The 144,179-nt window shown below is 40.1% G+C and overlaps 2 protein-coding genes and 1 pseudogene across 4 annotated transcripts; 1 reads left to right on the forward strand and 2 right to left on the reverse strand.

Moving 5' to 3' along the window:
* The first annotated feature begins 23,233 nt into the window (after positions 1 to 23,233).
* METAP1 (methionyl aminopeptidase 1) lies at positions 23,234 to 94,737 on the forward strand. 3 transcript variants are annotated; one of them, XM_003257513.4, is made up of 13 exons: positions 50,632 to 50,847; positions 51,313 to 54,724; positions 56,714 to 56,765; positions 59,314 to 59,491; positions 62,035 to 62,147; positions 63,206 to 63,266; positions 67,184 to 67,275; positions 68,877 to 68,960; positions 71,112 to 71,250; positions 73,050 to 73,181; positions 77,458 to 77,601; positions 89,702 to 89,767; positions 93,082 to 94,737. In XM_003257513.4, the coding sequence occupies exons 4-13, from the start codon at positions 59,476 to 59,478 to the stop codon at positions 93,243 to 93,245; spliced, it is 1,011 nt and encodes a 336-aa protein (XP_003257561.1). In that variant the 5' UTR covers positions 50,632 to 50,847; positions 51,313 to 54,724; positions 56,714 to 56,765; positions 59,314 to 59,475; the 3' UTR covers positions 93,246 to 94,737. The 3 variants fall into 3 exon arrangements, with proteins under 3 accessions (XP_030675021.1, XP_003257560.1, XP_003257561.1); XM_030819161.1 differs by lacking the exons at positions 50,632 to 50,847; positions 51,313 to 54,724; positions 59,314 to 59,491 and adding an exon at positions 23,234 to 23,496 and having other exon boundaries at positions 71,169 to 71,250; XM_003257512.4 differs by lacking the exons at positions 50,632 to 50,847; positions 51,313 to 54,724; positions 59,314 to 59,491 and adding an exon at positions 23,235 to 23,496.
* Positions 50,173 to 50,993, reverse strand: LOC115836717 (annotated as a pseudogene).
* An 8,731-nt stretch (positions 94,738 to 103,468) lies between the features above and the next one.
* Positions 103,469 to 120,278, reverse strand: ADH5 (alcohol dehydrogenase 5 (class III), chi polypeptide). The gene is made up of 9 exons (XM_003257514.4): positions 120,185 to 120,278; positions 116,605 to 116,706; positions 113,487 to 113,628; positions 112,877 to 112,964; positions 108,930 to 109,149; positions 108,527 to 108,787; positions 107,141 to 107,276; positions 104,782 to 104,920; positions 103,469 to 104,652 (listed from the first exon to the last, which is right to left on the reverse strand). The coding sequence occupies exons 1-9, from the start codon at positions 120,194 to 120,196 to the stop codon at positions 104,628 to 104,630; spliced, it is 1,125 nt and encodes a 374-aa protein (XP_003257562.2). The 5' UTR covers positions 120,197 to 120,278; the 3' UTR covers positions 103,469 to 104,627.
* Positions 120,279 to 144,179: the final 23,901 nt, after the last annotated feature.

Consider the following 144,179-nt stretch of genomic DNA (forward strand, 5'->3'; position numbering starts at 1 on the left):
GTTTCCTGAGTACCTGGAATTACATGTGCATGTTCCACTGTGCCTGGCTCTGGCTGTGTTTATTTTTAGAAAATTTTTTAATTCTTGCCTTTTCAGTTAACAATATATAATAGCATTTCTCTATGAATGCTAATACATACCTTTACAAAGAAATTTAGAGTATAGTACAGTTTTCCATTACATGCAGTTTCCATAATTTATTTATTTAGTCTCAGATCTTTTTAGGTTGACCTAAGTTTTCACTTTCATAAAGCATGCTATGATATCTTTATGTGTGGAAAGTGCTCTTAATTTTGAATTTTAGATTTTATATTTAGGCTTTTTTCTCAGAAAGGAAATAAAATTTAAAGACTCATTCAAAAAATGTATCATCATCAGAAATCTATGACAACGCTTTGCTTCATGGCAGTCGTGCCAGCATTGAATAGCATCATGTATGTGTATGTATATATGACTTCCTATTAAACATGGTAGAATGACCATACACATTTATTTTCTCCTCTACTCAAAATTTTATTAAAGAGGCAGCAAAAGAGTAAAATATATGTACAGACCCATAAGATCAAAGAAAATGAGAGTGAAAACAGCAGATTTGGAGCACAGAAAGCTGTGACTTCAGGAGCTGACTAGGAGAATAAAATGAAAATACATAAACTCTTCTGAGTTTCCTAGCCTCAAACACAGACAGTCAGATGTATGCGTTTTTGGCATGAAATAGGAGAGTTTCTTTTTCTTTTTTGAATTACAAGATTAGGAGAAAGGACAATCAAATAACAATATTCTGGGCTCCCAGTACAATTTCCAGCTTGTTGTCCAAAATATTCAAACAAAAACTAAGAGAAAACGAAGGATAGAAATAGAAAACAACTTAGAAACCATATGGAACATGAAGAAGTAAAAGAATATATGTGTAATTGAAATTTATTTTTAAAATTTCAGCATAAATTGATAATTGTATATATTTGTGGGGTACAAAATGATGTTATGATTTATGAATATGATGTGGAAAAATTACATCAAGTTAATTAATGTATTTATCACTTCAAAAACTTACTATTTTTTGTCGTGAGAACATTTGAAATTTGCTCTCGGCAATGTTGAAATGTACAATACACTGTTACCAACTATGCTCACCACCCTGCGTGATAGATTTTGTTGAAAACCACCTTATTCCTCTTGTCTAACTGAGATTTGTAGCCCTTTGACCATCATCTACCCATGTCCCCCACCCTCCAGCCTCTCACTGCCATTCTACTCTCTACTTCTATGAATTTGATTGTTTTAGATTTCACATCTAAGTGAGAACATACAGTATTTGTGTTTCTGTGCCAGACTTACTTCACTTAGCGTAATGCTCTCTAATTCCATCTAAGTTGTTGAAAATAACTGAAAGCTGAATGGTATTCCACTGTGTGTATGCGCCACATTTTCTTTATTCATTCATTTGTTGGTGGACGCTTAGGTTGATTCCATAATATTCCTGCTGTGAATAACACTGCAATGGCCATGGGAGTACAGATATTTCTTTGACACATTGATTTCAAAATTTTTGAGTAAACACTCAGAAGTAGGTATACTGGATCATATGGAATTCTATTTTTAATTTTTGAGAAACCTCTATACAGTTTTCCATAATGGCTGCATTAATTTACACTCCCAACAACAGTTGTACAGGGTTGCCTTTTTTCCACATCCTTGCCAACATTTATCTTTTGTCTTTTTGAGAATAGCCATTCTGACCGATGTGAGGTGATTTGTAGTTTTAATGTGCATTTCTCTAATGATTAGTGAAGTAGAACATTTTTTCACATATCTACTGGCCATTTGTATATCTTCTTTTTTTGAGAAATATGTATTCAAGGTCCTTGTCCCCACCAACTTTTTTTTGAGACAGGATATTGCTTCTAGGCTGGAGTGCAGTGGCACCATCATAGTTCACTGTAGCATCGATCTCCTGGATTGAAGCAATTCTCCCTCATCCTCCAGAGTAGCTAGGACTACAGATATGAACCACTGTGCCTGACCTTTTTGGATTTTTTTTTTTCTTTGAGACGGAGTCTCACTCTGTTGCCCAGGCTGGAGTGCAGCGGTGAGATCTAGGCTCACTGCAAGTTCCACCTCCTGGGTTCATGCCATTCTCCTGCCTCAGCCTCCCGAGTAGCTGGGACTACAGGTGCCCGCCACCACGCCTGGCTAATTTTTTGTATTTTTAGTAGAGACAGGGTTTCACCATGTTAGCCAGGATGGTCTCGATCTCCTGACCTCGTGATCCACCCGCCTTGGCCTCCCAAAGTGCTGGGATTACAGGTGTGAGCCACCGCGCCTGGCCCTTTTTGTCTATTTTTAAATTGAAATTTTTTTGTTTTCTTGCTATTGAGTGGTTTGAGTTCCTTATATATTTTGAATATTAACTCCTTTAGGATGTAGGGCTTTGGCTTACAAATGTTTTCTCCCATAACAGGTTGAGTCTTCACACTGTTAACTGTTTCTTTTGCTGTGCAGAAGCTTTTTAGTTTGATGAAATCACATTTGTCTACTTTTGTTTTTGCTTCATGTGCTTTGGGGACCAAGTCAAAAAAAAAAAATCATGGCCAGAAAAATGTTATACAATTTCTTTTCTATGTTTTCTTTTAGTAGTTTTACAGTTTCTGGCCTTTAACCCATTTGGGTTGATTTTGTATAGAGTGTGAGATAAGCGTCCATTTTCATTCTTCTGCATGCCGATATCCAGTTTTCTCAGCACAATTTCTTGAAGAGACTATCCTTTTCCCATTGTGCATTTTTGGCAGTTTTGTTGAAAATCAATTGACTGTACACGTATGAGTTCATTTCTGGGATCTCTGTTCTGGTCCATTGATGAATGTATCTATTCTTTTTTATTCCCAGTACTGTAGTGTTTGGGTTACAATTGCTATATAGTATATTTTGAAGTCAGATTATTGTGGTGCCTCCAGCTTTGTTGTTTTTACTCATCATTGTTTTGGCTATTTTTTTTAATGGTTTCATATGAATTTTAGGATTATATTTTCTAAAATGACATTGGAATTTTGATAAAGATTGCATTAAATCTGTAGATTGATTTGAGTAATATAGACATTTTAACAATATTAATTCTTCTAATCCATGAACATAAGGTATTTTTCTATTTGTTTGTGCCTTCTTAAATTTCTTTCCTCAACTTTTTTTTTTCGTGAAAATCAAACTTGTGCACCCAAAGACATTATCTTGTGCATTATCTTGTGCACCCAAAGACATTATCAAGAAAGTAAAAGGCAACTCACAGTATGGGAGAAAATATTTACAAATCATATAGCTGATAAGGGATTAATATCCAGAAAATACAGTAAATTCCTAAAACTCAACAGTAACAACAACAACAACAACAAAAACAACATGTTTAATACCATTTAACTATTTAAAAATGGTTGAAGTAGTGAATTTTATAATTTTACCATGATAAAAAAATTGGAAAAAAATTTATAGGCTATCCAAGGTTTCAACTACATTCTCAACACTTATACCACTGTATCCACTGATTCCCTTTCCCAGCCCAAGCGTGTGTTTAAAAAAAAAAAAAAAAAAAAACCAGGATGAAAACACAAAAGAATACTGCAACTTCGTAAATGAGTTAACATATTTAAAGTCTCTCATACATAGTAAGCGTTCATAAAATGTTAGTTATTATTCTATAGATGCTAATTTTTTAGGAACAGGTAGAGGCATTTTTTTCAAATTATTTTATTTATTTAATTTATTTTTTTGAGATGGAGTCTCGCTTTGTCACCCAGGCTGGAGTGCAGTGATGTCATCCTGGCTCACTACAACCTCCGCCTCCTGGGTTCATGCAATTCTTCTGCCTCAGCCTCCCAAGTAGCTGGGATTACAGGCGTGAGCCATCACGCTCTGCTAATTGTTGTATTTTTAGTAGAGACAGGGTTTTGCCATGTTGCCCAGGCAGGTCTCTAACTCCTGACCTCAAGTCATCCACCCTCCTTGGCCTCCCCAAGTGCTGAGATTACAGGTGTCAGCCACAGCGCCCGGCCATTTTTTCAAATTTAAAAATAGGCTGCAATCTCATTATAGAAAAGTATATTATAATTCAAGAGAAAATATAACAAATAGGATGGAGCAATCCTTTATTTTTTACACACTTTGACAAAAAGGTTTTCAGTAAACAATGTTTCCTGTGGAGAACAGAGAACATGAAAATCAGCCTCCAGCCATCAGCAGCTGCTCTGCTCAGGGCCTAGGATCCCCTTGCCGAACAGGTGAGGTGGAGAGGTATATTACCCTTCCTTTACTAGCTTGTTCTGCTGCTTCTGGACGGTACTCACACGTCTGATTGTTTCCTGCCAAAACAAACACTATGAAATCATCGAATTTTATCTTGCACTCTTTCTCTGCCCGGATACTATGTATTCCTTATGCACTTTCTTTCCATTCTTTTTCAAACCCATGGCATTGAGCAGGAATCTTGTAGGGCTGTTCAGCACTTTGGATTGTCATCCATCAATCTGTGTTAAGGCCAGATCTTTTTTGCACATCCAAGAAAGGCATGGGCTGGGCGTGGTGGCTCATACCTGTAATCGCAGCACTTTGGGAGGTGGAGGAAGGAGGATCACTTGAGTCCAGGAGTTCAAGAACAGCCTGGGCAACATAGTGAGTCCTCGTCTCTATGAAAAATAAACAAAATTGGCCAGGTGTGGTGACATGCACCTGCCGTCCCAGATACTTGGGAGGCTGAGGTGGGAGGATGGCTTGAGCCCAGGAAATTGAGGCTGCAGTAAACTAAGATTGTAGCACTGCACTCCAGCCTGGGTGATAGGATGAGACCCTGTTGGAAGAGGAGGAGGAGAAGGAGACAGTTTGTGGAATTTAGAGGAATTTATTTTTATTTATTTATATTATTATTATTTTTTGAGACAGAGTCTCACTCCGTCACCCAGGCTGGAGTGCAATGGCATGATCTCGGCTCACTGCAACCTCCACCTCCCGGGTTCAAGCAATTCTCCTGCCTCAATCTCCCAAGTAGCTAGGATTACGGGCAACTGCAACCATGCCCAGCTACTTTTTTTTGTATTTTTAGTAGAGGCGGGGTTTCGCCATGTTTGCCAGGCTAGTCTCAAACTCCTGATCTCAGGTAATCCACCCACTTTGGCCTCCCAAACTACTGGGATTACAGGCGTGAGCCACCATGCCTGGCCAGGAAGTTATTTTTAATATGTGTTGTAATGACAGTTATTGGCTAAGAATTTTCAAAATCTGGCAAGAGACATTCATCCAAAGCATTCATAAGCTCTAGACTCCAAGCAGGATAAATACAAAGAAAATCAGATCTATGTACAAATATAGCAAAACTACTGAAAGCCAAAAACAAAGAGAGAAATCTTAAAATCATTTGGAAGGAAAAAAATTACTTTTGAATAAGCAATAAGACTAACATCCAGCTTTTAAACAAAAGTATGAAAAAAAAGACAGAAAGAGTATGAAAACCAGGAGACGCTGGAATAATAACGTTAAAGTCCTTTTCAGGAGCACTTCCAGGAGTCAGCCTTTATATCTTTATTTTTCTTTTCACTTTGCTTCAAAGTTATTTTTAAAATCATGAAACCACAGGACACAGAGCAAAGTAAATTTTTAAAATTGAAATGTAATTAATCTACCATAAAATACAGCATTTTGCAGTGTACAATTCAATGACTTTGAGCATATTTACAAAGCTGTGTAACTATCATCACTGTCTAACTCTAGAACATTTTTATCAGCCAAAAAGAAACCCTCAATCACTCCCCATTTTCTCCTCCCCTCAATCCCTAGAAATCACTGATTTACTTTCTATGGATTTGCCTATTCTGGATATTTCATAGAAATGGAATCATAAACTATGTGGTTTTTTTATGTTTGGCTTCTTTCACTTATTATAATGTTTTTCAGATTTATCCGAGTTATAGCATGTATTCATTTCTTTATATGGCTGAATGATATAAATTATAGGGATATAGCACTTTTTAAAAAAAATGTGCACTCTTGGGTGGGAGGAGGGTGAGGATTGAAAAACTACTTATCAGGTAGTATGCTGATTACCTGGGTGACAAAATTAACTCTACAGCAAACCCCCATGACACACAATTTACCCATGTAACAAACCTGCACGTGTACCCCCTGAAAGTTGGAAAGGCAAATAAAATAAAAAGTTTTTCATCTCTGGGAAAAAGCAAAGTCCATTAATCAGTGGATGGATATTGGTTTGTGTCTTAGTCTTTTTAGGCTGCTATAACAAAAGACTTTAAACTAGGTAATTTATAAACAACAGAATTTTACTGCTCACAGTTCTGGAATTGAGAAAGCCCAAGATCAAGGTGCCAACAGATTCACTGTCTGGTGAGGGCCTGCTAGTCATTGATGGTGCTTTCTATGTATCCTCACGTAGTGGAAGGGGTAAACAAGCTCCTTTGGGTCTCATTTTTTTTTTTTTTTTGAGACAGAGTCTCACTCTGTGAGATCTTGGCTCATTGCAACCTCCGCCTCTTGGTTCAAGCGGTTTTCCTGCCTCAGCCTCCCAAGAAACTGGGATTACAGGTGTGCACCACCACATCTGGCTAATTTTTGTATCTTTAGTAGAAACAGGGTTTCACCATGTTGGCCAGGCTGGTCTCAAGCTCTTTGGGCCTCTTTCATTAGAGTACTAATCCCTTTTATGTGGGTGAAGCCCTCATGACCTAATCACCTCCCAAAGGCACCACTGCTTAATACCATCACATTAGGGATTAAGTTTTAACAGATGAATTTTGTGGAGACACAAACATTTAGACCATAGCAGATTATTTTCATGTTCTGAAAAATAAATGTATGAGTTTATTTCTGAACTCTCAATTATATCCCACTGATTTACGTCTATTTATAAGCCTGTATGTTCTTCTTCTTGATAGTAGTTATCTACTCCTGATATTTATTTGATTATTGTCTGAACCTTCAAAAACATAAATTTTACGTTGCCTACTGCTTACTGATGTATCTTGAGAACCTAGAACTGTGCTTGGAATGTTGTAGGTGCTCACTAAATACATGATAAAGTTGAATTTTGGACATACTCTTCCATTTTTAATAATTTTTAAATAGAATTTTAGAAAATTCCAATTTTATTTATTTTAGTTATTCTTTGGCTAATCTTATTATCTTTAATTTTTTACTTTTGCTCTTTAATTCATCAATTAAGATTTTTTCCAAATTGTTAACTAATTTTCCTAAAATTATTTAATCATTCTTCCCTTTTACATGAATTTGTAGTATTTTCATTAGACGTCATATATCAAGAAATTATCGTATATAGGAGAGGATAGGGAGAAACTAACTGCAAAGCAGATGAATTAGAACTTGAACTCTGGCCAAGCATGGTGGCTCACACCTGTAATCTCAGCACTTTGGGAGACTGAGACGAGAAGATAGCTTGAGCCCAGGAGTTTGAGATCAGCTTGGGCAACAAAGCAGGATCTCCTCTCTACCAAAAAAAAAAAAAAAAAAAGGAGAGAGAGAAGAACTTGAACTCAGATATTCTTATTTTTCCCACTCTAGACTGTTTTTTTCCCTTTTCTAGACTGTTTTGTCCCTTGGGACTATATTATTATTATGGTAGCATCTCTATATGGTAGAATTAGGCTTTTCATTTAATTTATGTCTCTTCCATAATTTTGTGGCTATCCTTGCCTTATTCAAAAAATTATTTACATTATTTCAATACAATTAACAAAATAATATCTCTCACTGGTTTTGTAGTTGTAACTAACCTACATATTAACTTGGGACAAACCAACAATTTTTTTTATTTTTTTATTTTTATTTATTTATTTATTTTTTTGAGACGGAGTCTCGCTCTTTCACCCACGCTGGAGTGCAGTGGCGCGATCTCGGCTCACTGCAGGCTCTGCCCCCCGGGGTTCACGCCATTCTCCTGCCTCAGTCTCCCGCGTAGCTGGGACTACAGGCGCCTGCCACCTCGCCCGGCTAATTTTTTGTATTTTTAGTAGAGACGGGGTTTCACCGTGTTAGCCAGGATGGTCTCGATCTCCTGACCTCGTGATCCACCCACCTCGGCCTCCCAAAGTGCTGGGATTACAGGCGTGAGCCACCGCGCCCGGCCGACAATTGTTTTTCTTTTCTTTCTTTTTTTTTTTTTTGAGACAGAGTCTCGCTCTGTCACCCAGGCTGGAGTGCAGTGGTATGAGCTCGGCTCACGGCAACCTCCGCCTCCTGGGTTCAAGTGATTCTCCTGCCTCAGCCTCCAGAGTGGCTGGGACTATAGGCCCATGCCACAACACCTGGCCAATTTTTGTATTTTTGGTAGAGATGGAGTTTCACCTTGTTGGCCAGGTTGGTCTCAAACTCCTGACCTCAGGTGATCCACCTGGCTCAGCCTCCCAAAGTGCTGGGATTACAGGCGTTAACCACTATGCCCAGCCTCAAACCGACATTTTTTGAAAAATTTGTCTTCCTGTATATAAATATGTGTCCTTCCATTTATTTAAGCCTCTCAACAAAGTTTTCTAAATGTTTTCATCTTGATATTAACCCATTTCTCGACAAGCTACTCGTTGGTATTTTAAAAATTGCTATTATAAAAGACATATTGGCCGGGTGTGGTGGCTCACATTTGTAATCCTAGTACTTTGGGAAGCTGAGTAGGGTGAATTGTTTGATCCCGGGAGTCCAAGACCAGCCTGGGCAACATGATGAAACCCCCGTCTCTACAAAAAATACAAAAAATTAGCCGGGTGTGAGGATGTGTGGCTGTAGTCCCAGCTACTTGAGAGGCTTAGGTGGGAGGATCACCTGAGCCTGGGGATGTCGAGGCCTCAGTGAGCCATGATTGCGCTACTGTGCTCCAGCCTGGGCACAACAGAGTGAGACTCCATCTCAAAAGAAAAAAGAAAAGAAAAGAAAAGAAATATTCTTTGTTATTTTTCTTAGTTTGTTATATCTACTAGATGTTCTTTACAAAGTGAGAAAATCATCCTCTTAAGAGCACTAATAAGGCAGGGGGTGGTGGCTCACACCTGTCTGACTTCAAGAGTTCGAGACAACCCTGAGCAACATGGTGAAATCTCGTCTCCATTAAAATACAAAAAAATTAGCTGGGGTGGTGGGTGCTCCTGTCCAGCTATGCAGGACAGGAGGCTGAGTCATAAGAATTGCCAGAAACCAGGAGGCAGAGGTTGCAGTGAGCTGAGATCATGCCATTGCACTCCAGCCTGGGCAACAGAGAAAGACTCTGTCTCCAAAAAAAAAAAAAAAGCACTAACAGATGTTTATCAGCTAATATTTATTGAAAATCCATTTTTGATATGGTTTTAAATGAAAATTTCATATTTTAAATATTTTAAGAATCGTGTATTTATGTGTAAGACAGGTATGGAAGTTTCTTTTCCCCGATGATGATTCCACATACACATTGGTAATTTAAGACTAATAGAAATTTTGTTATTCACATAATTTAATCAAAACAACTACTAAAATGCATTTAGTTCTTTATAATTTAATAAGAACAAGATGTCTTTGTTCAGAATGATAAACAGCCTGTCATAATCTGTTTTTTAAAGAAAATTTAAAAAGCATATTCTGGAAAGGCACTCTATGGCAATACAGTAAAGGAAATACTGACTTTTAGAGAATCTGCAGCAAAACATGCTAATTCTATTGCAATTCCTTGGTAAGAACCATTATTGGAGATGCAATTTACCGTATCTACTGTCCAATGACCCCAGGGATATTGAGTATAGGCACACAGAGATATGTTTTATGTAGCTCACAGCTGAAATGTGCATTTGTGCAACCCTGTTCTTCTGTTATTTTGTTACTCTGTACACAGACATCCAAAAATGAATGTATAAGTATATAACATTTGTTTGCTAATTGTAAAAACTATTTTTTAGTAGAATTAAAATATGCATGTGCTAAAATTAAAGCATTTCAATCAAGGTCAAGCTATCTCCTCAGAACAGGTCAGACAATTTTCACAACATCTGTGGGTCAGGCACTGGCTCTGCCCATTATTAAAAAAATAGTTTATTGTACTATACATTAGAAAAATGCATTGTTAGCATACATAAAGGATTATTTTATAAATATCTTGCATTGGATAGGCAACATTTCTTGAAACAATCTGAAACTTACAGAAAAGTTGTAAATATAGTACAAAAATTACTTTTTCTTAAGCCGTTTGAGAGTAAATTGCCAGCCGGATGCCCCATCAGTTCCTCATACTTCAGAGTATATTTTCTACAACTGGGACATTCTCCTACATAGCTAAACACTGCTAAAAAAATCAGGAAAAACACTACTAAAAAAAATCAATTACCATTGGTACATTACTACCATCTAATCCTCAGACCTCATTCAAGTTTCACTAAATGTTGGAATAATGTCCTTTAGAGCAAAACAATTGATTTCAGAACCGTGTCTTAATTTTAATTGTCACGTCTCATTAGTGTCCTTCAGCCCTGTCTTAGTTCAGACGGAATGGCTTAAACAATCAACATTTATTTCTCACAATTCTGGAGGCTGAGAAATGCAAAATCAAGGCAACTGCAGATCTGATGTCTGATGAGGACATCCTTCCTGGTTTACTGGCTGCTTTCTTGCTGTATCTTCATATGGGGTGGCGGAGGGAGAGAGACAGAGAGAGGAAGCAAGCCTTCCTGTCTCTTTTTTATGAAGGCACGAATCTCATTCATTCAGGAGTTCACCTTCATGACTTAATTACCTCCCAAAGGTCTCACCTCCTAATAGCATCTCATTGGGAGTTAGAATTTCCACATATGAATTTGGGGAGGGGGACACAAAACATTCAGTCCATAACAAATCCAAAAACATTTCCTTAATCTTTCCATTATTTTCATGACCTTAACTCTTTTGAAAATTATAAGGCATGTTTGTATAATGTTCCTCAATTTGAGTTTGCCTGATGTTTCCTCATAATTAGATTCAGGTTATGCATTTTTGGGAGGGTCATCACAGAAGTCATGCTACATTCATTTTATTGCAGCCTGTCATGTGGAGAGCACAATTTCAATTTGTCCCATTGCTGATATTGTTTACTTTGATTACTTGATTAAGGTGGTGTCTGCCTGGCTTATCAACTCAAATTACTTTTCCCCTTATAATTAATAAGCATTTTGTGGGGAAGTACTTTGGGATTATGTAAATATTCTGTTTCTCATTAAACCATCAGTTTATTCATTTATCATTTTATATCAGTATGATTCATCATTTACTATTAGTATGAAATCACAGCCTGTTTCAACAGGCCGTAATCTATTGCTATCATTATTTATTTTGGAGCTAATATGCTCTGTGATTTTGACTGTGGGAACTTCATCAAGCATACTTTTCTGGTTCTTTTGTATACTTGTTTGTTTTACATGTCCCCACAATTCTTTGATTATCAGGGAAATTCACCCCCCATATTTCACGTAGGTTCTTTTCTATTTTCCCTAAGTGTCAGCCAGTCTGAGAATAAAGGGACAGAGTACAAAAGAGAGAAATTTTAAAGCTGGGTGTCTGGGCGAAACATCACATGTTGGCAGGTTCCGTGATGCCCCTCAAGCCGCAAAACCAGCAAGTTTTTATTAGTGATTTTCAAAAGGGGAGGGAGTGTACAAATAGGGTGTGGGTCACAGAGATCACATGCTTCACAAAGTAATATAATATCACAAGGCAAATGGAGGCAGGGCGAGATCACAGGACCACAGGACCGGGGCAAAATTAAAATTGCTAATGACGTTTCGGGCACACATTGTCATTGATAACATCTTATCTGGAGACAGGGTTTGAGAGCAGACAACCAGTCTGACCAAAATTTATTAGGCGGGAATTTCCTTGTCCTAATAAGCCTGGGAGCGCTACAACAGACTGGGGCTTATTTCATCCCCCATTAGTCTTCCCTTTCTTTTCTCTCTCTCTTTTTTCTTTTTTTTTTGAGACTGGGTCTCACTTTGTTACTTAGGCTGGAGTGCAGTGGCGTGATCTTGGCTCACTGCAACCTACACCTCCCAGGCTCAAGCAATCCTCCCGCTCCAGCCTCCAAAGTAGCTGGGACCAATTCACCTACCTTGGCCTCACAAAATGCTGGGATTACAGGTGTGAGCCACCATGCCTGGTCTATGGTCTGTCCTTTCTAAGTGATGACCTCCTCATATGGCTTAGGCTCCGACACCCTATGCCTGCCCCTTTCCCAATGGACTCCTCCTCACCGCACTAGGGTTCTGACTCCCCATGCTGGTTGACCCCTGGAGGACACCCTCCTGACCCCACCAGGCACTGACTTTTCATCCTGAGCCTCCTCCTGTGTGGGCACCCTTTTCATCACACTTGGCAGATGACTCCCCTTGCCAGGCTGTCCCTCTGTGGTAATGCTCTTCTCACCATACCCAGGTTATAACATCTCAGCCTGGACCCTTACACTGCAGAGACATCCTCATCATTGTTCTGAGGCTCTGACATCCTATTCCAGGCCATCCCCTTCAGGGAGACATGCTCTTGATACTCAGTATTAGAGCCTGACCAAGATGAAAAGGGAATTCCCAAAGAGAGGCAGTCTAGGGTGGGAGTCGGAACCTGAGCAAGGTGAGGTGTGTGTCAGGCTCTGGCAGTCAGCCTCAGTGCTGAGCTGCTTCCTTGCATGGATCCCCTCCACATCTTGTGTAGTTTCTGACAGTCTATTCTGAGCTGCATGGATCCCACCCCTGTATGGACTCTTTCGTCTTGAGCTCTTGTACTCTCAGCCTCCCTTGGTGTTAAGGACTGCAACTATCTTGAAAAAAGAACTAAATGTGAGGGTTTGCTCTTTCAGATAGCAAAACTTATTACAAAGCTACAGTAAATAAGGCCGTATTGTATAGAGGCAAGGGATAGCCAAATAGAATAACATAGAATGCTAAGACATGACTCCGCTCACATATGGTTACTTAAGACAAAGATGGTCTGCAGAGCAGGGGGGAAAGGGTGGGCTTCAATAAATGAAGTTTTCCTGTCCTCTTTAAGGAATCATTGCCTTCCATAAGGTTGTAGGGATATTGTCCAGTGTTATCATCTGGAAGATATATTGTTTACTTTTCTTATTTGTGTCTCCAATTCCCCCAAAATCAAATTTTTAGGCAGCTATCTATACAAGACAAATAAAAGAAATTTGACCTTCTTATATGGTTGTTGGGTACCTACCGAGAAAGAGTGTTCTAAGAGGGGTTAAGGTTGAAGCTCCAGATCTCTGAAGGCCTGACTTCAGAAGTTTTAACATTCACTTGATCCAGGGCTGCCCACCTGTGAAGAAGATTGAGGTGGAATAAGAGCAAATCCTCAAGTGGGGCCATTTTTGCCTCAGAATGGGATAGAAAAAGTTAGTATCTTGGCCAACAGAAACATATTATGAACAATCCAAGTGAGATTTTGGAAGCAAAATTTCAAGAAAAAGAACTTTTGGCTCTGCCTCTTAAGGAAGGTAGATGCTGTCACAACATTATCACAGAATGGGTCTAGTCCGTGAGGCCCATACTAGAGAATGGGCCTAGTAATGGGGAAAGAGCAGCATTTGGTGACAAATTTCTCCCAATCTATCTCTGGGAAATGGAACTTTTTTTTTTTTTTTGAGCTGGGGGTCTCACTCTGTCAGCCAGGCTGGAGTGCAATGGCCTGATCATAGTTCACTGCAGCCTCAACCTCCAGGGTTCAAGTAATCCTCCTGATTCAGCCTCCCCTGTATCTGGGACTACAGGCATGTGCCACTATGCCTGGCTAATTTTTAAAATTATTTGTAAAAATGGGGGTCTCCCTATGTTGACTGGGCTGGTCTTGAACTCTTGGACTTAAGCCATTTTCCTGCCTTGGCCTCCCAAAGTGCTGGGATTACAGGGATGAGCCACCATGCCCAGCCGGAAATGGGACTTTTGGGAAACTACTATTCTCTCAGTGGGGCCTTAACAGCAAATAGTGAAAATGCTTTAGACATTTTAGCTGATGCAAATTCAACTTTAAGGCATTATTGAGAAGCTAAAAAACCAAACCAAAAGGAATATAGGCTACATTTAGATATGTATATTTTATTCATTTATTGAGGTATTTATTCTATAAATATTTATCAATTGTTGTAGCAAAGACTGGCTAGATGTTGATCAAACCAATTTTGTTTTATTCCTAAGGCCACAGCTGAACTACATTTTCTAGCAATCCTCAGAATAAGACGTGGTCATTGACTGAATTCTGGACAATGGAATGGAGTAGAGTGAAATACACCACTCCTAGGTTTGGCCTGTCAAATCTCATGCACAATTCTGTACATTCATGTGTCAGCCTCTCCTCGGGTGGGGACTCCAAGCACTTTGGAGTTGGTGGAGCCACAAGATGGATCTGAGATCTTTGCTAAGGTAGGGTTTCCCTGGCTGGCCTATAGCTGACTATGACATAAGAGAGAAATAAATTTTGATTTTCTTAAGCTCCCAAAAGTTTTGAGATTGTTTGTTACAGCCATTAGTCTTCCCTGATTAATACAAATGCAATGCCTGTTCTGTGCCAGCCTTATTCTGGGTACTAGGGATGCAACAGGAAACAAATAAGAGACATGATTCCTCCTCTCACAGGAGATACTTTATAAAAGGGGTGGCACACAATAAACAGTGACAACTTACATTTGCATGGTGCTTTACTGTTTACACAGTGCTTTCATGGGCACCAACTCATTTAATTTTTTTTTTTTTTTGAGATGGAGACTTGCTCTGTTGCCTAGGCTGGAGTGCAGTGGCGCAATCTTGGCTCACTGCAACCTCCGCCTCCCAGGTTCAAGCGATTCTCCTGCCTCAGCCTCCCGAGTAGCTGGGATTACAGGTACATGCCACCACACCTGGCTATTTTTTTTTTTTTATTTTCAGTAGAGACGGGGTTTCTCCATGTTGCTGAGGGTGGTCTCGAACTCTAGACCTCAGGTGATCCACCTGCCTTGGCCTCCCAAAGTGCTGGGATTACAGGCATGAGCCACCGTGCCTGGCCCGATTTTTATAACGATATTTTGCAGATAAGAAAACAAAAGCTCAAAGATTTTAAGTGTCTTGTATGAGACAAGGCATTAGGAACTAGACACATGAATCAGTTTTCTGGCTCCCAACCCATTATTCACAGTGATTCTCAAGTATGAGGAAATGATAGAGTGAGGAAAGTGCTAATCCTTGTCAGAAAATTCCATTATTCAATTTTATGTCTTAAAGTAATGTATTCTACAGAAGTGTAAGACTATTCATGGCAGCACTGATTATAAGGGCAAAATACGGAAAACAAAGATTTAAATATCCGTTGGCAAGAGAATGCACATATTGTGATATATTCAGGGAACAGAAAATTATATGGTAGGGAAAATAAAGAAATTAGGGATTCAAGTATCCCTAATTTCAAGGATGAATCTCACAATCATGATGAAGAATAGTGAAGGCAAGAATGAAGACTACAGAGTATAATGCCATTACAAAGGTTTAAGGTCTTCATGGGAATGATCAACACCAAATTTAGGATAGTGACTCTGCAGAAGAGAAGAAGGCGGATGCAATCAGAGAGTTACGCTGAGGAGATCAACTGTATTGGCCATATTTCATTTCTTAAGCTCGGTGGTGAATACAACATTATTCTGTATTATCTTCCTTTTGTCCGTCTGAATCTGTTTTCTACCTTCTCATTTCTGCCCTCTGTCCTGAGAGGCTGACTTGTGTGGTCTTCTGTAGGATCAATGGGCTCCTTGTCCCAGCTTTCAGAAGATTATAAGGTGGAAGAGAATGAAGTCTCAGCTTCCTGACTTTTTAGGATGACTTTGTGCTGGCCAGGTCTCTTAAGCAGAGGTCACATCTCCTGTTTGGAGGCCCTCTCTACCCAGCCCACTGTGAGTTTTGGTAATTGCCCAGTCCCCTTGTGCCTGCAGGGCCAGAAATGGAAATGTCCTATTGTTAACACTCAGTTACTACACCATTCCTTACAGTTTTCCGAAACCCTGCCACCCAAGCTGGAGTGCGGTGGCTGGATTGTAGCTCACTGCAGCCTTGAACTCCTGGGCTCAAGCAATCCCAGGGAGCTGAAGCTAAAGGCACATGCTACCACCTGTGGCTAATTTTTACTTTTTGCTTTTAATTTTTTTAATTTTAATTTTAATTTTTATTATTATTATTTTTAGATGGAGTCTCGCTCTGTTGCCCAGGCTGGAGTGCAATGGCGCGATCTCGGCTCACTGCAACCTCCGCCTCCAGGGTTCAAACGATTCTCCCACCTCAGCCTCCCCAGTATGCGGGATTACAGGCACCCACCATCATGCCTGGATAATTTTTGTATTTTTGTAGAGATGGGGTTTCACCATGTTGTCTGGGCTGGTCTCGAACATCCACCCACCTTGGCCTCCCAAAGTTCTGGGATTACAGGCGTGAGCCACTGCACCTGGCCTTTTATTTTTTAAAGAGATGAGGGTCTTGCTATATTGCCCAGACTGGTCTGGAACTCCTGGCCTCAAGCTATCTTCCTGCCTCAGCCTCCCAAAGTGCTGGGATTATAGGTAATTTGAAAAGAATGAAGAGTTTAATCGAGACTATAGCCATCCTGAATTAAGGACGAGAGGAGGGGGCAAAGAAAAAGAAGAGACTGTATTTGGACATGGTGGCTTACACCTGTAATCCCAACACTTTGGGAGGCTGAGATGGGAGGATGGCTTGAGGCCAGGAATTGGAGACCAGTCTGGGCAACATTTCGAGACCCGATCTCTATAAAAAATAAAAACAAGATAGTTGGGAGTGGTGGTAAGTACTTGTAGTGTGAGACACTCTTATTTGAGCCCAGAAGCTCAAGGTTACTGTGAGCCATGACTGAGCCACAACACTCCAGCCTAGGGGACAGAATGAGACCCTGACTCTAAAATAAATAAACAAAAATACCATTTTATTTATTTGGTATTACCCAGCTTGAGAGTGCCATCTGTTTTTTTGCTGGGTTGCTGAGTTCCAACTGATAGAATAGATATTCTTCCTCTTTTTCTCTCTCCAGACACATGAATCTTTTTTTTGCATATTTGACATAATGTGCTAACAAGTTGAGAAGAAAAAACTTTTATTTTTAATTTTTAATACAGGGACTTGTTCTGTCACCCAGGCTGCAGTGCAGTGGTGTGATCATAGCTCACCGCAACCTCAATCTCCCAGACTCAGGCGATCTTTCTGCCTCAGCCTCCTAAGTAGCTGGGATGACAGGTGTCCACTACGAGGTCCAGCTAATTTTTAAAATTTTACTTTTAGGCTGGGCACGGTGGCTCACGCCTGTAATCCCAGCACTTTGGGAGGCCAAGGTGGATCACCTGAGGTCAGGAGTTTGAGACCAGCCTGACCAGCATGGGGAAACCCCATCTCTACTAAAAATACAAAATTAGCAGGGCGTGGTGGCACATGCCTGTAATCCCAGCTACTCGGGAGGCTGAGGCAGAAGAATCGCTTGAACCCAGGAGGTGGAGGTTGCGGTGAGCCAAGATTGCGCCATTGCACTGCGGCCTGGGCAACAAGAGCGCAACTGTCCCAAAAAAAAAAATTTACTTTTAGCAGAGACGAGGTCTCGCTATGTTGCCCAGGCTGGTCCCAAATGCCTGAGCTCAAGTGGTCCTCCTGCCTTGGCCTCCCAAAGTGCTGAGATTGTAGGTGAGAGCCACCATGCCCAGCCAAACATTTATTGAGCACCTATTATATATCAAGCATTGTGCTAGGGTTAAGGTTTGGAGATAGGGAGAAAAATTAATTAAATCTGTTGTTACAAGAAGTCACAGTCTAGTAGGAGACACAGGTGAAAAATTAAAGGCAATGAAGTGTAGTGGCTAAAAACATGGGATTTGTAGTCTGGGAAACCTGAGCTCAATTCTAGGCTCTGTTACCTACTGGCTATGTGACCTTGGGCTACAGAAATAAAAATGGGATTACTACTGGTACCTTCCTTATACGGTAGTTGTGAGAATTAAAAGTAAAAGCACTAGTATCTATACTTTTACATCTCACTAGTTATGTGTTGTTTAACCATGGGGATATGCTCTGAGAAACGCATTGTTAGGTGATTTTGTGGTTGTGTGAATATCATAGAGTGTTCTTACACAAACCTAGGTGGTATAGCCTACTACACGCCTGGCTGTGTGGTGCACAGGCAGTCTACTGCTTTGAGGTTACAAACCTGTACAGCATGTTACTGCACTGAATACTGTAGGCAATTGTAACACAATAGTATGTGTGTATCTAAATGTATCTCAACATACAAAGTTCCAGTAAAAATATGGTATAATAATCTTATGAGACCACTGTTGTATATGTACCCTGTTATTGACCCAAGTGTTGGAATGTCATACACATGACTGTATATGTCTAGGATATATTAAGTCCTTAATAAATGTTACCTAAAATTATTGTCAATTGTAACAATAGCATTTTGTACTTGGTTTAGAGGTAGCACAGAGGAGGCACTGATGAAGTAGAGCTAAGGAGGTCAGCAGAAGTTTAATGGGTGAAGTGATGTCAGAGCTGGATCTTAAGGAAATGGTACTTTCACCAAGAGATCAAATGGGGAAAGGCAATCCAGACAGAGGAAACATGTATAAGAACATGGAAGAATGAAATAGCACTATGTGTTCAGGAAAACATGAGCATCTTGCTATTGAATGGTCAAGGCCTAGGCATGAAAAATAATGAGATGAGGCTGAGTTTAGTGGAGGTATACACAAAGAGCCTGGAGTGGACTTGATCCTGCAGTTGAGCATCTAGGAAGAATTTTTAATTCTAATTTTTAATTTTTTGCACCATTTACTTGCTTTCAAGAGGAAGAATTTCTAAAACTTTTATTTTAAAATAATTTCAAAGCTGTAGAAAAGTAGCAAATTGAAAAAATAAAAAACTCTGGTATACCCAGGTTCTCCAATTTTTAACGTTCTCTCACATTTGTCTTATCATTCATTTCTCTTTCTGACTTCCACTATGTGTAATTGTCAAAATCAGGGAATTCAAAAGGATACAATGCAACCTAATTCCTTTATAGCAAAAAGCTTTCTTTCTTTTGATCCAAAAATCCAACCCATGATCATGTGTTGCATTTAGCTGTCAGGTCTCTTCAGTCTTCTTGAATCTGGAAGTTTTTCAAATCTTTGTCTTTTGGGACATTGGCATTTTGAAGAGCATAGGTTAATTATATTGTAGAATGTCTTCAGCTTGCGTTTGTCTGATAGTTCCTCATGATTAGAGTCATTTATGCATTTTTTTCAGGAACACTACAAAAGATAATGCTGTATTCTCCTCAATGGTTCATACAGAGAAGTGTACAATGTCTATTTGTCACATTATTGGTGATTTTCACTTTGATCACAATAAAGAGAGTATCTCCTAGGTCTCTCCACTTTAAAGTTACTATTTTTCTTTTTTAAATGATAAATGTTTTGTAGGGAGTTACACTGAGATATGTAAATATATGGCAAGCTATATAAAGAACAAAAGACAGTGAAAACTCTTAACGCAGCAATTCCACTTTTAAGACTATATCTGAAGACCTCCTCGCCTCATGCCTGCATGCAGGCTGCATGCCTGCTCATCCCAGTACTTTGGGAGGCCAAGGTGGCAGGATGGCTTGAGATCAGGAGTTCGAGACCAGCCTGGGCTGGTGAGACCCTATCGCTATTAAAAAAAAAAAAAAGAATATATCCTAAGTAAACAAGGATGTATGTAAAGTTTTAGCTAAACGGATATTCACTGAAACCTTGTTTACAATAGATAACAATTTAAAATAACCTAAATGTCCGTTATTAGTGGATTTGGTTCAGTAAATTATCCATACAATAGAATATTATGCAGACGTTAAAATTATGTGGTAAAAGTATAGTTGATGACAATAAAGAATGTTGTGTGCAGTGGCTTGTGCCAGTAATCCCAGCACTTTGGGAGGTGGGGGTGACAGGATCACTTCGGCCCAGGAGTTCAAGACCAGCCTGGACAACATAGTGAGATCCCCGTCTCCATAAAAAAAGCTAAAAAATTAGCTGGGCAAGGCCTGTACCTGTAGTCCTAGCTACTCCAGAGGCTGAGGCAGGAACATCACTTGAACTCAGGATGCTGAGGCTGCAGTGAGCTGTTGTGTCCGGAATTGGTGGGTTCTTGGTCTCAATGACTTCAAGAATGAAGCCACGGACCCTCGCGGTGAGTGTTACAGTTCTTAAAGGCAGTGTGTCCGGAGTTTGTTCCTTCTGATGTTCAGATGTGTTCAGAGTTTCTTCCTTCTGGTGGGTTTGTGGTCTCGCTCGCTCAGGAGTGAAGCTGCAGGCCTTCGCGGTGACTGTTACAGCTCTTAAGGCGGCACGTCTGAAGTTGTTCGTTCCTCCCGGTGGGTTGGTGGTCTTGATGGTTTCAGGAACGAAGCTGCAGACCTTCATGGTGAGTCTTACATCTCATCAACGCAGTGTGGACCCAGAGTAAGCAGTACCAAGACTTATAGCGAACAGCGAAAGAACAAAGCTTCCACAGTGCAGAAGGGGACCCCAGCGAGTTGCCACTGCTGGCTGGGGCAGCCTGCTTTTATTCCCTTATGTGGTCCCACCAACATCCTGCTGATTGGTCCATTTTACAGAGAGCTGATTGGCCTGTTTTACAGAGAGCTGATTGGTCCGTTTTGACAGGGTGCTGATTGGTGCGTTTACAAACCTTGAGCTAGACACAAAAGTTCTCCAAGTTCCCACTAGATTAGCTAGACACAGAGCACTGATTGGTGCATTTACAAACCTTGAGCTAGACACAGGGTGCTGATTGGTGCATTTACAAACCTTGCGCTAGATACAGAGTGCCGATTGGTGTATTCACATTCCTTTAGCTAGACATAAAGATTCTCCAAGTCCCCACCAGACTAGCTAGATACAGAGTGCCAGTTGGTGCATCCACAAACCCTGAGCTAGAAACAAGGTACTGATTGGTGTGTTTACAAACCTTGAGCTAGATACGGAGTGCTGCTTGGTGTATTTACAATCCTTAGCTAGACATAAAGGTTCTCCAAGTCCCCACTAGACTCAGGAGCCCAGCTGGCTTCACTCAGTGGATCCTGTACTGGGGCGGCAGGTGGAGCTGCCTGCCAGTCCGGCGCCGTGATCCCGCACTCCTCAGCCCTTGGGTGGTCAATGGGACCGGGTGCCGTGGAGCAGGGGGTGGCGCTTGTGGGGAGGCTTGGGCCGTGTGGGCAGGAGCCCATGGTGGGGCCGGGAGAGGCTGAGGCATGGCGGGCTGCAGGTCTGGAGCCCTGCCCCGTGGGGAGGCAGCTAAGGCCCAGCGAGAAATCCAGTGCAGCACTGGTGGGCTGGCACTGCTTGGGGACCCGGCACACCTTCTGCTGCTGCTGGCCTAGATGCTAAGCCCCTCACTGCCCGAGGCCAGTGCAGCCGGCTGGCCGCTCCGAGTGCGGGGCCCACCAAGCCCACGACCACCCAGAACTCTAGCTGGCCCACAAGCGCCGCGCGCAGCCCCGGTTCCAGCCTGTGCCTCTCCCTCCACACCTCCCGCAAGCCGAGGGAGCCCAGAGAAGGGCTCCCACGGTGCAGCGGCGGGCTGAAGGGCTCCTCAAGTGCGGCCAGAATGGGCGCCAAGGCCGAGGAGGCACCGAGAGCGAGTGAGGGCTGCGAGGGCTGCCAGCACGCTGTCACCTCTCACTGTGAGCACCACTGCACTCCAGCCTGGTTGACAGAATGAGATGCTGTCTCAAAGAAAAACCAAACAACAAACAAAAAGTTGACATCATAGTGACTGAAGAAATCAGGTAAGTAAGTTACTTTACATGGTATGGTACAGCTTTTATTTAAAAAATATTTTATATATACATATATACATACTTATTGATTTTTTTCTTGTATACAAAAGTATATGTATGCATGTAAACATTTCTATTACTTGATTTTATTACATCATTTTTACTGCTTATATTGCAAAACTAAGTTCTTTTTTTTTGAGACGTGGTCTTGCTCTGTCGTCTGGGCTGGAGTGCAGTGGCAGGATCATAGCTCACCACATCCTTGACTTCTCAGGTTCAACGGATCCTCCCGGCTCAGCCTCCTCAGTAGCTGGGACTACAGGGGCCCACCACCATGCCCGGCTAATTTTTTAGTTTTTAGTTTTAGCTTTTGTAGAGACGGGGTTTTGCCATATTTGCACGCTGGTCTCAAACTCCTGGCCTCAAAGAATCCGCTGGCCTTGGTGCCCTGGATGCCCTGGCCTCTCAAAGTGCTGGACTGATTACAGGCGTCAGCCACCGCTCCTAGCTAAAACAAAGTTCTTAAAAATAAAAGTAATATGAGCTTTTCTGGTGTATTAAGTACGGAGAAGTTAAAAAAATACAATAACAAAGTTCACAGCCTTTTGTGATCAGTAAATGTTAGTTTTTCGCTCCTCCTTAGTGACAGAGAGGCACTCAAGCATGAGTTACAACACAGCCGACCTGGAATACAGCTGAAAAGATTGAAGCAACAGGTTCGCAGGGGAAGGCCTTTACAGCTTCTTTCGACTCTGACATTTCAGGATCAGCCACAATTCTCCCCTATTTACTGCTGAAGCAATCAACTGGGATTATACAAAAAAATTATTTGTATTGAATACCTGATAGTTGTGTTACTATTACTAGCACTATCGGTTTTGAAGGGGAGGTGGTGGTGTGTGGAAAAAAAAAGTCAGGTAGGAGGGAGGGCAGATGCTCACCGTCTCGTTGACAGCTCTATAGCTCTCCCTTCTGTGAATGAGCGGTGGTCCTTAGGCCTCAGTCCCGACAATGTCAGTGAGAAACAACTTAACCCAGGGGACTGTTATCCAAGGAGCGGCGGGGGGAACCAACGCAGAGGAGCGCAGCGCCCTCTCCAGCCGCCTGCGGGGTGTCGGGGATGATCAGGGCTCTTGGGTGTTCGTCACTGAGGACGACTGTCTTATCTGACTAGGCACAGAGAGTGCGCCGCGAGAGGGCGGCTCCTCACCGCCAGGCGCCAGCAGGTCGCGTTCTCTGCTGGCCGACGCCCGAAGGCGCCGAATGGGGGTACCCTGCCGAGCTCCCTTACAGCCCCAATCCGCGCGCCGCCGGGAGGTTTGGGCACGCAGGCACCGCCGGCGGGGGGCGGGGCGAAGGTGGCGGGGCGGGGCACCAGCTGCGCGCGCGCGGCGGGGGCGGGGCGCGCTGCGTGGTCCCGGCTGTCCCTGGGCTCCTCCCCCTCCCGCGCCCAGGCCCGCGGCTGGCCGAGCTCCTCCCCCGACTCGGTCTCTCTCCCCTCCCCTCCGCCCGGCCGTTCCTCCCTCCCGCCGCCGCCTCTTCCCCGGTGAGGCGTTCTTCCAGCGGGCAGGCAGCATGGCGGCGGTGGAGACGCGGGTGTGCGAGACAGACGGCTGCAGCAGTGAGGCCAAGCTCCAGTGTCCCACCTGCATCAAGCTGGGCATCCAGGGCTCGTACTTCTGCTCGCAGGTAGACGCCCGCTGCCCCGTGGATCTGCGGCTGCTGCGGGACCCCTCCGCGCCTCTCCCCTGCTGGCTCCTCCCGCCCTTGCGGCGAGTCGGGACGCGCTCCTCCTCTTCCCCTCGGCCGCGTTTCCTCCTCTCCCCACCCGCGTCGCCACCGCCCCCTCCTGCCTCCTGGGGTCCCCGGGTCCTCGGGAACCGCGCTGGGCTCGCGCTGGGCTCGCGCGGGGCTCACGCGGGGGCGGGGGCGCCGCCCGCCGCGGCCATGTGGGCTGGGGCGGAAGCGGGCTTGTGCGGGGTCGCGTCGCCGCGCTAGATCTCCGCGTCCTGGGTCCGGTTCCCCGCGCTGGGGCGGGGGCCGCCAGGTGTGCGGGCTGCTGGAGGCAGGTAGCGGCACCGGGAAGGAGGGCAGCCCGAGCGTCTCGAGCCTCCACAGCCGCAGCACCGGCGGGGCTCGGGTCTGGGCGCTGGAGGCTGCCGGGCCGTCCGTCGGGTCCCTGCGGGGTGGGGGGCGGAAGCGACCCGCCGGGCCCTGAGAGATGAGTGGCCCGAGGACGGTCGGAGTCGCAGAGAGGAGGAACGCTAGCTAGCTGCAGCCCTACTTCTTTGTGCTTTACTACCGTGCTTTGACACTTAAGCAACTTTGGGGGTGGGGAAGGGAGAGGTCTGTGTAATTCATTCTTTTCCTTCGGTATGTAAAATTATTAGTTTACAAAACTGTAAGCTAACGGGATGAGTCACCTGTGACTGAATTCCCCAGAGTGAAAAGGACAGTTCCATTGAGGGTTAGGCGTGAATGCTGTAGTGTATTTTAGTTAAGTTTTGTGCAGTAGAGCAAACCCAGCGTTGAATGGGGTCCTGACTGAAGCGTGTGCTCGTGTTTCTGTTTACTGAAGAGTACTAGTGTTGCTGCTGCATTTCGAGACCCAGGATGACGGCTGGGCAGCAATAGTATGGCTCTTAGTTACAGTCCAGGTTTACTGAAGAGAGGCACATGAATATTCAAATATTAAATTGGTAGTGTCCTGTGGGGAGGAGAGCAGGAATAAAGGGAAGGCCTGATTGGGGCCCTGCCCTTGCCAATTACTGTGCGATCTTGAATTAGTAGAGTTAATCTTTCTGAGTTCCAGTGTTACCCTGTACAGAGGGGATGATTATAGCTTTCTTTGTAAGTTTCACAAGCTTTTTCTGAGACCCAGATTATCCAAGGAACGTGAAATGCTGTTATAATGTAAGGCCCTTTATTTTTTAAAGGATTCTAGTACGATTTAACTCTGCCATTAATAAAAATATGAATAAGAATGAAGGCAGATATATGAACACAATACAAATAATAAAAGTATTTTCCAACATAAAACATATAAAAACGTAAAGATATAAATAAATAGAATCTTTATGTCACAATACTTGTAGATAAGCCATTGTAAAAGGTCTTAGCTGTGTTATATAGTCTGGTTTTTAGATAGGATATGATCCTTGACCTTTTTAGTATAATTTGGAAAAACTTGCACGTGGAGGAGTGTTGCTTGATCTAAAAATAGCATTACTGAACAATTTAAAGGACCTGTACTAGGTTTAACATGTTGAGCATTACTCATGTTAAACCTAGTACATGTCCTTTAGATTCTTTAAAATTTCCAAATTCTGCTCGTTGTGGCCTGTGTGGGACCTGAACTTAAGAAACAGTGTTTGCTTTTGACAGTTGTACCATCTGAGTAGAATAACTTTAAAAGTAGGTGGCATTTTGAATTAATATGTATGACATTCTTCTGTTAAGATTTAAAAAAGGTAGCGTGAAACCACATTTATGAAACAGGTAGAAGGAAGGTTGAATCATTGGGGTTTGTGGAAAAATGCTAGACACATTTGTGAAAACAAAACATCCAGGATTTATTCCGTGTGTTAGGATTGGAGGTATTTACATGTTGGATTCTGCAGGTATATTTCTGGTGTCACTGTTAGACATGCACTCAAATATTCCCAGAGTGGCTGTCCCAACTGTCTCTTTTTCTTTCTGTTACCACCTCCTGTGGTCAGCTTTTAAAATTTCCCACCAAATCAGTTGTCGTAGTCTCTTAATTTATTTGTCTACTGTAATTCCTCCCCTTGCAAACAAACGCCCACAAAAAATCCTATCAAACAAAATCTTTTGTACAGAAGTTATGTTTCCCGCAGTCTGATTATGCGTATCCCTCATTGCTTTCAGGATTCCAGCCCCACATTCAGGGCCCCTCTTCTGAGTCTCTTACTCTAGTCGAAGGCTGTGTTTGCATTCTTTCCTTTCCGAAGTGTCACCTGTCTTCTGAAATCACAGCTATTCCCCCAATCCCAGCTTGAGACCTTGATCAAGTCACTGTAACTTATCCTAAGCCACTTTATACATCTGTGATGAAATATGGGCTTGGCTGGGCACGGTGGCTCATGCCTGTAATCTCAGCACTTTGGGAGGCCTAGGCGGGCGGATCACCTGAGGTCAGGAGTTTGAGACCAGACTGGGCAACATGTCAAAACCCTGTCTCTACTAAAAATACAAAAATTAGCCGGGCATGGTGGCACATGCCTGTAGTCCGAGCTACGCAGGAGGCTGAGACACAAGAATCACTTGAACCTGGGTGGTGGAGGTTGCAGTGAGCTGAGATTGCACCACTGCACTCTATCCTGGGCAACAGAGCAAGACTCCGTCTGAAGAAAAAAACAAAAACAAAACAAAACAAAAAACCAAAAAGTAGAAATTAGGGATTTTCCTTAACACTTCTGTGATCACTAGGAGTGGTCTTTCTTTCTACTGCTCTGGTCCCTGGCCTGGCTGTCTGGCCAGCTTGTCTTTGGGAACAAACAGAACAAAACTGCAAGAGGCCTTTCTATCACAACATTAACAGAAGTAAGGCATTCCCAGTTACTCTGTCACACCACCTTGTTTATTCCTTTATGACCTTTTGTGCAATCTATGATTACCTCACCTGTTAGAAAAATGAGGATTTTTTTTTTTTTTGAGATGGAGTTTCACTTTTGTTGCCCAGGCTGGAGTGCAATGGCGCGATCTTGCCTCACCGCAACCTCCGCCTCCCAGGTTCAAGCAGTTCTCCTGCCTCAGCCTCGCGAGTAGATGGAATTACAGGCATGCACCACCATACTCAGCTAATTTTGTATTTTTAGTAGAGATGAGGGTTTCTCCATGTTGAGGCTGGTCTTGAACTCCTGCCCTCAGGTGATCCGCCCGCCTTGGCCTCCCAAAGTGCTGGGATTACAGGCGTGAGCCACCGTGACCGGCCGAGAATATCTGTTTTTTAGTCAGAAGGTGAACCTCATGAATGATCTTATGTTGTTCATTGCCCTGTTCTCATTTCCCAGTATGATGATCTGTATGCAGTAGGTGGCCATTAAATGTTTGAATTAATGGATAAATGCATCAAAATAGAGAGGTATACTGCTGTGTTTGAAGCACAGCTCCATCATTTACTAGTTATGTGACTTGGGCAAATAACCTCTCTTTTTCAGCTGTATCTTTTTAAAATGGGGCTATTAATAATACCTACCTCAGGGTTTTGATGAAGACTAAATCCAAAGTATGTAAAGCTCTTAGCATATTAGTAAACTTAATGAATGTTAGCTCTTTTTATTGTTATACGGTTTTATGTTTAGGAAAGTAGAAATATTTTATCTAGGATGCTTAATTTTTTTTTTTTTTTTTTTTTTTTTTTGAGACCGAGTCTCGCTCTGTCACCCAGGCTGGAGTGCAGTAGTGTGATCTCGGCTCACTGCAACCTCTGCCTCCCGGGTTCAAGCGATTCTGCTGCCTCAGCCTCCCGAGTAGCTGAAATTGCAGGTGCACACCACCACGCCTGGCTAATTTTTTTGTATTTTTAGCAGAGACGGGCTTTCACCTTGTTAGCTAGGATGGTCTCTAACTCCTGACCTTGTGATCCGCCTGCCTCAGCCTCCCAAAGTGCTGGGATTACAGGCATGAGCCACTGTGCCCAGCCTAGGATGTTTAATTTTAAGGAAAGCTTTTGTTCTTTAGAGGAGTACAACCAGTTTTACTTGAAAATTGAGTTTTCCAAGAGTTCTTGATGTTTGATTGTATTTATTAATAGAAGTGTTCCTTCCTATTTTAATAGTTTATGTATGTCTTTTTCATTTGTGTGTAAGAATTTTTTGAGGACAGAGGGTGTGTTTTACTCATTTTTGTATTTTCCGAAGTGCCTTGCCCACAGTAGGCCCTCATTTCCTTAAATGAAAGAAAGGAGATCAGTGGGCTTGCAATGGAAAACAAAGAAATTTTGTATTTACATTATCCTTTGTAAACACTGAATAGTATACTATATTGTTGATACACTGTCATTTATTTGCTTATGGTTGAATTTAGTTACTTTTCAGTTTTTTAGCTGATGTTTAACTTCGTGAATAGCATATAGCAGTTGCTGTCTCCTCTGGTTAGAGGATCAGCTGGGAGGGACCTGAGTGATCTATAACTATATTTATAAGGCATAAAAGGTAGTAAGCATAGTGTAAATGGAAGGAGACCTGGATTTTGCTCCCATGACCTTGGGTAAGTCCCCTCCTATGCCTAATGAAGCATCCTCTTCGATGGAGTTGAGTGGAAGGTGACTAAGAGAGCATCCAGAGTGCCTAGTAGAGCATATAGTAAATTTGGGCCTTATTGTGCATATAACCTCATATGTAATGTTATTAAAATCAGTACCAACGAAGGCTTAAAAATCTTTGAGGAGAAATGTTACTTGTTTATGAATATTTTTGACAAATCCAATAATAGGTTCTTTAAAAGAAGTGGCAGGTAACATGATTAACTGAATCCAGGAAGAAAGTCTTTTTTTTTTTTTTTAAATAACAAGACAGTTTTTCTTGTCTTTTTTTTTTTTTTTTTTTTTTTTTTGAGTTGGGGTCTTACTCTGTCAACCCAGGTTGAAGTGCAGTGACGTGATCTTGGTTCACTGCAACCTTCACCTCCCAGGCTCAAGTGATTCTCCTACCTCAGCCTCCCAGGTAGCTGGGAACACCAGTTTGAGCCACCACACCTGGCTAATTTTTTGTGTTTTTGGTAGAGACGGGGTTTCACCATGTTGCCCCGGCTGGTCTTGAATTTCTGAGTTCCACTTTGCCTCAGCCTCCCAAAGTGCTGTCTTTACAGGTGTGAGCCACTGCACCTGGCTGGAAGAAAGTCTTCTTGAGCATCTTGGTAGGTTGGAGTTAGAAGATAGGGAAGGAATTGCCCTTATAACATGCAGTATCTTTGAAATGCAGCCCTGCCCTCTGAAACTTTCTCTGTCAGTAACAACATTCCTGCCAGTGCAGGGTGTTTCTGGAATTCATCTTCATTAAAGGAGATATTATCATGTTCTGCGTTTTTATTTATAGGGATTTTCTTTAAATTCCTCATGTCACTTCAGACCACCCTTAAACACTGCTGTAAGTTAGCTGAGTTTAGGTACAAATGTCATAGCTTCTTAAAAGCAAAAAGATAGGATGAGGTAAAGAGAAATTATGAGTCTTTAAAACAAAACAAAAATAATTTCATGAATTATTTATTGTAGAAAAATAGAAGATATATGTGAAGATAATCAATTACCCAGAGACGATTTCTATGAAATTTTGGTGTGTATTCTTAAGAACATATTTGCATATTTATTCATGTGCACATAGTTGTATATGTTTTTACAAAAATGGCAACCATAATACATATAATCTTAGAGAATTTTCTCATCCTTATGTCTTAACCAGTGTTTTGGTAGTGTCATGTCATGGCTACATTTACATGATCCTTTATAAAGACTTATGGGTGTACTGTCATTTGTTTATTCACTTATAGTTGAATTTAATTTCTTTCCAATTTTTTAGCTGCTGTTTACTCTTCAATAAATGTTCCTCGAAAATTTAAATCATTTTGACTTAGGAACATATAATAATGGTACATGATTTGGTACATGAACCCAGAATTGAACTATCCTAAGCTAATTCTATATCCTTGTCCGGAACAGTGGTTCTCACAGTGTAGTTAGTGGATTATTGTTGGTTTGAGGGCCTTCTGGTCATCTATGAAGTTTTGGCATGAAATATACCTATATTACAGTAGAATTTGTAAAACAACAACAACAAAAAAACAAGCATCATTTGGTTGGTAGGTAATCAAAAGTTATACAAGTCTTTGAGTTACGTTTTTGGAAATTGAAGTGCTATAGGAAATGTGATCTTATACTGTTCACTTAGTTTGTGGATTGCAATCAACTTTTAGTCACAGTTTTTTAAGGTGAATCTTTTTCATGTTTAGCATATTGCAAAATTTTAGTTAAGTTTTAGTAAATTTCATAGGAGTGACAGACATAAGTGCATAGCTAAGCTCATTCCAGCTCTAGATACTCGGAAGAAAAGCAGTGGCACGGTAACTGCTTCTGTAATTGTCTTTGGTATTACTGCGATAGCAAACACTTTTAGATATTAAATAGGCAGAAATACTTTATAAAGCAACTGTTGAGCCTCATTCTGTATCAAATGTTTAATGTAATGGAATATAAATGTAATTACAACCATTTGTGCTTGATCCTGAACCTCGCCTGACCTCACAATTTTAACATGAAGCATTCTTTTATTCATGCTTGGGCAGGTAGTGCTCCCAGCTCAACAATTATAAGTCTTTTACTTTGATTTCCTTGATTGGTATCAGTGTTGTCTCTGGCTTTGAATAAAGAGCAATTCAAAACACTCTGTAAACGAGGCCTGCTTTTCTCATTGTGTGTGTGTGTGTGTGTGTGTGTGTGTGTGTGGCACCTCATGGATGAAACTAGGATAGGGACCCCGTGGAACTTCTCATGCTTTGTAAGTTGTAAATAAGTTCTCTCCTGTTTTTATCTCCCGTAACCTGACTTATTGCAAGGCTCAGTAAAGATTTCTTCCTGATATACCAGAGCTGTGCCATGTCTGTTGGAAAGCATTTCTAAAAACCCTGTTAAGGCCAGGCACGGCGGCTTATGCCTGTAATCTCAGCCCTTTGGGAGGCTGAGGCGGGCAGATCTCTTGCTATGAGATCAGCCTGGTCAATGTGGGGAAACCCCGTTTCTACTAAAAATACAAAAATTAGCTGAGTGGTGATGGTGCATGCCTGTAATCCCAGCTACTACTCAGGAGGCTGAGGCACAAGAATCTCTTGAACCTGAGAGGTGGAGTTGCAGTGAGCTGAGATTGCGCCACTGCACTCCAGCCTGGGCAACAGAGTAAGACTCTGTTTCAAAAACAAACAAACAAACAAAAAAACAAACCAAGAAAAGCCCCTGTTAGTTGGGGTCTGCTATCTGCTAATGTGGCATTTATCTGGGTCACAGGCTCAAGCCTTTAAAGAGTGGTTAGGATATAAATGATAAGTGAAATTGTAACTTTAGCAACTTCCCTTATCATTATAAAGTGGGAGGCAACAGAGACTTCTCTGTGTTTTGAATGTGTGTTTAATGCTTCTGCTGTGATTTAAGTGCAAAACGCAAACCAATCTTTGCATCACATTCTGAAGGTTAACCCTAAGCAAATTACAGGCTTAGTCATTCAAAAACTTACTAAGCAAGTTACAGGCTTAGTCATTCAGTAAAATAGGTAAATGTAAGTTCCGTTAGGTTTTAAAAATGTCATAACCTTTTTTTGTCTTCTGAGTGGGTATTTATGTTATTACTGATTATTTCACTAACTGGTAATAGGGATGGGATTGACTATTAGAATACTGTTAACTTCTCACTCCATTAAACAAATAATAGAGAAAAATGTGAATGTTGTTGCATGAATAATTTAATATTATTTTTGAATTAAAGTTTTAAGGACCATACAGTCAGGATCTATAGATGTATGTTTTCTAAATTGTTTTTGATATTGAGTAGAATAAAAATATTAGTAAATGTTTGGGAAAAAACTCAAACTTTTTTCCCTCTGTTCTCATACCACAACAGTCATCAACACAGATGATTTCTGTAACCAAACGTATGGGGGTTTCTCCCCACCACCAAGCCAGCAATCATTTCTGCAGTGGACACCAACTGGGTGTCCTTTAGTTCATTTCCTACACTGTTTGACTGGATATAGTGTCAGATCCCACAGATCGAGGGCTTAGTCCTGAAAACTGCCCCTTTCCCACCCCGTTCAGACACCAGTCACGAGTTTGGGCCTTCGGAACTTAAAACTTGACTGGCTTCAAGTTGGGGTTCCCATGGCCCGCCCTCTTTGGGTTTGGTTAATTTGCTAGAGCAGCTCACAGAACTCAAGAAAACACTTATTTTACTAGTTTATTATAAAGGATATTGCAGAGGATACAGATGAAGAGATGCATAGGGCAAGGTATGGGGGAAGGGATGCCGAGCTTCCATGAGTTCAGTGTTCAGCTAGCTGTTTGGAAACTCTCTGAACCCAATCCTCTTGGGTTTTTATGGAAGCTTCATTCCTTCAGGGTATATGGGGTGGGACCCTCTCTGGAATGAGAGTCTTATGACCCTCATCAGAAAGGTGGGGGGTGGGGGTTAGAGACCTGCCTTCAGGTAGGGTGAAAGGAAGAGAGCAGGAGAAGGTTGGAGAGAGTCTGTTTCCTGAGGCGTAAAGCACCCAACAATATAACGAGACTGCAACAAGGCTAGGGAAGTTATTAGCCAAGGAACGGTGGACAGATACACATATGCACACACACACACACACACACACCACACACACACACACAAAATAACACAGCAAATCATCCACGGGATCTAAAGAAGCATGATATAGTAAATGCCTATATACCTACCATCTAACTGATTAAAAAGAACATTACCAGGAAAACAAGTGAAAACAGAAGGCTCCTTTGTCTTTGTCCCTCATCCAAGAGGTATTCCATATCTTGAATTTTGTGTTTATCATTCATTTGCATTTCCATGTTTGATTTCTTAAAAAATGTATTTTTAATGTTTTTGAAATTTTACGAACAAAATGATTACATGTATTCTTCTACAACATGCCTTTTTTTGTTTGTCATTATGTTCCTGAGATTTATCCATGTTTCATTGTAGCTCTGGTTTGTTCATTTTCATTGTTTTCACTGCTATGTGATATTCCAATGAATTAATATATCGTAACTTTTTCATTCTTCTGTCAATAGAAATTTGGGTTGTTAAGGTTTTTCTATTATAAGTAGCGCTGCTCTAGACGTTCTTGTGCCTGCTTCTTGGTGCCTGTTTGCAAGAATTTCTCTTGGGTATACCCCTAAGGAGAAAATTTTTTGGGTCATAGGATATGTGTTTAGCTTTACTTTGATGATACCAGATTGTTTTTCAAAGTGGTTGTACTTCAAAATAAATAATTGGGACATAATTAAAGTAAAAAGCTTCTGCACAGCAAAAATAATAATAATACAGTAAACAGACAACCTGTAGGGAGAAAGTATTTGCAAACTATGCATCTGACAAAGGACTAATTAATACCCAGAATCTACAAGGAACTCAAACAAATCAGCAAGAAAAAAAAATCAAATAATCTCATCAAAAAGTGGGCAAATGACCTGAATAGAATTTTCTCAAAAGAAGATATGGCGAACAAACGTATGAAAAAATGCTCAATGTCACTAATCATCAGGGAAATGCAAATTAAAACCGCAATGAGATACCACCTTACTCCAGCCAGAATGGCCATTACTAAAAAGTCAAAGAACAATAGATGTTGGCATGGATGTGATGAAAAGGGAATACTTAAACACTGCTGGTGGGAATGTAAATTAGTACAACCACTGTAGAAACCACTGGGTATCTATGCAAAAGAAGAGAAGTCATTATATAAAAAGACACCTGTATATGTATGTTTATCGCAGCACATTTCACAATTGCAAAGATATGGAACCAACCTAAGTGTCAGCTGATGAGTGGATAAAGAAAATTTGATATATATACATCATGAAATACTCCCCAGCCATTAAAAGAAGAATGAAATAATATCTTTTGCAGCAACTTGGAAGGAACCAGAGGCCATTATTCTAAGTGAAGTAACTCCGGAATGGAAAACCAAGTACCATGTCGTCTCATTTACAAGTAGGAGCTAAGCTGTGGGTACTCAAAGACATTCAGAGTGGTATAATGGACTTTGGAGACTCAGAAGGGGGAGGGCGGGCTGGGGGCAAGGGATAAGAAACTACATATTTAGTACAATGTACATACTCGGATGACTGCACTAAAATCTCAGACTTTAGCATTAAACAAAAAACAAAAATGATTGTACTTATAGAGAGTTTATTTTGTTTCATGTGCTAGCTAGGACTTGTTGTTAACAGACTTTTTATATTTGCCAGTCCGGAGTTGTGTATTACTCATGAACAGCAGTGTTCAGTGGGCTATTTGCATCAGTACACTTGCAAAAATCAAGGGGCTTATGCTGTTCTTGTATAGACAAGAAGTACTGGAAAAAAGATAAATAACAGGGAAGTGCTAGTAAAAGTTATAGACAAGGAACTATGTTTTCCTTGAATTTTTTATAATTTTACTGAGTTTCTCTAGCTTTTTACTGTGAAAAATTTCAAACAAATAGAAAAGTTTAAAGAAGAATATAGTATAATTGCAGTATACTCATCACCTGTTAACATTTTCTGTATTTGTTTTATTTATGTGTGCTTGTATGTGTATTGGGTGTGTGTGTATATGTGTATTTGTTGAAATATTTTGGGACTAAGACACAGAAAACATGACACTGAATCTATTAAATATTCAGCAAGCATTTTCTAATGACAAGGGCATTCTTAACTATAACACTATTATTTCACCTAAGAAGATTAACAAGAATTCTCTGATTTCATCTAATAGGGCAATCTTACTTAAATTTCTCAATTATCTCCCAAATGTCATCCATAAAAGCTTTTTTGTTTGTTTTGCTTTTTGATTATAGAATCAGGAACCTATCAAAGCTCACATACAGCATTTGGCTGTCGTGTCTCTTAATTTAGAATAGTCCTCATCTTATTTTCATGATACTAACTTCTTGAAGAGGCTAGTCAATTGTCTTGTAGAATATTACACATTTTTGATTAACTGATTATTTCCTCAAAGTGTCTTTAAGTTGTTCTTTTGTCCCTTGTAGTTTCTGTAAGCCAGAAATCAAGCCCAACTGCTTTGTTAGATTTGGGAAACACTTTTTTTTTTTTTTTTTTTTTTTTTGTTTTTGAGACAGGGTCTCATTCTGTTGCCCAGGCTACAGTGCAGTGGTGCGATCATGGCTCACTACAGCCTCAACCTCCTGAGCTCAAGTGATGCTCCCGCCTTGGCCTCCTGAGTAGCTGGGACCACAGGCATGCCACCATGCCTGGCTAATTTTTGTACTTTTCGTAGAGATGGAGATCTCCCTATGTTGCCCGGGCTGCTGTCTAACTCCTGGGCTCAAGTAATCTGCCTGCCTCAGCCTCTCAAAGTACTGGGCTTACAGGTGTGAGCCACTGCGCCTGACCGTGAAACGCTGTTGACAAGACTCACAGGTGATGTTATCCACTTCACATTTCATCACATCAGGAGGCACAGAGTGGCTAGTGGTTCTGTTCCTAGCAGATCACCATTGATTGCACAGGTACTTTTTTTTAACCTCACAATTGGCATTTAATCTGTGGGATGATATTCTGGCACTTGGAGAGTGTGTATTTTCTCAACAATCTTTCTCTGAGTGGTTTTAGCATTGCGATGATCCTTACCTGATAATTATTTCAGTGGAGGTTGCAAATGGTGATTTTCTTCCTAAGTCTGTCATTCAATAGCTGATTTTTTTTTTTTTTTTCTGTAAAGAAGAGTTTTCCCTCATCAACTGGTGAATGAACTACGTTCCACCATTCCTACCAAGAAGATAGAAATGGTTGTGTACTGGGCACTAACCAGTAGTTGCAAATGTTTGTTGTTTTCAATTAGGAGCTTTGGCTTGTTTTCTTTTTCATGTTCAAATTGTCTCAAATTTTGATTAGTGTTACCATCTTTAAAGGGGCTTCTATATCCTTTTGAGTCTCCTCCATTACTCTCTGATTGCTTCCTAGCTCTCTGGCATATGATAAAACACATTGCCTAGTACTCTCCCAGCCCCAGATCTGCAGTCAGTCTTGTTTCTAAGCAGCCCTGGTTTCTGGCAGTAATGTTTTTAGAAATCTAGATCTGAGTGCTAGGTATGCTTCCTCCTGTAATGTCCTTGCCTTTAGAAGAAGGGGTAGTGACATCTTCAAGGAACATTGCTGATGTGGAGGACACAGATAAAACAGCTAAAGAACAGTTGTTAAAAGCAGCACACTAAGTAGCTGAACAATGGACTAGGTAAAGACAGGCTTTGAAAGGCCTCATGAAGGAGTTAAGAACTGAATTTTGATAAATAAAATAGGTGTGAAAATCAAATAGATGAGTAGGTAAATAAAACAGTATATATTAAGGTGAAGGAGAGGACATTCTCTGCAGGGAAAGGATGTGTTTATGGAAGTAGGAGCAAGCTGAGGCATGTAGGTAGTAGCAAGTAGATCAGCAGCTTTACTTTAAGGAAGAGTCCAAGTACAGAAATAAAAGGAAATGAAATGATTGTTAGTAGGGGTAGAGACCTTGCTGTTCAGTTGAATATTTTTTTCCAAAATGCAAATATTTCCTTTTAAATATATTATTATAAAAAGGAGTACATGATCTTTGCAGAAATTTAAAACAGAAGTGTGTTAGGTGAAAACTATCATAATTCTAGCATCCTAAAACCAAAGCATTGTTTGGTTTCTTATCTTTCCAGACTTTTACATATGTATTATATGCAGGTTAAGAACATGGATGCTGTCTTAAGAGGGCCTGCATTCAAAACCTGGACTTGTCATTAATTACCCCTGTGTTTTTTGGACATGTTAATCTGTGCCTCGGCTTTCTCATCTGTAAAATGAGATATCTGTGATAATAGTACCTATCTCTTGGTGGTGTTGTGAGGATTAATTCTCTGTCTAATCAGTGCTTGGTATGTAGTAAAATCTCAAATGTTATCTGCTGTTTTTTTTCTTTCAAAATAAAATAGAATTGTTGCTCTGCATTATATATACCTATACAGTTTTGTAATTTACCATTTTTTACATATCTTTTAAAAATTTGTTATAAAAAACACATTTAACTTTACTGTCTTAATTATTTTTATGTGTATAGTTCAGTAGTGTTAAGCATATTTATATTGTGAAACAGATCTCTAGAACATTTTCATTTTGCAGAACTGAACTCCATACCCCTGAAACAGCAACTCTCTGTCCTGTTTCCCAAACAGGTAACTACTATTCTACTTTCTGTATGAATTTGACTACTTTAGACACCTCATATAAGTCAAATTACACAATATTTGTTCTTTTGTGACTGGCTGATTTCACTTAATGCCCTCAAAGTTCCTTCATGTTGTACCTGTCACAGGATTTCCTTTGTAAGGCTGCATAGTATTTCATTTTATGTGTACCGCATATTGTGTTTATCCATTCTTCTCTTGATGGACGTTTGGGTTGTCTCTACCTCTTGGTTATTGTAAATAGTGCTTATGAACATGAGTGTGCAAATATCTCCTTGAGACCCTGCTTTCAGTTCTTTTGGATATATACCCAGAAGTGGGATTGCTGGATCACACGATTATTTGTTTTTAGTTTTTTGAGGAGCAATCATTCTGTTTTCTATAGTAGTTGGATTGTTTTACAATTCCAACACAATGTACAAGGGTTCTGATTTCTCCATATCCCCACCAACATTTGTTCTTTTCTGTTTTTTTTTTTCATAGTAGTCATCCTAATGGGTATGAGCTGATATTTCATAGAGGTTTTGATTTGCATTTTTCTGATGATTAGTGATGTTGAGCACGTTTCATATGCCTGTTGGCTAGTATATATCATCTTTGGAGAAATGTCTGTTTAAGTCTTTTGCCCATTTTAAAAATTGGGTTAATTCATTTTTTGATGTTATGTTGTAGGAGTTTTAAAATATAAACTAGATATCAACCCATTACCAGGTATGTTATTTGCAAATCTTTTCTCCTGTTCCATAGGTTGCCTTTTACTCTGTTGATTGTGTCCTTTGATGAACAAAAGTTTTTAAGTTTGAGTAGTCTCATCTGTCTGTTTTTGCTTTAATTGCCTGTGCTTTTGGTGTCATCTCCAAACAATCATTGCCTAGTCCATTGTCACAAAGTATTTCCCCATTTCCCTTATGTTTTCATCTAGGAGTTTTATAGTTTTGGGTCTCATGTTCAGGTCTTTAATCTATTTTGAATTAATTTTTATATATGGTTAAGATAAGGGTACAACTTTATTCTTTGGCATTTGGATCCAGTTTTCCCAACAGTGTTTATTGAAGAGACTATTCTTTGCCGGTTGGCACCCTTGTCGAAAACCATCTGAGGCCAGGTGTGGTGCCTCACACCTGTAATCCCTGCACTTTGGGAGGCTGAAGCTGGAGGATTGCTTGAGCCCAGGAATTTGAGACCGGTTTGGGCAAGATCGCGAAACCCTGTCTCTACAAAGAATACAAAAATTAGCCAGGCATGTTGGCATGCGCCTGTAGTGCTAACTACTTGGGAGGCTGAGGCAGGAGGACTCCTTGAGCCCTAAAGAGTTTGAGGTGGCAGTGAGCTATGATTGTGCCACTGCACTCCAGCTTAGGTGACAAGATGAGACCCCATCTTTAAAAAACAAAAAAAAAACCTCTCAAAAAACACATATGACCAGATACACAAGGATTTATTTCTGGATTCTTTTCCATTTGTCTGTGTATCTGTTTTTATGCCAGTATTACACCGTTTTCATTACTGTAGCTCTGTAGTATGTTTTGATATCAGGAAGTGTGAGTCTTCCAAATCTGCTGTTTTTCAGAGTTGTTTTGGCTATTTGGGTCCCTTGAGATTTCACGTGAATTTTAGAATTTTTTTCAATTTCTGCAAAATATGCCATTGGGATTTTGGTAAGGATTGCATTGAATTTGTAAACTGCTTTGGGTAATATTGACATCTTAACCATATCGTTTTCAGATCCATGAACATGGGATGTCTACACTATTTGTGTTGTCTTTACTTTCTTTTGGCAACATGTTGTAGTTTGCAGTATACAAGTCTTTTAACCTCCTTAGTTTAGGTTTATTTCTAGGTATTTTATTTTTAATGGAAATTTATTTTTAAATGGAATTGTTCCTTAATTTATCTTAAAATTATTCATTGTTAGTGTATAGAAATGCAACTGATTTTTGTGTGTTGATTATCCTGCAACTTTTAGTTTATTAGCTCTAACAGTTTTTTTTAATGAAATCTTTAAGATTTTCTACATGTATAAGATCATGTCGTCTGTGAACAGAGATAATTTTACTTCTTCCTTTTTAATTTGGATGCCTTTTATTTCTTTTTCTTGCCTAATTGCTCTGGCTAGGACTTCTAATACAATGTTGAATAGAAGTGATGAGAGCTGGCATCTTTATCTTGTTCCTGGACTTAGATGAAAAGCTTTCTGTCTTTCACCATTGAGTTTGATGTTAGTTATGGGCATCTTATATATGAGCTTTGTTATGTTGAGGTGGTTTTCATGTATTGCTAGTTTGTTGAGTGTCTTTATGTTGAAGGAGTATCAGATCTTGTCAGATGGTTTTTCTGAATCAATTGAGATGATTATGTGATTTTTATCCTTCATTCTGTTAATGTGATGTGTTAAATTGATTTTTGTTTTTGAATATTCTTGCATTCCCGGAATAAATTCCACTTGGTCATGGTGTATAGTCCTTTCAGTGTGCTGTTGAATTCATTTGTTAGTGGTTTGTTCAAGATTTTGCATCAGTATTTATAAGGGATACTGGTCTTTAGTCTTTATCTGGCTTTGGTATAAGGGTAATGCTGGTTTCAAAGTATGAGCTTGGGCCGGGCGTAGTGGCTGACGCCTGTAATCCCAGCACTTTGGGAGGCTGAGGCAGGTGGATCACCTGAGGTTGGGAGTTTGAGACCAGCCTGACCAACATGGAGAAACACCATCTCCACTAAAAATACAAAATTAGCCAGGCGTGGTGGCACATGCCTGTAATCCCAGCTACTCGAGAGGCTGAGGCAGGAGAATTGCTTGAACCCATGAGGCGGAGGTTGCGGTGAGCAGAGATCGCTCCATTGCACTCCAGCCTGGGCAATAAGAGTGAAACTCCATCTCAAAAACAAAACAAAAAAAAAATGAGCTGGGAAGTTTTCTCTTCTCCTTTTTAGTTATTGAGTCTTATCTCTTTTTTTCTTCAGTAGTCTAGCTAAGGGTTGGCCACTTTTTTTCTTTTCATTGTTTTTTTTTTTTTGGGTAAAGATGGGGTCTTGCTGTGTTATCCAGGCTGGTCTTGCATTCCTGGCCTCAGGCAGTCCTTCCACCTCAGTCTTCCTTATTGCCTATTAATTTCTAATATTTATTATTTCCTTCTGTTAGCCTTAGGTTTTATCTTTTTTTCTTTTTCTAGTTCTTGAGGTAAAAGTTGGGTTGTTAATGTGAGATTTGTTTTTTTAAGGCAGAGTCTCGCTCTGTCACCCAGGCTGGAGTGCAGTGGCACAATCTCAGCTTACTGCAACCTTTGCCTCCTGGATTCAAGCGATTCTCCTGCCTCAGCCTCTCGAGTAGCTGGACTTACAGGTGCCTGCCACCACGCCTGGCTAATTTTTGTATTTTTAGTAGAGACAAGGTTTCACCATGTTGGCCAGGCTAGTCTCGAACTGCTGACATCAGGTGATCTGCCCCGCTTGGCCTCCCAAAGTGCTGGGATTACAGGCATGAGCCACCATGCCCGGCCGAGGTGTTTCTTTTTTAGTGTATATGTTTACAGCTGTAGACTTTCCTTTTAAAACATCTTTGGCTGTATCCCATAAGTTTTTTTTTTTTTTTTTTTTTTTAAAGATTTAAAGAGGTTTATTCTGAGCCAAATAAGAGTGACCAAGGTCTGTGACACAGCCTCAGGAGTTCTTGAAAATGTGTAACCAAGGTGGTTGGGTTACAGCTTGATTTTATACATTTTAGGGGGACAGAAGTTACAGGCAGACATTAATCAGTACATGTAAGGTGTGCACTAGTTTGGTCCGCAAAGGTGGGACAACTTGAAGTGGGGGCTTCCAGGTCATAGGTGGGTTCAAAGATTTTCTGATTAGCAGTTGGTTGAAAGAGGCAAGTTATTATCTAGGGGACTGAAATTAATAGAAAGGAATGTCTGGATTAAAATAAGGGATTGTGAAGACCAAGGTTCTTATTATGCATCCCATAAGTTTTGCATACCAAATGTTTTTGTTTTTATTTGTGTTGAAGTTCCCCTGTGACTTTTTGTTTGACACATTGGATTGAGAGTATGTTTCATTTCCACATATTTGTGGATTTTTCACTTTTCTAACTTACCTGTTTTTTTAAAACCTAAGACATTGTAGACTTCTTTGCACATGTAAGATTAATTTCATTACTTCTTTCTTTTATAAAAATATTCTTATTTTCTATAAATACATTTGGAAGAAATTATTTCTTCCCAACCCAGTCCACCCCATTAACTGTCAATTTTTTCTACGTAAAAAAGATGCTAATACCACCCTCACCTGTGACTGCTAAACAGAAAAAGATTGCCTGGACTAGGCATTATTCCCCTAGTTGGAAATAAAGGCTGTTGGGCACAGGAGTTTGATCTTGTAAAGAAATCAACACCGAGACAAAGGATCTCTTAGCAAGGCTGGTTTACTTTCTGCTGAAAGGGTGCACTCACCAGCAGTCCAGCCACGAGAGCACACCAAACAAAGGAGATGGGGACATTTATAACCTTTACATCCTGATGCAATCCCCTATGGCTGTGTCCCATTCCCATTGGCTGGGGTGGGACCTCACAGTCTAAACTTAACTCGATTGGCTAATAATTTAAAACTTTCCTAAATAGGAAGAAGGGGAAAAGGACAAAGAAAAGAGGAAGTTAGTGATGAGAAGTCAGAGGGGTTCCCAAATAAGGAATGGCATGTATCCTGATCTGGGACTCATTTAACCTTATCTCAACCTACCAGAACAAGCTGGAGCAGCCTTGGAATACACACATACTAACATTTAACCGGGGAATGGTAAATCCTGTATGGATTTAAGAAACTTTGAAGAACTTCTCCATTCCTTTAAATTCCCTCCTCTTTTTGTTTTATAATTCTTCAAACTTGTCTAGCAAGTCTCTGCTTTGTTGTTTGGCTTGATCCCCTAATAAAAGCAACCTTTCCGAATAGGGTGGGGAGAGGCAGAGGATAGATTATTAAGGGTTGTACTGATGAGCCTTTGTACAAGCCATCGAATACAGGGTATGACACAGCATCCAGCAAGTAGAAGTATACCTAACATAGTTGTTGAGGAAGTGAGGATTGAAGTTAAGGTATCTTTCCAATTTCCAAACCAGTTTTCTAGCCAGCTAGAGATGGGTTATTTATGCCAGAGTTCTTAGCTAGCTCGTTTGATAAAGCAGTAAGTCCCTCTAGGGCTCTTGTTATACTTCTATCTGGGGCCATGTTATGCGGAATGAACGTGCAGCATTGGGTCTTAATCATTACACAAACACCTACTTTCTCAGCTAGCATCATATCAAGAGTGATTCTGTTCTCCTGTGTCATTTGGCTGGTAGCTCTTAATTGATCTGCAATTCCCCTGACCACTTTGGGTAGTTAACTAATCATTGTTGATTATAGTAAACATAGTTTATCCAGTCTACATTTTTGTGTATCGTGACCCACCAAAATAATGTTGACTCGAATCTAGCCGCTCTCTGATCTCTGGCCTTAAATTCATCAGGAACCCCCCTTGCAACACCTATCGCATCTAGGTGGATATGAGGATCAAAGGATCTGTAAGGAGCTCTTCTAGCATGTTGGTGGTGGGGTGTTTCCATTTTTTGTCGATGAAATGCCAGGGTAAAAGGGATAGCCAGTTGGACTAGAGTGCAAGTACCATTCCAGTTATACGGCGGAGTATCCAGTAAGTGCCCCCCCACATTACCACCATATGTCCCACTCGAGGATGGCTGATGGAGGCCTGATGGGTTAGCTCTTAGAAGTGCCTTACCCCCTGCATCCTGTGAAATTTCCAAGGAATATTGAGTTCTCCTGCCATGAGAGGCACGAGGCAAAACTCTACCCTGGAAGATGGAGGCTGAATGGCCCTCGGGGGCTGACCCTCAGGGTGTTGTACTTCAGGATATAGGAGAGAGAGAGCTTGGCAAGATTCATCATTCCAGGCTGTAGAATCTTGAAAGAGAGCTACCACACACTCCAAATCCATCGCATGTGAAGAACACTTAAGTGGAAATGGGACAATCTGGGCCTCTGGCTTACCATGTGCACAAGTGTAACAGTCGCTTTTGTTTAGAGTGTGGACAGAATATTTAATCCATTCTAACCAGGCATTTGCATCTTGATACCCTGTCTCAATAGCTAAAGTCTGCTTTAAGTCATTTACTTGTACTACTGATGCTTTTGTCTTATCATTTAGTAAGGGACTAATTGGGATAATAGAAGTTTGATTTAAAGCGGAGACTACTGGGGTTGGAGAAGGGAAAGGAGGAGGAGGGAGAAGGCGTATTTCAAACCTGCCTATAGGATCCTTCCCGTTGACATTTGCCCCAGTACCCTAGAGACGGCCGATAGCTGGCTGATTATCTATATTGGAAATAAGAATAGGGTTACACTGATAAAACTTGCAATCAGGGGAAATGCTTCCTTTGGTGAAATAAAGATTAGGCCTAAGCTCAGTACAAACCCCTCCTGTAGAGGTCCAGCCTCTGTATTGAGTGGTCCATAGAACATCATTCCAACTGCTGCAAGGCTGCCATTCGGTGGGAATGAAGAAGCGGCACCTTGGCTGTAATTGATTGCATCTATGGGAATGAGAGACTGTTAGATTAAATGGGGGACCAGGACATAGATATTTTTCTGAGGAGGCTAGTTGCCTTTGGTTGTGTAGGTCCCCGCATGGCATCACTAGACAAGCATCAAAGGATATCAGTTGAGGTGATTCCGATCTAGTTATGTTAATAATAAAATGAGAGATAGTGAGAGGAAAGAAAGAAAAATAGAAATAAAGGTATGTTAGGTTCTTCTTAATTTTAATTTGGTGGGACTTGGCCCGGGGACCACAACCCAGGATTCTGAGGGTGTCGACGCTTTCTTGACTCGAGTGTGATGGGTCCACCCCTTCTCGGCAGTGCGAGCTGCAGTTTCAGTGGTCAATAACACGAGGTAGGGTCCTTCCCAGGCTGGCTGGAGCCTTCCCTCCTTCCATCCCTTTATGAAGACGTGGTCTCCAGGCTGATGCGAGTGTACTGGGAATTCCAAGGGTGGTGCTTGTGCTAAAAGACCTTTGGTTTTAAGGGAAGAAAAAGTAGAGGAGAGTCCAAATACGTAATTTCTAAGGAACTGATCTTTGGTTTCAAAGGTAGGCACATCAGCTGAGGAGTGTAAGTAAGGCAATCCATATAACATTTCATAGGGGGATGGACCTATATCTCTTCAGGGAGTTGTCCTGATTCTAAATAAAGCAATAGGGAGGCATTTGGTCCATGGTAGGCGAGTCTCTAAAATTTAGTTAGATGACTTTTCTGATTCATTCTTTCTACTCTCCCGGAGGAGGAGGGGTGCCACCGAATGTGGTATTCCCATTCTGTGTCCAGCACCTGGGCCAGTTTTATAATAATGTGTGCCATAAAGTGGGTCCCATTATCTGAGTCAACATTTTCTATTAATCCAAACCTGGGTATAATATGTTCAATTAAGGCCGTCACTATATTACTGGCAGTGGCCTTTGAGAAAGGAGTGGCCTCTACCCAATGAGTGAGATGGTCTACTATCACTAATAGATATTTTAGCCTACTGGCAGCATTTCAGTATAATCAACTTGAACACTTTGGAATGGTCTTAGCCTAGGTAGTCTTCCTCCTAGAGGTAGTTTCTTTAGGGCCTGCTTATTAGTTTTCTTACAGATAATGCAGCTGTCAGTGACCTGTCTGGCCAGGGTATAGATCCCAGTACATCCATAGACTGAGGACAGCGTCACATAGGGCCTGAGGGCCCCAGTGCGCTCCTTGGTGTAAGTGGGACAGAACTTCCCTCATAAGGGGTTTGGAGAGCATCTCTCTCTGATCTGGGAGAATCCATCTCCTTTCTGTATTTTCTTTAGCCCCCATTTCGCTCAGTTTTTCCTTTTAGACAGAAGACAAAATAGGAGCTAATTTGGGGGAGAGGAGAAATATTTGTTTCACAGCCATTGCTGCTCTTTTGGCTACCTGATCTGCAAGATTATTACCTCGACTTTCAAATGAAAAGTCATGCTGGTGTCCAGGGACATGTACAATGCTATTTCTCCTGGTAGCTGGAGGTTATTTAAAACACAAGTCACTAATGACTCATGAGCAAGCTCTCGGCCTTGGCTGTTCATCAGGCCTCTTTCTTTTTCTTTTTTTTTTTTTGAGACAGAGTCTCACTCTTTCGCTCAGGCTGGAGTGCAGTGGCAGGATCTCGGCTCACTGCAAGCTCCGCCTCCCGGGTTCACGCCATTCTCCTGCCTCAGCCTCTCCGAGTAGCTGGGACTACAGGCGCCCGCCACCACGCCCGGCTAATTTTTTTGTATTTTTAGTAGAGACAGGGTTTCACCGTGGTCTCCATCTCCTGACCTCGTGATCCGCCCGCCTCGGCCTCCCAAAGTGCTGCATCAGGCTTCTTTCTGTCCCAATTTTTCCAAATGTATGCGCTACCCCCAAAGCGTACTTAGAGCCTGTATAAGTGGTTCCTATCTCATTTTCTAGATATTTAAGGGCCTGACTGAGAGCAAATAGTTCACAGCCTTCGGCGGAATAGCTATCAGGTAATTGCCCCGATTCAGTTTCCTCAAGAGTTTCTCCATCCACCACAGCTTATCCACTGTGCCTGTTTGCATTAAACATCCTAGAGGACCCATCTAGGAGCAAGTGTTGTCTTGTTTTATAAGGAGTTTCAGATAGGTCTGGTCGAACCTTGGTATCATAATTAATTAAATCTAGATACAAATGTTCTGTCTGCAGCAATGGATTCCCTGTTAAGAATCCGGCAGGGTCGAGTGAACTATCAGTGGTTATAGTTAGATCATCTCTTTCTAATAGGATAGCCTCATATTTTAAAATTCTAGAATCAGTCAGCCATCTTTCCGCTTTTTGATTTAGGATGACATTGACCTTATGGGGTGTACTTACTGTTAAGTATCCCCCAAAGGTAATCTTTCTGCTTTCTTCCACTAATATGGCATTGGCTGCCACAGACTGGATGCACTGGGGACACCCGCTGGTAAGTGGATCTAAGACTTTGGACAGAAAAGCAACTGGTTGCCAGTGGTCTCCATGTTCTTGAGTGAGTACTTCAAGGGCCACTCCATTGTCTATGCTAACGAAAAGATGAAAGAGTTTTTCTAAAGAAGGCAGGGCTAAGACAGGGGCAGATATTAATCACGCTTTTAATTCATTTATTCGGTCTACTTCATCAGAAGTCCTTATAAGCGGGTGTGGCCTATTTTTAGTTAATTTCTTATAAAGCAATTTACTTCTTAATGTATAAGAATCAATCCATAATCTACAGTATCCAGTCAATCCCAGAAATAAGTTCCTATTTTGTTTGAGGCAGGGACAAGGAGACATTTCCCTCAACCTGTTCAGGTCCTATTCTCATTTTGGCCGTGCTAATTAGATGACCTAAATGTCTAACTTCTGGTTCTACATATTGGAGCTCTTCTTTGGAGACCTGCAGTCCCTTAGAGTATAAATGATTCTGGAAGTACACAGAGTATTCACTTTTTCTGTATCTTCTCCAGATATAAGTATGTCATCCATATATAGGATTAATTGTAAATGTGGTGGAGCGTCTGTCTTTCTAATAATCCTATCTAGAGCATGAGTAAAAATATTCAGTGAATCTGCAAATCCTGGGGCAATACTATCCACCGGTACTGCTGCTTCTGTCCTGTATGGGGGTCCTCCCATTTGAATGTGAATAGATCTCGGCTGTCCTCAGCCAAAGGACATGCCCAAAAAGCATCCTTTAAGTCTATTACAGTAAACCATTGATGACTTTACGGAATTTTACTAAGGTTAATATATGGATTTGTCATAGTAGGGTGAGTGGTTTGAACTATTTCATTTATAGCTCTGAGATCTTTTACTAATCGGTAGGATCCAGCAGGCTTCCTGACAGGTAGGATAAGGGTATTATACGGAGACATGCAAGGCTCTAAAAGTCCATCTTTAATAAGGCCTTCGATCACAGGTTTTAGTCCTACCCGGCCTTCAAGGAGATCGGGTATTACTTTCTCCGGGCTACTCCCCCTTGGAACCTTTAAATGTATTTGTATCGGGGGAATCTGTAACTCCCTTGGTTTCCTTCTCTTGACCATAAGTCCGGATGAATTTTCCTCTCATCAACAGTAGTTAGCAGGTGGAGAGAGGGAAGGAACCCCTTTGGCCCTACTTGCAGTCCAAGACCTAACTTTAGCATTAAGTCTCTTCCTAACAAATTAGTGCCTGCTTCAGGAATTAATAGAAATTGAATATTAGCTGCCCGATTTTTGTCTCTGACTTCTTTATCTTCTAGGATTTTGGCCTTAAACCTCTCTCCTTTTACCCCAGATACTAGTAGCTCTTCTGGAGAACAGCTGAGGCCACTTGGAGAAAAGCATAAGGAAGAACAAGTAGCTCCAGTATCAGTGAGGAATGTTATTAGGTAATGGTTTGGTCCCACCTCCAGATTTATCAAGGGCTCTTGGTGGGACTCAAGGTGGAAAAGAAAGAGCCCCTGACTCCCGTATTCTTCCTCTCCGAAGGTTGGCACAAGAGGAGGAATTTCCTCCGTGGCCTTTAGGTCAGGGCATTCTCTCTTAAAATGGCCTGTTTTTCCACATTTATAATACCTATCTTGTCCCCCTTCTTGTTCTATTCTGGAGCTCCTTTGTTTTAGTTTCTCTTCATCTGCTCTACATCTCCACTCTTTATGACATATGCTGTGGTCTTCCCACGTTTCATTTCAACCTCGACACCTGCCTCTCTGTGAGATGGCACCCCTGGGCGCTGGTCAAAATCTCATCCCAGGTATATTTGGTCCTAGTGAAATCTGCCAAAAAATTTTTGCCTTTTGCTTTTGTCTGTCTTCATCCCTTCTCACGTATGCTTTCTCTGCTGCTTCTAAAAGTTCTTCAATTGACCGATTTTTCCACCTTTCTATCTTTTCTAGCTTCCTCGCGATATCTGGCCAACTATAGGTAACAAAATGTAATTTTAACATACCTTGTCCTAGTGGACTGTCAGGATCTAAATCAGCATACCTTCTCATCTGCTCCCTTAGTCTAAAAAGTGCATAGGTCCCTCATCTTTCTCTTGTTGTTCATCAAAGGCCTTAGTGAGGTTTTGGGGTCTGGGTGCAGGCTCCTTGATACCTTTTATAATTAATTCTTGTAGATCCCTCATGTTCTCCTGGTGAACAGCATTATTATTATTCCATTGTGGGTCCCGAGCAGGAAATGTAACATCTGCTGCCGGAATATTTTGACCGGCAGGGTAATCACGTTCCCAGGCCCCCATAGCAGCCCTGCGGATCATGTTCCGCTCTTCCTTTGAAGAGAGGATACCCAGGATTGACATTAATTCAGTCCAAGTATATAGTTTGGAACCTAAAAACTGGTCAATTTGCTTTGCCACTCTCTGGGTCATCTAGCAAAGGGTTAAGCTCTTTAGACTTCGGACTTAGAGGTGGTTAAAGGGGCGTTCACGAATCCAGTTGCACCCCTACCCTGTGGCACCTCCTTTAGAGGGAAGAGCTGAGAAGCCAGCTCTTCGGAAGTGCAGGGAAAGGCAAAATTTTGAATATCCCTTCTACATTGTTCTATCTCTCTCTGAAGCCCTCTTTTTAAGGAGATATCAGAGGCGTCTGCCTCCGGAGCCTGAGAAGGAGGAGGCGGGACTAGAAACGGAGGAAGATGGTTTAGGGGATCCCACTGGATATTCTCTTTTTACCCTCCTCCATCCCTTGTTTCAGATCCCTTAGGAGATAAAGAGAAACTGGCCCCAGCTGCCAGCACATGGCATAGTGTATCTCTTCTGAAGACATAGGACTTTTGCTATTAACATACAGTATTAAAAGCTGGCAGACCCAGTCTTCATTCGAGCCATATTTTGGCCAGAAAACAGCAGGTTTTAAAATTGGCTCTTGGGTCCACAGAAAGCAACAATGCTTGATCATTAGTTGCTTTTTCTTATGTTTAGTCCTTTCATTTTCTTTCCAGTGTGTAAGCAGAAGTCCTAAAGGACTATCAAGAGGGCTTCTGTCTTTCTTGCCTCCTTAATCTCTGGCCTTGTTTCCAGTTCCAGGCCTACTAGAAGTATTCCCCATGTTGGGTGAGACTCTTTCCCAGTAGACTTAATCCCCCAGATCCTCCAGCTCAGGGATCTCTTGTCTGCTCAAATGTATTTCCTCCTTTTCCCCGGGGATTAGCCTTCCCCTTTTTAGTCTTAGTTTCTTATTGCCTGTATTCTCAGTTCCCTGGAGATAACTTTCTCCCTCTGTTCCCTGTTCTGAAGATAATCCACATTCGTCTTACAGTCACTTTCTCTCAACCACAATCATTCACTCACATACATCACACATATTCCCTTCAAGGAAGGACCACCAAAGAAGTCCTTTGCCACCCTCTAGCAGTTTTTCCTACCTTGGCTCATGCACGAGGTCTCCTGGTCCCGCGGTTTTAAAAGTCTCCTTGTCCCCTATGTTGCTGAGAATCCAGATGTATTCCTCGCACCAGGTGAGCCCCGGCTATCTTCCTGGGGCTGCCGCAACAGGGTGGCTGGGCGCCTCCCCACAAGAGAGGGCCAAGGACTGGAGGGGAAACAGTGTCCCCATATGGGCCACGAAATTGATGGGCACGGGAGTTCGATGTCGTAAGTAAATCAACACCGAGACAAAGGATCTCTCAGGAAGGCTAGTTTACTTTCTGCATAAAGGGTACACTCACCAGCAGTCCAGCCACGAGAGCACACCAAAGGAGACGGGGACATTTATAACCTTTACATCCTGACACAATTCCCCTATGGCTGTGTCCCGTTCCCATTGGCTGGGATGGGACCTCACACTCTAAACTTAACTCGATTGGTTAATAATTTAAAACTTTCCTAAATAGGAAGAAAGGAAAGGGGACAAAGAAAAGAGGAAGTTAGTGATGAGAGGTCAGAGGGATTCCCAAATAAGGAATGGCATGTATCCTGATCTGGGACTCATTTAGCCTTATCTCAACCTACCGGAACAAGTTGGAGCAGCCTGGGAATATACACATACAAACATTTAACCTGGGAATGATAAATCCTTTATGGATTTAAGAAACTTTGTAGAAGAACTTCTTCATGCCTTACAAGGCCCTTCCTGGGGGCAGGAAGTGGGATTTTAAGAGGATCCTATAGCAGTAGGCAACCAAGAGTCAAAACAAGCATATGCAGTAGTCATAATCATGCTAGTATGACAGTACGAATTAGCCAGGCATGTATAGGAGTTCAGATAGGGGAACAGTGGAAGCCCACAAAACTTCCACGTTTGGGCCCTCATCAGAGACACTGGTCTGAGAAACACAATAAAATGTCTGCCTGGGTAGTCACGATCATTCTATTATGAGGTAGACGGGAAGCAGATCAGGGCCAGGAGATAGAAGGGGCCTCCCTTGCCCTCAGGAGTCCCTGACCAGGGAAGGTCCCTCTATGCTCTCTGAGGGTGGGGGGGCTCCAAAGATCCTGGCCAGGAGTGCTTTGTTGGAGTGGGCCTTGTCCTAGGCAGTTGCCAGGTGAGCCCATTCACGCCCCCCTGGCTGTGCTGCTTTCCGGGCCCTCAGTTCCTGCTCAGTAGGACATTGGGCAAATGTCCAGGAGCCATCTGGGTGAGCAAGATCTCCATCAGCAGCAAGAAAGCATTATCTCCGTTCCACACTTTGAAGATAGAAGATGGTCTCACACTTGGCCTGAGCGACCTCCACTCTCAGGCGCTGCGTGTGTGTGCACCTGGCGCTCAAAGGCAAGGTGCTCGCTGTGGTGGGACCAGGTGAAACGGTGCAAGTACTTGAGATTCCATAGGTCGTAATGGAAGGGGTTGCACCTGTGGGCACCCATGGGCGTGTTGTGTAGACTGGCCGCCACGCTCTTGGCTATGCACTTGTCATGGAACTCCACCCATCCCTCAGTGTAGTCCTTGCTGTGGGACTGCTTTCTTCCCTCCCATGGCTGCTGCTGCCTCCTTCTTGCGTCTCACAAACCAGTCCTCAGCCTGAAAGAACGCGTCTGACCTCACCATAGGCACTGAGAAGGTTGCGGACGTGTAGGGGCTGGAAGTGTGGTGGGATATGGCCCAGGTACACAATACCTGGCACTACCCGCTTCTTGCTGCCACAGGCTGCTGCTTTGGATTCCTCCTGCTCCTCCTCCGTATCTAGTGTCTGGTCTGTCCCTTCCAGCGCCTTTGCTCTGTTGCGGCCTTCTCCGATTCCTCTGCCTCCATGTTGACTGACACGAGCAGCACGACCTAATTTCATTACTTCTCATGACTGCATAGATTCATTTGCATGGTTAAATCACAATTTAACCTATTTTATATTGATGTATAGCTAAATTCTCTTTTTCACCATTATAAGTAATGCTATAGTGAGCATTAAGTTGCTTATGTTTTGCTCGTTTGTCAGATTATTTCCTTTGGTTAACTATTTGGAATTGAGCTACTGGGTCAAAGTATTTTTTTGTCTTTGTATATGTGTTTACATATTAAGTATTTGTAAGTATTTATATATGTGTTATATCTTGATACATACAAATCCTTTTAGTTACCAGGTGACTACTCAGCATTCTTGCTAACATTGTATGGTGTGCTTATTTGCTCACACTCATCAACATGAATTGATGTTAGATTTGAGATGGTGGAAAAGAGAGAGGTAATACAGGATTTTAAGGTAATAGGACACATTATGGGTGGTCATATTATGAAAACCATTTAATGCTAATTCTAGCCACTACTTTAGGATGGTTTGGAATAGGAAAGAATTTGAGAGAGGTTCAAGATGGGGAGATATATTGTGAAGCCATTGTAGTTTGGCAAGTCAGTGGGGCCTAAAATAAGGTGGGAGTTAGTTGCACCAGTTAATTTGATAGATACTAAAGTAGTGTAACCATACAATGGGTTCACCTTGCTCACTGCCTAGATAGAGCTGATTTATCAAGACAAGGGAATTGCAGTAGAGAAAGTTACTTACTCATGGCAGAGCCAGCTGTGTGGGAGATGGGAGTTTTATTACTCAAATCTGTCTCCCCGAGCATTTGAGTAAGGGAGGAGACTACCCCTCGTGTTATCTTATGCCCAATTTCTGCCTCCAAAGAAAGAAGTAAAAACTAAAAGGCAGAAATGAAATCCACAAGCCCACAGCCCAGTGCCGCGCCCTGGCCTGGTAGTTAAAGATCAGCCCCTGACCTAACTGGTTATGTTGTCTATAGATTCCAGACATTATATGGAAAAGTATTGTGAAAATCCCTGTCCTGTTCTGTTGCGTTCTGATTATGGGTACATGCAGCCCCCAGTCACATACCCACTGCTTGCTCAATTGATCATGACCCTCTTACACGGACCCCCTTGGAGTTGTGAGCCTTTAAAAGGGACAGGAATTGCTCACTTGGAGAGCTCGGCTCTTGAGACAGGAGTCATGCCGATGTTCCTGGCCAAATAAACCGCTTCCTTCTTTAACTTGGTGTCTGAGGGGTTTTGTCTGTGGCTCTTCCTGCTACATGGGGATCAGAGTTTTTACGGATAATTTGGTTGGGGGATGGGCAGTGAGTTGGGAGTACTGATTGGTTGGGACCAAGATGAAATCAGAGAGAGTCAAAGCTGTCCTCTTGTGCCGAGTCAGTTCCTGGGTAGGGGCCAGAAGACCACATGAGCCAGTTTACTGATCTGGGTGATGGCAGCTGATCCATCAAGTGCAGAGTCTGCAAAATATTTCAAGCACTGATTTTAGGTTTTACAACAGTGTTGTTATCCCCAGGGGCGATTTGGGGAGGGTCAGAATCTTGTAGCCTCCAGCCGCATGACTCCTGAAACATAATTTCTAATCTTTTGGCTAATTTGTTAGTCCTACAAAGGCAGTCTGGTCTCCAGGAAGAAGGGTTTGGTTTGGGAAAGAGCTGTTATTGTCTTTGTTTTAAGTGGTTCCTAACCTGTTTGGCACCAGGGAAAAGTTTTGTGGAAGACAATTTTTTCATGGACTTGGGGGTGGTGGGGATATGGTTTCAGGATGAAACTGTTCCACCTCAGATCTTCAAGAATTAGTTAGATTCTCATAAGGAGCGTGCAACCTGGCTCCTTGCATGTGCAGTTCACAATAGAGTTTGTGCGCTCCTGTAAGAATCTTAATGCCACTGCTGATCTGACATCTGACAGGAGGTGGAGCTCAGGCTCCACCCGGTAATGTGATAATGCCAGCCCATCTGCTGCTCACCTCCTGCTGTGCGGCCTGTTCCTAACAGGCCACTGACCAGTAGCAGTCCATGGCCTGGGGTTTGGGGACCCCTGTTTTAAACTATAAACTAAGTTTCTCCCAAAGTTAGTTTGGCCTGTGCCCAGGAATGAACAAGTTTGGCCTATGCCTAGGAATGAACAAGGACAGCTTGGAGGTTAGAAGCAAGACAGAGTTGGTTAGGTCAGATCTCTTTCACTGTTTGAGTTATAGTTTTGCAGTAGCAGTTTCAGTAGGAAATGACTTGTTCTAGAAGTGAAATGAGAGCACCTTCTCTTAACTCTGACTTTTTTCCTCTTCAGTGATTCACAGTACTGGAAATAAATAAGAATTACCTACATAGCAAATTCCCAGAGATTCTGATTGAATTTGAAGTGTGGAACAACATGGCTATTTATTTGTAAAGAAAAACATTTCATAGATTTTAATGAGGAACCAGAGCTGAACCACACTATCCCATTTTAGCTTGTAAACCAAAAAAATAAAATTTGAACTGCCCACCACCCTGGCCCCCAGCAACCATCTGAATGGACTCTCCCTCCTTGGCCAGGGCACTCTAACCTGAAAGACTGGTTCAGGTCATGACTGGAAGTGGGATTTGCACATGCCTCATTATACCGTTCCAGCATTAGCATCAACACAGACCTGGAGTCTGATAAGAAATATTTACAGTTTATTTTCTCTGAAGCCTGTTATGTTACCTGGAGGCTTCATCTGCATGGTAAAAACCTTGGTCTCCACAACCCCTTGTCTTAACCCAGACATTCCTTTCTACAGATAATAACACTTTCAACCCATTGCCAGTCAGAATATGTTTAAATCTACCTGTCACCTGGAAGGCTCCTTCCCCACTTGAAGCTGTCCTACCCTTCCAGATGGAACCAGTTAAGTCTTACATGTATTGATTGATATATTATGTCTCCCTAAAATGTATAAAAGCAAACTGTACCCTGACCACCTTGGGCACATGTCGTCAGTACCTCCTGAGGCTGTCACTGGTGCATCCTTAACTTTGGCAAAATAAACTTTCTAAAGTGACTGAGACCTGTCTCAGATATTTTGGGTTCATAAGCTCCTAAATTTAGTAAATTCCTGTTGGTGCTAAAGAAAAAGCATGTTGTCTTGGATTGAAAACTAAAGTTTTACCTACTCGTTATGATAATGCTTTGGTGGTGTTAAATAAGTGGAGAATAAAGTAGTAAAACAAAGTGCTCTTCAGTGAGTATTGAATAAGTACATGTGACATGTTAAGCTTGTGGGTGGAGTGAAGTGTGGACATTTTTTAGAGAAAGTAGCATTTGAAACAGACCTAATGGAATGGGTAAAGCTTCTGAGGACACAGTTATAACGGTGAGTGTTAGGATTAGGTAGGTCAGGTTATACAAAGGGAAGAGATTGGGAAGTGTGGTGTTTGCCTGGGGAACTCTAAATCTAGGTTAGTTAGGTCTTTGGTTCATTTGTTAGAGATGGGGAGGGAAAGATTGCCCAGTAAGGAGTCAGAAATTAACTCTTCAGAGAATGGATATTCTTTCAGGATTTTGAGTATTCCTCTTCTACTGGGGAATAAGAGGAAGAAAAAGTGAAGTTGTGGTTTAGAGAAGGAACATTATTCAGGCTTAGAGAGTTCTTAGGAGATGTGGGAATGTTCTGACACCATTAATGATGTTGAAGACCGTGACTTGGTTGCCTCATGGCCCCAGTAAGGAAGAGAAAGATGGGTGTCCTTACAGAGGTGAGATGTGTTTATTATGAATATTTTGGTTACTTTATGCTCATATATCTTGAAATACAAGCCCTTAGCTAATGAATCTGTTTTGTGAGGCAAGTCCTTAGTTTATTTAATGAGAATAATTCTATCAGCCCTCTTGTTAAAAAGCTAGAATTTGATGGATGTTTCATGAACCAAGTATAAAGCACTCTGAAATCCTCTGAGGAGAATACAAGGCTATTTGAGTAGCTGCTTTTCAATGAATATGCTGAATTTCAAACTCTTAGTTAATGATGGCTATGTAGACCCAAGGGAAAATTTCCCCTTTGCCCTCTGAAGGTTCACTGAAAAATAAACTTACAAAAACCAGATTAATAGGAGAAATGGTATACAAATTTATTAGTGTGCATGGGGGAGAATCACAGAATGATTGTCTAATAACCCACTGGGGTACAGATGCTTAAACCCTAGTTCTTAGGGGAAAAGGAGATGGGGAAATGTGGATATTTTTATGGGGACTGTAAATGATTTTTAGGGGAACTCAGTGGGCTTGAAGGACAAGTGGCCTGGGACCGTCTTTTAGGCCTGCAGAACAGACATGGTTTGTGAAAAGTCCTTCCAGGTGTGTTGACAGACTTTAGTCTTTCTTCCTGTGGTATGAGTTCAGTTAATGAAAACTCGGAAGGGACAAGAGGGCAACCCCCCCGCCTTTGTCATATAACCTAACATATTTACACATTCCTTGGGTTCTGAGGAATAGGACATGGACATCTTTGGAGTGCCATTATTCTGCTTACCAGACTAACCCAACCTCCCCAAAAGACTGAGCTCAGTTTTAGCTTCAAAACTGAAAAATCTCTAATGTTGTAGATACCTTTTTATACATTTGTAATCTGTTTAGGTTGTAGGTTGTAGAGATAGGGATGACCTGGATTTTCTTTGCTTAACTGTTGCAGGCTGTGGAGGCTACAGGAAGAATAAAGAGAAAGTAGTGAAGATTCTAGCTGAGGTTGGAGAAACTGATCTTTCAGAGTCCCTTGGGCAAACCTTTACAGAAAGCAGCTTTAGTGTAATATGATTTGGTTAACTACGTAGTCCTAGGGATTTTTTTTCCGGTGTTTTTTTTTCTTAGCTTTCTTCTTGTCCATGTCTTACTAGTTTTATGTCTACAAAGATAACACATTTGTAGGACTCTGTGAATTCTCTTAGCATTTTAAATAATTTATTTGAGTAATTTTGAACTCTTTGAAGGAGAGGCCATCAACCTCAAAACATAAATAAAGTCTATATCTGGTTGAATTATTCTTTTCCTTTGTTACTTGAGTTCTTTACTTGAATTCAATTAATTACTTGAATTCATTTTCCCAGTTTGTCACTTCTTACTAGTGTCTGAAATATGTTACATGAACAGTTTTTCCTAAATGAAAAGTCTTTCTAGTTACTCATTAATTCTGATCATTCAGTCAAGCATTTATTGAAACCCTAGCTCATGCCAGGCACTCTGCTTGGCTGTGGGCAATAGTGGTAAACTTTGATACCATCCCTTCCCTCACACAGCTTATGGCCTCAGGGCTGTGTCACATAGTAACTACTCTACTCACATGGGTGATTTTAGTGTGTGTATGACTGATTGGGAATCTAACTACTATAAATAAAAGAATCTGCAAAAATTTTCCTGCAATTTTTTCCAGTGTATGATTGGTTAATTGTCTAATGATTCTTTTGAAATACTTCATAATAGTTTGTTGACATAAAATTGAAATATAACTATGACTACTATATAACATTTAGCCTAATATTCCTTGCTTATTTGAAGTAAAGTTTAGGTTGCTTTTTGAAGTGAATATTGAACAGGTGTCATTTCTTAAGCTTTTCCCAAATATTTAATTTGCAAAGTTACAAGTCTTGGTTTTTGCAAATAGTTTACAATAACTCTTGCTTATATACAATATTCCTTAAAATGTTTCTCATTAAGGAAGGCCTGACACTAATTTTCCTTTTTTGTTCTTTTAGGAATGTTTTAAAGGAAGTTGGGCTACTCACAAGTTACTACATAAGAAAGCAAGTAAGTACAATCACAAATTTTTATGCCATTTGTCTTAGAAGTGGCATTTGTGCCAGAAAACAAGAATTCTTCTAGTTCTGAAAGTGTGTATTTGAATGTTCTGAAAGTATAATCCTGAATACTAGAATTATGACATATTTTAAATCTTTATGATATGTAAATAAAATGTCTGAATAATATCTTAATCTTGTATTACATATTTAACATGAAAACATGAGATAGTTGTGAGTATGGATGGATCTTGCTTGAGCCATACCTGATGATGCTGTAATCTTTTGACACCCTCTTATGTTGCTGGAAGTGTTTGCATATTGTAGTCAGGGGTTATGTGAGTGATTTGGCTTCATTTAACCAGATCCCTTTTGGTTTCTTTTAGTTTCAATTTGTATTGCTTTTTCTACTCAAAACTATAGTACTTTGTTTTTTGGTGTTTTAATGTTATTACCTGCAGTCTAATGTTTATTTTTCTTTTTTGAAGTTTTTTGTGTGACACTACAAAGTAAAGCTATTAGCTGCTCCTTAGCTATTACTGTCAGCCACACTGATGTAGCTGAGATTCACATAGCCTTTTTTGCTCCAGCTAATTTATCCTGTAACTTCATGTCATTAGTGTGGCTAGTCTAAGACAACCTGTCATAGTTGCCTGAAAGTTGACAAGGGCTTTCTGTTCTATATAGCATTGCCATCCTGATGGATCAAAGCTTGATTTAATTTGAAGTGGGAAATAACATGGCTATTTATTTACGTGGTTCTTGGTATAAGGGTTCTGTTTCTACATACCTAATCTTGGTGTCTTATATTCATCTAATTGTGTATTTTTTTTTTAGGAGTTAGCTGATTTAATGAAGTTTGAATGCAGTTTGTTTTTACCAAAACAAATCTAATTGAAGTCAGCCAAACCACCATTTGAAGGAATAGGGAAATACAAATTTTAAAAAGACACATTTTCTGTAGTTGTATAAAGTGACATCTACATTTAATGGACATGCTAGGCTGTTGTGGGAGAAATGTGGTTAGAGATGAGGAAAAATGATGACTCAGTGGAAGTTTATCAACGCATAAAAGACAGGACTTGTTGATTTGTTACCTCTGTCAAAGTTTAGAGATGGATTTAAATAATCTCACTTAACTTTATTCATTCATGCATTACATACATCCTGTATTTCTAATGTGTTGGGTATTTTGCAGAGCTCTTTGAGCCAGTTACTAGCATTTTATACCCAGGAAGTTAAAGCATTGGTAAGTAATAAAGGGTTGAGGTTAAACAGTATGTTAGTAAAAAAGCTTAAAATGGGCCTCTCCCTCAGATTTGCTAACTCATTGATGCGTGCCTATTTCTTCAATACTGGATATTTAGGGGCAGGGCTATTTCCTTTTGACTTGCACTACAAGGGAATAAACAGCAGGTGTTCCCTATGTAAAAAGAAGGTAATTATTACAACACTGGATTTAGGCTATTTGCATTTTACTTATACCTCTAGTGTTTAGTATGGTGCCATCTTGTAGCTGTTGCTCTGTTGGATCTTTTGGGATAACTTTTTTCAGTGGATGAGCCTGCTGTTCTTAATCCCTTTGGCTGTGGTGGATAGAGATCATCCTCAGGTAGCCAGCTCTGTATCTTTCATACCCTAATAAGTTGACTACAGTAAATTTTAAGTGACAGTCCTAGAGGGAGGGAATGGTGTGGGGAAGGATGATCTCCAGGGACAAGAAGAGTATTAGGAAAAGCATTGAGGGAACAGAATGTTGCACTAGGAAGGAACCAATGCATCTTTAAAGTTAGCATTTCAGTCCAAGAAGCGATAGTGAGATAACACACAGCAAGCATTTCTTGTCATGGAGATGATATAGTTAGGTTTTTTTTTTTTTTTAAGTATAGTGTCTACTGATCTCTGATTAATATTCATATGGGATATTGATCTATAATTTGCTTTTAATATATTTGACTGGTTTTGGTATTGGAGCAATTCTGGACTCTTAAAATAAAATGGGATATATTTCCCACTTCTATTTTCTGGAAGAGATTATGTAGAATTGATATTATTTCTTCTTTAAATGTTTGATAGAATTCACCACTGAAACATCTGGATCTGGAGTTTGCTTAATCATAGAAGCTTAATTTTTTTATGCAGGCCTTAGGAAATTTTCAAGCGAGTTAAATAAATGACTCAAAGGTAGATTTTTTTTTTTTACTTGTCATAGTAAAGAAGACCATTCAGATGGTAAAGTCCTTAATTAAAAGCACATAATGCTGATTCTTGGGTGCATGTTTTTTATACTGTATCTTCTGTCACAGTGTACCTTAAGCAGCATTTACTTTTAGTATGATCTGTAGAAGTTGTAGCATTTCACATCTCAAGACTGTATTATTGTACACTTTTTAATGTATCGCTGGCATGTTCAATGTGTTTGTTTCTCATTTTCCTGAAGTAAAGTGGAAGAATTTGACAAGTATCTTGAATAGCCAAAATTAAGGTATAAAAGCCACATTTAATAAAAGAACTCTAAGTAATACTTTTTCTTCCACTCCCCTACCCATTCACACTAGTGTGCCTGATTTTTGGATTACAGAGAGAAGGTGTTATGTAATGTCTTAAACTGGCTTCACCAAACTTTGTGACCATGGGTTACTCTAAGTCTCACCTCCAAGATGCTGGAATCATAGGTTTGTGTAAGGATTAAATAAAGAAATCCATGAGAAGTGCTTAGCATGTGTACCATGCCTAGTAAGTACTCAAAAACTAATAATCATCTCTGGAAGACTTGAGTCAGAATTTTGATCAGAAAATCCTGACCCATGCAAAGCTTAGACATGTGTAGTTATTTTGTGTCAGCTGACAAGAGGAAGCAGCCTACATACAACTTTTTAAAGAATAAAGCCTGACCGTGATGAATTTTGGGCCAGACCTTACATGTATCACGTACTTATGACACTACCTGCGTTTTACCTGGGGCTGTTGGAAGACAGCTTACAAATGTTTATTTATACTGCCCTGTTGTACAGTCTTTTAAAAAAGACTAGTTATTATGCAGTTGTGCTACCATCATCAGCTCAATTCAGATTTATTTATGGTCTGTTATGTGGTTAGCACCTAAGGCTCAAATCAAATTGATCCTAAAATGTAAACGAATTTTCTTTTCAAGTGTGAATTTTCCATTAAGGAAATTATACCTAGAGATGAGATAAGAACTTGCCATATTCAACTTTAGTTGTCTTGGTAGTTTTGGGTTATATTATTTGTTTGCTTTGCATTGTTTTTTTTTTTTTTTTTTTTTTTTTTTGAGGCAGGGTGTTCCTCTGTTGCCCAGGCTGGAGTGCAGTGGTGCAATCATGGCTCACTGCAGCCTTAACCTCCTGGGCTTGAGCAATCCTTCTATCTCACCTCAGCCTTCCGAGTAGTTGGGACTACAGGTGTGCGCCACCATGCCCAGCTAAGTTTCGTATTTTTTGTGGAGACGGGTTTTTCCATGTTGTCCAAGCTGGTCTTAAACTTCTGAGCTCAAGCAGTCCACCCGCCTTGGCCTCCCAAGTGCTGGTATTACAGGCATGAGCTGCTGTGCCTGTACCTAAATTCTCTTTTGAATATAGACTGTGGAAGAGCAAAATCCAGAGCAACAGGAAGCTTTAAAAGATTTTTACACCCTCGCCTTCTCCTGTTCCCCTCCCCAGGAGTATGCTAGTGCAAAATGCCTGCGTCTTGGTTGCTATTCTCTCCTAGGTTTTGGGAGAAAGTTATTGAGATTTGTGTTTCAGACAAAATCACTTGATGCACTTCATAGCTGAAGCAGGCTCAGCTGGCCCCCATTTTGAACTGTTTTCTGTCATTTTTGACCCAACTAGCAATGAATGAAGTTTGTTTTTGTCCTGTGATGAGAAAGTTTTCCTATTGATATTAACATTCACAGTGGCTTTCTCGAATTCCAGAGGGGAGAAAGATATTTTAAAATTCAATAGCATGGTATCTTTCTATTCTTTTATATGTAATAGTATAAGTATATTCTCTTCCAAAGTAATATGAATGGATTTTCTATATTTTTGCGTTCTTGTCAATTGTACCTTAAGGGCCTTTCCAGAGTTAGCCACATGCTTTTTAAGAGTACTGGACTGGGGCTGGCATTCTTGTGTCACAGCTTATGTGAACCACACAGTCTCTGTTTCCTCATATGTACAATAAAGAAACAACACTACGTTGTCTTTAAGATCCTCTCTAAGTTTAACATTTTATGATTCCATCTAGTTTCCTTCATTTTGTATTTTAAATAGCTTGTTTAAGAGGGGAGTTTTATTATTATTTTTTTTTTTTCAGACACTTCTAAAATCAGTTTGAAGTTTGACTTTTAAAACCTATGGTAGAATGACAATAATCAGGAAAAGGTCTGAGTGCACTGGGAGATGTTTAGGCCAATACTTGGTCTACGAGGGACTTGTATTCCTGCTATTTAAAGTCTTATTTTACTATGTGGTTAAGAGTTTTATTTTACTATGTGGATAAGAGGTGCAGCCAGTATGTTGCCATCACAGGCACCAAAGAGTATCTTCTGTGTGAGTAGAATTCTTGCGTATGTTTCAGTCAGCACACATAGATTAATAACTGACACGATTGTGTGTATGGATGTGATTCTTAATTTTTCTGCTGAACTTTAAACAGACCGTTCCCTCCTTTGTCTTTGCCATTTTTCCTGCCTCTTTCGTTTACCCCTTTCTGAAAAGAGGCAAATGATGATCATAAAGTTTTCAAAGCAATTTGAAATATTGACTTGAAAGCAATTGATCAGCTTTGTGAGAAATAATTATTTTTGATTTTAAATTTGCTTTGGGATTACTTAGGATCTGTTCCTTTAGTAAGAGCATAATTCATTTGTAACATCTGATCTCAGTTGGGTAGGTTTTACTAGGGCTTATGTTTCATATTTTAAAATGGGCTTTCTATAAATTGATGTGGCCAGAATACATTTAGAAAAGCTGTCTATGAGCTGTTCCTGTTCGATATTATGTAAAAACTTAGTATATGTTTACATGGAGTTTTTTTCTTCCAAGACCTTTAGATCTTTGAAAAGGAGTTATAAGGGTTTTGAATATAGCAGTAAAGTAGTTGCTTTGGTGATTTAGGGTGGGGTAAAAGTTTGGTGGATTTTTGTGCCTGGGCTTGTTGGCTTGGTTTTAAACAAGAGATATTCAAAGTATGCTGCTGCTCACTAGCTTGACCACTGAAACATTTCTTTCCCTCCTTCTCCTCCTTCCTCTCACATCTATTCCTCCGTCTCTCAGAAGATGAAAAGGCAAAGCGAGAAGTGTCTTCCTGGACTGTGGAAGGTGATATTAATACTGACCCATGGGCAGGTTATCGATATACTGGTAAACTCAGACCACATTATCCACTGGTGAGTAAATAAGGTAATAAAAACAACATTCCAATTTTGGATTTTCCAAAAATGATACTCGTAGTTTTCCAATAGTGAATCATATAATCAGGATTGTGTTTACAAAGGAACTTGCATTTTAGCTCTTGAGCTCTTATGGTGCATCATTTGGGAGCTGGTAGTTTGGCAATCATGAAAGAAGTGGGAAAAAGTTTAGATGAAAGAAGTAAAACTTTTAAAAAGAAGTGTAGGGTAAGGTAGAACAGATATTTTGTCTCTGGCATGATGGTAGTGTGTACAGTCGTCCCTTGATATCCATGGACGATTGGTTCGAGGACATCCTCACTCCCCATACAGTTACCAAAATCCACTGACGCTCAAGTCCCTTAAAGTCAACCTTCCGTATCACAGATTGTGCATCGACAGATGCGGAACCAGGAGATACGGAGGACTGACTGTATTACACTTTTCTAAAATTATTTTATCATGATATATTTCTCCCTTAATTTAGATATGGCTTTTCTGCCACTCTTTTCCCTCCCTCTATTCTTGGCAGATAGGACTTGGAGTTTTAATGTAAGAATTAATTCAAGTTGAAATCTATTTGTCACCCTTAAATATTTAAATTCTCTTTACTGATGATTTTCTTTGTATAAAAGGAATATATCTTTTAATCTTTAAAATTTGGAAAAATAGGAAAAACATAACAATCTCCTTAATTCTGCCTCCTAGAGATAATGACTAGGAACATGTTGGTGTATATTTACTTTGAGACATGATTTTATTGTTGTTAGCTTGCCAATTTGTTTGGAATAACATGGGTGTCTTGCTATTAGTCTCTGTCTAATCTTAAATCCTTAATGGCCTTGGCCACTTTACCCCTTTCTAAAATACCCTGCGAAAGGGGTGGCATTACCACTAGGAAAAGTAAAGCGTAATCTTAATGAAATATATATCTGTTATAATATTTAAGATGCCATTTAAAACTTCTAAAAATTTTTGAATGGATTTTTTCTCCCCCCGTTTTATTTATTTTTTGTTGGTAAATCAGTTTTAACTAAGTTCTTTGGTGTTTTTAGATGCCAACAAGGCCAGTGCCAAGTTATATTCAAAGACCAGATTATGCTGATCATCCCTTAGGTAAGCTCTGCTGTGTTGATTCTTCATTTTTCAATTTGTGGGCTTGACTACTGCAAAGGGAAGGAATGCTTTTCTTGTAGAAATTTTTCAGTGCTGGACTTCTAATAAATGTGTTTTCAAGCAGCATTAGAACATTGAAAAGAATTAAAGATTCTTGCTCCCCATTAGAAATCTACCTACCTCTGAAAACACTCTGTAGCTGTTAAAGACTATATTTAAAATAATACTGTATTTTATGTTGTTAGAACAACTTCTAGACTTACTAAAAAACAGTTTTAATTTTAATATTCCCTCCTATCTAAATGAAACAATATCTATTTAGGTAAAAGCAGATGGTAGAGGCCTGAGTGAATGCATAACTAAAGACTTTGGACTGTAACATTAACAGAAGTAGTAATGGTGGTGATAGTGATAGTAATGATGAGAATGATATGATGATGATGGTTCTCTAATAATAATTGGTATTTATTTTTGCTTAACTATGTGTCAGGCACTGTGCTAAATTCTTTGCACGTGTTACTCCATTTAACACTTTCAACACTGCTGAGGTAGGTTCTGTTGTCTTCTCCATTTTTATAGATAATGATACTGAGACACCCAGCGAAGATAGGTAATTTGCAACACAGGTCAGTGGAACGATCTCTGACCTTAGGGCCTGTACACATAATTAATTTAGACTTTGTGAAATTACTGATTTTGCATGTCAAAGAAGGTCGACTCAGCAATTTTGTGTGGTTTTATCTAGCAAGCTAAGCTATCCTTGCTTTGTTCTCTAAGAAGTGGGGAACTGTATTACATAACATTCTTAGGAATATCATTTTTAAATTTTAGTTAAACCCTACTATTTCAGAAAAATTTAAGAAAAAGATAGTCTAAATGATAGCATACTGTTGAGGATGTATAATTTCATTATTTTTCTATTTAATCTTAAATGTAGTATTAGCTTGTATTTTAGAAAAACAAGCATAGACAAGGTAAATTCTAACAAATGTTATGCAGTGAAAGTAAGTTCTAGTCCTTAGAGGTAACTGCTATTCCCCTTTATGTACAGAACTTTTCAGAACTATTATATAGATATAAACACATTAGGACCCCGTCTCTGCCATTGATACACAAATGGAAAAAACTATATATACCTTTTCACCTTGCTGTATTCGCTTAATATGTCTTACAAATGTGTCATATAAAGCCACCTCCTTTTTAGTGAATGAAGTATTCGGTTATGTGGATGTATCATACTGATTAAGCCAGGCTCTTACTACTGAGTGTTTAGATCATTTCGAGGTTTTTGCTTACGGCAATTTGACTGCAAATTTGTTACAATTTGACTGCAGTAACTACTCTTATATTTATATCTTTGTCCATGTGTCAAAGTATTTCTGTAGGCTGATAGTCTAAAATAGCTGGATCAAAGGATATATACATTTTTGATTTTGAGAGATACTACAGATTTCAGAGATTTTTCCAGTTGTTACTTTCCTTAAAAATACATGGATGTCTCTTTTCTGCTATATTTTTCGCAGCATAGTGTGTTACAAAGCTTTATGATCTTTGCTAATCTGAAAGACGAGAAATGTTATTTTGCTTTTATTTCAATCTGCATTTTAAAATTATGAGTAAGGTTGAGCATATATATTAAAGTCATTTATATTTTCTTCCCTTTTGAAATGTTTAGTCATATCCTTAGCCTTTTTTTCCCTGTTAGAGTACTAGTTTTTTCCATATTGATTTATAAATGTTCTTAGTATATTAACGAAAATAACCTTTTGATGTATGTTTTTAAAACTGTTTTTTACCAATTGACCGTTTATGTTTTGTCATTACATTTATTACAGACTTTGAGTATCCTAACATAGTAGAATTTATCAGTGTTTTATTTTACAGTGTGTATGGCTCTATGACCTAGAAAGACCTTTTTGGTGCAGAAGTTATAAAAAATATATTCCTATGTTTTCTTCCAGCATTTTTATGGTTTCAGTCTTTTTTATGTATGATAAAAATCATTTATATATCTGAAACTTACTTGGCATAAGGAGTTAAATAGGGATGCAACTTAATTTTTTTTCTCAGAAGAATACCTGGTTATTATATCACCAGTTATTTTAAAAAATCAGCCTTTCCTTATTGATTTGAAGTGCAACGTATATTGTTGTATTACGTTCTCACATGTCTTTGGGTCTATTTCTGGATTCTATTCTGTTTCATTAACCCATTTGTCTAATCACGTACCACTGCCAAACTTTTAATTATCATAGCTATATAATGTTTAATATTTGGTAGGCCTTGTTGCCCCTTTCCTCTTTTTCAGAATTTTCCTGGCCATTGCATGTTTGTTTTTCCATGTGAAATTTAGAATCAGCTTGTCTGGTTCTCAAAATTATCCTGTTGACATTTTTTTATTGGGATAGTATTAAATTTATAGATTAATTTTGGAAGAATTGACATCTTTACAATATTGAGTCTTTCTGTCCAGGAACAGGGTATGTTTTTAAAATTTTATTTGACTCCTTTTATGTTTTTCAGTGGTGCTTTCAGATTTTCTTCATGTAGGGATTTTATTGTTAAATTTATTCCTAGGTACTTTATCTTTTTAGTTGTTTTTGTACATAATAGCTTCTGTATTTTTTAGCTGATTATTTGTATGTGGGAAAGTTATTGATTTTGATACATTTATCTTCTAATATGCCAACTTGCTGAATTCTTATTTCTGGTCATTTACCAGGTGATTCTTCTGTTCTGGAGATATATAATCATATCTGAAATTGATAAGAATTTTGTCCTTTCCTTTCTAGTTTTATATGTCTTATTTCTTTCTCTTGTTTAATTGCATCTGCTAGTATTGCCAGGACAATGTTAAATAGTAATGCCGATAGTGGACATTCTGTGATGTTGATTCTCAGTTTGAGATTTATATTTATCATGTCAAGGTGGTAGCTGGCCATGTTCTCAGAATTAACTTTCCTTCTAGATGATTATTTACTTTTACTTTATTTATGAATGATGAATTGGATTAATAGATTTGTCAGTATTGAACTATCCTTGCCTTCTGGTATGACTCTCACTTGCATCCTGATGTATTATGTTTTTTTGGATTCTGTTTGTTAATATTTTTATTTGGAATTTTTCCATTAGTACTTGTAAATAAGATTAGTTGACATTATTTTTGTTAGATTTTGAGTTAATTGCTATCCTGGCTTTATTACTTTTCATGTATGTAAAACTTTAAGCTAACAAATTTTATTAGTGAAGATTTTTAGGGCAATACTTTTAAAACTTTTTTGACTATGACTCATAGTTAGAAATGGCTTTTATAACATGATCTTTGTATGTGTATATAAATAACAAAGATTTCATGGCAGCACTTATTCCTACTGCATATAATATGAGTATAATACTTTGTTATGCTGTTTTAATATTTTCTGTCCCATTTATTTACTTTTAAAAAATGTTAAGTGTAGCCCAATAAAAGGTCACAAACTGGAGTTAGAAAAACATTTAACTTTGGTTCTTGTTTCAGAAAATAGTGTAATTAATTCATCAGTTGGTGATGTATAGTTGCCTCATGAGATGATTATGAAAGTAATTTGTAAATTCTATGGTACTTTTCAAATGTGTATCATTTACTGAGTTTGATTATCACACTGCCTGGCATATAATAAGTACTCCATAAGTATTGGCTGATTTCTAATAGGTCTGAAAATTTATCCTTTAGAATTTTTTCTTCAATTGGTTTAGCAAGTTCCCCTTGATGTTGAAAATGTTTTTTTAAAAGATCTAACCTAGACCATCCCAAATTATGAATTACTGTTGTGTGAAACAGTGAGACTACTGTTTTTATGCCACAGTTATATAATTATGCAAATAAATACTATATCTTTGCATTCATTTTGGTTTTACTTACCGAATTTTCATTCCAGGAATGTCTGAATCTGAACAGGCTCTTAAAGGTACTTCTCAGATTAAATTACTCTCATCTGAAGATGTAGAAGGGATGCGACTTGTATGTAGGGTAAGAGTTATTTTTTCGCCATAGGGTAGGAAATGTTTAAGCAGTACTTAGACATGAAGTCAGTGGTTTGCTGATTTATAAAGATAGTAAATGTTATATGGTTAGACTGACTATCCATGCTTTTTTTTTTTTTTTTTTTTTTTAAACTTTTGTTTGAGACGGAGTTTCACTCTGTCACCCAGGCTGGAGTGCAGTGACGTGATCTCTGCTCACTGCAACCTCCACCTTCCGGTTTGAAGCAATTCTCCTGCCTCAGCCTCCCAAGTAGCTGGGATTACAGGTGCCTGCCACCACACCTGGCTAATTTTTGTATTTTTAGTAGAGACAGGGTTTCACCATGTTGCCCAGGCTGGTCTCAAACTCCTGACCTCGCGATCTGCCCACCTCGGCCTCCCAAAATGTTGGGATTACAGGCTTGAGCCACCACGCCTGGCCTTTTTTTGTATTTTTAGTAGATATGGGGTTTCACCATGTTGGCCAGGCTGGTCTCTAAGTCCTGACGTAAGGTCATCTGCCCACCTCGGCCTCCCACAGTGCTGGGATTACAGGCGTGATCCACTGTGCCTGGTTTAGCCACACTTTTCATTAAACTATTGTTAGTGTATAATTTTAGTCAACAGTTTTCTTCTTAAAAGCCTATTTGAGAATTAATCTGGTGGATAGTCTATATTTAGATGACAATCCTTTTATTTTCTGTATTCTTTTTGAAAATAAATTTTTAATGATATTTAAAAACATTTTGTCATTTTATTTTCACAAGTCATCATAACATAGGACAGAGTTTAAGGCTCAGAGGGTTATGTTGTAGGCCTTTTTGTGAAATACCTATGATGAGTGGCAGTAGTGGTTGGTACTTAGCAGGTGAAATCACATATTTATTCTGAAGAAAAATATAATACATTGATATTATTCATTTAGGTAAGATTCTTAAGGTTTCTATTCAGTGCTTTAAAAGTGATTTGATTCTAATTTTGTTTGATATCCTGGAGAACTTTCTATTCCTATGACTTGCTGTGATTCTTTGAGGAATTCATTCATCTTTTTTTTTTGGGGGGACAGGGTCTTGCTGTCACTCAGGCTAGATAGAATACAGTGGCACAATCATAGATCATATAGATCATAGCTCATAGCTTACTGTAACTCCAAACTCCTGGGCTCAAGCTATCCTTCCACCTCAGCCTCCTGAGTACGTGGGATCACAGGCGTGTGCCACTACACCTGACTACTTTTTTTTTAAGAGACAGGATCTCACTATGTTGCCCAGGTTCATCTGTTCTTTTTTCTTTTCCTCTACTTTTCCCCATTATAGAAATGAGAGAAGACTACCTCTATCAGTTGATGATAGTTTAGATTTCTTAGGATGTATATTTTCACATAGAAATCAGCCAAGCTTACTGCTGCTTGCTTGTTAGCCCAATTTTTATATAAAATTAATGTCTGTTTTTATGTATTTACATATTATATATTTATATATTTTCTGTAAAATTATAATATTCAAGGGGAGATTCATTTTTACCAATCTTCCACAGTCAAACAGTAGAAAGGGTATAGATTTCTATTTCTGTGTCTTTTTTAATGTATTGAGTGTTCCTTTTTTACAGCTTGCTAGAGAAGTTTTGGATATTGCTGCCAGCATGATTAAACCAGGTGTAACTACTGAAGAAATAGATCACGCTGTACACTTAGTAAGAACTTCACTTTTTTACTTTGAGAAATTTTGTTACATTACTAGATGCTTTGAACTTAAACATTAAGTAGACTTAAGTTCTGAGTGTCTAAGGTAACTTGGGTAAACTCATTTGAAAGCAAATTTTGCTTTGTTTCAAATATGGAAAACATTCAACAGTCATTATTCTCATCTTTAAGAATCTATAATATTAAGGTCTGAGGTAAGCTTGAAATACTTTGTTTCTGAAACAAGATATTCGTAATAAGCATTTCAGTTGAGCTTTTATAAAATGATTGATTTTATCTGCTTTAAATAAATCCTGCTACTACGGACATCAAATATTCTGAAATAAAAAAAAAGAATATGACTTCTGATGGTAGATTTAGTTAAATGTTTCCTCAAGGCAATGAACAGTCCAGATAAATATTTGTAGTAAGTATAGGGATTAAAAATAAATAAATAAAGATTGCCTGTCCATCAAAGAGAGACCTTAAGACTTTATTAGATGAGTGTACACATTATATGAATTAAAAAAAATGAGTGATAAGTAGTTGATATAACATATGGAAAGCAGATCACACGTATTCTAGTAAACAAATACAAATTATAAAGACCTAGTAAATTAGTATTTTAAAGATGTTTATATGCATTGCTTGTGTGGAAATGATGAAACTGGTCCTCTCTTCTGCTTGGTGATGGTATTGTAAATTGGAAGAACCCTTTTGGAAGGATTTGACAATCTATCTTGAACTATGAAAATGTTTATAAATTTTTTATTCAGAATCTTATTAATTCTCACTTTTGGGTATTGTTTCATATGTTAGTATAAGATGTATCATATACAATAATAGCATTTTGAGTATGCTCTGTGGGCCAGGTGCTCAAGTGCTTCTTTTACATTAACTCATTAATCTTACCAACAACCTCTTGAGGGTAGGTACTATTATAATCTCCATTTTATAGGTAAGGAAACTGAGGAAGAGAAAGGTTAATTAAATTGGCAAAAGTTACACAACTCGTAAGTGATGGAATTGGCATTTTCAATCTAGAAAGTCTAATTCTATATGCTCTAAACTGTTATTTGTGATGCTATGAGAAGTAGAGAAGTATATTCCTAAATGAGGGAAAAGCCACAAATGTAGTTATTGGTTGTAACATTTTTTTTTTTTTTGTAATTGAGGAAACTTCATATTAATTTAGATTTTCAGTAAGAATGGAATTGCTAGTAAAATCATGGTATATTCTACATATTCTGCAAATGATATATTGTGCAACCATTAAAAAATATTAGCCTGAAGACTAGAGCAGGTTGGAAACAGAAATTATGTATGCTGTGATTACCACTGTGTAAAAGCATCCAGTAAAGTAAGACTTGTTATGGAGAGCAGACCATGTTTTTCTGTAAGAGTTCTTTTGTTGTTCCACTGAATGTGGTTATTGAAATATCTGGAAGTACTTTACCATTTCTTAATTATACTAGTAGTAGTCATTTTTGGGGCATAGTGATATAGGCTTGTTTCAACATAAGAATTATAATTATATCAAAAATGCTTGTTAATATTTACTTCAAATATTTTATTTTTACTTTAACATTTTTCATAAGGACTAGTTAATTCTAAAGTAAAATCTTCATATGTGGTAATATTTATATATATATTTGTTATAGGGGTTGAGTATCCCTTATCTGAAATGCTTTGGACCAGAAGTGTTTTGGATTTTGAATTTTTTTGGATTTTGGAATATTTGTATTATACATAACTAGTTAAGCATCTGTAATTTCAAATTTGAAATTCTAAATGCTCCAGTGGGCATTTCTTTGAATGTCCTGTCAGTGTTCAAAAAGTTTCAGATTTTGGAGGATTTCAGATTTTTGGATTAGGAATACTTAACCTGTATGTCATTTTACTTTTCCTTTGTGCAGTTACCAGTAAACTGGTTTGTGTATGTGTACCTGACTGGCACAAACCCTGTTGTATATTGTTTAAGATAATATCCACTACTATTACTAAAATAAAATACTGAGTTCTTTATAGTGGCATATGTCACTATAAAATGTGAACTTTATAGTGGCATGTGTCACTAAAAAATGTGAACTTTTTTCACATTTTTCAAATTTCATACAGATTTTTTCTTCTGTATATTCCAAGTTATTTTTTCTGTATTATAGGCGTGTATTGCAAGAAATTGCTACCCTTCTCCCCTGAATTATTATAATTTCCCGAAGTCTTGTTGTACCTCAGTAAATGAAGTCATTTGCCATGGAATACCAGACAGACGGCCCTTGCAAGAAGGTGACATTGTTAATGGTAAGAAAAATATGTTACTTTCATCACCATGGGCAAAGAAACAACAAAGCTTGGGGAATCTGACAGTGACTTGTGTTTTCTTGACTTGCTTCCTGTACTTAAACTTTTTCCTTTTTAAAATTCAGTATCACTAACTCTTAAATCTACGGAAAGCTCTCTTATGGTTTTGTGCATGTTGCTTTTAAGATACTTCCAGTGTGATGTGTTTGGTGCAATGTGTATTTCTTTAATGCTTTTCTCATATGTGATTGGTAAATAGGTCAAAGATGTCAGTGAAATGTGGAGTCTAGTTTTTTTCCTCCAGAAGTTCACTAATGGTTTTGAAGAGACCAGGGCAGGCTTTGTTATAGATACAGGAAAACCCCTCATAATATATGAAGACCCAAAGGAAAGCTGAAAATCTTGCAGAAGCGCCTTACTTGAGTGGAAGTAGCTTTAAAGACCCCTATGTTAAGCTACCTTGGGAAGTTACAAGTATAGAGAGTAGAGGAAGTAGCTTAAAAGACATTAATGAAGGCTTTCCTAGATGGTATTTGTTTTTGTTTTGTGTATTATTTTATTTTTTGGAGACAGGGTCTCACTGTCACCCAGGCTTGGGTGCAGTGGCGCCGTCATGGCTTACTGCAGTCTTGACTTCCCTGGCTCAGGTGATCCTCCCACCTCAGAAGTAGATGAGAGTACAGGCTCGTTGCTACCATGCCCAGCTCATTTTTTGTATATTTTGTAGAGATGGGGTTTTGCCATGTTGCCCAGGCTGGTCTCAAACTCCTGGACTCAAGCATCTGCCCACCTTGGCCTCCCAAAGTCTTGGGATTACAGGCATGAGCCACTGTGCCTGGCCTAGATGGTATTTTAATATTGATGAAATTAGACTCTTTGTTAATAAGATATCTTAAAGGAACTACCTATCAAATGAGGAAGCATGAGCCCAAGTGTTAGAGGCTGCAGATAATTGACTGATTGTGATGCTAGCTGTGAATGATAGCCAAAATTTAACTGTGACACTATTTTTATTAGAATTGCTACTGCTTTAGTTAGGGTATCTGTTCATAAAGTTCCATAGGTTTTGAGGCCAACCCGGTTTTCAGATATAAACCCTGTTATTTTTATTATATGCAGAATGTGTGAGGTTTTTCAGGAATGTATGTGTTGTGCTAGAACCAAAATATCTATATTGTGATGTTACAGGTTGATTGAAATATGTGGTTTAAAAATACTCAGTGTACTCTCTAGATACATTATAATGGTATAATAGTATATAGTATATAGTATAATAGTATAATAGTAACCTGTATTCTTAAACATGGGGACAAAGAGAAGAATGAATATTCACAAATGAGAGAAAAGCAAATGAGTTTTAAAAAAACAGGTGTAGAGCAGTGTAAATTTTTCTGTTATTCCCTAGCAGGAGTAAGGAACTTGTAAAAGATAAGTGAAAATGGTATTTTGTAGCAATGTAGCAAAGTCTTCCATTTAATGTTACTAACTCTGGTAATTTATCTTGCATGATTGTGTCCCATATACATTTTTCTTTTGCCACAAGTGATACAATTACTATAAGAGTATAAAAATCCACTATCTGGCATATGTTACATGGCCATATTCCTGCTCTCCACAGTGAGTTCAGTTACATTACACTCAGGGAGCTTCTGTTGGGCAATAACTATCCATTGGTGTCTAATTTGAGAATGCAGAAGTTATCTTTTTCATTAAGTTGCTAGATATTGTCATGTTAGAAAAACACTTGAATTTTGAAATGAAAATAAGTATGGTCTTTATATTTGCACATTCTCTTGCAGTGGACATCACTCTTTATCGCAATGGTTATCATGGGGACCTGAATGAGACATTTTTTGTTGGAGAAGTGGATGATGGAGCACGAAAACTTGTTCAAACCACATATGAGTGCCTGATGCAAGCCATCGATGCAGGTCAGCCTCAGTGTTGAGCACCTATTGGCAGTCCTGTGCTTTGATGGGCCAGGAATGACTGGGCGCTGCAGTTCTCTGCATTCCTTGTACCTTCCAGGTTGCCCCTGTTCTACCTGAGTTGGCTTTGGTTGTTAGCAGTAATGGATAAAAGGATGATCTGGGAATCTCTTGGTGGTGATAGACCAGATGATTAGTTAGCATCCTTTGTTTCTTCTGTGATTTATCTTCCGTTTCTTTGCCTGATAAATGAAGAGGACTATGCAGATGGTTTTTTAGTGCAACTTTTATTCTATTTTTAAAATTCTTTCCACTACATAAATATTATGTCCTCCTTATAAAAAATTAAAACTGAAGATTATGAGTGAAAAACATGTGATCCTCCTTTACACTTGCCTCCCCCCTTATCTCTCTCTTCTCTCTAGAGATATCCCCTGTTACCATTTAGGTTTTTTCTCTCTCCTGTGCATTAGTGCACACCCATATTTGTATGTGTTAAATTAGGTTAAATGGAATCATAATATTTTTAATGTGTTACTGGGCTGTTTTTTCGACTATCATAGGGATCTTTTCAAGTTAGCATATGTACTTACAGACATAGATTTACCTCATTCTTTTAATGGCTATGTATTATATTCTATAGTATTACAATTTATGTAACTATTCTGTTGGATTTTGGTGATTTCCAGATTTCTTACTATTGTAGTAATGGGTAGGGGTGTATTTCTGGAGGATTTTTCTCAGGCTGTCTGTCTTTGTACATATGAACAACTTATGGAGGCTTTTTTGTTTAATCAGTATCTTATGGGGTAAGAGAAGGAAAAGGGCTGGGCATGGTGGCTCACTCCTGTAATCCCAGCACCTTGGGAGGCTGAGGTTGGCAGATCACGTGAGGTCAAGAGTTCAAGACCAGCCCGGCCAACATGGTGAAACCCTCTCTCTAATAAAAATACAAAAATTAGCCAGGTGTGGTGGCGGGTGCCTGTAATCCCAGCTGCTCGGGAGGCTGAGGCAGGAGAGTTGCTGGAACCTGGGAAGTGGATTGTGCCACTGCATTCCAGCTTGGGCGACAGAGCGAGACTCCATTTCAAAAAAAGAAGAAAAAAAAAAGGAAAGGAAAGCTGTTAACAGCATCTTGTTGGAGTTGTTAACAAACTGTTAATAAATGAGCAAACAGCCTTCTAGTTAAATCCTTACTGTATCAACTTTATTACTAGTGTACTACCTGCAACTCTCCCCAGTCTCTCCAAATCTTGATGTCATGGACAGAATAATGAACAGGACAGAGTTCTTAGACAAACATACAGTTATCTCTAATAACATTGATCCAGTATTTTTATTGTTTTTAGTGCATTCTTTAATGTGTATGGGAGATGAAATTTTTACTCAAGTTGGAGGAATGGAAATGAAGGAATATGATATTTTTGTGTATCAGGTGAAATTTTGAAAACTTATTACTCATTGTTGATTATTTTAAAACATTAATACAGGAGGTGGAATTGAAGAAATTTAATGTTTAGTTTGTCATTTGTGAAAGCTTAAGTTTGAAATAATTTTTAGAGTTTCTGCCAGATAATATAGTCAATGTTTCTGTTCTTTTTGTTTCTCTGTGAATCAACTGAAGAAACAAAACAAAACAAAACAAAAAAAAAAAAAAAAAGAGAAAACCAGATAGTTAGAATGCTGTTTAATATGATGTATGACTGGAACTTGCCAATAGTTTTCATAACAGTAGCCAGGAACGAACGAAAGTGGCTTGATCTTTTTTGGAAAGTGCTATGAATTCCTTTGTATATGTCATTTTTGCCCCTCATTTTGCACCCCCCTTACTCCCCCAGGTAGAGGGTTTGAAAAGCTGTTGAAATTAGGCTTCTTAAGTAGGGTTTCTTAGTCTATGTACTTAGTGGCTTTTGGGCCTGATAATTTTTTGTTGTAGAGGCCTGTTCTGTACATGTAAGATGCTCCACAAAGCATTCCTGGTCTCTACCCAGTAAATGCCAGTTATACCACCACCCTGTGTTTGACAACCAGAAATATGAATATCTCTAGATACTACCCATGGGGCCACAGCTGAAGCAGTTTGAAAATTAGGGAAGACTTCGTCTGTCACTCTTTCTATGCAACATGGATTATAATTTTGTTCCCCCTCCCACCCCAGGCTGATAGGAAGGCCTGGAAAGGAATGAAAGTCAAAAAATGGGCAAAGGACATGAACAGACACTTCTCAAAAGAAGACATTTATGCAGCCAAAAAACACATGAAGAAATGCTCATCATCACTGGCCATCAGAGAAATGCAAATCAAAACCACAGTGAGATACCATCTCACACCAGTTAGAATGGCCATCATTAAAAAATCAGGAAACAACAGGTGCTGGAGAGGATGTGGAGAAATAGGAACACTTTTACACTGTTGGTGGGACCGTAAACTAGTTCAACCATTGTGGAAGTCAGTGTGGCGATTCCTCAGGGATCTAGAACTAGAAATAACATTTGACCCAGCCATCCCATTACTGGGTATATACCCAAAGGACTATAAATCACACTGCTATAAAGACACATGCACATGTATGTTTATTGCGGCACTATTCACAATAGCAAAGAGTTGGAACCAACCCAAATGTCCAACAACGATAGACTGGATTAAGAAAATGTGGCACATATACACCATGGAATACTATGCAGCCATAAAAAATGATGAGTTCATGTCCTTTGTAGGGACATGGATGAAACTGGAAAACATCATTGTCAGTAAACTATCGCAAGGACAAAAAACCAAACACTGCATGTTCTCACTTATAGGTGGGAATTGAACAATGAGAACTCATGGACACAGGAAGGGGAACATCTCACTCCGGGGACTGTTGTGGGGTTGGGGGAGGGGGGAGGGACAGCATTAGGAGATATACCTAATGCTAAATGACGAGTTATTGGGTGCAGGAAATCAACATGGCACATGGATACATATGTAACAAACCTGCACATTGTGCACATGTACCCTAAAACCTAAAGTATAATAATAATAAAAAAAAAAAAAAAGGAAAATCATTATGAAAGTCAGCATGATTTTTCAAAACCAGAAACCTCCTTCCTTCTCCCCCCAAAATCAAGCTGGAAGATACAGTTAAGAGCAAGTAAAAATGTTAATTAAAGCGATTCCTTGAGTTATTTACCCTGAAATGGATGGGAAAGATACATTGTATCTGAACCTCAGTCTGGGAATCAGATAGGCTGAGTAGGAGAGTATAGAGAGTTAAGGATCCCCAGAGCCATCGTGAGGTTCTCTAGGAGTCTGACAGTGCCCATCTCCTGGATCTTAGTGTGAGGGAGAACCTTATAGTGATGAGAACCACTTTTTTTGTTTTGTGTTTTATTGAAACACCAGTAAAAGTCATAAAAACTAAACAGAGCAGAAAGTGTATATAGTGAGAAGTATCTTTCCTGTACTGTACCTCTAGAGGCTTGTCTGTAGAGGCAGTCATAGAAAGTTTGAGAACTGTTTTTATGGGGATAAAGAAGCCCAGGGGAAGTCAGTCTTTCAGAAGTTATCCAGGCTGAAACTCAGGACCAATTCATTACTTTTTGGATATTCTTTTACTCCTAGTGTACTTTCTTATCTCTTCTGCTCACATTAATAGAATGGAACACTTGGCCTTAGGGAAGGATGCGTAAAGAAGTGTATTTCCTCTCTATTGTTCTCTATTGTTAAAGAAAGCAAAAGGTACCTACTTCCAACCCTTTAGTGCTGCTATGAATCTAACGTTTTTGGCATGAAAGGAGAAACTACAGATGCCCTTGGTTTGAATTAGAACTTTACCAATTACTGGCTGTTTGGCCTCTCTGTGCCTCATCTGTAAGTTGAGGCATGGATGCATAAAAGTGTTTCAAAAGCTTCCTAGCACAAAGATAGTAATTACTTTTTTTTTTCTTTTTCTATTTTGAGACAAGGTCTGTCTCTTTTGCCCAGGCCAGAGTACAGTGGCAGGAACACTGCAGCCTTGACCTCCCGGGTTCTAGTGATCCTCCTAGCACAGCCTCCCAAATGTAGCTGGGACTATAGGCACGCACCACTATGCGGGACTAATTTTCGTATTTTTTGCAGAGACAGGGGTTTGCCATGTTGCCCAGGCTGGTCTTGAACTCCTGAGCTCAGGCGATCTTCCTGCCTTGACCTCTCAAAATGCTAGGATTACAGGCATGAGCCACTGCACCTGGTTGATAGTAATTACTTAGTACGTGTTAGTTATTAGTTTATCATGAATTTTCTTTTTTCCTTTCAGTGAAGCCTGGTGTTCGGTACAGAGAATTGGGAAACATTATCCAGAAGCATGCCCAAGCAAATGGATTTTCAGTTGTTCGAAGCTATTGTGGGCATGGAATCCACAAGCTTTTTCATACAGCTCCCAATGTACCCCACTATGCCAGTAAGTACTATCCAGAGACTTGGTATAAGCTCACCATTTATTCAACAAATACTTATTTATACATTTAACAGTACCTACTATTTTGTATTCACTAGAGTAATCTCTTAGCTATAATAGATAGATTCCCAAAATGTGTATTTGCTGAAACACAGTGCAGGTTCGTATCTTACTCACATGATAGTCCAAGGCAGGTGTGTTTGGTCACTGTGGGGGCAGGGCAGTTACTATGTGACACAGGCTGTGTCATCTTCGACCCATGGCTTTCAAAGTCACTTTGGGAGTTGCCCTCCTGGTCAGTAGATAGTGGAGATGTTGGGGGTTGAAGCTTGGAGGGGTATACTTGGGAGTTTTTAACAGTCAGCTGGAATTGGCATAAATCAAATTTATTTTCCATTGGCAGGAATTCAGTCACATGGCTGCATCTAAATGCAAGGGAGATGGGAAAACGTAATCTAATTGTGTGTTATGGAAGAAAAGTAATCTTATTTTGGCAAACAATCAACAGTCTGCCACAGGCCTAGCTATTACTGTTCTGATTCCTTAGGTGAAGTCAGTTCATCTTGCTTGGTTTGAGTGCTTAATGTGTGTCAGATCCTGTAATATTTATTCATATAAATAGGGGAATAAACAAAGTACCTTTCCTTAGGTTGAGTGCCGTATGAGACAATAACAAAGAAAGTGTAAGATAGATAATGTCTTACAGAAACATTTTCTGTAGAGAGAGAAGAACATATACAGGAATGAATCTGTTATTTAGTGTCAGAAATGAAAGCTATCCACAGTTGACCTAGGAAGGAACTTAGCACATATATATTGAGCCACTGCTAGATAAACACTTTCATCTCCTTGTGCTTAATTTTTTTCATCTGTACAATAGTAGGGAATGGTACTTACTGTAGAATTGTTATGAGGATTAAGTGAGATGATACATGGAAAGCACTTAGAACTCTGCATGAAAACAGTACACGAAAGCATTTAATGTTAATGTTTACAATGACAGTAATATGCATTATCTCATTTGATCATCGCAACTCTATGGATAACTTCTTAGCCCAATTTTTTTTTTTTTTTTTTTTTTTTAACGGATTGCTTTACCAGCTGATCAGTGCGATCACTCACTGCAGCTCCCCCCCCCCCCCCCCCCCCCCTACTCCCCCCCCCCCCCGCTAATTTTTTTTTTTAAACGTTCACCTTCTCGATCCCCCTGATCACCCCCTCGCCCCAGCTGGATCACACCCCCCCCTTAGCCCAATTTTTTTAAAGCAACTCTGTGCTTACAGAGGTAATTGGCTTGCTCAAGGTCACACAGACTAGTAATTAAATGCCAGACTAGCATTGATACCTGGGTTCTGTCTTGCTTTCTGGAGTCAGTCTTTTCTCCCATACTTCATGCTGACGAGTAAGGATTGAAGAAATTTGGTGCTGGGTGCGGTGGGTGGGAGAACTAAAGAGTGGTTGAGGTTTTGGTTGGGTGGAGAGGAGAAAAAGCTTTCCAGTTGGTGGGTGAACATGGGTGCTTCAAATAGAGATGAACAGAGAAAATAGAAGGTTGGCTGAGTTATATGTTAAGGACTAACAGCAGGCAGTCCAGGTGTGCCAAATGCCAGACTGAAGAAATTTGACTTGTATGTCGGCATCTTCAGAAATATTTTTGAGCAGAAGAATGGCATAATGAAGCTGATATTTTGAGAAGGCTAATTTGGCAGTGGTGACTAAGATGGATTGCAGGTGGGAGTTCTGAAGATAGTTGGCCTGATGGGCAGTTGTTGCTATAGTTCAGGTGTGAGGTGGTAAAATCCTGGACATGGATAGTTGTGAAGAGAAAGTGAAATGAGTGAGCAACCTTTCTAAAGGAGAAGCTGGAGCAGTCATTCAGAGCAGGGGTCCCCAACCCCTGGGCCGCAGACAGGTACCAATCCATGGCCTGTTAGGAGCTGGGCTGCACAGCATGAGGGGAGCGGCAAGCAAGCGAGCTTTACCACCTGAGCTCCGCCTCCTGTCAGATCAGCAGTGGCATTAGATTCTCATAGGAGTTTGAACCCTGTTGTGAACTGTGCATGTGAGGGATCTAGGTTGTGCACTCCGTATGAGAATCTAATGCCTGATGATCTGAGGTGGAACAGTTTCATCCTGAAACCATCCCCCCAAGGCTCGTACCCTCAAAATCCTCCTGGTCTGTGGAAAAAATCTATTCTACAAAATCGGTCCCTAGTGCAAAATAGGTTGGGGACTGCTGGTTTAGAGCACAGCATCTAATGTGTGTCAATAAATGGTTATTAGCAGACCACCTAATTCTTTTTATTTAAAATGTGAATCATGCTTGAAATAAAAGCTAGCAACAGAAAATAGGTAACTGACTTCATTCCTTCCTGTTATACCCTGTAATCATCTGAATATGCATTCCCTTTCACAGAATGGAAGTAGCTATTCTAGTTACAGTGGGGTGTGTGTATGTAAGAGTATGTGCAGGGGAGGGAATGAAAACCGTTCCCTTACTTGCAGAAGCAATAAAATTTGAGTTTAGATATGGATTTGAGTGAGAGGGAAAGAGAGAGACTGAAGACAATAATATTTATGGGAGAAGGGGATTTTGGTCAGTGGTTATAGTGTCAGCAAAATATGTTGCCACTGTTATACAGAAGATGTCATGTGAGTTTCCTATTAAAGCATTTGATTAGACATAAGAAACAATTATGAAAAGAGGAACAAGGACCCAGGTGTACTTTATTTTATATAGTTTTTTTGAGACAGGATCTCGCTGTGTCACCTAGGCTAAAGTGTAGTGGTGCAGTCACGGCTCACTGGAGCCTTGACCTCCGAGAGCTCAAGCAGTCCTCCTACCTCAGCCTCCTGAGTAGCTGTTACTTCAGGTGTGGGCCACCATCCCTGGCTAATTTTTATATTTTTGTAGAGACAGGGTTTCTCCATGTTGCCCAGGCTGATATCAAACTCCTGGGCTCAAGCAGTCTGCTCACCTCAGGCTCCCAAGGAGCTGGGGTTACAGGCGTGAGCTACCACACCCAGCCTTATATATTATGTTTATGAAGAGTCACATTTATATAAAACAAAATATGCTATGATCACTGCAGGGAAGTATTAAACTATTGAGGGATTTTTTTTTGTATAGCAGAGATATCTTTTGAAATGTAAATCTCTGCTTTAATTTGTAACTCTATATTCCTAGCCCATATGAGGGAAGAACCAGGAAACTGTTGTATAACATTCCTCCACTCCTTCTATGTAGGAGAAATCCTTGTTAGGTGAGAGTTTATTTGCTTCTATGTTTGAATCAATGGGTGGGAAGTAATGATGATAATACTCTACATTTAAACTGTACAGGCATACCTCAGAGATAACTGTTTGGTTCCAGACCCTTGCAATATAGTAAATGTCGCAATAAAGCAAGTCATACAGATTTTTTGGTTTCCCAGTGCAGTGCACAAAAAGTTATGTTTATACAGTAGTCTCCTGTGTGTGTAGTCTAACAATGCACAAACCTTTATTTAAAAATACTCTATTGCTAAAAAATGCTAACAGTCATCTGAGTCTTCAGTGAGTTGTAATCCTCTTGCTGGTGAAAGTTCTTCTCTTGATGTTGATGGCTACTGACTGATCAGGGTGGTGGTTGCTGAAGGCTGGGGTTTGTATTACATTCTCACATTGTTAGAAATTCCTGGTCGAATTCCTGTTAGAACCTGGGAAATTTATAAAGAAAAGAGGCTTAATTGGCTCACGGTTCTGTAGGCTATACAAGCATGGCAGCATCAGCTTCTGGAGAGGCCTCAGGGAACTTACAATCATGCGGAAGGCAAAGAGTGTCTCACATGGTGGGAGCAGGAGCAAGAGAGAGAGTGCATGGGAGGAGAAACAACCAGATCTCATGACAACTCATTCACTGTGCAGTACCAAGGGAGGTGGTGCTAAACCATTCATGAGAACTCTGCCCCCATGATCCAGTCACTTTCGACAAGGCCTCTCCTCCAACACTGGGAATTACATTTCAACATAAGATTTGGGTGGGAACACAGATCCAAACCATATCAGGGTTGTCGTGGCAACTTCTTGAAATAAGACAACAAAGTTTGTCACATTGACTGACTCTTCCTTTCACGAAGGATTTTTCTGTAGCTTGTGATGCTCTTTGATAGCATTTTATCCACAGAACTTCTTTCTTCTTCTTCTTTTTTTTTTTAATTATACTTTAGGTTTTAGGGTACATGTGCACAATGTGCAGGTTTGTTACATATGTATCCATGTGCCATGTTGATTTCCTGCACCCAATAACTCGTCATTTAGCATTAGGTATATCTCCTAATGCTGTCCCTCCCCCCTCCCCCAACCCCACAACAGTCCCCGGAGTGAGATGTTCCCCTTCCTGTGTCCATGAGTTCTCATTGTTCAATTCCCACCTATGAGTGAGAACATGCGGTGTTTGGTTTTTTTGTCCTTGCGATAGTTTACTGACAATGATGTTTTCCAGTTTCATCCATGTCCCTACAAAGGACATGAACTCATCATTTTTTAAGGCTGCATAGTATTCCATGGTGTATATGTGCCACATTTTCTTAATCCAGTCTATCGTTGTTGGACATTTGGGTTGGTTCCAACTCTTTGCTATTGTGAATAGTGCCGCAATAAACATACGTGTGCATGTGTCTTTATAGCAGCGTGATTTATAGTCCTTTGGGTATATACCCAGTAATGGGATGGCTGGGTCAAATGTTATTTCTAGTTCTAGATCCCTGAGGAATCGCCACACTGACTTCCACAATGGCTGAACTAGTTTACAGTCCCACCAACAGTGTAAAAGTGTTCCTATTTCTCCACATCCCCTCCAGCACCTGTTGTTTCCTGCTTTTTTAATGATGGCCATTCTAACTGGTGTGAGATGGTATCTCACTGTGGTTTTGATTTGCATTTCTCTGATGGCCAGTGATGATGAGCATTTCTTCATGTGTTTTTTGGCTGCATAAATGTCTTCTTTTGAGAAGTGTCTGTTCATGTCCTTTGCCCACTTTTTGATGGGGTTGTTTGTTTTTTTCTTGTAAATTTGTTTGAGTTCATTGTAGATTCTGGATATTAGCCCTTTGTCAGATGAGTAGGTTGCAAAAATTTTCTCCCATTCTGTAGGTTGCCTGTTCACTCTGATGGTAGTTTCTTTTGCTGTGCAGAAGCTCTTTAGTTTAATTAGATCCCATTTGTCAAATTTGGCTTTTGTTGCCATTGCTTTTGGTGTTTTAGACATGAAGTCATTGCCCACGCCTATGTCCTGAATGGTATTGCCTAGGTTTTCTTGTAGGATTTTAATGGTTTTAGGTCTAACATTGAAGTCTTTAATCCATCTTGAATTAATTTTTGTATAAGGTGTAAGGAAGGGATCCAGTTTCAGCTTTCTACATATGGCTAGCCAGTTTTCCCAGCACCATTTATTAAATAGGGAATCCTTTCCCCATTTCTTGTTTTTGTCAGGTTTGTCAAAGATCAGATAGTTGTAGATATGCGGCATCATTTCTGAGGGCTCTGTTCTGTTCCATTGATCTATGTCTCTGTTGTGGTACCAGTACCATGCTGTTTTGGTTACTGTAGCCTTGTAGTATAGTTTGAAGTCAGGTAGCGTGATGCCTCCAGCCTTGTTCCTTTGGCTTAGGATTGACTTGGTGATGCAGGCTCTTTTTTGGTTCCATATGAACTTTAAAGTAGTTTTTTCCAATTCTGTGAAGAAAGTCATTGGTAGCTTGATGGGGATTGCATTGAATCTATAAATTACCTTGGGCAGTATGGCCATTTTCACGATATTGATTCTTCCAACCCATGAGCATGGAATGTTCTTCCATTTGTTTGTATCCTCTTTTATTTCCTTGAGCGGTGGTTTGTAGTTCTCCTTGAAGAGGTCCTTCACATCCCTTGTAAGTTGGATTCCTAGGTATTTTATTCTCTTTGAAGCAATTGGGAATGGGAGTTCACTCATGATTTGGCTCTCTGTTTGTCTGTGATTGGTGTACAAGAATGCTTGTGATTTTTGTACATTGATTTTGTATCCTGAGACTTTGCTGAAGTTACTAATCAGCTTAAGGAGATTTTGGGCTGAGACAGTGGGGTTTTCTAGATATACAATCATGTCATCTGCAGACAGGGACAATTTGACTTCCTCTTTTCCTAATTGAATACCCTTTATTTCCTTCTCCTGCCTGATTGCTCTGGCCAGAACTTCCAGCACTATGTTGAATAGGAAATAGAGACACAAAAAACCCTTCAAAAAATTAATGAATCCAGGAGCTGGTTTTTTGAAAAGATCAACAAAATTGATAGACCGCTAGCAAGACTAATAAAGAAGAAAAGAGAGAAGAATCAAATAGATGCAATAAAAAATGAAAAAGGGGATATCACCACTGATCCCACAGAAATACAGTCTACCATCAGAGAATACTACAAACACCTCTATGCAAATAAACTAGAAAATCTAGAAGAAATGGATAAATTCCTCGACAAATACACCCTCCCAAGACTAAATCAGGAAGAAGTTGAATCTCTGAATAGACCAATAACAGGTTCTGAAATTATGGCAATAATCAATAGCTTACCAACCAAAAAGAGTCCAGGACCTGATGGATTCACAGCCGAATTCTACCAGAGGTACAAGGAGGAACTGGTACCATTCCTTCTGAAACTATTCCAATCGATAGAAAAAGAGGGAATCCTTCCTAACACATTTTATGAAGCCAGCATCGTCCTGATACCAAAGCCTGGCGGAGACATAACCAAAAAAGAGAATTTCAGACCAATATCCTTGATGAACACTGATGCAAAAATCCTCAATAAAATACTGGCAAACCGAATCCAGCAGCACATCAAAAAGCTTACACACCATGATCAAGTGGGCTTCATCCCTGGGATGCAAGGCTGGTTCAACATACCCAAATCAATAAATGTAATCCAGCATATAAACAGAACCAAAGACAAAAACCACATGATGATCTCAATAGATGCAGAAAAGGCCTTTGACAAAATTCAACAACCCTTCATGCTAAAAACTCTCAATAAATTAGGTATTGATGGGATGTATCTCAAAATAATAAGAGCTATCTACGACAAACCCACCGCCAATATCATACTGAATGGGCAAAAACTGGAAGCATTCCCTCTGAAAACTGGCACAAGACAGGGATGCCCTCTCTCACCGCTCCTATTCAACATAGAACTTCTTTCAAAATTGGAGTCAGTTCTCTCAAACCATGCTCCTGTTTTATCAACTAAGTTTATGTAATATTCCAAATCTTTTGTTGTCATCTCAGCATCTTCACTATGGATAGATTCCATCTCAAGAAACCACTTCCTTTGTTTATCCATAAGAAGCAGCTACTCAAGTGTTCAAGTTTCATCATGAGATTGCAGCAATCCACTCACATCCTCAGGCTCCATTACTAATTCTAGTTCTCTTGCTCTTTCCACCACATCTGCAGTTACTTGCTCCACTAAGTTTCAAACCCCTCATAGTCATCCAAAAGGGTTGAAATCACTTTCTGCCCAACTCATGTTAATACTGATATTTGACTTCCTGTCATGCATCACACAATTTCCTCCCATGAATCACAATTTTTTGGTTTTGTTTTTGCTTGTTTTGAGACAGGGTCTCACTCTGGTTGCCCAGGCTGGAGTGCAGTGGCACGATCTCAGCTCACTGCAGTCTCTACCTCCTGGGCTCAGGTGATTCCTCCACCTCAGCCTCCTGAGTAATTGGGATTACAGGCACGTACCACCATGCCCGGCTATTTTTTTTGTATTTTTAGTAGAAATGGGATTTTACTGTGTTGCCCAGGCTGGTCTTGAACTTCTGGAGTCATACATTCCACCTGCCTCGGCCTCCCAGAGTGCTGGGATTACAGGTGTGTGCCACCGCGCCCAGCCTACAAGTGTTTTTAATGACATCCAGAATGGTGAATCCTTTCAAGAAGATTTTTCAGTTTACTTTTGTCCAGATTCATCAGAGAAATCACTATCTGCGGCAGCCTTAGAAAATGTATTTCTTAAATAATAAGACTTGAAAGTCAAAATTCCTTTTTGATCCATGAGGTACAGAATAGATGCCATGTTAGCAGGCATGAAACCAACGTTCATCTCCTTGTACATCTCTTGTTAGAGCTCTTGGGCGACCAGGTGCATTGTCAGTGAGCAGTAATATTTTGAAAGGAATCTTTTTCTCTGAGCAGTAGGTTTCAGCATTAATATTAATTATATTAACTATATATTATATATTAATTATATATTAATATTATTAAAATATTCAGTAAACCATGCTATAAATTGAGGTGCTGTCATCCAGGCTTTGTTGTTCTGTTTCTAGAGCACAGGCAGAGTAGATTTCGCTTCATTCTTAAGGAATCTTAAGGAATGGTAGATGAGCATTGGCTTCAACTTAAAGTCACAAGCTGCTGGATCCCCTAACAAAGTCACCTGTTATTTGAAGCCAGTTATTGACTTCTCCTCTCTAGTTAGAAAGTCCTAGGTGGCATTTTCTTCCATTAAAAGGCTGTTTTGGTTGGCATTTTTGTTAGTATAGCCACCTTCATCAATTATCTTAGCTATATCGTCTGGCAACGTTGCTGCAGTTTCTACATCAGCACTTGCCGCTTCACCGTGCACTTTTATGTAATGGAGATGGATTCTTTAAACCTCATGAACCAACCTCTGCTAGCTTTCAACTTTTCTTCTGCAGCTTTGTCACCTCTCTCAGCCTTCATAGAATTGAAGAGAGTTAGTGCCTTGCTCTGGATTGGGCTTTGGCTTAAGGGAATGTTGTCGGTTGTGTGATCTTCTATCCAGACCATTCAAACGTCCTCCATAACAGCAGTAAGACTGTTTTACTTTCTTTGCATTTGTGGGTTCAGTGAAGTAGCACTTTCAGTTTCCTTCAAGGACTTTCCCTCTGCATTCACAACGTGGCTAACTCTTTGGCACAAGAGGCCTAGCTTTTGGCCTATCTAGGCTATTGACATGCCTTCTCATTAAGTTTAATCATTTCTAGCTTTTGATTCAAAGTGAGAGACATGTGACTCTTCCTTTCAGTTAAACACTTAGAGGCCATTGTAGGGCTATTAAGTGGCCTAATTTCAGTATTGTGTTTCAGGGAATAGGGAGGCCTGAGGAGGGGGAGAGAGAAGTGGGGCAGGCTGATGGAGCCTTCAGAACACACACAAACATTTGTTTGCTGTCTTTACATGGGCACAGTTTGTGGTGCTCCAAAACAATTAAAATTTTAACATCAAAGATCATTGATCACAGATCACTATAACTGATATAATAATAATGAACATGTTTGAAAGATTGTGAAAATTACCAAATTGTGACATAGAGACATGAAGTGAACATGTACTATTGGAAAAATGACATTGTTAGACTTGCTCAGTGCAGGGTTGCCACAAATCTTCAGTTTATTTAAAAAAAAAAAAAAAAAAAAAGCAGCACCTGGTCAGATGTGGTGGCTCATACGTGTAATTCCAGCACCTTGGGAGGCTGAAGCAGGCGGATCACTTGAGGTCAGGAGTTCTAGACCGGCCTGGCCAAAATGTTGAAACCACGCTTCTACTAAAAATACAAAAATTAGCCGGCCATGGTGCGTGCACCTGTAGTCCCTAGCTACTCAGGAGCCTGAGGTGGGAGGATCACTTGAACCTGGAAGGTGGAGGTTGCAGTGAGCCGAGATCGTGCCACTGCACTCCAGCCTGGACAACAGAGCAAGAGTCCATCTCAAAAAAAAAAAAAAAAAAAAAAAAAAGAGAGAGAAAGAAGGAAGGAAGCAGTATCTGTGAAGCATAATATAGTGAAGTGCAATAAAACAAGGTATGCCTGCATATTACAGTCATTCTGATCTATAGATCAGGTACAAATTTTTTAAAAAGTGCCTAACAGTGTCCATGATAGTATAGTCACTCAGATAATGTGTATTTGTTGAGTGAGATATGTTGGGAAACTGAAACTTTAATCAGTGTAAAAATTATTGAGAGATATGTTACGTGTTGTTTTAGTCTTTGAAATCCAAAGGGCTTTTGCACTGATAGCCTCAGTTCTGATTAGTCACTTTTCAAGTACTTTCTAGCTATGCGTGGCCAATGCTGCTGTATTGGACAGCAGAGTTCGAGATTCTTTCGTCCTTTTTACTTTCTGTGACACCACACTGACATTCTTGACGTTTTCTTTTTGGTTTCTCCAAGGAAATATAGACCAATTCTGTATATGTATTAAGCATGTCATTTTGAAAGTTTATGAATTTAGAAATTAAAAGTCAAATGTTTGTTTCTTTTCTTCCTTTTTTTTAATGACCTTAGGATTTTGTAACAGTTTAGAAGCTCCAGATTTGAAATCTGCAGTAAGTGTATTTTGGCAATACCTAAGATAGTGGAAAGCAGCACGATAGCTATTCATCAGGAAAGTTATGCAGGAATATAAACGTGTAGGGGAGATTAGACCATTCCTGGAAAGAGGAGAGTTTAGTTGAGTCAGCCTCAAAGGGCGGGCAAATTTGCCATTCATAACAAAGTTGCAGATCAGAACCACCTCACAGAGGAACCCTGAAAAGCTGATGTATTAGCCATCTGGTGGTCAGGTTGAGCATTGCAGTCATTCACTTAGCTGACACCCTTATTAGGTTTTGTTTAACTTGGAATTTAAATTAGTTCTCCATTTTTGTCTAAAAAAGCCTATTCCTAGTTTTAACATTTTTGGCATTTTTGAGGGGTATGGCAGGTCTGGTCACTGTAATTTATTGTTGTATTTCTCATGATGATCCCGAAAAAAACTTATATTAGTGAACTTGGACAAAGAAGCCAAAAAGTGTTTGGAGAGAGAAATGGAGTTTGCTTTTTTGCTTTCAATTAAAAAATAATAGTCTCCTTAGTTGTTTGTTTTTTATTTTTTTTATTTTTTTTTTTGTTTGTTTGTTTTTGAGACGGAGTCTTGCTCTGTCGCCCAGGCTGGAGTGCATGGCACGATCTCGGCTCACTGCAAGCTCCGCCTCCCGAGTTCACGCCATTCTCCTGCCTCAGCCTCCTGAGTAGCTGGGACTGCAGGCGCCTGTCACCACGCCCGGCTAATTTTTTGTATTTTTAGTAGAGACGGGGTTTCACCATGTTAGCCAGGATGGTCTTGATCTCCTGACCTCGCGATCCACCCACCTCTGCCTCCCAAAGTGCTGAGATTACAGGTGAGAGCCACTGCTCCTGGCCTTGTTTTTATTTTTGAGAGAGTCTCGCTCAATTGCCCAGGCTGGAGTGCAGTGGCGCAATTGACCTTGGCTCGCTTCACCCTCTCTCTTGGTTCCAGTGATTCCCTGCTTCAGCCTCTTGAGTAGCTGGGATTTCAGGTGCATGCCACCACACCTGGCTAATTTTTGTATTTTTAGTAGAGACAGGGTTTCGCCATGTTGGCCAGGCTGGTCTCAAACTCCTGACCTGCCTCAGGTGATCCACCTGCCTCGACTTCCCCAAAGTGCTGGGATTATAGGCATGAGCCACTGCGCCCGGCTTATTTTTTAAAAAGTAGGTTAATGGGCATAGACTTTGTTCTTTGAAGATGAGAAAAAGACAACAGCTAATGAAACGTTATGAAAATCATGTAGTTTCTATGGGCTGTGCCCCTGGGTACAAACACATACTTACCCCCAAAGCGGTGGGAAATTCCTGGCATAATCTGAAACATCTGTCATTCTCCTTTAAACTTCTCTACCCGGATAAGTAGTGGAACTCTTGGTTCTGTGATTGCAATTCTAATCATGAGGTAATAGAAATCAAGGCACTTTTCTTTTATTCTTTATTTGCCACTTTCCTTTTTATAGAAGTGATACTCATATTTGAAATACAGCCTACAAATACCTCTGTTTTCCTAGAGAACACATAAGCATAATGAAATGTGCCTAGGACAATACGTGTACCATATTAGATGGCTGCCAGTATAATACCTGTTTGTTGAACTTTAAGAAAGGGAATCAGGGTAATTAATTTAACAATCACTGTTGGGAATTTGAGTTGTGTACTCTTTCTAGTTAGCTGTTCAACAGTACACTGTTGGTTTTGCTACCTTTTGAGATTTTTTTTTTCTTTAATTTCAGAAAATAAAGCAGTTGGAGTGATGAAGTCGGGCCATGTATTTACAATTGAGCCAATGATTTGTGAAGGTGAGAAAAAAGGATGCCATGATATTTTTCAATTAAATTTATATGTATTTTAGGTTATTCATCATGTCAGTGGTCTTTTCTACCTGCTTGCTTTTTGCTTCCTACTCACTCCCGGTCCCATCTCAAACTTGATTCAGTATCGTGGAGAACTGAAAATTGTGAGGGTTGGCAAGAACGACATGGTTTCTGCGTGGTAGTCTCCTGTCAGGAGATGCTGAAATGCTTGAATTCTGGTCCCTTTTCATAAAGATCATGTCAGAGGGTGCATTGTAATAATGAGGTGCCCAGGTCAAGTCTGTGTGGACGTTCTTGCTTGATGTAGGAGAGGGAAGAGGAGGGAACAGAGCAGAGCATTTGACGAGCCACCCAGTTTGAGGCAGACATAATTATATGATTTAATTCTTCACAATGTATAAGGTAGGTGTTGTCCCCATTATAGAAATGAGGAAACTGGTCCTTGAAGAGGGTGAGTAGCTTGCCTGTAACTTAGCTTGTTACCTGGCAGAATTTGTCAGACTCAGCTCATGAGCTGTTCTGACCCTTCATGGTCTGCACTCATGTCATCACGTGGCATCATATAGCTATTGTGGGGAAAGCACACCAAAGACACACTTGGCTCTGGCAGCCTCCCCACTGTTGTCATCTCCTCCAGACAGGCTTGTAGCAGTAATAGGAGACTTGGAGTCACAATTAGGGCTCCTCACTGAGATTTTCAGAGTGATTCTGGTAATGGAGCTTTCTGGTTAGGGGATGCAAAGTGAGGCAGCAGTAAAGCTTGTGTGTCCTGAGCCCTGTTTTAAAGGATACTCCCTCTCTGGATCCTTCCAGTCTTTTTATAACCCAGTCTTGGGAGTGACTTCTATATTCTCTTTCTTAGAAGTGATTCACTGAATCCAGCCCGCACTCAAGGGGAGCAGGAGCGAGCACACAAGGGCGTGCATGCCAAGAGGCTGGGGATCACTGAAGTCACTTTAGAGGTTGCCTTCTAAAGCTGATTCCTTATTGCGTTTTCTGTAAAATGAAAATTAGAATCCCTATCTTGCCAACACACAGGGCTGCTAGACTGAGATGATTTATATTATGTTATATACTTAAAAGACTGCACAAATGTGCAGTAAAGTTTTTGTCATCCTCTTATAATAAGGATAAAGTTCTGATCACGTGCAACCAGTTGTAAAGATGGTAAGTATTTAGCAGTGAAAAGAAAGATAGTGGGAGGAAATTGTCATTTTGGCTACATATTTCCATTAACTAGCACCTGGTTGGTGAGCCACGATGTAGTATTTTCAGTAAGCAAATAACTTTCTATACAGCCAGCACAGGTAATTAATCATCAAATTATAGCAGGTATACTTTAGTGTAACTCAGCTAGGTTAAATCCCTGGACTAGAAAGTCTCAAATCTGCAGGAGAATTTCCTCAGAATAGCCAAATAAATTTGACTTGACATTACTAAAAATCCTGTTTTTTCAGATCACAATAAAATTATAGTAGTAATGTTTTAAATTTGTGTAAAGGCCATTTGTGTAAAGGCCATTACATTGAAAAACATCGATGTACTCATCTTTAGTTGCTTGATGAGGCATGAGTTCACTTTTTTAGGCTGCCTCATATTTTCTTTTTAGCCTGGGATTTAATATTGCAAAAGTAGTTTACTTCACTACAGAGTTTATGTTCTGGGATTTGTCTGTCTGAGGCAGTGAGTCCTAGAGGTAATATGTTTCACCTAAAGATTACTCAAAATGAAGAAAGTATTGATTTTTTTAACATCTAATTTTGAAAGGAGAAAGCTGGCAAATACATCTTTTACAGTAGTATCTAGAATTGCCTTTCTCATTCCACCTTTGCTTGACATTCTCTTGAGCCTTTGCTTTCTGCTTTCCCTCATTATGCCCCCTTCACCCCCTTTCCCTCCTTTCCCTGAGTTTTCTTTCATGGCCTCCCAGATTCACTGTCCCTTTGCTTCCCTTCTCTGGTTTCACCTCCTATCCAGACCATTCTGCTTCATATTTTTCTTATCCTCTCCCACCAGTCTTTCTTTTGCCCCTCTTTCTGGTTCCAGGGGTATAGTTCACAAAAATTTCACTGTATAATCTTTTCACACCATCTGTTTGTGTGCCTCCATTTTGAAATTATATCAGGAATTGAATGCTGTAATAAAACTGTAAACATTTACATAATTTCCTTCACAATATATGCTGAGTATAGTTTTGTCAGATGCCAAAGTTATGCTAGGAAAGCTAAATTCACTAATTCAAGTTTTTTTCTTTCTGATTTTTTAAAATACACATCTCATTTTTAAATGTACAGTTCAGTATTATTAAATACATCCATAACGTTGTGCACCCATCACCACCATCCGTCTCCAAAAGTCTTTTCATCCTGTAAAACTGAAACTCAACCCATTAAACATTCCCTTCCTATTCTGCACTACTCCCAGACCTTGGCATCCACTGTTCTGCTTTCTATCTCCATGATTTTGACTACTGTACTCTACCTCATAGAAGTGGAATCATTAAGCATATCCCTTTTTTTTTTTGAGACAGAGTCTTGCTCTGTCGCCCAGGCTGGAGTGCAGTGGCGCGATCTCGGCTCACTGCAAGCTCCGCTTCCCAGGTTCACGCCATACTCCTGCTTCAGCTTCCCGAGTAGCTGGGACCACAGGCGCCCAACACCATGCCCGGCTGATTTTTTGTATTTTTAGTAGAGACGGGGTTTCAGTCTGTTAGCTAGGATGGTCTCAATCTCCTGACCTCGTGATCTGCCCGCCTCGGCCTCCCAAGGTGCTGGGATTACAGGTGTGAGCCACCGCGCCTGGCCAAGCATATGCTTTTTTTGTGACTGGCTTATTTCACTTAGCATTGTGTCCTCAAGGTTCATCTGTGTTGTAGCATATTGCAGAATGTCCTTTTTAAAAAAATTTCCTATTTTAAAATTGACAATTATTGTATATATTCATAGGGTACATAGTGATGCTTTGATACATATAATGATACATATAATTAATTAAAGTTGTTACTCAAAGTCATGGTGATTGGTACCAATATGTTGTTAAAATGAAATCCAGCGCCTCTATTTTGGAAATTCCAGCTTGATTTGATATTTGGGATATATAAAAAATGTGGTTGTAGTACATCTGATGAAATTTAAACATCAAACATACTGAAGACCAAAATGAAGTTGGAAAGGCATTAGCTAAAACAATTGGCATGTAAATAAGGATCTTAGTAGTGAATTTTCTCCTTGGCTTTCTTCTTGATAGAGTTCATTTAGAAAACTGAGTGATCGAACTAAGAAATTTTTTGTTTGTTGAAGGCGGATGGCAGGATGAAACCTGGCCAGATGGTTGGACTGCGGTGACAAGAGACGGAAAGCGGTCTGCTCAGTTTGAGCACACCCTCCTGGTCACAGACACTGGCTGTGAAATCCTAACCCGGCGACTTGACAGTGCACGGCCTCACTTCATGTCTCAATTTTAATTTCTCCCAAGATGGCACATCTCAGTGATACCTTCTTACTGTACTATGCATTTTATTGAGAGTACAGAAAGGAAGAGGAACCTTTTTTAAATCAGTTGTTTTGTTTTGACTATAGATAAGAAAGGACTACAGCATTTGATGTGTGTCCTCAAGAACTTGTCTTGGGTCTGAAAAAACTGAGAAGAATAAAGGAAACATTGCTCAACTCTTCAGCCCCCTGCCCCTGCACACCTGTTTTCTCATTTGCCCTTTGAGCACTTTTACTTAAACTTGCTTCTAGTTGCTTTTATCACTGCCACAAAACAGCCATCAAGAGCCAGCTGCTTTCCAGGTGAACATTGGAAATGAGAATCTTTGAAACTTTAGCAATATATGTTGCACCAGATTTTTTAAATTATATATATGGAAATATATATGTATACATTTTAAATTCCGTATACATAATTACCAAACACTATGTGACCTGGGGTTTGTGTTGTTTCTGCTCTGACAGGTTTATATGCTCTTACAAATGGATCCATAGTTTGCAGTGATTTAATTCCTGGTTGGGATTTGGCCTCCCCTTTCCCCCATGCTAATTATTTACCCTTGTAATTGTGCATAGGGAAGCACTCACCCAATGAGACTTTCTCCAATGTGGACTCTGTGTGTCAGTGAATGAATGTAGTAAAATTCACTTTGGAAGGTTATTAGGCTTTTAAAAATCTAGTTTATGGCAAAAATAGCCATTTTCCAAGTGGTGGCTGACTGTTGCAGGGAATGAGAATTTCATAATACACTATTTCAGACCTCTGTTTGGTCAGAAATGGAAAAGAAAAAGCCCCCTTTCTTCCCTTTTCTGTTTTACTTCAAGGGCATACCTTGGAGGTGCTCAGAGAAGCGTGAAGGTTGCACTATGGTGGAGGATGGGGAAAGAGTTCTAAAGTGTCTGCAGCTGTGAGCCCAGGCGGTCAAGTGGGCTATTAAAATCTAACGTTGAGTAAACGTGATAGTGATGAGAAAGGAATTTTGTGTACTGTAACCTTGCAGTAGAGATGCAGCTGTCCTTCGTGTGTGGAAACACACCTCTCCTTTACATAGTTGGGAACCTCATTAGAAATGACCTCAGCTGCCCAATATCTACGTTCCTTTCAGCAGTTGTCCAAGTAGGAGTGTATCCAGTGAAGACATATCAGATCACAAAGTCATTGTCACTAGAGTGTACTTGATTACTGGGCATCCTTGTAATATAATTTCATACCACTGACACATTATACTTGTAAGAGAACATCTTTCCCAGAGTGCCTCAGACCTTATTGCTTTAAAAATAATAATGTTTTCATTACTTTTATTATTTGAGTGATTTAGTGAAGTTGACTGAATCTGGTATAGACTTTGGGAGTATGTGTGTGAAGTTTTTATCAAACTGTAATATTTGTGAATGGAATGCCTTGCAATATGAATGTTAATATAATGTGTAAAGGGAGATTAAAAAGTTTGAATGATTATCCTACCATGTAGTGATTAACTTTGCTGCATTTCTTTGGGATTTCAGAGGGAAATGGTGGGAATGGGGAGGCTGTTTGATAATCTAAAATAAATTCACGACCATTTGAGTAGAAATGCTTTTTCAGGTGTAATGGCTGTACATAAACTCAGTAGAGTGCCAGCAGCATTTGAGATGCAACCATATTTTTGAGAGCTTTTAAGACAGAATGCTGAACATTAGGGGAGCATTTTATGTACTGATTGTGAATTAACAATGTGGGCTTATTCAGTGTCCGTCATTAGAAGATAAGCTGAAGGAAAAAAGATCTTGGTGTGATAGTTTTTTGGTTAAAGGATAAAACACCACAGTGGTGATAATGCTTTTCTTAGTTTGGGAGATTTTAAAACAATATGGACTCTGGTCTAATTGCATATATCTAATTACAAATGTTCACTGGATTTAGGTGACAAAACACCTAGTTTCATCATTCTGCCACCTTTTTACAAAATAAGAGCATGGTGTGCGAGCCTGTAGCACTAGCTACTCGTGAGACTGAGATGGGGGGGATCGCTTGAGCCCAGGAGTTCAAGGTTACAGTGAGCTATGATTGTGTCACTACATTCCAGCCTGGGTGAGAGAGTGAGACCTCATCTCAAAAAAAAAAAAAAAAAAGAAAATCAAAGTATTAACTTTGTTTACATTAACTTTTAGAATAATTTTTTTCCCCCTGCCAGTCTTCCAACTCCTTTGGAATTATAACTTAGAAGAAGGGAAACGTGAACTTCATTTTATATCTTTTGTTTATAAAAAGGATTAACCAACACCTTTATACCACTTGCACCCACATATCTAAATTAATAGGCAAGAGTTGGTGAGGAGGTTTAGGAATTTGTTTGCTTGATTCCTCAGTTTGTTCTCTAACGACTTCTGGGTTTTCATTGGATTTGGTTAAAACTGAGAGCAGGATGCTCCACTTTGCTTAACCTCTACCCTCAGGTATCTGTAAGTGATTTCCTTCTTGTTTTTCCCTCCTTTTAAAATTTTTATTTTTTTATCTCCAAATTTTTATACTGAAAATTTTCAAATTATAGAGAAGTTGATAGTACAGTAAAATAATCATATATTCTTTACCTTTATCTAACAAATGTCATTTTGTCACCTTTGCTTTATCTCTGTATAAGCACTTTTCTTTTGAAAGAAGCAACATCGTACTTCACCCTACTACATCAGCATGTATCTCTTAACCTAATGACATTCTTTTACATGATCATAGTACAATTAGAAATTTAATATTAATACAGAATTATATAATGTATAGGACATAAACTTTAATTTTCCCCCAAAATGTTATTTAAAGCTTCCAAATTCATGGCATTTAGTTGTCTCGTATCTGTAGTCTCCTTTTTTTTTTTTTTTAAGATGGAGTTTCACTCTTGTCGTTCAGGCTGGAGTGCAGTGGTACAATCTTGGCTCACTGCAACCTCCACCTCCTGGTTTCAAGTGATTCTCCTGCCTCAGCCTCCCGAGTAGCTGGGATTACAGGCCCCTGCCATGACACAGGCTAATTTTTGTATTTTTAGTAGAGACGGTTTCGCCATGTTGATGCCAGGCTGGTCTCGAACTCCTGACCCCTGGTGATCCACCTGACTCGGCCTCCCAAAATGCTGTGATTACAGGAGTGAGCCACTATACCTGGTCTTAGTCTTCTTAACTCTAGCAGCCGTGTCTCTAATCCTTTGAATGCGAGGATCTTTATCTGTGGTGGTGGATATCACGAAAATTATGCACAGGCCTTTATTTGAGCTCATCAGCTATAGTTAGTGTATTTTATGTGTGGCCCAAGATAATTATTCTTCCACTGTGGCCCAGGGAAGCTAAAAGGTTGGACACCCATGCTAGAGTAACCCTCACACTTTTTTTGATGTCTTACGAAATGGACACTTGAAAAATCAGGTTAGTTTACAAAAGTCCATTTGTCTGATCGTTCCTCATGAGGATAGATTCAGGATAAACATCTTGGTGGAAGACTACAGAGATGGCAGTTGTATGCCCCATTCATTGTACAACATGAGGTACATAATGTTCCTGTCACCTTATTGCTGATGCAAAGTTTGATCACTTGGTGTTTGTCAGACCTTTTCACTGTAAAAATACCTTTTTTCCTAAACAAGTAATCTGGGAGATTAATATTTGCTTGATGCTACCAGACGTAAAATTGTTTCAAAGTTACTACACCAAAATTACTGCTAACAATAAAGTACACAATTTCTTTATGATTCTTTTTTTCTTAGAACATATCATTGAAGTAATTTAGATCTTATTCTGAATTTCATAAACCACGGGCTACTTTAACAATGAATGCAGTGAATCTCGGGGGCAAAAAATACAATAGAGGTGGGGAGGGATATATTAGTGGTCTGGCAGTTAGAAATACTGGAACTTGGCCAGGCGCGGTGGCTCACGCTTGTAATCCCAGCACTTTGGGAGGCCGAGGAGGGCAGATCACGAGGTCAGGAGATCGAGACCACGGTGAAACCCCGTCTCTACTAAAAATACAAAAAATTAGCCGGACGTGGTGGCGGGCGCTTGTAGTCCCAGCTACTCGGAGAGGCTGAGGCAGGAGAATGGCGTGAACCCAGGAGGCGGAGCTTGCAGTGAGCCAAGATTGCGCCACTGCACTCCAGCCTGGGCGAAAGAGCGAGACTCCGTCTCAAAAAAAAAAAAAAAAAAAAGAAATACTGGAACTGTTTGAGACAGTGTAGTAAGATTCTGTCTACATTTGATGGTGTTTAACTTTTACCAAGCTCTCCAGCTACAAGAGGAGCAAATTATACCACTTGTAAATTATACCACACTTGTGGCAGTGTGGCTCATTTTCCAGCTCCTTTATTTTTAATTTATTTTTATTTTTTCTCTTTTTTATTTTTTATTATAAGTTCTAGGGTACATGTGCACAACGTGCAGGTTTGTTACATACGTATACATGTGCCATGTTGGTGTGCTGCACCCATTAACTCTTCATTTATATTAGGCATATCTCCTAATGCTATCCCTCCCCCCTCCTCCCACCCCACAACAGGCCCCAGTGTGTGATGTTACCCATCCTGTGTCCAAGTGTTATTGTTCAATTCTCACCTATGAGTGAGAACATGTGGTGTTTGGTTTTTTGCCCTTGCAATAGTTTGCTGAGAGTGATGGTTTCCACCTTCATCCATGTCCCTACAAAGGACATGAACTCATCCTTTTTTATGGCTGCATAGTATTCCATGGTATATATATGTGCCACATTTTCTTAATCCAGTCCATCATTGATGGACATTTGGGTTGGTTCCAAGTCTTTGCTATTGTGAATAGTGCCCCAATAAACATACATGTGCATGTGTCTTTATAGCAGCATGATTTACAATCCTTTGGGTATATACCCAGTAATGGGATGGCTGGGTCAAATGGTATTTCTAGTTCTAGATCCTTGAGGAATCGCCACACTGTCTTCCACAGTGGTTGAACTAGTTTACAGTCCCACCAACAGTAAAAGTGTTCCTATTTCTCCACATCCTCTCCAGCACCTGTTGTTTCCTGACTTTTTAATGATGGCCATTCTAACTGGTGTGAGATGGTATCTCATTGTGGTTTTGATTTGCATTTCTCTGATGGCCAGTGATGATGAGCATTTTTTCATGTGTCTGTTGGCTGCATAAATGTCTTCTTTTGAGAAGTGTCTGTTCATATCCTTCGCCCACTTTTTGATGGGGCCAACTCCTTTATATTGGAACATAACATGTAGACATTTATGTTTTAGGAACAAACTGTTTCATAACATAGGCTGCATTAGGCTAAAACCTATAAAAGTTGTGTTTTGTTCTATTTTAAAAATGGACACCTAAGGAAAGGTTAGCTTAGCACACAGTATATGTATGGAAACTCTGGCCCTCTTGTGGCAGCCTTCTCTCATCTTCCTTTTGTGCTAAGTAGGAAAAAGAGAAAAATAGTTTGCATTTATTTGGGTGTTTTGCAAGATGAAGCAGGAATAAGGTGGCCCTGGCCACGTGTTTGCTGCTTTTCATTTTGGGGACTGTGGGTGAGCAACAATAGAACTGTCTGTATATGGTGATTCTGGTTATTTTTGAAAAAAGGTTGACACTGGTATTGTACTAGAATACTCCAAAAAGTTAATATATGGAGCACTCAGGAAGGACTTCCTATAAAAATTTTGATTTTTCACTTATCACAATTGTGCTGTTAGTCGTTCACAGTATGTTAATAGTTTTTTGTTGTTGTTGTTGTTCCCCAGGCTGGAGGCAGTGGCATGATCATGGCTAACTGCAGCCATGACCTCCTGGGCTCAAGCAGTCCTCCCACCTCAGCTTGCCACATAACTAGGACTACAAGCATGTTCCAACACACCTGATTATTATTTTTCTATAGAGACAGGGTCTCACTATGTTGCCCAGGCTGGTCTTGAACTCCTGGCCTCAAGTGATCCTCCCACTTCAGCCTCCCAAAGTGCTTGGATTACAGGCGTAAGCTACCACACCCAGCCAATTTCTACAATTTTTAAACTGGTGTCTGTGGCTAGGAGAACAAATCACCACACTTCTCTGTGGCAATCTCCTATTTGTGCAGTGATACGACAACTACCAACTGTTTTATTCTATGTAGAATGTGACTGGCTATAAAGCAAATTTGCTTTGTTTCAGTAGTTGGGTCAGAGATCACCAGACAATTCCAGATAGAATTTTTTAAACTTAAATCTGAATTTGAGCCCTGGATGATTCTGAGGAAACAATGCCAAGGATAAGAATGTTTAGTATTAACATGTAGATTAGAGAAAGAGATCAACATATTTTAAAGCGTGTTCTGCTGTTTTATCTTGCTTAACATATCTCGATATTCTTGGCAGTCAAGAGTACATGTTTAAACTGGAGGTAATTCCATGGTGGGTTATCACTCCTTTCTTGAAAGGAGCATGTGCATATTTCTCTTAAACATAAGGAATTCTGATATGTCCAGTTTGATAAAAATGAATCTGCTTAAGAGCCCATTACGCTGCTTTGTCATCGTAATGTTCCACCAAAGGAAATCTTGTATACTAGAGGACTTTACACATCTTGTTCACTTGGTAGTTGTTCTTTAAAGACACAATTACCTTGGTATAGTTCTATGCAATTATTATCTAAATAGCTGTTTACACAGTACTTAATAAAATGTTTTCCAAATGTGTTTGTAGTGTACTTTTTCTAAAAGGTATTTGCTGACAAAGAAATTGATCTTGTGTGTGAACTGAAAAAAATTGGCTGAAACCAGTTAGTCAACAAGGTGTCCCTGTAGGCCCAAAGAACTAACTGTACTTTAGGACTTTGATCATCAGCCTACATGGCAGATTGGTAGCCGAGCAGAAAAGTTCTGAAGCATCCCGTGCATGTAAAATATGTTTCCCCTTCCCTGAGTCGTCAAAACATTTTGAGAATTACCAGCTAAGTAAAATTTTCCATTCAGATGGGATGAACAGAAATAGTGCTATGTATACTTTTTGGAGCAATTTTTGGTAGGTGTTAAGTTGTACACATGTTGACTGGCTCCACTGTAGTAAAGTTTTGGACATGATGAGTTTTTTCCATACCTCTATCCCAAACGACCTCATCATCCCATGCATTCTACTCTGTATGTTAGTTTTGTGTGAATAAAGAACTTGTGCCTATCAGATATGCCTGTAGACGGACTGTCTCCAGCGAGTATCACTAGGTAGGTTAAATAGCAGAATAGCCAAACATGCTAAAAATGGCAATGCTGGAAATACTTGAAATTTTTATATTGGGAATATAAAAATTTTCCAATTAAAGATGCTTAAGTTCCTTACATGGCAAAATTTTAGATCCTTTAAAAAAAATTTTACTAGCTTTAATGAAATATACAGTGGAAGTTAATATCCATCTGTATTGCAATTATATACCTCTTGTCCAAAAAAGCAGCTTAAAGATAACTTTCAAAAGTTTTCCAACAATTAATAATTTATGTATATTTCAAAACAGCTAAAAGAGCAGCTTTAGAATGTTCTTTTAGAAATGATAATTGTTTGAGGTGATGGATATTCCAGTTACTCTGATGTGATCATTATACATTGTATGCACATATCAATATCACATGCCCCATAAGTATGTACAACTATTATGTATCAATTGAAAAAATTTCTAACAATACTTCTAAAGTGGTTGAATCCCAATTTGGGACAACCAGGGTAGATTTGCTTACATGCACTTAGTCAATGGTTGGTTTGTTTATTTTTTTTGAGACTGAGTCTTGCCTTGTCGTTCAGGCTGTAGTGCAGTGGTGCAACTTCCGCCTCCCGGCTTCAAGCCTCCCGAGTAGCTGGGATTACAGGTGTTGTGCGCCACCACACTCAGCTGATTTTTGTATTTTTAGTAGAGACAGGGTTTCACCGTGTTGGCCAGGCTGGTCTCAAACTTCTGACCTCAAGTGATCCACCTGCCTCGGCCTCCCAAAGTGCTGGGATTACAGGTGTGAGCCACCACGCCTGGCAGTTGTTAGCATATATAACATATATATGTTAAGCAATTCCTCAATTCAAGACGATGTATTAAACTGACCTTAAAAAGAAAGACTTGGCTAGGCACAGTGGCTCACGCCTGTAATCCCAGCACTTTGGGAGGCTGAGGTGGGTGGATCACCTGAGGTCAGGAGTTTGAGACCAGCCTGGCCAACATGGTGAAACCCCGTCTCTGCAAAAAATACAAAAATTAGCTGGGCATGGTGGCATGCGCCTGTAATCCCAGCTACTCAGGAGGCTGAAGCAGGAGAATTGTTCGAACCCGGGAGGTGGAGGTTGCAGTGAGCTGAGATCGTGCCACTCCACTCCAGCCTGGGCAACACAGTGAGACTACGTCTCAAAAGAAAAAAAAAAAAAAAGACAACTACAGCCGAGTCTCATGACCCAGGAATTCTAATAGTAAAGATGTTGTAAAATTGATTATTTTTATTGTTTTTGTGACAGGGTTTCACTCCGCCACCCAGGCTGGAGTGCGGTAGTGCAATCACAGCTCAAAGCAGCCTCGACCTCCCGGGCTCAAGCACAAATTTTGTAAAACTGATTCTTTATACTGGATCTCTGAAAGAGATAGTCGTGCTTTCAGCCAGGAAATGCTAATACTAAACTTAATCAGCTGGCTCAGGAGTATGTATTTAACTGTGCCAGAAATGAAAAGCAAATTCAATAATAGGCTAGCTACAAGAATTAGAGTAGTTTTTTTTTTTTGACAGGGTCTCACTGTGTTGCCCAGGCTGTGCATTGTTGCGATTATGACTCACTGCAGTCTCGACCTCCTGGGATCAAGCCATCTTTCTAACTCAGCCCCCTTAGTAGCTAGGACCACAGGCACATGCCACCATGCCCGGCCAATTAAAAAAAATTTTTTTTTTTCCTAGAGATGACATCTGTGTTGCCCAGGTTGGTCTTGAACTTCTGAGGCCAAGTGATCCTCCCACTTTGGGCTCTCAAAGTGCTGGAATTAGAGTTGTGAGCTGCCGTACTTGTCCTATTTTAATATTAATCTTAAAACTGCTTTACGTTTTCATATTGGCAAACCTAAAAAACGTTTGCCGTTGCAATTCATGTATATCTCATGTTTGAGAAGAAAAGTCAAAGGAACAAGACCTTTAGGAGTTATTGGCTCTCCTCCATACTCTGCATAACTGTTTTGTTATTGCAGTTGCCAACACAGGATACTTTTGTTCCTAGAAGGCTGGGCTACACCAAAGATTAGAAGCACATTTCCTACAAGTGGAGTAGAAGCTAGTTTTAATTTCTCCTTCCTTTCAGTCCACTTAAGATAATAGTTGTGGCCCCTTTAGGCCCTCATATCTCCAGCCCTCTAGGTAAAACAGGAGGGAAGCTGGACAACATTGTCAGGCACTTCAAATGCACCAAAGTTCTGAAAAGGGGAAGTCCTGACCATAACTACCAGTTTCCCACTTTTCAATCAATGACATACTGCTCTCTCACACACAATTCTGTGGGAGCATTTAAACCATATCGATAAATTGAAAAAGCATATAGCATCAATCCAACCAAAAGATATTTGCATGGTAAACGTGATGCACTGATATAAACTCTACGTTATCATCATGTGGAGAAAAAAGTTCACAGAATAGTGTTGATAGTATTCCTTTTGTGTAATTTTAAAGGATATATATGCTATTGTGTGCATAGAAACTCCTGAAAAGATACATAAGAAACTTAACAGTAATCACCCATTTTTTTGCGGGCGTATAGCTTTTCTTTCTCATTATATAATTTCCTGACAATTTGTATTTTCTAACCCTTAGGTATACTGCATTCATTAATTTATTTTTATGTCAAGGATTATCAGGATGGTAATATCCTGGATCATTTTTGTTTGCTTCTTTATACTTCTCAGGATAAAATAACCTAAATGTTACTTACTACCACCAGGAAGATTTATGTGACTACATTAAAACTTTATTCAACAAAATACCATAAAGTAAAAAGAAAAGTCACAAGATAGACTAGAAGATATTTGCAACATATAAAACTGACAAATGACTGATGTCTAGAATAAAAGAACTCCTAAAAATTATTCAGAGAAAGAGAAATAATACAAAGTTGAGCACAGGATATGAACAGGTTCTTCATAATAAAATGTCCATTAGAATGAGGATTTAACGAGAATTGAGGAAAATGCAAACTAAAGTCATAATAAAACACCATTCCACACTCATGTAATTCACAAAAACTCACATTTACTTTGAAGAGCAATTTGGCAATGTCTATAAGGCTAAATGTGTTTATTCTGTGATACATGTCTTAAGTAACTAATGCAGTGAGCCCAACGCAGAAGAATGTTCCACTACAGTGTTGTAATACAGAAACTGGTAACAACTTCATGCCTTCAACTGGAGAACAGATAAATTACGGTAGTTCCCGTAATTGAATACTGCTACACAGTACTAAAATTAATGAATGAGAGCTTCACATAATTATACAATAATGAGTGTAAAAAGAAAAGCTGTAGAATGAGCAAGTATAAGGCTTAAAAATATATAAAACAGTACTAAAGAGTAGATGGTTTAGGTTATACACAGTGAAAGTACAACAACACAGGAATGATAAACATCAAATTTTGGATAATTGTTACCTCTGAAGGGGAGGAATGGCAATGTGATCTGGAAGTGGCAAAATGTTAAGATTTGACAAAAGTAGGTGCTGAGAACTTGGATATTCAGTATGTAATTCACTATACTAGAAATAGTACAGTCACAACCAACACACACATACACCTATTTAAGCCCACAATGCTGTTTCAATAATACATTTTAGTGCCCCCTGAGGGGCAGATGCCATACTAGGAATTTGGGGTACAGGTATGAACAAGGCACAGTACCTCCCTTCAAGATAATATCACAGAAGCAGACTTGGGTCCTGATTAGCTTTGTCACTGATGGCTAGGATCTGTTCTTTAATCAACGGGACTGAGACCCTTAAAAGTTCAATGTATGTTTCTGAGGTTTCAGACATCCACCACTGCCCTGCTTCCTTTCCCTTTCCCTTACAGAATGAAGATAATGGGCAGACAAACCATGACAAGGATTACAGCATAAAACAAGACAATTTCCACACAAATGTAGAAATTACTTTTATTATGTTAAAATATTCCTTAATAAGCTAGCAATTATTTATGTGGAGGAGCGTCCAGAAAACAGGTTCATGACTGAATTATCCTTGTCCTTGATTATAGAGATTCATGAATTACACATATAACCCTATTCTCTGGAGTAGCTGTGAAGCTCTACGACGCTGTGAGGTTGGAGGCGTTTCTCCCTGCCTGTTAAGCTGCTCCCATCACATCACGAAAGGATGGACATTATTTTTCTCTTTTGAATTAAATCTTTACAACAGTTCGAATGCTGTAAAAGGAAACAATATACTAAGTTTTAAATGATACCTTTAAGACAACTAAAATTGTGTTTTTTGACTCTCCATCCCCTCAAACTCGACATCATTATTACATTCTATGATATATAGTTAAAGCTTACCTCTTTCCAGAATGCATCAGTTCAAAGGCGTTGTTGATTTCATCAAAAGACAGATTGTGAGTCACAAATTCATCAACTTTTATCTTTTTGGACATATATTCAGACACCAACTTTGGGACACTTTCTACACTCTTCCATCCTAAAAGAAATCACACATTAATTTATTCACAAATTTCTGCAGTATGCTTGTTACTTAGCGGAAGACACAAAGGCATTTAAAAGAATGAATTTTTTGATGAGTTAAAGGGTAATGAGAAATTCAAAAATAGCATGGAGATGAAGAATTTGACAAACACCTTTCAGTTAAGAAGTAAATACTTTTGAAATTTTCCTTTCTCTGTATTAAGATTTACTAAAACCTCATTAAGGTTTCGCCCAATTGAGACTTTTAAACTACCCAGGACAGAACTCTGGAAGTCTCAACAACAAGCTTATTTAGGTCCACATCAGGAAAGATTTCTGTAATCATGATATTCAAGGAAGAAAAAAACTGATATAATACAGGACTTTATTTCCTTGGTTTTAAATTTAACAATGAAATAGGGATAGTATCTCAGAACAGAAAACTATGAAAATGAAAAATGAAGTAGAACTCTTTAGCTAAATGGTTAAGTTGGTTAAGTTTTTTTTTTTTTTTTTTTTTTTTTTTTGGAGACGGAGTCTCGCTCTGTCTCCCAGGCTGGAGTACAGTTGTGCGATCTCGGCTCACTGCAAGCTCCGCCTCCCGGGTTCACGCCATTCTCCTGCCTCAGCCTCCTGGGTAGCTGGGACTACAGGCGCCTGCTGCCACGCCCAGCTAATTTTTTGTATTTTTAGTAAAGACAGGGTTTCACCATGTTAGCCAGGATGGTCTCGATCTCCTGACCTCGTGATCCACCCGCCTCGGCCTCCCAAAGTACTGGGATTACAGGTGTGAGCCACCAGGCCCAACTAAATGGTAAGATTTTAAATAAAATTAGGTGCTTCAATTTCTCACTGTATCTAAAGAAGCAATACAATCAACAAGAAGCCTTCTCACCTTCTAATGATGCTATCAACGATATTTCAAACCTCTTTTGAGCCTTTTCCAAATCTCCTCCCTTATATTCTCCACTAATTATTCTTTCCCCACAAATTGTGGGGATTTTTTCTTTCTCCTTTAAATGTCCTGGTAACTGACATGACCACAGCCACTCCTGTTCTCTAGACAAAAGCTTCTATTATCTTTAGATCAGCAATGCAAGGGGACTCAATGATACAGGGAATTTCCCAACCAGCATGTGCTAGAATCTAGAATGAGGCTTCAGTTAGAGGTTACTACCAAGATCCCCTGGATCAGCCAGGCTTAGAATGCCCTTTAAAATACAGCTATGGACTCCAGAATGATACCCCCGAATAGCATACATGGCTTAAAAAGTTTCTTCTATGATACTCTGCTGTGACATATATCTAGAGCTTTGAAGAGGAGGGCAAGTCAGATTGACATCTTCTAAGGCAAATTCTGTAGTTACAAAGATGGAAGATTTTGGCCAAACCCCTCATTTTAGCATATTTTCCAAATCTTTTCTTCTGGCCTTCAAAAAAGCTGGCATAATATGAGGTAGAGGACCTTAAAAGACGAACCGTTAAACACAGATCATTCAAAACACACACTGTGTGATTTTTTTTCTTTAAGAAGATGATGAAATATAAATATATATTTTTAAAGCCCTTTAAAAACTTTAGACTCATTCATTCACAACTGTTGGGAAATACAAACATGTTGTGACATATTTTCTCTCCTCTGGCTGAGCAACCATGGAAAAGATAGAAACTGCTTCCCCGCAACCCCAAACCACCAAGGACTTTTTAGGATCACAAAGGGAAAAATGATCAGTCTAGCAGCTTTTTGATTTTATGATAAGGCTTTGTCCAATTAAATATTTTCAGTTTGAGACTCAATATTGGTTACTGCTAAAATCAGACAGATGTATGATCACATCCAGTGATCACTGCACTCCTGGAAAAATGAATAAAAATGTAACAAGCTACTTGAGTCCACAAGAAACACACCATGGCTGATACTGTTTGCTTACTTTGCAATCAACTTCCTGCCCCTGCTATACCCATAACTACTTCCTCACTATCAGAATATTGATTTTTTTCTTTTATAGAATATGCACCAAGTGGCCCTATGTTTCAGGAGAAGGTGAGCACCTCCCCAGTCCCAGGGGTAAATAGTGATTGAGTCTGAATCCCTTCTAATAAAACAGCCTTGCGTGCAACAACTCAGAAGGCAGCCCATGAAGATTCTTGTTAATATAAAAAAATTAGGCTGGGATTAAACATCTGCCAATGCAAATAACAAGAGAAAATGCAGTCATCTCATCCATCGAATTACCTCCAAAGGCAGTGCCTTTCCATGTGCGACCTGTTACCAGCTGGAATGGACGAGTGGCAATTTCTTCACCTGAAGCAGCTACTCCAACCACCACGCTGACGCCCCAGCCTTTGTGACATGCCTCAAGTGCTGCTCTCTGCAGGCACAGAGATACGACGAAATCACAGAAGTCAGTGCATTTTCCTGAGAACAACTGCTTCCCAGAAACATCTAGAGATGGCATAGTTTTTAAAGATAATGGCAACAAAAGGCCAAACTCAACATTTGGTGAGCTCAATTTTATTGAACAATTTATATTTTTATTTTTTATTTTATTTTATTTTTTTTTGAGATAGAGTCTCCCTCTGGCACCCAGGCTGGAGTGCAGTGCATGATCTCAGCTCATGGCAACGTCTGCCTCCTGGGTTCAAGCGATTCTCATGCCTCAGCCTCCCTAGTAGCTGGGATTACAGGCGTGCGCCACGACACCCAGCTAATTTTCGTATTTCTAGTAGAGACGGGGTTTCGTCATGTTGCCCTGGCTGGTCTCGAACTTGTGGCCTCAAGTATCCACCCGCCCTGGCCTCCCAAAGTGCTGGGATTACAGGCGTGAGCCACCATGCCCGGCCTGAACAATTTATTTTAACAAATTAACCTGGTTAAATATTAACATAAAATAATTTGAAGTGTTTATTTGCTTTCTATTTTAAAAAGTAAACTAGTTCAAAACTCTAAAGGATTTAATTTTAAAAAGCAGGCAGCAGAATTAATAGTAATACTTTTACTGAGTGTCTATGTAGGTTTAAGTAGGTATTGTTACTACAGGTTGATTATCTGTTATCTGAGATGCTTGGGACCAGAGTGTTTTGAATTTTGGATTTTTTCGGATTTGGAATATTTGCGTCGTATTTATTGGCTAAGCATTCTTAATCTGAAATGCCCCAATGAGCATTTCCTTTGAGCATCAGGTTGGTGCTCAAAGTTTCAGATTTTGGAGCATTTTGGATTTTTGGATTAGGGATAGATGTTCAACCTGTACCTGCATTTTACAGATGAGGAAACTGAGGTTGAGACAAGCTGTTTGTTCAGGGTCACAGAGTTAGTAAGTGGACATGTATTTGATTCCAAAGCTCATGCTCTGCACAACTGCTTTATTCTGTCTTTTCATTTCATGAGACATGCACTTAGCAGGCATTGAAAGGCAAAGAAACATCTTTTCTCATCCTTCCCTGAGCTGTTCTTGTATCATTTCCTATTATAGTTCAAATAGATATTTTCCCCTTCTTTCACTAGAATAATTCTTATTAAGAGACTATTCCTTTGCCAAAACAAAACAATTTTTAATCTAAAACTGCACTTCAAGAAAAGCAGCTCCATAAACTAAAAAGGAATGAAGCCCATACTCACCATGACCTTCACATTACCAATACATTCAAAGGAATAGTCCACTCCTCCATCGGTCATCTCAATGAGCACTTCCTGGATGGGTTTACTAAAATCCTGAGGGTTAATACATTCAGTAGCTCCAAACTCTTTGGCCCTTGCAAATTTATCTTTATTGATGTCCACACCAATGATGCGGGATGCACCAGCCACTTTACAGCCCATGATAACTGCCAATCCAACTCCTCCCAGACCAAAGACGGCACAAACAGAGCCAGGCTCCACCTAGGAATAAAGAAAGTTTATAAAGCACTCATTCTACCACAGTCACTGGGTTTCATACAGATGGGCCAATTTCACTATTCCAGGAAAGTTTCACTGAATTAAATTAGAAGGCAGAAGCAAAAAACTCAAGTCAGTCTCTTACCTTGGCAGTGTTCACAGCAGCACCATAACCAGTTGAAATGCCACAACCTAGAAGGCAGACTTTATCCAAAGGTGCTAAAGGATCTATTTTAGCAACAGAGATATCAGCCACAACTGTGTATTCAGAAAATGTGCTGGTTCCCATGTAATGCAAAATTGTCTTTCCTTTGCAAGTAAATCTGCTGGTACCATCTGGCATTAATCCTTTCCCTTGAGTGACTCTAAAGAAAAAAAAAGGAAAAAGGCAAGTTGGAATTAGGTTTCTTAAAACCCACAGGAAAAAGAAATCAGTTTTAAAAATAATGACCAGTAAATATTAAGAAAGTGTTGTAAACTACAATTTCAAATATATTCACTAGTAATTTAGCACCTTGCAGCAATGCCTTATAAAGGAAATTTATATTTATAATCTTATCCATCTTTTCCAATATTCACTATCCTTCTAGATCATACTGTCAGAATATTGAACTCATTTTAAGAGGTACAACTTATGGATCAGATGGAATTATTTTAAAATCCCATCATTAAAACGGTGGGCCAGGTGCAGTGGCTCACTCCTATAATCCCAGTACTTTGGAAAGTTGAGACAGGAGGACAACTTGAACCCAGGAGTTCAAGAGTAGCCTGGGCAACATAGCAACACCCTATCTCTATAAAAAATAAAATTAGCCAGGTGTAGCGGAGCACGTGCCTGCAGGAGGTTCACTTCAGCCCAGGAGTTTGAGGCTGCAGTGAGCCGTGACTGTGCCACTACATTCCAGACTGGGTGACAGAATGAGATCCTGTCTCAAAAATTAAAAAAAAATAAACCTCTGTGAACAAATATAACGTCATAAAGGATAAAGCCAAAACCATTATCTATGCAAGTAGAGATTACAAACCATTAACCAGATCAGCTGATGAAAACAGATGGCCAAACTGGCTAATTTATATCTTTCAGGAGGCATTTTTCTGAAGTGTAACTAACAGTCCTCAATAATGCAAGTTAAATTACTTCTTCACTTTGTTTTGCCTGTGACTTGGTTACACCAAAAAAACAAACAAACAAACAAAAAAAAACAACAGGAAAGAAAACCCAAAAAGCTTACAAAGGCCACTGATATAATAAATGGTAACAAAAATTACTTTTGCTATTCTAAACAGAGGTGATGTAACATCTTGCTTAGGAGTACCCACCCTAAAGTCAGAGCACTTGGGTTCAAATCCTGTGTGATCTGAGCAAGGTAATTAATCTTTATGCCTTCATTTTCTCACTAGAAAATGCTGAGAAACATAGGTAACTTCCTTTACAAATTGCTATAAAAGTCTAATGAGATGTTATATGAGGCTTTAGCATTGTGTCTGGCACAGAATTGATGTTTAGTAATTATGTTATTTTAAATAAAATAAACACTATAATTGCTTTTTTTTGAGACAGCCCAGGCTGGAGTGCATAGCTCACCACAGCCTTCAACACTGAGGCAGGAGGATCGCCTGAGCTCAAGTGATCCTCCTGCATCTCAGTACCAAGTAGCTGGTACTACAGGGGCATAGAGACGGGGTCTCGCTATGTTGCCCAGGCTGAACACTATAATTTGATGTATACTCTTAGACTCTTTCGAACATACATATGAATAAATACACAGATGAAGAGAAAATGGACTGCCTCTAGATTCAAGAGCAAATACGTTTCCTTTGAGAGAAAAATAAATATGACCAGAAACAAAGAACAGGTGACAAAGCTCCATCAAAAAGAATTTTTTTTTTTGAGACAGGGTTTTACTCTGTTGCCCAGGTTGGAATGCAGTGGCACATCATGGCTCACTGCAACCTCGACCTCCAGGGCTCATGATCCTCCCACGACAGCCACTGAGCAGCTGGGACCACAAGCACGTGCCACCAAGCCCAGCTAATTTTTTAAAGTCACAGTCAAAGGAATCAGCACAGTGGTTACCTAAGAGGGAGGTAGGTTCTGACTTGGAAGGGACATGAGGGACCTTATCGGGTGCTGGCAGGGTTCTCTATCTTGATCTGGGTGATGTTCAAATCAACAGGTGTTTATATACATAATCATTCATTGAGCTGTACACTTAAGATCTATACACCTTAAGTGCTTTATAATATGCATGCTCTACCTCAATTAAAAAAAAAAAAACGGAACACACACAAGGGGATCTGAAAGTTCCTCAAAGAGGTAGTTCTTTCAGTGTTGTTACCTAGTACAATAAAAACAACTACCTTTTCTGTATCAAGGAGTTAGGTTATCTCCTGCAGTCTTCCTAATAGCCTTAGTGGGTAAGTTTTATTACTCTCACTTACTGGACAGTAAAATGGTTCATAAAAATGATTTCGTTTAATCTCACAAGCATGTCTTTCCTTACTACGTGGTTTGGCAAATTTAGCCTACTGTTATGTGAAGAGAATGGGTACAGAAAATTCTGCATCTTTTATATCTTAAAGATATAAAATTTATATCTTACAAATTGTTCTCATTAAATTTATATCTTATAAAAAAGATATCTTTTATATCTTAAAGATATAAAATTTATATCTTAACGGCTGGTGATACTGGGCACACCCCTTTAGTTTCTCTTTTATCTGTACGAAAAGTCAGTATATTTATGGTTTGCTTTAGAAAAAGTTACTATAATACAATGGTACATAGTATTGAATTCACAAAAATATGAACAAATATTTATAGCAAGAGACACTCACAACGGAAACACTGCTTCAAAGCAAGTTACATCCAGATGACAATATCTATACACACAAAAATCCCTAAAACTGATTGGTTCTTTTCTTTGCAGCAGGAGGGAGGGAGAGAAAAGAAAAAACGATAGCAGATACCCTCAACTCTTCAAAAGCAGAGATTTGTTCAATGAAAAATAAAGGAGTTGAAAGAAAAATGAGCCAACAAATTTACAGATTATGACAAACCATTCTGGGGCAGGAGGGTAAGGGATCCTGGGACAGGGAGGGCCCAGGGCCCAGTTGCCTTTGTGAAGACCAGCCAAGGGTAACATAGGGCACCACAACTGGGCAAGGTGAGGCCAGGGTGAGGCATTAGGTGGAGTCACTCCCCTGGTCTCTTCACATCCCCCTGCTTCTTTCTTTTATGGGGTAGAAAGGAGACAGAATGCAGACACCCCTTGAGGGCTGCACAAGTTACTTAAATCAGCCACCTCTACAAGTTACACATTTCCTCATGTGAAAAATAAATGTTTCTTCAGTTGCACAATTAGGCAGAAAACCGCAAATGGTAGAGAAGGTTGTTGCTGTTGCCCAGGTACCCTCTCTGTGTCAAAACCTCTTAATTTCTGAGTCTTCTCTCATCTGTGAAAATGGGGATAGTAGTGAGGTTGCTATAAAGATGGAATGAAACCACTGATGTACAATGCACTACATAAACTGCCACACAATTATTTATTCTTATCATTGTTAATATGATCTTGTGGAATAGGAATTAAAAGAAATTAAAGAATGTGCAAAAAAAAACTCAGTTGTATGTAAGAAAATCCAATTCCCCGAGGAAGAGAAAGAGCTGGAGTCCTTTAAAATTAACTGCCTGTTTTTCTGTGGCTAGTGAGCCTTATCTCTCCCTTTCCCAGGCATTGTGAAGACTGTTTCTCTAGCTGTGCAGCTGCAAGGTCACTAGACAGATCATCTCAAGTCACAAAACACGTTGTTCCTTGAAAAGTAAGAAATGATGTAATGCATGTCTCAGTTGAATAACTGTCTTTGTTTCTTGCTTCTGTAATATGCTCCCCTCTACACAGGTCTTTCCCCACCCCACAAAATGCTTAAAAGGTAGCTTGACTCTTTGTTCGGGGCTCAGTCCTTTGGATGTTAATCCGACTGGGTGGGTGAACCTAAATTATTAAATAATTCCTCCTCAACCCCTCGGTCTCTGTGATTCCTTAATTATCCCGCAGCACTTGTGTTTTAAGAAGAACATAAAAAGATACTAACCTTATCTTCTGGCAAAGGTTAGTTTTAGGATTTAGACAAAATTTGCATTCTCCACACTGTGGGATGTAAAGTGGGATGACAGTGTCACCTGGAAACAAATGCAAAGACATCCTGAATAGGTAGTATCTATTTCTAAATGAAAACATCAGCCCTTGCAAATTCCTGTCAACTGATGTGGCTTTGCAAAGTTAAAAACTTTAAGTCTTAGAACTTTACCTAGGTAACATCATTCAGATACTGTCTGACCATGCAAAAAGTATGTTTCAATATTTTTATTTAAATGAAACTCTTTAAACAATAACTGAAGAACAATGAAGTTATATGCTTCAAAATCCTGCTTCATTGATGCATCTCTAAAAATTCTTGCTTAATATGCCAAAATTGGTTTTGGAAATGTACTTAGAAAAGTTTCACAAAAGCAGTAGTCTGCAAAATCAGAGAGAAAACAATATCCAAATATTTGTGCTTCCCAGATGAGGAATCAACTGAATCTTGACAATCTACTTAGATGATACCTATTCATAAATAGTGGGTAGTTTTATCAGAAAAACAATTTCCCCATAGGAATAAGCCAAAATTATCAAACAAGTGGTTCAAGTATTCTCCTTACCCGCCTTCAGCTTAGTAACTCCCTCACCAACACTTTCCACAACTCCAGCACCTTCATGTCCCAAGATCACTGGAAAACAACCCTCAGGATCAGCTCCACTCAGGGTATAGGCATCAGTGTGGCAAACCGCAGTGGCAATGATCTATCAGGACATTAAAACAATGAATGTTTAAATGTGTGTGCATGCAATTCAGAGGTACAGATACAATAAAGTCATTTTATTATAATACTATATTTCATTGACTCTAAGACACATTTCTTTCATATTTTAACCTCTCTAAAATCAGCATGTGCTTATAATCCATGGCATCTTAACAATTAGAATTGGCAGCAATTTTTTAGTGGTACATAAAAGCAATGGTGCATTTATATGCAATGAAATAGGGAACATCTAGTCCCCCTTTCAGTGCACGTCAGCAAGAGAAGGTAAACAAGGTCATTTTATGGGCACTATGCCTTCAAGTATGGAGAGAAACATCGCCTGTGTGCAAAACAGGTGGAATCCATCTCACTTCTAGTTTTCTCATGACAGCCGGGAAATATGATTTTTAAAGAGGTAATGACTATTTCTGAAATACGCCAGGCTGCTTGAGTCTGGGCCAAATTTCAGAACTTTTAGAGGAACCAACCCCCTTTTTACAAACCACACACAAGTTCTATTTAAATAAGCCTGTTATCTCTATCTCTCTGGCTTTCAAGTAACTTATTGTTATTTTTCTTTGAGACAAGAGTCTCGCTCTGTCGCCCAGGCTGGAGTGCAGTGGCATGATCTCGGCTCACTGCAAACTCCGCCTCCTAGGTTCAAGTGATTCTTCTGCCTCAGCCTTCTGAGTAGCTGGGAATGCAGGTGCGTACCACCAGGCCTGGCTAATTTTTTATATTTTTAGTAGAGATGGGGTTTCACCATGCTGGCCAGGCTGGTCTTGAACTCCTGACCTCATTATCTGCCTGCCTTGGCCTCCCAAAGTGCTGGGATTACAGGCGTGAGCCACCATGCCCGGCCATGACTTATCTTTTAAAGCCACCAAAAGCACAGAAAGGCAAAATCTTGGAGTATTTCTATTTATGCGTCTCTGCTCCTGGCTTATATATCCACTTACAATGTAACAAAACTTTGCTACCTGTCTGCAGTTTTGCAGGGAAGATGACTGTACTCATTGTGTCCATACAGCTCAATGAGCACAATGAATACCCATTGAGCTGTATGGGCACTTACTACATCCAGAACAAACTCCTTCAGTGGCAAAATCAGTCAGCTTAATTTCTGAATTTGAAGAAAAAAAAAACACTATTATAAGATTTCAAATTCCTGGGTATGGGTTGCGAAGGACCTTAAGATGTTATTTGGGCCAGGTGCGGTGGCTCACACCTGTAATTCCAGCACTTTGGGAGGCTAAGGCGTGTGGATCACTTGAGGTCAGGAGTTGGAGATCAGCCTGGCCAACAGGGTGAAACTCCGTCTCTACTAACAATACAAAAATTAGCCAGGCGTGTCTGTAATCCCAGCTACTAGGGAGGCTGAAGCAGGAGAACTGCTTGAACCTGGGAGGCAGGGGTTGAAGCGAGCCGAGATCGCACCACTGCACTCCAGCCTGGGTGACGGAGTGAAACTCTGTCTCAAAAAAAAAAAAAAAAGAAAAAAGATGTTATTTGGTCCTGGTCTGCTCCACCTGATATTTGTGATCGTTGGGAGCATGAGCCAGTATGTGTGGTGTGTTCTGAAAGTGAGATGGTAGGGGAAATATATTCCAAGTCACAGCTCTTTTTTGCTGTGACTCTTTTCCTAGAATGTTAATGATCACTACTCTAAAGCACTAATTTGGTATCAAAACAAGTAGACAGTAGTAGAATGCTAAACGCATGAAGTTTTCTACATGCCAAGGTTTCAAAGATCTCTCCAGCTGGCTGCCTTGTACAATATGCCTCTCTCCAAGGGTAAGGTCATTTCTCTGCCACCAGAGGTTAAGAAGCACTAGAATAATGAATTCCCTGAACCCTACCCTTGTCCGTCAGGGTGGGTGCATTTTAAAGCTCTCTAAGCAAGGTGACTTCATTTGCTTGTTACTCTATTCAATCAGGAGCCTCTTCTCAAATCTTGTTTAAGTCACTGTAGCAAAACTGAAGACCATTTCTGTCAGAGGCATTTTAACCAGAGCAGCTCCACCTTGAATAGGCGCTGGGTAAAATAAGGTTGAGACCTGCTGGGCTGCATTCCCAGGATGCTAGGCATTCTTAGTCACAAAATGAAACAGGAGGTTGGCACAAGATACATGTCACAAAGACCCTGCTGATAAGACAGACTGCGGTAAAGAAGCCAGCAAAAACCCATCAAAACCAAGATGGCAATGAAAGTGACCTCTGGTCATCCTCAAGGCTCATTATAGGCTAATTATAGTGCATTTGTACACCAAAAGGCAGTCTCACCAGTGCCATGAGTTTACAAATGCCATGGCAATGTCATGAAGTTACCCTATATGGTCTAAAAGGGGGAGGAATCCTTAGTTCTGAGAATTGCCCACCCCTTTCTTGGAAAACTCATGAATAACCCATCCTTTGTTTAGCATATAATCAAGAAACAACTATAAGTATACTCGGTTGAGCAGCCCATACTGCTGCTCTGACTATGGAGTAGCCATTCATTTCTTTGCTTCTCTAATAAACTTGCTTCCACTTTACCCTATGAACTCACTCCAAATTCTTTCTTGCGTGAGGTACAAGAACCCTCTCCGGGGTCAGAATAAGGACCCCTTTCTGGTAACATTTCTTCTTTTGTTTCTAACGTGTCAGCATATATTTAAAGTTATGTAATCAGCAGAAAAATGAGTATCCTACAGAGTTACCTTAAACCCAAACTGCAGAAGATAAATTGCAATACTCCAGTGACCCATGGGGATAGCTACTCAGCCCAAGATCAAAGCTAAAAGAGATGGTGAAGCGTGCTGCAAAGGTAAGGGATAAGAGAAGGATGTTGTGATTGTAAGGCTGGATGACTTTCAACACCTTTTCTTTGACACTGTCCTTTGGGATTTATCCTCTGCAGATCTCAGATCTAGATACTCATCTATCCAGAGACCTCATTGTGTCTCTTTTTTCTCCAGTGCCTTAAATGTATCATTACCTTGATTCGAACTTCATGAGCCTTTGGGGGTGCCACCTCTATCTCCTCTATGGAGAGAGGCTTTCCAGCCTCCCAAGCAACTGCAGCCTTGCACTTGATAACCTGAAGTGGGGAAAAAAGGGAGCAAGCTGTTTATCCTCCTAAACAAATAACTACTTAATAGGCAATTTAGATACAGATTAATGCTAATCTTAAAAAGTATATCACAGATTCACAAAGAAATGTATGCTTCCAAGTGATATGTTTTTAGATTTCACACAAATAGTATACATCAAAAAGGACTTAATTGAGATGATTACCTGGTCAGATAGAAAAGTATCTTTTGGTTAAAAAGTTGTACTCATCAAATATTTAATGGCCCTCTACAATGCATATGCAAGAGCAGGTTAAGAACACAAGTTCCGAGAGAATCTGATTCAGCAGGTCTGGCATGGGGTCCAAGAAATCTGCATGCTTAACACGTGCCTGAAGAAATTCTTTTCCTCAGGCTGTTCTGAATACCACCGGCTTGGTGCAAAACTGCAGGGTGGGAAGGAGGATTAGGAGTGTAACAATGAGGAGCTATATCCCTTGTAACTGCACCGGCCAATACAGCAGCCACTTGCCAAATATGACTTCTGAGCACTTAGAAAATGACCACTGGCCGGGCGTGGTGGCTCACACCTGTAATCCCAGCACTTTGGGAGGACAAGGTGGGCAGATCACGAAGTCAGGAGTTCAAGACCAACCTGGCCAGCATGGTGAAACCTCGTCCCTACAAAAATACAAAAATTAGCTGGGCATGATGGTGCGCATCTGTGTGGTCCCAGCTACTCAGGAGGCTGAGGCAGGAGAATGGCTTGAACCCGAGAGGTGGAGGTTGCAGTGAGCCGAGATTGTGCCACTGCACTCCAGCCTGGGCAACAGAGTTTGTCTCAAAACAAACAAACACAAAAAAAACTGAGATATGCTATAAATATAGCTGGACTTTGTAGACTTCATTCAAAGAAAAGTAAAAATATCTCATCAAAAGTATTTTTAAAAATACTGCTTACATGTTGAAATGGTATTTTAATTATGTTAAATAACATTATTTATAATGTTATTATAAACAAACTATTAAAACTTCACTTTTTTCTTTTTAATGAGGCCACTGAAAATTTAATATTACACGTGACTAATATATCTATAGCATACAGACCTGCTTTAGAGATTATAGTCAAGTATATCCTCCACTACCAGAGAATCACACGTAATGAGAAGGGTTCTGATAAGTTTACATTACACTTGAGAAATGTGTGGACAGACTAAAGGTTGTAAACCACTGGGTTTACAGGAGACAGATTTTAAAGTTAATAATTACAAAGAGTGTGATTTAAAGAGGCAGGCACAAAGTAATACAGAAAGCAAAAAATGTAGGTTAAGAGTGTAACTTTGCTTGGTTTGGGGAGGCTTCACTTCTAACCAGGATACTGAAGGATGAGGAAAAGGTAATTACAAATGGTGATAAAACACCTATATATAGGGTGATTGTGAGAACTGAATAAGAAAGAATATGAAGTCCCTGGCCGGGCGCGGTGGCTCAAGCCTGTAATCCCAGCACTTTGGGAGGCCGAGGCGGGCGGATCACGAGGTCAGGAGATCGAGACCATCCTGGCTAGGTGAAACCCCGTCTCTACTAAAAATACAAAAAATTAGCCGGGCGAGGTGGCAGTAGCCTGTAGTCACAGCCACCGGGGAGGCTGAGGCAGGAGAATGGCGTGAACCCAGGAGGTGGAGCTTATAGTGAGCCAAGATTGCGCCACTGCACTCCAGCCTGGGTGACAAAGCGAGATTCCCTCTCAAAAAAAAAAAAAAAAAAAAAAGAATATGAAGTCCCTAACACAACCCTTGGCACAGTATAGCTTTGCAAAATAAGTTAGTAGTTATTGGTAGCAACGGAACAAACGGTTGAGGGAAAGGAGAGGTGAGTTATATAGAGATATAAAAAATGGCCTCTGTAGGCCGGTGCGGTGGCTCATGCCTGTAATCCCAGCACTTTCGGAGGCCGAGATGGGCGGATCACCTGAGGTCACGAGTTCGAGACCAGCCAATATGGTCAATATGTTTGCCCAATATGGCGAAACAGGTCTCTACTAAAAATACAAAAATTAGCCGAGCATGGTGGCGGGCCCGGGCATTCCCAGCTACTCGGGAGGCTGAGACAGGAGAATCGCTTGCACCCGGGAGGCAGAGGTTGCAGTGACCCAAGATCGCGCCACTCCAGCCTGGGCAACAAAGAGCAAAACTCCGTCTGAACTGGGGGGGGGGGGGGGGGGGGGGGAGAATGGCCTCTGTAAATTGGTGAGGCTGGAAATGTGGAAATGATCATTTTTAAAATTAAATTGCAGATATTAAATCTCATAGTACAAAGAATCAGACACTGCATTAGAACCTTTTTCACTTCAATGTGCCATAAATTTCAACTCCACAAGTCAGATTCAGAATACTAACAATTAAGTTATGCAAATAAAAATCCAAAGAAACAAGAATATTAAATTTGATGGCCTGCTCCTCTTTGAAAAATGTCTTAATGGAGCCTAACCTTTTCCTTTTACTGACAATTCTAAGCAAAACAAAGCCCCACTCTAAATCCGCGGGAAATGGCCCTACTTCAACATTTGAACTACAGTAACAATTATAATCTTTCACCTTCTCTGAATAAAGACACTCAGTAATAAGGAAAAGCAACTACCAGTTTAAGTCTGAAAGACTGGTTAGAGTTTATTTCTTTCAAACTCCAATATGTTTAAGGCCGTATGTCTTACTAGAAAATGTCCAAAATTGCAAAGCATTAAAATAATCAGCAACTTTAGACTGAGTATGTTATTCGTAATTTTTGCCTTTCTTTACTGTCTAATTTGTATTTTATGAATTTGTCATAGAGGAGCAGACCTGGGTCGGAATCCCAGCTCGCCATCGTTGGTGTGACAAAGCACAACCAACCTCAAACCTCAGTTTTTGATAAGATGGGGATAACACCTCGCAGAGGTGTTTGTTATGTGAGGGCTAGAGGGAATATAAATCTCTTGGTATTTAAGTGCTCGAAAATGTTTCTGAAAGGGATGTAGGGGTCTTTCCAAAATACACTCCTTGGAGGCACAATAATTAAGGCGTAGGCTCAATTATGCAACACAAGCAACCCAGGAGTTAGGAGCACGGGATCTGGCTGTAGCTCTGCCAAGTATGCAAGCTGCAAGAATGACCCAGAGCGAGTTACTTAATTTCGTGTAAGAAGCAATGCGTGGCCGCTCCTAAGCCATTTCCACTGGGATACCGACCTGACCAGCCCCTGCCCCCCACTCTCCGGCTCTCCCACCCCCACCCCGTTCCGCCTGTCCCAGAAGCAGCAAAGAAAGCTGCTTCGCAACTGAAGAGCGGAGACAAAGCTTCCTTCTCTTTCTGCCCAGCTGAGCCGCTCGCCGGGGGCCCAGTTTCAGAACCAGGAGCCAGATCCCGTCTTGGGCGCCAAGCCTCGCGCGCCCCCGAGGATAGCAGCCTAGTCCCATGCCATACACTCCCTCCCTCGGAGACTCAGGGCCCTCCGCTCAGCGGGCCCTACCTGGTTCGCCATGTCCACGGATTCTGGTCGGCGCGGAGGGCTGACATCCGGGGTGGGCCGCGCAGCGACGCAGGCATGGGCATGGCGAGCGCCTAGCGAGGGGCGGGGCGTGGGGGGGCTTGCAGTGGCTCCAACCGGAAGGGCGGTGCTTGAGCTGTGGTGCGTTCCGCTAAGTTGTGGGCTCCCGGGTGCACTCGCCTGCGAGGCTGCAGGGCGCCGGTTTCGTTGCTAAAATCCGACGGACTTGTTGCAGAACTCGTTTTTTTTTGTCGGGAAAGGGCTTCCCCGTGTAACTTTACACCAGTTATCGTAGATAAGACTGGCAAATTACAGATGTGGACGGTGAGGGAACGGGAATTTCACTGAAAGCGCCTGAGAACCAGTAAGAGACCTGCGACGGCTTTGTGCTCCACTGGCAAATGCTTCCTCCCCTAATACAGATTTTGTGTGCTTGGAGACACAAGGAGTAAGATACAGCCCCTCAAGGGACTCGTCATAGGGAGAGGACACAGCTTTGGGAATAAAGGGGCCACAAAGGAGGAGAGAGGCGTTTGCTGAAAACTTCCCAAGCTCCCATTCCAGCAGTTCCTGAAGGGTAGGTAGGATTTTGGGGAGACAGTAGAACGTGGGCAGAGAACTTTGGAAGGAGGAGATGAGAACAAAAAGTCTCCTGATCCTGGACAGTTTGATGTGTTAAGAGTGGGCCAGAGTTTAGAGAGAGGGAATGTAGTATTTGCCGGTTTACTCTGTTTGTTTGTTTGAGACGGAGTCTCACCCTGTCGCCCAGGCTGGAGTGCAGTGGCGCGATCTCGGGTCACTGCAACCTCCGCCTCCTAGGTTCAAGCGATTCTCGTGCCTCAGCCTCCTGAGTAGTTGGGATTACAGGCACACGCCACCACGCTGGCTCAATTTTGTATTTTTAGTAGAGATGGGGAGTGGGGGCAGGGGGTTGGTCTCACCATGTTGGCCAGGCTGGTCTCGAACTCCTAACCTCAAGTGATTCACCCACCTCAGCCTCCCAAAGTGCTGGGATTACAGGCGTGAGCCACCGCACCTGGCCTGCTGGTTTACTCTTAAACTGTGGTAAACGCAGAATTTTGTTAAAATAGCTCTGTCAGACACACTGCTGTTTTCTGTTTTTCAGTCTTTTTCATGGCTCTTTTCCTGGGTACATATGGTAAGATTATGTCCAAAGTCTTTCCGTCCCTTCGCTCCACTCTCCCACTCACACTATGGCTTTTAACGTCTATTTATGGAAAGATGACTACCAGATTATTATCTCCAATCAGGATGGCTCCCCTAAACTCCAGACTTGGACATGTAACTGCCTAGTGGATTTCTGTCTCCATTAGGATATCTCACAATCGAATGCAACTCCTAAAACTCATATTAATATTTTCTCCTTAAAGAGACTCTTTCCAGAAACATGAGAGTCACAACTTCTCCCTCTCCCTCAGTCCCTGCATTCAGTTTGTCACCAAGCCCTAAATATCTCTCTGGTCTTGTGCCCCTCTCTCCCCACTGCTGCTGCATTAGTTCAGGCTTTCATAATTTCTTACAGGATTACTGAAAGAGCCTGCCATCTGATTTCTTTGATGCCAGGCCCTTGAATCTAATACTTAAAAAGGAATGCCCTGTTAGTGATGTTTCCAAAACGTAACATCAATCAATGCCATTTCCTATTTTCCTTCAATAATTTTTGAATGAAATAGGCTATAAACAAATACCATTCTTCTATTTAAAAATATGCGAGGGAGAACAAATGGATAAAATCCAAACTCTTTAGGCCAGTCAGGCCCTGAATTACTTCATTCTGTATATATCTCTATCCTTATTTCCTGCTCTCCTGCCAAATTTCACACCAACCTTTAAGGAACATTCGTAGTTCCTTAAAAGGACTATGCTTTTTCTTGATTCCAGGCTTTTGTGTATGTCAATACTTCTGCTTGGAATGCAGCAAGCAATTTCTAGTGGGAAAAAAAAGACTTTTGGCAGACAGTTTTCTTTTCCCTATTGCAGATATATTGTCTATTTTCTGGAAAGAGACACTTGCATTTTTGTAGTACCTTGTTTAACAGTAATAGGCAAGACTTTAGGTTTCTGGTCTGACATGTAAGGAGTTTAGAAGTCATCACTCCATCCTAACAACAACTAAAAAGCTAAACAAAATGAGAAATTAATAACTCTTCTTAGAGCTGTAAGTGAAGTGGGGTCACAGAGAAAACAGCTTCCCCAAAATTAGAGACACAGATGGGTGGATTCAAAGAATCACAACTTACCATAGAAACACACCTTTGCAGAAACTGTTACTGGAGTAGGAAAGTCTGAGCTGTAATTGATGAATTGCCAGAGGCTCATTATGGATTAGTTTGAGAGTTAAAGATTCTTGGGGGACCCAATCATAGGGGGGCTTTCACACTTTTGTGAGTTTTACCTCCATGAATTCTCAGAGAAGATCAGAGAAAAATCCCCAATTACTTCCTGCATGAGGAGTGTAAAAGGAACTATTTTGAAAAATTCTAGGGCATTTTGTTCTTAACAAGACTTGCCATCAAAAGAAACTATTTTACCAGAGCCTAGTGTACTGGGATTTTTACAAGTGGTTAACTGACCTGGGGGAAAGGAAATACCCAACTCCAGCTCCCTCTAGACATTCTGTACCACCTAAGGGGGTGAAAAAACAAACTGAGAACTGTGAAGTTTACAGCCTAGGGACACAGGCTCACTAAAAGACTGAGATAAAATGGTAGAACTATAGGACACTTCCCCTTCCCATATATCTTACCACTACATTACTAAAGGGCTATTTACTGCAATTCCTTTGACCCAGTATATTATATCTGCCTTTCAATAAAAAATTACAAGGCATATTAAAAGGCAACATAGTTTGAATGGACAAAGCAAGCAGCGGAACCAAACCCAGAGGATGACAGGGATATTGGTATTATCAGACCATGAATTTAAAACAACTATGATTAATATTGTTTGAAATGCTTGTTCCCTGGTGCCATAAAGAAATAGTACTTGAACATAAATTTAATTTAGTAAGGCCATTTTTACTTCTGCAGAAAGGGTACACTCGCCAGCAGTTTTGCCACAAGAGTACACCAAACAAAGGAGACAGAGTCATTTATAACCCAAAGTATCCACCCTACTGCTGTGTCTGGTTTCCATTGTCTGGAGCGGGACCTCACATTCTGTATTTGTCCTGACTGGCTAGCAACTTAGAACTTTTTAAAAGAGGCAAAGGTAGAGGAGAACAAAGGAAGGAGGAGGTAACTTGTGGAATGCTGAGAAAGGTAAAAACACTTTTAAATAAGGAAGAGGAACAGGCTATGACCTAATGCTTGCTTGGAATAGTAGAAGCATGCCAGGGCAAATATTTAGGAGCACAGGTCTTTGAATAAATTTTGCTTCTAAGAGAAGTTACCATTTATTCCTAATTAGATGGGGAGGAAAGTCTTTGAAGAGGAACCTCTACTTTATTTTTTACAGTATGCTAAGGGCTTTAATGGGAAAAGTAGACAACATGCAAGAACAGATGGATAATGTAAGCAGAGAGATGGAAATTCTAAGAAAGAATTGAAAATAAATGACAGAAAAAATAGTGTAACAAATGAAAAATGCCTTTGATGGGCTCATTAGTAGACTGGATGTGACTAAGGAAAGAATCTTTGAGCTTGAGTATATGTTAATAGAAACTGTCAAAACAAGAAAGCAAAGAGAAGAAACGAATAAATGGAACAGGATATCATATACATGTATTGGAGTACCAGAAAGAGAAGAAAGCAAAAGGAGCAGAAGCAGTATTCGAAGCAACTATGACTGAGAATTTCCCCAAATTAATGTCAGGAAACAAACCACAGATCCAGGAAACTTAGAGAACACCAAACAAGTGTTCCTTCCAAAACAGAAAGCACAAAGCCCACATGGGTTCACTGATGAATTCTTCCAAACATTTAAGGAAGGAAATATACCAATTTTCTACAATCTTTTTCAGAAGGTAGAAGCAGAGAGAGTATTTCCTAACTCGTTTTATGAGGCCAGCATTACTGCAATACCAAAGCCACAGACATTACAAGGAAAGAAAACTACAGACCCATATCCCTTATGAACCTAGATACAAATACCCCCAACAAAGTATTAGCAAATTGAATCCAACAATGTATAAGAATAATTACATGCCACAACCACGTGGTATTTATCCCAGGTATACAAGGCTGTTTCAACACTAGAAAATCAGTTAATGTAATCCATCACATCAATGGGCTAAAGAAGAAGAAAATCACATAATTATAGCAATAGGTGGAGTAAAAAACATTTCACAGAATTCAACACCTAATCATGATGAAAAACTTTCAGCAAACGAGTATTAGAAGGAAACTGTCTCAATGTGATAAAGAACATCTACAAAAAGCCTGCAGCTAACATCATACTTAATGGTGAGAAACTAGAAGATTTCCTGCTAAGACTAGGAACAAGAAAAAGGTGTCCCATCTCACCATTCCTTTTCAACATCTTGCCAAAAATCCTACCTAATGGAATAACACAAGGAGAAGAAACAAAATGTATACTGGTAAGAAAGGAAGAAATAAAACTCTCTTTGCTTACAGATGACATTTATCTATTTACAAAATCTGAAAAAATTGACTAAAGTCTCCTGGAACTAATAAGTGATTATAGCAGGGTTGCATGATACAGGTTTAATACACACATTTCAGTCATTTTCTTATATGTCAGCAATGAACAAGTGGAATCTGAAATTAAAAACCCAATACCATTTACATTAGCATCCCCAGAAATGAAATGCTTAGGTAGAAATCTAACAAAATGTGTACAAGATCTATGAGGTAAATTACAAAACTCTGATGAAAAAAAAAAAGGACTAAATAAATGGAGAAATGTCTCATGTACATGGATATTCTGAAACAACATTGTCAAAATGTCATTTATTCCCACTTGCTCTACAGATTTAACTAAATCCCAATAAAAAAACACCAGCAAATTATTTTGTGGATATTGACAAACTGATTTCAAAGTTTTTATTTTTATATTTCTTAAAGTACAGCATAATTTGTTGGAAAAGAAAAAAATTGAAAGTTAAGTGCAGGGTAAAGTACAACCTGAGAGAGATATTCCAGGGTGGGCTGCTCGTAAGAGTGAGACAGCGTGGGTTGTTGCTGGCGCAACCCCCTTATGGGAGTTTTGCATTATTATTATTATTCTTTTTTATTATACTTCTAGGGTACATGTGCACAACATGCAGGTTTGTTACATATGCATACATGTGCCATGTTCATGTTCTGCACCCATTAACTCGTCACTTACATTAGGTATATCTCCTACTGCTATCCTTCCCCCTGCACCCCACCCCACAACAGGCCCTGGTGTGTGATGTCCCCCTTCCTGTGTCCAAGTGTTCTCATTGTTCAATTCCCACCTATGAGTGAGAACATGTGATGTTTGGTTTTCTGTCCTTGCGATAGTTTGCTGAGAATGAGTTTCCAGCTTCATCCATGTCCCCACAAAGGACATGAACTCATCATTTTTTATGGCTGCATAGTATTCCGTGGTGTATATGTGCCACATTTTCTTAATCCAGTCTATCGTTGTTGGACATTTGGGTTGGTTCCAGCTGTTTGCTATTGTGAATAGTGCCGCAATAAACATACGTGTGCATGTGTCTTTATAGCAGCATGATTTATAGTCCTTTGGGTATATACCCAGTAATGGGATGGCTGGGTCAAATGGTATTTCTAGTTCTAGATCCCTGAGGACTCACCACACTGTCTTCAACAATGCTTAAACCAGTTTACAGTCCCACCAACAGTGAAAGTGTTCCTATTTCTCCAGATCTTCTCCAGCACCTTTTGTTCCCTGACTTTTTAATGATCACCATTCTAATTGGTGTGAGATGGTATCTCATTGTGGTTTTGATTTGCATTTCTCTGATGGCCAGTGATGATGAGCATTTTTTCATGTGTCTGTTGGCTGCATAAATGTCTTCTTTTGAGAAGTGTCTGTTCATATTCTTTGCCCACTTTTTGATGGGGTTGTTTGTTTTTTTCTTGTAAATTTGTTTGAGTTCATTGTAGATTCTGGATATTAGCCCTTTGTCAGATGAGTAGATTGCAAAAATTTTCTCCCATTCTGTAGGTTGCCTGTTCACTCTGATGGTAGTTTCTTTTGCTGTGCAGAAGCTCTTTCATTTAATTAGATCCCATTTGTCAAATTTGGCTTTTGTTGCCATTACTTTTGGTGTTTTAGACATGAAGTCCTTGCCCATGCCTATGTCCTGAATGGTAATGCCTAGGTTTTCTTCTAGGGTTTTTATGGTTTTAGGTCTAACATTGAAGTCTTTAATCCATCTTGAATTAATTTTTGTATAAGGTGTAAGGAAGGGATCCAGTTTCAGCTTTCTACATATGGCTAACCAGTTTTTCCAGCACCATTTGTTAAACAGGGAATCCTTTCCCCATTTCTTGTTTTTGTCAGGTTTGTCAAAGATCACATAGTTGTTGATGTGTGGTATTATTTCTGAGGGCTCTGTTCTGTTCCATTGGTCTATATCTCTGTTTTGGTACCAGTACCATGCTGTTTTGGTTACTGTAGGCTGGTAGTATAGTTTGAGGTCAGGTAGCTTGATGCCTCCAGCTTTGTTCTTTTGGCTTAGGATTGACTTGGTGATGCAGGCTCTTTTTTGGTTCCATAGGAACTTTAAAGTAGTTTTTTCCAATTCTGTGAAGAAAGTCATTGGTAGCTTGATAGGGCTGGCATTGAATCTATAAATTACCTTGGGCAGTATGGCCATTTTCATGATATTGATTCTTCCTATCCATGAGCATGAAATATTCTTCCATTTGTTTGTATCCTCTTTTATTTCCTTGAGCAGTGGTTTGTACTTCTCCTTGAAGAGGTCCTTCACATCTCTTGTAAGCTGGATTCCTAGGTATTTTATTCTCTTTGAAGCAATTGTGAATGGGAGTTCATTCATGTTTTGGCTGTCTGTTATTGGTGTATAAGAATGCTTGTGATTTTTGCACATTGATTTTGTATCCTGAGACTTTGCTGAAGTTACTTATCAGCATAAGGAGATTTTGGGCTGAGACAATGGGGTTTTCTAGATATACAATCATGTCATCTGCAAACAGGGACAATTTGACTTCCTCTTTTCCTAATTGAATACCCTTTATTTCCTTCTCTTGCCTGATTGCCCTGGCCAGAACTTCCAACACTATGTTGAATAGGAGTGGTGAGAGAGGGCATCCCTGTCTTGTGCCAGTTTTCAAAGGGAATGCTTCCAGTTTTGCCCATTCAGTATGATATTGGCCATGGGTTTGTCATAAATAGCTCTTATTATTTTGAGATACGTCCCATCAACACCTAATTTATTGAGAGTTTTTATCATGAAGGAGTGTTGAATTTTGTCAACAGCCTTTTCTGCATCTATTGGGATAATCCTGAGGTTTTTGTCTTTGGTTCTGTTTATATGCTGAATTACATTTATTGATTTGCGTGTGTTGAACCAGGCTTGCATCCCAGGGATGAAGCCCACTTGATCATGGTGGATAAGCTTTCTGATGTGCTGCTGGATTCGGTTTGCCAGTATTTTATTGAGGATTTTTGCATCGATGTTCATCAGGGATATTGGTCTAAAATTCTCTTTTTTGGTTGTGTCTCTGCCAGGCTTTGGTATCAGGATGATGCTGCCTCATAAAATGAGTTAGGGAGGATTCCCTCTTTTTCTATTGATTGGAATAGTTTCAGAAGGAATGGTACCAGCTCCTCCTTGTACCTCTGGTAGAATACGGCTGTGAATCGTCTGGTCCTGGACTTTTTTTGGTTGGTAAGCTATTAATTATTGCCTCAATTTCAGAGCCTGTTATTGCTCTATTCTGAGATCCAACTTCTTCCTGGTTTAGCTTGGGAGAGTGTATGTGTCCAGGAATTTATCCATTTCTTCTAGATTTTCAAGTTTATTTGCATAGAGGTGTTTATAGTATTCTCTGATGGTAGTTTGTATTTCTGTGGGATTGGTGGTGATATCCCCTTTATCATTTTTTATTGCGTCTATTTGATTCTTTTTTCTTTTCTTCTTTATTAGACTTGCTAGTGGTCTATCAATTTTGTTGATGTTTTCAAAAAACCAGCTCCTGGATTCATTGATTTTTTTGAAGGGTTTTTTGTTTCTCTATCTCCTTGAGTTCTGCTCTGACCTTAGTTATTTCTTGCCTCCTGCTATCTTGAATGTGTTTGCTCTTGCTTTTCTAGTTCTTTTAATTGTGATGTTAGGGTGTCAATTTTAGATCTTTCCTGCTTTCTCTTGTGGGCATTTAGTGGTATAAATTTCCCTCTACACACTGTTTTGAATGTGTCCCAGAGATTCTGGTATGTTGTGTCTTTGTTCTCGTTGGTTTCAAAGAACATCTTTATTTTTGCCTTCATTTCGTTATGTCCCCAGTAGTCATTCAAGAGCAGATTGTTCAGTTTCCATGTATTTGAGCGGTTTTGAGTGAGTTTCTTAATCCTGAGTTCTAGTTTGATTGCACTGTGGTGTGACGGTTTGTTATAATTTCTGTTCTTTCACATTTGCTGAGGAGTGCTTTCCTTCCAACTCTGTGGTCGATTTTGGAATAAGTGCGATGTGGTGCTGAGAAGAATGTATATTCTGTTGATTTGGGGTGGAGAGTTCTGTAGATGTCTATTAGGTCCACTTTGTGCAGAGCTGAGTTCAATTCCTGGATATTCTTGTTAACTTTCTGTCTCGTTGATCTGTCTAATGTTGACAGTGGGGTGTTAAAGTCTCCCATTATTATTGTGTGGGAGTCTAAGTCTCTTTGTAGGTCTCTAAGGACTTGCTTTGTGAATCTGGGTGCTCCTGTATTGGGTGCATATATATTTAGGATAGTTAGCTCTTCTTGTTGAATTGTTCCCTTTACCATTATGTAATGTCCTTCTTTGTCTCTTTTGATCTTTGTTGGTTTAAAGTCTGTTTTATCAGAGACTAGGATCGCAACCCCTGCCTTTTTTTGTTTTCCATTTGCTTGGTAGGTCTTCCTCCATCCCTTTATTTTGAGTCTATGTGTGTCTCTGCATGGGAGATGGGTTTCCTGAATACTGCACACTGATGGGTCTTGACTCTTTATCGAATTTGCCAGTCTGTGTCTTTCAATGGGAGCATTTAGCCCATTTACATTTAAGGTTAATATTTTTATGTGTGAATGTGATCTTGTCATTCTGATGTTAGCTGGTTATTTTGCTCATTAGTTGATGCAGTTTCTTCCTAGCCTCGATGGTCTTTACAATTTGGCATGTTTTTACAGTGGTTGGTACCGGTTGTTCCTTTCCATGTTTATTGCTTCCTTCAGGAGCTGTTTTAGGACAGGCCTGGTGGTGACAAAATCTCTCAGCATTTGCTTGTCTGTAAAGTATTTTATTTCTCCTTGACTTATGAAGCTTAGTTTGGCTGGATATGAAATTCTGGGTTGAAAATTCTTTTCTTTAAGAATGTTGAATATCGGTCCCCACTCTCTTCTGGCTTGTAGAGTTTCTGCAGAGAGATCAGCTGTTAGTCTAATGGGCTTCCCTTTGTGGGTAACCCAACCTTTCTCTCTGGCTGCCCTTAACATTTTTTCCTTCGTTTCAACTTTGGTGAATCTGACAATTATGTGTCTTGGAGTTGCTCTTCTCGAGGAGTATCTTTGTGGCGTTCTCTGTATTTCCTTAATCTGAATGTTGGCCTGCCTTGCTAGGTTGGGGAAGTTCTCCTGGATAATATCCTGCAGAGTGTTTTCCAACTTTGTTCCATTCTCCCCGTCACTTTCATGTACACCAATCAGATGTAGATTTGGTCTTTTCACATAGTCCCATATTTCTTGGAGGCTTTGTTCATTTCTTTTTATTCTTTTTTCTCTAAACTTCTCTTCTCACTTCATTTCATTCATTTGATCTTCCATCACTGATACCCTTTGTTCCACTTGATCAAATTGGCTAAGGTTTTCTCTGCATTGGTTATTCTAGTTAGCCATTCATCTAATCTTTTTTCTTGGTTTTTAACTTCATTTCCATGGGTTCAAACTTCTTCCTTTAGCTCAGAGAAGTTTGATCGTCTGAAGCCTTCTTCTCTCATGTCATCAAAGTCATTCTCCATCCAGCTTTGTTCCGTTGCTGGTGAGGAGCGGCATTCCTTTGGAGGAGGAGAGGTGCTCTGATTTTTAGAATTTCAGTTTTTCTGCCCCGTTTTTCCCCCATCATTGTGGTTTTATCTACCTTTGGTCTTTGATGATGGTGGTGTACAGATGGGGTTTTGGTGTGGATGTCCTTTGTTAGTTTTCCTTCTATCATTCAGGACCCTCAGCTGCAGGTCTGTTGGAGTTTGCTGGAGGTCTACTGCAAACCCTGTTTGCCTGGGTATCAGCAGCAGAGGCTGCAGAACAGCTGATATTGGTGAGCATCAAATGTTGCTGCCTGATCGTTCCTCTGGAACTTTTGTCTCAGAGGGGTACCCGGCTGTGTGAGGTGTCAGTCTGCCCCTACTGGGGGATGCCTCCCAGTTAGGCTACTCGGGGGTCAGTCTGTCTGTTCTCAGATCTCAAGCTGTGTGCTGGGAGAGCCGCTACTCTCTTCCAAGCTGTCAGACAGGGACATTTAAGTCTGCAGAGGTTTCTGCTGCCTTTCGTTTGGCTATGCCCTGCCTCCAAAGGTGGAGTCTACAGAGGCAGGCAGGCCTCCTTCAGCTGCAGTGGGCTGCTCCCAGTTCGAGCTTCCCAGAGGCTTTGTTTACCTACTCAAGCCTCGGCAATGGCGGGCACCCCTCCCCCAGCCTCGCTGCTGCCTTGCAGTTTGATCGCAGTCTGCTGTGCTAGCAATGAGTAAGGCTCCATGGGCATAGAACCCTCTGAGCCAGGTGTGGGATGCAATCTCCTGGTGTGCCGTTTGCTAAGACCATTGGAAAATGGCAGTATTAGGGTGGGAGTGACCTGATGTTCCAGGTGCCATCTGTCACCCCTTTCCTTGGGTAGGAAAGGGAATTCTCTGACTTTGTGCTTCCTGGGTGAGGCAATGCCTCACCCTGCTTCAGCGCACGCTTGATGCGCTGCACCCACTGTCCTGCACCCACTGTCTGACAATCCCCAGTGAGATGAACCTGGTACCTCAGTTGGAAATGCAGAAATCTTTCATGTTCTGTGTTGCTCATGCTGGAAGCTGTAAACTGGAGCTGTTCCTATTTGGCCATCTTGGCTCCACCTCCTAATTTTTGCTCTTAAGCAAAGATTATTTTGGACTGAGGGACTCACTAAATGAAAGTGATTGATCATTTCAGACTTTGTTACAGGGAGGTGATTATGCACTAAATATAGTGAAACATTTCAAAAATTTGATGCATATTTTATAAAACTTACAAGAAAAAAGATACATACTGGATGAATTGAAGGAAGAATTCATAAAACCATATGTGTCTGCTTCATACTGAGGGTAACTTTTTTTTTTTTTAACCTCTCAGCACTAGTTGACATTGCTTGGCTACATACTCCGTTAGAGTAGAGACAGCTATTGCCATAGCTCCTGTGTATTGAAACAGGAAATTGTCCATAGTGGAGGCAGTCACAGATGGGTTAAACATGAGGGAGTCAGAAGTGGTAGAACTAATTCTAAATACTGAGATTCCATGCTGAGAGGTACCAAAGCTACCCAACAAGCTCTTTTCCTCTTGGGAAGCACACATGCACTTGACATAAAAATAAGGTAGACATTTAGTTTGTAGCTGTAGATCTCAATAGCATTGTGCAATTTTTCCTGTTACTTTTAAAGACCAACATATATCACAGTATAGGGAGGTCAGAGACTCCTCAGGGCAGCTCTACGATTCTGAATCAGTACATTTCTTTTATATGTTTGTAGGTAATTGTTGTAAGTTATCCATAGTTGTAAGTAACCTGAGCATATGTTTTCCTTGATACTATGGAGAACTTGACAGGTTGGAGAAATACAAGGTATGATTTAATGATTAAACATAACAGGAAATTTAAATGGGACTTTACATATGATCTCAATTTAGCTAAGAACTCAAGGCCAAGCTATACAGGCACCGAATTACCCCCACATTCTAAAGCAAGGGGCTAGACCACGTTATGTAGGACATGCTAAGAGATAGAGAAATCACTTCTGCCAGCACTAGCCTATCTCTTGTCTCTCATCTATATAAGGTAAGACAAAGAATTCATGGGGAAGGGTGGAAGTATTTGGAAGTGAAGGTTTCTTTGGAGATAGTTGTCAGTATGCTGTGTTTGCCCTTCCCATCTCCACAGTGAGGGTGGTGAAAGCACTTCCCCTTCATTTGAAGCCAAGAGAAGAAAACTGCTCAGAAAGCTTGAAATGTTTTCTCTGGTATCTAGAAAATTCAAGGTCTGGTATGTGAAAGAAAAAAAATTAAGGCAAGAAGCTGCTATCTTACTCTACTTTCTGCTGGTATAACAGAATACCTGAGATAACAGCATTCATTCATGAGAGCAGAGCCCTCATCCTGTAATCACCTTTTATTTTTATTTTTTTTGAGATAGCATCTCGCTCTGTCACACAGTCTGGAGTGCTGTGGTGATTGTAGCTCACTGCAGCCTAGAACTCCTGGGTTCAAGTGATCCTCCTGCCTTAGACTCCTGAGTAGCTGGGATTACAGGTGTGTGCCACCCTGCTCTGCTTCTAATAACCTCTTAAAGATTCCTCCTTTTAACACTATCACAATGGCAATTAAATTTCCCTATAGTTTTGGAGGGACATTCAAATAGTAGCATCTAGCTAGAACAGCCTATCTGTTGGCAGAATGAAGTAGAGCGGTTTAGTGGGAACAAGGATACAAGTGTATTTTTCATGGACCAAATACAGACTCTGGAAAGGATACAGTTGTGGATCATCTGGAAGAGAACTTCACAAAAGAGATAGATGCACAGGTGGATAGTGAAGGTCACCCTGGTGAAAGCCAAGGACTGAATGCAGAGTCTTAAATGGCCAGTTGTGGAAAGAATCATCCTTATAAAAGAATTGAGATAGGAGGTCTCTAATAGAGGAGGAGTTCTTTGTGAAATCCACAGAAATCCCCCAACTAAAAAAACATAGTATCTAAAAGGTAGGGCACCAATATCAAATTGCAACTGTACTGGCCATATGCAATGTAGAGCACCAATATCAGATCACAACTGTACTGGCCATATACAGTGTAGTCTTTTTCTCCAGGTTTCCCCTCTCTTCTAGGCTGGACAATGTAGGAGGCTTGAAACAGTAGCTGGCAAGTGGTAGAAGAGATGGAGTAGAGAAGCAAGAAGAAGCAGACTCTTCACTCCTTCAGCAGGGTGGATTTGCTGGTTTGAGGCAGACCTGAGTTGGGAGAGGGGAGAGGCGAGAAGTTTTAATTGGATGAAATATTTCTTTAGACTTGTCTATACTTTTTTCTTTATATCTAAAATTCACTGGAAGAGCTATGAAATCTGTCCAAGATTTCATTCAGGTCAGGAAAAACCAAAACCAAAACCAAAACCAGTGAGTTTATAAAGGAAGTTTATGGTAGTTTTTTTTTTTTGTTTTGATTTTTTTTTTTTTTATTATACTTTAGGTTAGGTTTTAGGGTACATGTGCACAATGTGCAGGTTTGTTACATATGTATCCATGTGCCATGTTGTTTTGCTGCACCCATTAACTCGTCATTTAGCATTAGGTATATCTCCTAATGCTGTCCCTCCGCCCTCCTCCAACCCCACAACAGTCCCCGGAGTGTGATGTTCCCCTTCCTGTGTCCATGAGTTCTCATTGTTCAATTCCCACCTATGAGTGAGAACATGCAGTGTTTGGTTTTTTGTCCTTGCGATAGTTTACTGAGAATGATGTTTTCCAGTTTCATCCATGTCCCTACAAAGGACATGAACTCATCATTTTTTATGGCTGCATAGTATTCCATGGTGTATATGTGCCACATTTTCTTAATCCAGTCTATCGTTGTTGGACATTTGGGTTGGTTCCAACTCTTTGCTATTGTGAATAGTGCCGCAATAAACATACGTGTGCATGTGTCTTTATAGCAGCATGATTTATAGTCCTTTGGGTATATACCCAGTAATGGGATGGCTGGGTCAAATGGTATTTCTAGTTCTAGATCCCTGAGGAATCGCCACACTGACTTCCACAATGGTTGAACTAGTTTACAGTCCCACCAACAGTGTAAAAGTGTTCCTATTTCTCCACATCCTCTCCAGCACCTGTTGTTTCCTGACTTTTTAATGATGGCCATTCTAACTGGTATGAGATGGTATCTCATTGTGGTTTTGATTTGCATTTCTCTGATGGCCAGTGATGATGAGCATTTTTTCATGTGTTTTTTGGCTGCATAAATGTCTTCTTTTGAGAAGTGTCTGTTCATGTCCTCCACCCACTTTTTGATGGGGTTGTTTGTTTTTTTCTTGTAAATTTGTTTGAGTTCATTGTAGATTCTGGATATTAGCCCTTTGTCAGATGAGTAGGTTGCAAAAATTTTCTCCCATTTTCTAGGTTGCCTGTTCACTCTGATGGTAGTTTGTTTTGCTGTGCAGAAGCTCTTTCATTTAATTAGATCCCATTTGTCAAATTTGGCTTTTGTTGCCATTACTTTTGGTGTTTTAGACATGAAGTCCTTGCCCACGCCTATGTCCTGAATGGTATTGCCTAGGTTTTCTTGTAGGATTTTAATGGTTTTAGGTCTAACATTGAAGTCTTTAATCCATCTTGAATTAATTTTTGTATAAGGTGTAAGGAAGGGATCCAGTTTCAGCTTTCTACATATGGCTAGCCAGTTTTCCCAGCACCATTTATTAAATAGGGAATCCTTTCCCCATTTCTTGTTTTTGTCAGGTTTGTCAAAGATCAGATAGTTGTAGATATGCGGCATCATTTCTGAGGGCTCTGTTCTGTTCCATTGATCTATGTCTCTGTTGTGGTACCAGTACCATGCTGTTTTGGTTACTGTAGCCTTGTAGTATAGTTTGAAGTCAGGTAGCATGATGCCTCCAGCTTTGTTCTTTTGGCTTAGGATTAACTTGGCGATGTGGGCTCTTTTTTGGTTCCATATGAACTTTAAAGTAGTTTTTTCCAATTCTGTGAAGAAAGTCATTGGTAGCTTGATGGGGATGGCATTGAATGTATAAATTACCTTGGGCAGTATGGCCATTTTCACGATATTGATTCTTCCAACCCATGAGCATGGAATGTTCTTCCATTTGTTTGTATCCTCTTTTATTTCATTGAGCAGTGGTTTGTAGTTCTCCTTGAAGAGGTCCTTCACATCCCTTGTAAGTTGGATTCCTAGGTATTTTATTCTCTTTGAAGCAATTGTGAATGAGAGTTCACTCATGATTTGGCTCTCTGTTTGTCTGTGATTGGTGTACAAGAATGCTTGTGATTTTTGTACATTGATTTTGTATCCTGAGACTTTGCTGAAGTTGCTAATCAGCTTAAGGAGATTTTGGGCTGAGACAGTGGGGTTTTCTAGATATACAATCATGTCATCTGCAAACAGGGGCAATTTGACTTCCTCTTTTCCTAATTGAATACCATTTATTTCCTTCTCCTGCCTGATTGCTCTGGCCAGAACTTCCAGCACTATGTTGAATAGGAGTGGTGAGAGAGGGCATCCCTGTCTTGTGCTAGTTTTCAAAGGGAATGCTTCCAGTTTTTGCCCATTCAGTGTGATATTGGCTGTGGGTTTGTCATAGATAGCTCTTATTATTTTGAGATACGTCCCATCAATACCTAATTTATTGAGAGTTTTTAGCAAGAAGGGTTGTTGAATTTTGTCAAACGCCTTTTCTGCATCTATTGAGATCATCATGTGGTTTTTGTCTTTGGTTCTGTTTATATGCTGGATTACATTTATTGATTTGCATATGTTGAACCAGCCTTGCATCCCAGGGATGAAGCCCACCTGATCATGGTGTGTAAGCTTTTTGATGTGCTGCTGGATTCGGTTTGCCAGTATTTTATTGAGGATTTTTGTGTCAATGTTCATCAAGGATATTGGTCTGAAATTCTCTTTTTTGGTTATGTCTCTGCCAGGCTTTGGTATCAGGACGATGCTGGCTTCGTAAAATGTGTTAGGAAGGATTCCCTCTTTTTCTATCGATTGGAATAGTTTCAGTAGGAATGGTACCAGTTCCTCCTTTTACCTCTGGTAGAATTCAGCTGTGAATCCATCAGGTCCTGGACTCTTTTTGGTTGGTAAGCTATTGATTATTGCCACAATTTCAGAGCCTGTTATTGGTCTATTCAGAGATTCAACTTCTTCCTGGTTTAGTCTTGGGAGGGTGTATTTGTCGAGGAATTTATCCATTTCTTCTAGATTTTCTAGTTTATTTGCATAGAGGTGATTGTAATATTCTCTGATGGTAGATTGTATTTCTGTGGGATCAGTGGTGATATCCCCTTTTTCATTTTTTTATTGCATCTATTTGATTCTTCTCTCTTCTTTATTAGTCTTGCTAGTGGTCTATCAATTTTGTTGATCTTTTCAAAAAACCAGCTTCTGGATTCATTAATTTTTTGAAGGGTTTTTTTGTTTTTGTTTTTTTTTTTTTTGAGATGGAGTCTTGCTCTGTCCCACAGGCTGGAGTGCAGTGGCGCAATCTCAGCTCAGTGCAAGCTCCGCCTCCCGGGCTCACGCCATTCTCCTGCCTCAGCCTCTCCGAGTAGCTGGGACTACAGGCGCCCGCCACCACGCCTGGCTAATTTTTTGTATTTTTAGTAGAGACGGGGTTTCACCATGGTCCCGATCTCCTGACCTCGTGATCCGCCCACCTCGGCCTCCCAAAGTGCTGGGATTACAAGCATGAGCCACCGTGCCCGGCCGGGTTTTTTGTGTCTCTATTTCCTTCAGTTCTGCTCTGATTTTAGTTATTTCTAGCCTTCTGCTAGCTTTTGAATGTGTTTGCTCTTGCTTTTCTAGTTCTTTTAATTGTGATGTTAGGGTGTCAATTTTGGATCTTTCCTGCTTTCTCTTGTGGGCATTTAGTGCTATAAATTTCCCTCTACACACAGCTTTGAATGTGTCCCAGAGATTGTGGTATGTTATGTCTTTGTTCTTGTTGGTTTCAAAGAACATCTTTATTTCTGCCTTCATTTTGTTATGTACCCAATAGTCATTTAGGAGCAGGTTGTTCAGTTTCCATGTAGTTGAGCGGTTTTGAGTGAGTTTCTTAATCCTGAGTTCTAGTTTGATTGCACTGTGGTCTGAGAGACAGTTTGTTATAATTTCTGTTTTTTTACATTTGCTGAGGACAGCTTTACTTCCAACTATGTGGTCAATTTTTGAATAGGTGTGGTGTGGTGCTGAAAAAAATGTATATTCTGTTGATTTGGGGTGGAGAGTTCTGTAGATGTCTATTAGGTCCACTTTGTGCAGAGCTGAGTTCAATTCCTGGATATCCTTGTTAACTTTCTGTCTCGTTGATCTGTCTAATGTTGACAGTGGGGTGTTAAAATCTCCCATTATTATTGTGTGGGAGTTTAAGTCCCTTTGTAGGTCACTCAGGACTTGCTTTATGAATCTGGGTGCTCCTGTATTGGGTGCATATATATTTAGGATAGTTAGCTCTTCTTGTTGAATTGATCCCTTTGCCATTATGTAATGTCCTTCTTTGTCTCTTTTGATCTTTGTTGGTTTAAAGTCTATTTTATCAGAGACTAAGATTGCAACCCCTGCCTTTTTTTGTTTTCCATTTGCTTGATAGATCTCCCTCCATCCCTTTATTTTGAGTCTATTTGTGTCTCTGCACATGAGATGGGTTTCCTGAATACAGCACACTGGTGGGTCCTGACTCCTTATCCCGTTTGCCAGTCTGTGTCTTTTAATTGGAATATTTAGCCCATTTACATTTAAAGTTAATATTGTTATGTATGAATCTGATCCTGTCATTTTGATGTTAGTTGGTTATTTTGCTCGTTAGTTGATGCAGTTTCTTCCTAGCCTCGATGGTCTTTACAATTTGGCATGTTTTTGCAGGGACTGGTACCAGTTGTTCCTTTCCATGTTTAGTGCTTCCTTCAGGAGCTCTTTTAGGGCAAGCCTGGTGGTGACAAAATCACTCAGCGTTTGCTTGTCTGTAAAGTATTTTATTTCTCCTTGACTTATGAAGCTTAGTTTGGCTGGATATGAAATTCTGGGTTGAAAATTCTTTTCTTTAAGAATGTTGAATATCGCTCCCCACTCTCTTCTGGCTTGTAGAGTTTCTGCTGAGAGATCAGCTGTTAGTCTGATGGGCTTCCCTTTGTGGGTAACCCAACCTTTCTGTCTGGCTGCCCTTAACATTTTTTCCTTCATTTCAACTTTGGTGAATCTGACAATTATGTGTCTTGGAGTTGCTCTTCTCGAGGAGTATCTTTGTGGCGTTCTCTGTATTTCCTGAATCTGAATGTTGGCCTGCCTTGCTAGATTGGGGAAGTTCTCCTGGATAATATCTTGCAGAGTGTTTTCCAACTTTGTTCCATTCTCCCCATCATTTTCAGGTGCACCAATCAGACCTAGGTTTGGTCTTTTCACATAGTCCCAAATTTCTTGGAAGGTTTGTTCATTTCTTTTTATTCTTTTTTCTCTAAACTTCCCTTCTCGCTTCATTTCATTCATTTCATGTTCCATCAGTGATACCCTTTCTTCCGGTTGATCGCCTCTGCTACCAAGGCTTCTGCAATCTTCGCGTAGTTCTCAGTACTTGGCTTTCAGCTCCATCAGCTCCTTTAAGCCCTTCTCTCCATTGTGTATTCTAGTTATCCATTCGTCTAATTTTTTTAAAGTTTTTAACTTCTTTGCTATTGTTTTGAATTTCCTCCCGGAGCTTGGATTAGTTTGATCATCTGAAGCCTTCTTCTCTCAACTCATCAAAGTCATCCTCTGTCCAGCTTTGTTCCGTTGCTGGTGAGGAACTGTGTTCCTTTGGAGGAGGAGAGTTGCTCTGCTTTTTAGAGTTTCCAGTTTTTCTGCTCTGTTTTTTCCCCATCTTTGTGGTTTTATCTACTTTTGGTCTTTGATGATGGTGATGTACATATGGGTTTTTGGTGTGGATGTCCTTTCTGTTTGTTTTCCTTCTACCAGACACACCCTCAGCTGCAGGTCTGTTGGAGTTTACTAGAGGTCCACTCCAGACCCTGTTTGGCTGGGTGTCAGCAGCGGTGGCTGCAGAACAGCGGATTTTCGTGAGACCACAAATTCAGCTGTCTGATAGTTCCTCTGGAAGTTTTGTCTCAGAGGAGTACCCGGTCGAGTGAGGTGTCAGTCTGTCCCTACTGGTTGGTGCCTCCCAGTTAGGCTGCTCAGGGGTGAGGGACCCACTTTAGGAGGCAGTCTGTCTGTTCTCAGATCTCCAGCTGCCTGCTGGGAGAACCACTACTCTCTTCAAAGCTGTCAGTCAGACAGGGACATTTAAGTCTGCAGAGGTTCCTGCTGACTTTTTGTTTGTCTGTGCCCTGCCCCCAGAGGTGGAGCCTATAGAGGCAGGCAGGCCTCCTTGAGCTGTGGTGGGCTCCACCCAGTTTGAGCTTCCTGGCTGCTTTGTTTACCTAAGCAAGCCTGGGTAATGGCGGGCGTCCCTACCCCAGCCTGGCTGCCACCTTGCAGTTTGATCTCAGACTGCTGTGCTAGCAATCAGGTAGACTCCGTGGGCATAGGACCCTCTGAGCCAGGTGCGGGACACAATCTCCTAGTGTGCCATTTTCCAGGCCTGTTGGAAAAGCGCAGTATTAAGGTGGGACTAACCCAATTTTCCAGGTGCCTTCTGTTACCCCTTTCTTTGACTAGGAAAGGGAACTCCCTGACCCCTTGTGCTTCCAGAGTGAGGCAATGCCTCGCCCTTCTTTGGCTTGCACACAGTGCATTTCACCGACTGTCCTGCACCCACTGTTTGGCACTCCCTAGTGAGATGAAATCGGTACCTCAAACAGAAATGCAGAAATGACCCGTCTTCTGTGTCACTCAGGCTGGGAGCTGTAGACTCGAGCTGTTCCTATTCAGCCATCTTGGCTCCACCCCCTGGTAGTTTTTTTTTAATTATTTTGATACCTGACATTGGGGTATTCTCCATCTTATGAGTCTGAAAATATTTCTTCACAGCCAGGTAATACACACATGACTCAGATGCCACCAAAGAAGTATGTGTCCAAGACCTCAAGTGGAGAGCTGTGGACTGCAGAGGGACTCTGGTGACGTTGTTGCAAGCACAGTTAATATATTGGGGCAGCAATGGCAGCCAAGCCAGTGGTGGTATCCTGTGTCCAGGAGTGCTATTGGTGCTTCAGTTTGCAGCCTCTGAGGTATAAGGATAAGGAAAATGGTGACCAGATCAGTTTTGCTGCCTCAGATTAGACATAATTTCAAGCTGTATATCTCTAATCCTCCTAATAATTCTATGACCTACACAATGCCCTTTAAATAAATGACTTATCATTTAAAATAATTCTGAATTGATTTCTGTGACTTGCAATGAAATCAATAAAAAAAAATACCTGGAGTATTACTAGAAAACAGACCACCATGGAAATTCGTCAATCTTGGATTAATTTTCTGACCTGGTTTAGGCTGAAGGCAGTGATAATTCAGATGACTCTAAGGGTGGACCAGCTCTAGACATGCAGGAGAGGAACAGTTAATAAAAATAAATAAATAAACTCTGACATCCTGAAAGGAAATAAGAATTAAAGGCAAGGCCTTAGAGACAATAGGGTTATTGCCATGGAAGAATATTAAAGTGCATGAGCTATTCAAAGTTTGTAAAGTAGGTGGTTACTTCATTAAAGTGTTGTCTAGTTTAGTTGAGGAGAATGGTAAGCTTAAAATTTTAGATTCTTGGCTCATGGTATAAACTGAAACCTAAGGATGTTTTATGACATTAATTTCTTGAAGCCATAAGGTTAAACTAGCCAGAAGCCAAATTAAAAGTTTGAGCCTGTAGGTTTCCAGCTGTAACACTGATTAAATTCATAGGAACACAAAAGACCTCTCAGGTGAAAACCAGGGCATTGATTGGGAAATAATAGGATCTCAAATATTATAATGGGTATATATTGAAAGATTCAAATGTCCCTTAGATTATCCTGAACTCCCAGTCTCCACTGATCTTTTTGCCTACTGAAACATTTTCTTTTGCCTGTCTGATGAGGATGTCACTGCTTGATTTGAGGACCATATAAGGACCTTGGCTGAGCAGCGTCCCTGTAAGGGGAAGCCAATTTCCTCATGTCCTATTCACTTCCATCTCTCATTGTCTTCAGGCCTGTAATTATAGTCAGACTAAGCAGTAAGGGGGCAAGTTGGAAGGAGAAGGGTTAAATACCAAAATAATAAGTATTATATTTTGCTGATGAGTGCTGATCAAACTCTGACCAACTCTTGTGAAAATGAATTCTGTGGGTGCTAGGGCAAGTGAGGAAGGGCATAATTTTATATCAGGCTAAATGGGTCATGATGGGTGCCTTTATTAGAAATTCTGTATTGATCACACTAGCTCAACAAACATTAGAAGTTAAAATTGTTTGTTCTATTTATAGATAGAAATCCAAGCTCAAAAATGATCCATGTTCAATGAAATTGAGATGCCACATATTTCTTTAGATAATGGAAGGAATACAAGGACACAGAGAGAGGAATGTAGGGGGGAATATATCATGTGCTATATTACCTAACCCATATACTATGTTCCTTGAGAGAAGCCCAGAAAATAAACTTTCCAACAAGGGATTGAGAAATAAATTGTCAAGGGGGAGGGCTATGGTTCATTTTTCCCTGTAGGTTGGCGGGGGATGCTTTGGTTGAGATGGGCTTCCTGATTTCAACCAGGATACCAGATACTGGGGTGGTAGAGGCTAAGTAGTGAGGCAGGAGAAGCCAGGTAGGCATGATCACTATGACAGGTAGCTGGAGTAGTTTGGAAAATAGTATTGTCTGATCTACTGCAATTTTTGGAGTTGGCAGTGGAGGTACCATATGCATCAATTAGATTGTTTTGCCTGAAAATAATAGAAATTTGAGTAAAAGAGCCTTAAAAAATGAAGATTTATTGTTATTATTTTGCAGTTGCAAGATTTAATAGATTGAAAACAGAGCTCCCATACAATGGGAGGGGACCCAAAGGGGGTTGCCCACTCCCGGCTCGAATGCCTGGAGTTTATATCCCAATCATTGTCCCTCCCCCTGTGCTCTCAGGCGATATATGATTTGACTTTGTCTTTACCTTCTGCTCTAGCCTAATTTGTATTTTAGTGAGCCCTCTACTACCTGATTGGTTGGGTGTGAGCTGAGTTACAAGCCCTGTATTTAAAGATAGGTACGGTCACCTTTCCCAGCTAGGCTTAGGAATTCTTAGTCGGCCTAGGAAATCCAGCTAGTCCTGTCTCTCAGTCCCCCCGTCAACAGGAAAGCCCAAGTGCTGTCGGCGAGGTTGGCTGACAACCACTGTTAACTGCTTCCTGCTGAATTGGAGTGTAGTAGGGGTCGTGCAGTTGAGATTTCCTCGGAAGGGGTGCCTTCAATGTCATTAACATCAGAGCACGGGCTAGCAGGATGGTCCAGGGGTCCGTGGTAGATCTTAGTCATGGACTGCATCTGGGGCTCCATTTGAAGAACTATTTGTAGTTTTACAGCTTCGATTCTGGAAGAGACAAACTTAACAAGGAGGTTAAAGATACAGGGATTGAAATGTATGCCCTGAAGTGCAGGGGATTATTTCTTTGGCACACTTCATAGGCCCTGACTATCTGCTTTATAGTTTTGAAAAGGCCTGGTTCAGTAAATAATGATTTGGCCATCTGGTGGGTGCTATCAATGCCTAAGTGAAAGGTTTGGTGAAGGGTTTTAAGTAATTTCCATTGGTTAGCTGCAGGCAGAAGTATTTTTCCTTCTTCGGTGGCTAGCCATCCTGAGGGGAGGAAACGATGTCCTCATGAGGTTCTCCATTCGATTTCTCCTGCTGAGTACTGGGGCTTGGTTTCCTGGAGGGGATTACCCCATATTAGGGGTCCTTCTATAAGCTTTTCTAGTGGCGGGTCCTGTCTTGCAGCTCTTTTTGCTTCAATATCCACTTGGCGGTTCCCTAATATTTCCCTTTCCTTTCCTTTCTGATGATCCCAGCAATGTAAGACTGCCACCTCTTTAGGTTTCTGTACCGCCAATAATAATCTCCTAATGGCTTCCTGATGTTTGATAGGTGTTCCCTTGGAAGTTAGGAATTCCCTTTCTCTCCATATTGCTGCGTGGGCATGGAGGACTAGGTAAGCATACTTAGAGTCTGTATATATATTTACCCTTTTTTCTTCTCCTAATTCTAGGGTATAATGGCCCCTGCTTTTGCTAGGATGTCTCTCCCTAACAAAGAAGTGGAGCTTTCAGGCATAATTAGAAAGGAGTGTGAAAAGAGTAAATTTCCCCAGTCACAACTTAGTGGCTCTGAGAAGTATCTAGTGACTGGCTGTCCTAGGACCCCTCAGATAGTGACAGATCTGGAGGACAGTTGTCTGGCACAGGAGAGTAAGACTGAGAAGTTCACACCAGTGTCCAGGAGACAGTTAATGCCCTGGCCCTCAATGGTCAAGCATACCTCGGGCTCTGTGAGGGTGATGGCATGGGCTGGCACTTGCCCTGGGAACCCTCAGTCCTGCTGCTGGATCATCTGATTAGTGGCTTCTGACTCAGAGGACCTTCATCCCCTGGGGCAGTGGGCCTTCCAGTGATTCCCTTGACATAAGGGGCATAGACGAGGGGGTGGCTTATTTCTATTCAGACAATCTATTTTAAAGTGTCCTTGTAGACCACACTGGAAGCAAGCCCTATTAGGCATTCAGTTTGCCCAGGCTTTCTCTTTTTCAGAGCCTCCAAAGTCTGCTTGCCTGAGGGCCATGACTAAAGCAGTGGGTGGCCTTTTTTGTTTTATCCCATTTGTCCCATTTCGCCTGCTCCTCCTGATCTCTATTATAAAAAAATCGAGGTTGCCAAGTTCAA

Source organism: Nomascus leucogenys, chromosome 9, assembly GCF_006542625.1.
Source record: "Nomascus leucogenys isolate Asia chromosome 9, Asia_NLE_v1, whole genome shotgun sequence".
NCBI lineage: Eukaryota > Metazoa > Chordata > Mammalia > Primates > Hylobatidae > Nomascus > Nomascus leucogenys.

What these genes read in the sequence shown, in the direction of transcription:
- ADH5 (XM_003257514.4), bottom strand. An exon ending in AACCTTTGCCAGAAGATAAG is followed by an intron (nt 109,150 to 112,876) that starts GTTAGTATCTTT and finishes TTTTTTCTTTAG; the next exon opens with AGTCACTCAAGGGAAAGGAT. An exon ending in CTGCTGTGAACACTGCCAAG is followed by an intron (nt 108,788 to 108,929) that starts GTAAGAGACTGA and finishes CTTTATTCCTAG; the next exon opens with GTGGAGCCTGGCTCTGTTTG.
- METAP1 (XM_003257512.4), top strand. Translation starts at nt 23,383, where the DNA reads ATGGCGGCGGTGGAGACGCGGGTGTGCGAGACAGACGGCTGCAGCAGT. An exon ending in TCAGACCACATTATCCACTG is followed by an intron (nt 62,148 to 63,205) that starts GTGAGTAAATAA and finishes TGGTGTTTTTAG; the next exon opens with ATGCCAACAAGGCCAGTGCC. An exon ending in AGAAGGTGACATTGTTAATG is followed by an intron (nt 71,251 to 73,049) that starts GTAAGAAAAATA and finishes ATTCTCTTGCAG; the next exon opens with TGGACATCACTCTTTATCGC.